General features: G+C 40.5%; 1 protein-coding gene across 3 annotated transcripts; it reads right to left on the reverse strand.

Annotated features, from left to right (window-relative positions):
* Positions 1-89,259: 89,259 nt before the first annotated feature.
* Positions 89,260-90,947, reverse strand: LOC147458518 (protein ELF4-LIKE 3-like). Of its 3 annotated transcripts, none has more exons than XM_086513167.1 (3): positions 90,790-90,947; positions 89,560-90,039; positions 89,260-89,465 (listed from the first exon to the last, which is right to left on the reverse strand). In XM_086513167.1, exon 2 carries the CDS (start codon positions 89,957-89,959, stop codon positions 89,591-89,593), a length of 369 nt encoding a protein of 122 aa, XP_086369293.1. In that variant the 5' UTR covers positions 89,960-90,039; positions 90,790-90,947; the 3' UTR covers positions 89,260-89,465; positions 89,560-89,590. The 3 variants fall into 3 exon arrangements, with proteins under 3 accessions (XP_086369293.1, XP_086369294.1, XP_086369292.1); XM_086513168.1 differs by having other exon boundaries at positions 89,260-89,470; XM_086513166.1 differs by having other exon boundaries at positions 89,418-90,039.
* Positions 90,948-144,179: the final 53,232 nt, after the last annotated feature.

Below are 144,179 nucleotides of genomic sequence, written 5' to 3' on the forward strand. Positions count from 1 at the left end.
CAACAAAGTATTTAGATAGAATAAGATTAATTTATGATATTAAGAAGCTTAATCATTTCAAATTTATAATATAGAGAGAAAATAAAACCCAAATAATTCACTAATCTACGAGATTAAATGTAATCACCTGGATCATCCACTTAACAATTTTTGCTCTCTTAGTGGTCTAAGCTTCTCCCTAGAGCTAGAGAGAAATTTTCCTAGTCTCTCTGATTTATGAGTGCTCCAAGTCCTTTTTATAGCTTCTAGCAGGCAGGGGTTGTGCTTAAGAATCCCCCCCCCCCCCAACCATCCCAAGTAGACCCCAGCTATGAAGGGCACCCCTTGTTGCTATTTTGACCTTGGATATGTCTTGGGAGTCATTATGATCCGCTTGCCTAGCTTGAGGACCAAAATTGTCATTCTGGGTGTATTTTTTTCCCTTTTTGTAAATATCTGGTAATCATTTGTTAGTCCATGTGACTAATTATACTCTAGGCAATGTGAAATAATTATGTCCTAATGTTTCCAATTTGTTAGCAATTTAAATTTTCCACAAAAACTTTTGACAAGGATTTGAGGGTCAATCGTTTTTTGAATTCAATTTAGAAATTTTTTGGTTGAAGTAAATTGTGCTTAAGAATCCAAAAATACCAATTTCAACTATGTTTTGGTTAAGGGTTTGGTAGTTTGTATGTTTGTTGCTCTCAAATAAAGCTTAGGGTTCATTTTCTTGCTTCCAAACAGGTGTAAACATTATAGATAAAAACTTGAAGGGTGGAGATAGGCGTTGAAAATATATGAATGTGGGACCTATGCTCACCTGAATGACCTACTAAGCTTTAGATTAGTTGTTGTTGGCCCAAACATAGCTACAACTAAATCAAGAGACCAAGTACCATGTAAAATCAATAAAAGGTCTTCAACCACACTACCCAATAAAACTACATGAGGATCCAGCTCTCAAGCACCTACCAAAGAAGATAAATAATCCACAACATTAATGTCTCAAGATGATAGAGAAGAGGAAGATATTTCCTTCTGAGTATCAAGAAACTAGGTCCAAAATCAAAAGAGTGGCATCAAAGAAAAATAAGACGAAAAAATTTGTTATACCAGAAACTCAAACCAAGCAACAAAGAAAGCATCACTCAAGAAGGTAGAAGAGTTGGAAGAAACAAGGCCATAATAAGTTCCAAGAAAATTGATCATGATGACAAAGAAGAAGAGATTAAGGAATAGGCCTAGTGATCAAGGTGCAAAAATTGTGAGAAGAAAAAACATATGCAAGCAATATTTTTCTATGCTAACCCTTTTGGGATCTCCTCCCAAGGCATAGGACCTATTGGGTGAATAAGGAAACGACGTTTGCAAATAGAGAGAGAGAGAGAGAGAGAGAGAGAGAGAGAGAGAGAGAGAGAGAGAGAGAGAGAGAGAGAGAGAGAGAGAGAGAGAGAGAGAGAGAGAGAGAGAGAGAGGGAAAATTAGAGTGCATAGAGGCACATAAGAATGAAAAAAGAGAATCTTTAATTGCCCCATTTAAATGAAACAAGAAAACCATAAATTAATGAAATAAAAAAATCTTGGTATAAATTCAAAATATAAATGACTAAAGTAGAAGCACCAAACCCTGTGTGGGATTGACCAATCCACCCATCCACTTCCGCTCCTACTATTGACAGAGAAAATTTCACTTCACCAAGAGCAAGCCATGTACACCACCATGAAAAGAGGAGAGAGTATAGTAAGCAAGTAGAGAGAGTGTGTTCCTCTTCTTCTTCCTCCTGCAAATGAGAAAGAAGTTCTTATGGAGATGGTGATGGAGAGCTTGCACCAGTCCATATAATATGCGCTATAGTCTTGCGGTAGTCTATGCAATTGTTGGCACTAAAATTGGGCACTCTTGGTGTTTTATACAGTTTTTGCCAGGCCAAAATGTTCCCCAAACCAGAAGGTCGCACCTCCTCTTTTGCGAGATATAGAATTTGCTTTTTGAAATCTTTTAAAAAAACAAGGATTTTGCTTTTGGAAGTCAACTATGGCCTTACCCTTTAATCTTGCCTGCAATTTGATTAATAAAAGTGGTATCCCGACAACTAATGTGATTGTACCCAAACTAGGTTGCACCGTGATACTCTAGCATAATTACAACATTCTTCTACTACCCTAACGTATTTATAATTCCGCTTTTCATAAAAATACTTTTTGTAAAAATCGCATTTTAATCTTGTCTCTTCATTGTATGGTAGTTTTTCACCCATATGGTGATTGAAAATATTATTTTTAGGTTAAGGTCATTTTGAAAAGCACGAAAAGCTAAAAATAGTGTAAAAAGAAAAAAAATACAAAATTTTCTAAAATTGAATCACGGCTTTTTCCTCGTCCACCCAAACAAGGAAACGGGGTTGCTTTTTGTTGGTATACTTGCAATGCCCAACTCTCTCAGTTTTGCCACCACAATGTATGTTGCACAATTTGTAAGGCCCCCATATGAGGAGAAGCCATTAGTACACATATATTTGGTGCATTCTAGCTTTGCACGTTGATGAGAAATTTATTTGTGATTGTGGATGGTACGGAGTAAATTCAGAGCCCCTGAGACTTTTTATTTGCTAGGATATTCCTCTTCATCGGAATATCTTGGCCAAATGATGCTCGAAAGACAATAAAAAGATAGTTGTCCAGTGGCCGGTGGTCTTTGGCCGGTGGCCAAACTTCAACAACCGATAGACGAGTTTTAGGCGGACTTGTCTACCCAAGAGCGGCTACACATGGGCGTATGGGAGAGTCCTGGTTGGACTATACCAAGGCGGCCACACACATGGACGCATGACCGAGTTCTACTTGGACTTGGCTATCAAAGGGCAGCTAGCCACACATGGGAATTTAGAGGCTTCCTTACATCTATATAAGGAAGCCCTCTCCATGAGTAATTTGATGAATGGTGTGCACATTAGACACACGTGCATGCACACACACACATACACACATCCTTATTGAAGGATTGTTAATCAATTGTATTCCTAATTGCTCTAGTTATCTAAATTGTCATCTAAGCTCTACCTTCCATCACTTTGTAGTAGTGTGCTAATCTAAAATTTTGATTTTCCATTAAACTACTTTGCATCATATCTCTCTCTACTCTCCTTGCTACTAGATTCTATTGTATTCCACATTTCTTACAGTTTTCACCAAAAAGCATCGAAAAGCATGAGAAGATAAATATAGCGTGAAAAGCACTCAAGAACCGAATTTTTACAAAATTAAATCATAGCATCCTCGGGACTCGTAGATTAAGGATTTGGCCATAATTTTTACAAAAAAGCATTAAAAAAGCACAAAAATCAAGAAAAAACTTTAAAAATCCAATTTTGATCTAGAACGTCTGTCTGACTTACTGGAACATGCAATGACCATGATTTTCATTTAAAACCTTACAACATTGCCCCATGAGCATTCTAAATCAAAAATTTTAAGAGGTAAATATTGGAATCCTTTTTTCTTATTAGACCCAAAATGGGGGATCTAACAGTTTTAGTTATGAATATGGTTTTCAATCAAGGGTTGAAGATTCCTTATATTTATGGTTATGATTTTTGGTTGTGCTAGCCATTGTGGCTCTTGGATTTTGTTTTTTGATTATGTTTGTGTTGTCAAAATTTTCACATCCATGTTATGTGCTAAGGTGGTTTTGTAGGATGGATGTGCATCACTCAGAGTGCATGTGGAGAGCTCACCTATGTGATGAGAATTTGGATTATGGTTTAATTTTTTGGATTTAATTATAAATGGCTTGGATGGATTAGGGTCAGATGTGTATATGTACAGACCTTGTACATCTAATTGCATTGGAAAGGATTGTTTTTACGTACACAAAATGATATGATATGGTTAGACTCATGTGCTATGTTTCTCATGAGTATTGACATCATCAATACAAGATTAGGAAGCCTACATTTCTTAGCTTTGGACAAAAGGGTTGATGACATGGGGATTTGCTAGATTTGGGTGTCGAGCTTAGATCTTCTTCCTTTTTTTGCTAGGCTCATCTACATAGTTCATGTGTCTGGTGTTGAATTATTGGAATAACTTGGTCACTTTTAACAATTTTAGGTTGCATTATTAGAGTTAGTTAAAGTAGATGAGGCAAGCAAACGTCAGACACAAGATTAGACAAAAATTGAACTCAAATAGAGCATGAGATTGACATTGGAATTGGAACTAGAATGTATATTCATATAAAGAGAGTACAATTGATAGAAAATACAAAAATATGAGCCAATGAATGCTCTAAGCTATGCCCAAAGAGTACAAGAGTACAACTAGCTCCAAGAGTGACAATAAACTCAATAATGTGATTAAACTGTGACAGTGTACTCAATGATGGCAATAGACTATGACAATAGACTCAATGGTGGCAATATATTGTGACAATAGACTCCACCAAATGAGTAATGGGTCTTATTTCTAGGTGTTGGACTTGGCCTCTAATTGATTGTTTCTTGTATAGTTACCATGGCAATTGGGTTCAGTAACTACCAATTCTTACTGTTGATTTGACTTTTTGAATAGGTCTGCTCCAAGCATCTACATCTCCTTTCGCTCTTTATTTGAATTTTGGAATATTTCCAAATTTCATGTGTGTTATTGAAAATTTTAGGTGTGTTGCCAAAAATGGGTCTAAATCCACCCACTTTCCTACCAGCTTGCTTCTTTGCAATAGATCACAAGATGCTCTAGGTGCACCTTACTTCTTGCTAGCTAAGGTTAGGACTCTCATGTGCTATGCTTGTGAACTGGCTTTCATATCTGAACAATGTGTGGATGTCATCATTTCCTTTTATCTCGAGTGTTCTTCTTTGTAGGTTCCTAGATGACTTGAGACGGAGCTTGAATTGCCAGATGTTGGCCCACACCTAGAGCAATGGTGCAAGCATTCCTCTTTTGAATTAGTCGATAAATAGTTCCCTACTTTAGGTACTCCTTGCACCCACTCATCATCTCTACTTCATAGTGTTAAACCCAAAATGGGAGTAGTTTTATATTTTCAATTGAGTGTTTGTAGTTTTTTCAGGAGATGGTTAGTAATTGTAGTCTGAAAAGGGACAAACCTCTTTATATCATAAAACGGGTTATTCCTTGATGGTTGTAACGTTTGGAATGGGTGAAATGAAGAAGAAAGAGAGGATTGACGCCTTGTGCAGCGTCAAATTCTTGTTTTCTTGCGTATTAAATTTTTAGTTTGTATGCAGACAACGCCTAACAGATTCCTGATTTCTATGTATTTGTTGAATGCTATTTGTTCGTGGATTCTGATAATGTAATGGAAGTAAATGTTGTTTTCATTCATTATTATCTTCATGTTATTGTTACCATATACATGTGGTAGTAATGTGTGTGAACACACTTAGAACTGTCGGGGCATTTTTTCCCTCACTAGTAGGTTTTTCCCCCCGTGCATTGTATATACGCCCATCACTCTAGGGCTAATCTATCTTTCCATTGCACACTATGTAATGGACTCTCTATTGTGTGCCTTGAGCTTCTTGTATCTTCTCCAATCTCTATGTGTTTTTTTAAAACCCTAATTCCAACAATTGGTATCAAAGCAGGTTGCGTCCTCTCGGGTGATGTTGAGGATCTTGCAAGTATTGTTGTTGTTAGAGTTGTTTTGCCTACGGCTGAACAAGCTCGTTGGGCTGTAAAAGATGTGTGGCCTCATGCATTTTCTATGAAGCACATTATTAATCCACACATTTGTTCAACAAAATCTGCAAAACACTCTTGGGATATTCGAGTTGGTCTTTATGCAAGTTGCAATGAGGCAAAAATTGCATTGTTATGTAAAGGGTTAGAGTCAAAGATTATGCATGAGGAAGATGATATGGACACTTTCCCTACTAGTGTCAAGGATATCAATGAGAAACTTATATGTGCAAGTGAAGACAGTTTTCTTGTGTAGATTATTCTTGAAGTCTTACCAGATACTTACTAGACTTTTGCTAGTACTTGGAGATTTATGACCCAAGGAAATCTTGAAGTTGTCAAATTTGATGCATTGTGCATATTGCTGCTGCAAGATTCACTTTCCAACCAAAACCATAAACCATAATCCAATCACATCACACGGGTGAGCACTCCACCCAACTTAGGTGAGGCACGACCAATCCAATCACATCACAAGGGTGAGCACTCCACCCAACTTAGGTGAGGCACGACCAATCCTGCATAACCACTTTAGAACATATCATGGTTGCAAAAATTTTGGCAGCATAACCATATCCACAAAAAAAACCGTGAGACATACCGGCTTCCACCATAAAAATCACAACCATAATCCACGAGGGAATCTTAGCCCTTAACCACCAATCATAATCACACTGAACCAACTCCCACACTTGGAGTTTGACATAACCCCTGCAATAAATCGGAGTCCATACACATGTGACTCTTAAGATGTGATTCTTTCATGCATAAAAAGAGCCCAAACAACAAGTAATCATACTATAAATTTCCAATTTAGATAACATACAACCATGCAAAGTTGATGCATCACATCTGCACTTCACCTCCCTAGAACATAGAGCTAGTTTTTGTTTGACCTGGAAAGGTGGAAAACAATCATAACCATGCATATAAGGCATCCACATCAATCCATAAGTTTCCATATATTATATGATAACATTCCATCACCGTAAACATGATGCAAAACAGCTCCAACCTTTAGGTCAACCATAAACCATAACTTCACACATATGCAAAAAAACAACTTTTTGGCATTTTTGGGAGCATGTAAAACATGAAAATGAAATTAATTGACCTCAAACTAATGCATCAAGCTCAACTCCATAAGATATACTATCACTCTATCACATCACTTTACCCATATGGTACTTACACAACAAACGGTAACCCAAAAGAAAGCCACTTTAATCATATCTGCCTATGCGGTTCGGGATGTCTAACCATATACCCTCACATAAGTTTATGGAAATCTAATAGCTAAAATCAACTCACCAAAATAAACCATAAATCATACATAAACGGCTCGATTAAATCACGACGTCATATGGTACCTCCCTTGGTAGCACTCCTACATGTGTAGCTAAAACCGGTTATGGAATGATTAATAATTCGCATTCTTAAGGTGATAACGGAGACCTAAATACATTTATCATCAAGTTAATCAAGATTTCAATTAAGTAAGTGGGTTTGTCCATCCCGTAAATCTAAATAGTGGTTCTCCAAGGAGCCTGGAGTCAAAAATCTGGTTGTGTAGTGGACAATAAGCTGTTTTTTGACCATATCTCTTAGCTCGTGCGTGATTTTCACATGACACCAAAGAGAGAAAATGTTCTAAATGATGTGTTTTATCCCTAATGTGAAGGATTTGAGCTGATTCATAACAGTTTGTGAGTTATGATCAAAACAATGTTCCTACCGCCTCTATGACGTGAAACAAAAAGCGCTTTTTATGCACGCACATGATCATAAACGCATCATATGCATAAATCAGCGTGTTAAACATGATGAAATAATCATGGGGCAACTTCATACGTACTCGGTTAATCCATACATGCACTCCTATACGAAAAAACAATCATCGAGAGGGTGACTACTCAGAAAACCGACAGAGAGAGAGAGAGAGAGAGAGAGAGAGAGAGAGAGAGAGAGAGAGAGAGAGAGAGATGATGGCTATGGAGTTTAGAGCTTCTCACCGTGCTTTAGAATCCATTAGGGCTGTCAAAAGGCTTCTTGCTTTTCTGCAAGAGAGTGGTGATGAGAGCTACATAGAGGTATCCATCACGAGAGCTTCCGGAGAGCGTGTACACCGTGAAACGAGAGAGGCAATAGTAAGCAAGCAGAGAGAGAATATCCTTCTTCTTCTTCTTCTTCTTCCCAAGAGAGAAGAGATTATGGAGATGGTGATGAAGATCTTGCACCACTTTGTATAATAGATACGTATAGACTTGCGGTAGTAGATGCAATAGATGACACTGAAAACTTAGGTGTCTATGCCAATTTATAGGTTTTTCATCTTCCCGGACTGTGTCCCAAGCTACAGTAGCGCTACCTTTCAGCCAGGATTAGCTTCCTATTTTTGGAAAAAAAACTCCAGTCTTTTCTAAAAACATGGCACAGCTTCTAGTGGTCAACTCTTCCACTTACCATTCAATTTTTCCAGTAAAATTGACCAATTGAACAGTATCTGGCCAACTAATGGAACCTTAGCAGACTATGTCACACCGTAATGTCCTGACATAATTATGACTTTCTCGTACTACCCTGGCCTATTTACGATATCGCTTTTTATAAAAATAATTTCCTTAAAAATATCGTTTGGTCCTGTTGTTGCTCTGGGTGATCATTTTTAATTCTGACGGAGATTAAAATTAATATTTTTATGTTTAGGTCATCCTAAAAAGCACATTGCTTTTCAAAAAACATCGAAAAGCATGAAAAGCTAAAAATAGCGTGAAAAGCAAAAAAAGAAAAATTTCCTAAAATTGAACCACGGGTCCCCTCGTCCATTGAAATAAGAAAGCGGACTCGCTTTTCACTAAAAAGCACTAAAACTCATGAAAAGTTAAAAATAGCGTGAAAAGCACTCAAAAAGCAATTTTTTATAAAATTGAACCATAGCTTCCCTAGAACACATAGATCAAGGATCTGACCTTGCTTTTTGCAAAAAGCACCTAAAAGCATGAAAAAGCTAAAAATAGTGAACTTTTTTAAAACTGAACTAAAAGTTTGTTTAACTACTAGAACATGGAAACGACCTTTCTTTTGTACTTTAGAACCTTCCAATATTGTCAATCAAGCATCCCAATTCGAAATTTGGCAGAATAGATATTGAAAGCTATTTTTCTTATTTTTCAAAGAGACCCAAAAATTGGGGATCTTACATTCTTCCGCACTTGAAAATTTTTGAGGTGTCCTCACCTTGACATGAAATCTAGATAATTTAGTCTCTGGGATCTTACATTCTTTCGCACTTGAAAATTTTGAGGTGTCCTCACCTTGACATGAAATCTAGATAATTTAGTCTCATTACATCATTATGTTCCCAAGTCGCATCTTCCTAAGGATATGTTGACCATTTAATAAGGTGTTCAATAATGTTCCAATTTCGTAGAGGCTTAGATCTACTCTCAAGTATCACTTTGAGATATACTTCAAAAGTTCCATCAGTAGAGGTAGATAATAGAGAATCATCAAGAATATGTTGTGGATCAGGTACATCCTTCTTGAGTAAGCTGACATGAAAAAAATCATGTACCTTTATGTGTGGTGGTAACAAGAGTCTGTAAGCTTGATCATTAATCCGCTTTGTGATTACAAAAGGTCCACAACATCTGACACTTAGCTTTTTACATTTATCCATTGATAAGGAGCTACATTTGGGCTTTACTCTCAAAAATACCATATCACCCTCTTCAAAAAGTCCGATAGATTGTTTAGGATCAACATAACTTTTTTGCCTATCTTGAGCAATCTTAATATCCTACCGTATAAGATCAGTTTGTAGCTGCATTTCGTCCAACATTTCTTTGGATGGTTGAACTCGTATGAGAGGGTCTCTCCATTTGAGTGGAGTAAGACACTCTTGTCCATAAAATGCTTGAAAAGGAGACATTCCAATTGAGCGTTGGAATGAGGAATTATATGTAAATTCAACCAAATACTAATATCTAGTCCATATACTATGCTCATGCATACAATAAGCTCTTAACATTTCTTCAATGATTTGATTTGTTCTTTCCGTCTGCCCATCAGTTTGAGGATGATAAGCAGTACTAAAGGCTAATTGGGTTCTTGTAGTAGCTGAGAATAAGGCTTTCCAGAAATTAGAGGTGAACTTCGCATCACGATCAAAAATTATTCGACGAGGTAAACCATGATACATGAAAACACCTTTCATGAAGACTTGAGCTATATCCTTAGCCGTATACGTTGTCTTGACTGGAAATAAATGGGTCATTTTTGTAAGCATATCAACAACCACAAAAATAGAGTCATATCCCAGAGATGTAGGAAGTCTTGTAATAAACTCCATGGATATGCATTCCCATTTCATTTGTGGAGCATCAATAGGTTGAAGTTTACCGGGGTAATAATTTGTTCAGCTTTAATACGTTGACATATTAAGCATCTTGTAACATAGTTCAACACATCACACTTTAGTCTTGGCCAAAAGAAACTCTTTCTTACATTGTCCTGCTATAGGTATATCATGAGATTCCTGTAATATATGAAGTTTGATTCCACCTTGATTTAGAATACAAAGACGATTACCAAAGTAAAGGTTCATCACCTTCGACGTGGAAGCCTTTGATTTTTCTTTCCTGCTTCTCTGTGTGATTATTTAAGTTCATCAATTAATGGATTTTTATGTAATACGGGTCCTGCATCATACCTTCTCGAATAAGGTGAATTAAAGAAGTAGTAGAGGTTGTGACAGTTGCTACAATACTCTTCCTGCTTAAGGCATCGGCCACAAGATTTTCCTTCCCAGGTTTATATTCAATTTCAAAAACATATTCGCATAACAACTCCATCCATCTTCATTGCCTCATATTGAGGTCAGGTTGGTCGTAGATCCACTTCAGGCTTTTATGGTCGGTATGTAATTCAAATCTCCTTCCAAGAAGACAATGTCACCATACTTTAAGAGCATGCACAATGGCCAATAATTCCAATTCATGAGTAGGATAATTTAACTCATGTATATGTAACTTACAAAATTCATAAGCTACTGGTTTTCCTTATTGAGACAGAATGCCACCAATTGCTTGTCCACTTGCATCAGTGAGCACAATCAATGTCTTTGACAATTTTGAATTTGTAATATTGGAGCATTGACCAAAGCTTCTTTGTGTTTGTCAAAACTAGCTTGAGCACGTTCATTTCAAGTAAACAAAGCCTTCTTAAGCGTATTAGTCAATGGAGATACAATCTTAGCATAGCCTTGAATAAATGTACGATACCATCCTGTTAAACCAAGAAATCCAAGTACTTCTTGTAATGATTTTGGTGTAGGCCAAGCTATAACATCCTTGATCTTACTTGGATAAGTAAAAACACCATCCTTGGATACCATAAATCCCAAATATTCCACCTTGTTAGTAAAGAAGGTGCATTTGCTACGTTTAGCATAAAGTTGATTTTGACGGAGAAGTTCAAGTACTCGCCACACATGTTGTTCGTGTTCTTCTTCAGGATATCATCAAATAAGACAAGAACAAAATCATCAAGATGCTCTCAAAACACATCAATCATGAGACAATTAAAAGTTGCAGGAGCATTAGTAAGTCCAAAGGGCATAACTGTAAATTTATAATATCCAAAACGAGTATTAAATCTTGTCTTTGGTATGTCCTCCTCCTTGATTCGGATTTGGTAATACCTTGACTTGAGATCAATCTTTGTGAAGATAGAAGCTCCATGTAATTGGTCAAGCAGTTCATAAATCCTTGGGATTGATACCTATTCTTGACTGTTACCTGGTTCAATCCACGATAATCAATACAAAAACGTAGAGTACCATCCTTCTTTCAATTAAAGACAGCAAGAGTTCTCCATGGAGAAACACTGGGTCGAATGAAGCCTTGTTCAATAAGTTGAGTTAATTGCTCCTTGAGAGAGAATATAGTGAAGGGTGAAATAGAGTGCACAGAGACATGAGAAAATGACAACAGAGAATCTTTAAATGCCCCATCTAAATGAGACAGGCAACCATGTATTAATACAATGACAAAATCTAGGTATACCATAACATCAAAAAAGTTTATGACAAAATGACTAGCAAAGCACCGGACCCTGTGTAGGGATTGATCAGTCCACCCATCCATATGCACTCTACTAAGAAAAGAGAGAATTTTACTTCATCGTCGGAAGCAAACCAAAACACCTCCAACCTACTTGATCCAGACATAAGCTAAGGCCGCTTTGCCTCCCTCCATGAACCCGAGCTTTGAAAGTATCCCAAGTACCAGTAGGTGGTAGGGTATCAACACTAACCATACCAGTTTAGGCTCCACGCCTCTTCGATGCCCAACACCGAGTGTTTAGAAAAAGCCAAGGTAAAATCCCCGACGCATTAGCCGTGTAAGTCATTCAACCCCCGACGCACTAACCGTGTAGATGAGCCTAACAAAAAGAAGAAGGCCTAGGAAACACCCTCGATTTAGCAAAGCCCCAGGTCAATGACCCTTTAGTATAAGGCTAAGCAATGTAGGTGATCTTAGTCTTGTAGTGATGCTGCCATATGCACAAACATTTTTTTTCCAAGCAGTAAACTGTACAGGGTCTCTACCCTTACACGTCTACAATAAACCATCTAGATCACTTCATGATCCAATCCCAAAACCATAAACAATAATCCAATCACATCACACGGGTGAGCACTCCAACCAAATTAGGTGAGGCACAACCAATCCTGCATAACCACTTTAGAATATATAATAGCTGCAAAAAATTTGGTAACATTTTGGCAGTATAACCATATTCCAAAAAAAACCATGAGCCACACCGACTTCCACCATAGAAATCACAACCATAATCCATGAGGGAATCTCATCCCTTAACCACCAATCATAATCACAGTGAACCAGCTCCCACACTTGGAGTTTGACATAACCCCTGCAATCAATCGGAGTCCATACACATGTGACTCTTAAGATGCGATTGTTTCATGCATAAAAAGAGTCCAACAAGCAATTTATCATGATATAAAAATCCAACTTTGAGAACATCCAACCATGGAAAGTTGATGCATCACATCTGCACTTCACTTTCCACATAGAGCTAGTTTTTAACCTAAAAAGGTGGAAAGCAATCATAACCATGCATATGAGGCATCCACATTAATCCATAAATTTCCATACATCATACGATAGCATTCCATCACCATAAACATGATGCAAAACAGCTCCGACCTTTAGGTCAACCATAACCATAACTTCACGCATATGCAAGAAAACAACTTTTTGGCATTTTTGGGAGCATGCAAAACATGCAAATGAAAGTATTTTACCTCAAACTAATGCATTAAGCTCAGCTCCATAATATAGACTAGCACTCTACACATCACTTTACCCATATGATACTTACACAAAAAACGGTCTCAAAAAGGAAGCCACTTTAATCACATCTGCCTATGCAGTTCAAGATATCTAACCATATACCCTCACGTAAGTTTATGGGAATCTAATATATGAAATCAACTCACCAAAACAAACCATAAATCATACATAAACGGCTCGATTAAATCACGACGTCATATGGTACCCCCCTTGGTAGCACCCCTATACGTGTAGGTAAAACGGGTTATGGAACGATTAATTAATTTTCATTCCCAAGGTAATAACGGAGATCTAAATACATTATCATTAAGTTTCATCAATATTTTTAATTGGTTAAGTGGGTTTGCCCATCCGGTGAATCTATATAGTGGTTCTCCAAGGAGCCTGGAGTCAAAAAAATTGATTGTGCAGTGGACAACAAGCTTTTTTTTACCATATCTCTTAGCCCAAAGAGAGAAAATGTTCTAAATGATTTGTTTTGTCTTTGGTATAAAGGATTTAGGCTAATTCATAACGGTTTATGAGTTACGACCAAAAGAGTGTTACGATATAAAGGATTTGGGCTAATTCATAACGGTTTATGAGTTACGACCAAAAGAGTGTTCCTACCGCCTCTATGACGTGAAACAAAAACGATTTTTATGGATGCATGTTGATCATAACATGATGAAATAATCATGGGGCAACTTTATATGTACTCGATTATTCCATACATGCACTCATATACGAAAAAACAATCATCGAGAGGGTGACTACTTAGAAAAATGACATAGAGAGAGAGAGAGAGAGAGAGAGAGAGAGAGAGAGAGAGAGAGAGAGAGAGAGAGAGAGAGAGAGATGATGATGGCTATGGAGTTTAGAGCTTCTCACAGTGCTTTAGAATTGATTAGGGACTGTCGAATGAAAGAGCCACTCATTTGGCCACGAGTTAGCAATCCTAGAGCTCAACCACATTAGGTAGTTATTTGAATCACCATGGGATAATAAAACTTTTAGTTACTTGTAAATTGGAATAGTACATATTATTTTCTTTTTTCAAAATTCTTGAAGAATCTAAAACTGAGTTAGTAAATTGAGGGTAGAAGTAGAAAATGGGAAAAAGGTTTTCTTTCAATTCTTAGCCACCACAAAGGTAGAATTCAAACTTTGTAAGGAACCCCACCCCATCTTTTTTTGTGCCTTGATAGAAGAAATATGATGGCATCTTAGGAATGGACTAATTATCCAAAAATCAATACACATTCCTTGTGCCCAGGATAGTCTTTCTTTAAAAATAACCTAGTTATGGAAGTATTGGTGCAAGGGACTATTAGGAAGCCAAAAACTCTTGGTAAGATATCTCTTACAACCTTTTTCTTATTTTTGGTTAACCAAGTTTGGGCACAAAGGGGATACCTCTGGTGTAGTGGTGGTAGCTTGTGCCGGACACATATTGCTCAAAATGACAAGAACATGCCAAGCACGTTCAGATTGTCAAAATTGGGATATATAATAATTATCAACAAACGTTGAGTGCTCTGAATGGTTAGCTAGACCAAGCACATTCATGTGGACAAGTTGGATATATGGATATTTTGTTTATATGAAAGAGATTGTACCTAGTTTTTGGTTGATACGCTTGGTTTGTAAAGGTTTTTAAGATGGGATCAACACCTAGAGTTTCTTGGATAAATTGGATAGCAATAGTTACTAATGCCAAAGTAAGGAATTGTGGGATCTCAAAATAGATGGTATTCTTGTGGAAAGATAAAGAACTATTGGAAATAAAGAAATAAAGGAGCATCTACTCATATGGAAAGATTATCCCACTGAAAATTCTACTGAGGAACTTGAAGTTTTCCATGTAAAGAATTCCCTAGCTTTGGTTGAAATGAGGACATATCAAATTCTTATGTTGGGTTGATTGTAAGGTTTCCACCTTTCTGGAAGTAGAAAAATGGACCCTAAGATTTATTTGAGAGCATTGGACATACAAACTAGCAAACCCTTAACCATTACATAGTTAAAATTGGTATTTTTGGATTCTTAATCACACAATTATAAATTTTTTGAATCGAATTCGGACAAAAATCGACCCTTGAATCCTTGCCAAAACTTTTTACGATCAATTTAAATTGATAAAAAAATAATAACAATAGGAGATAATTATTTCACATGGCCTAAAGGATTATTAGTCACATGGCCTAACAAATGATTACCAAATATTTACAAAAAAAGAAAAAAATACACCAAAAATGGTAAAATTGGTTCTCAAGCTAGGCAAATGGCTCATAATGATCTTGAGGACATATCGAGGGTCCAAAATAGTAGCAAGGGGTGCCCTCTGTAGGTAGGGGGTCTACTTGGGATGATGAGGGGGTGCTTAAGCAAAACCCCAGTCCACCAATGGTTGTGCCCTCACTCACGTAGAGGAAAAAAAGTGTTGGAAGAGGATGCCTTAGCCTATTTTTAGAGGTTATAGGGCCAAAAAAGTTTTAGTCATTTGGATTTTGTCTCATTTCCACTTGCAAGACATGACTGTCATTTTCTAAGGCTATAGTCCCAAGCCATTGCCAATGGTAAAGGGCTATTCCCTGATCTTTTTATTACTTGGAGACTCTAGGTTTTATTAGGTCAAGGACCCATCACAGCTTTAGAGTGCGTGGGTTGTGGACCTCTCATATTATTTGACAATTCCAAGGCCATGACCACTACAATATGTTTGAGAGGGCTTCAAGGAAGCACAATGAGTGATTAGTTATCACAAAACAAGTCGTAAACAAAGTGACTAAAATCCGTATTCTCTCTTTGATGACCATAAAACAAACTTGAACATGACATGGCGTAAGGAATTCTAATCCAATTTTAGCCAAACTTCATTAGCTGACTTCAACTCTCTAGGGGCAAGTTCACAATCTAGACGTGAAAACTAGGTTGGGGGTGATGGATTACAATCCATCATTTCTATCCATATCAACTTTTGAAAGTGGGGGTTTGGATCAACATGCTCAGCAACAAATAGGTTTCAACATTTGCCTTGGATGTTCATTGAAAATAGGTTGGCAAGCATTGTTACATTAAAAAGGACATGTGACATGGGATACTATAGTTCCACTAGGTATCAAGGAAATGGCTTAAGCCCAATTATGAGCTAGAGAAATCTTCAAGTACCACCACAAGGTCCCTAGTATAGGGCTCACACATTGAGAAATTCCTTAGGGGGAAAATCCCTTGGTTCCAAACTCTACAAGTGCCAGTCTTGTATGATTTTCAAGTCATGTTTAAGGAAACTATAGAAGAGAACAACAAGACTAGCATCAAGTACAACATACTAACTCAAATTTTAAGCTTTATGAAATAATTGAAGGAAAGTATGTGTGATGCAATCGATAGGTATATTTTGAGGTGTCCAACTTTAGAGAATCTATTAGAGGAATAATTAATCGCTTGCTTCTTGGAAGGGTTAAATAAAAAGGCCTTATATATACACTGATATGGTAAGCACCAATCTACTCTTAATGAATTCTATAGAGATGACTTACTTTTGCAAATAATTGTAGCCTGAAAGGACCAAGAAAGGCTACCAATAGTGCGTTTGAATCCTCTAGTGCTACTTCTAAGCACGTCAAATTAGAGGCCATTGTGGATTAAATGATGTATGCCAAGCATCTCTCATAAAACGTGACAACTTCTACGCTCCACAAGCCTTTGTAAAGATATCTGCAACTTGTTGATCCATTGTCACATACTCAAGGTCAACGAAGAGTCTCTCTTTGATAAAGTGTTAATGAACCTCAATGCGCTTTGTCCTCGCATGAAGCACAGGGTTTTGAGCCAACTGTATGCTACTAAGGTGGTCACAATATATGAAGGATGACCTTTGTACCTGTACTTTGGGCTTTTGAAGTAGCAATTGCAACCATGCTACCTCACATGTTACCACTATGTACCCCTATACTCTACTTCTGTACAATATAAAGAAGCCATAGGTTTCTGAAATTTGATACATGTGATAGCAACACTCCCAAGTGAAAACATGAATCCACCAGTAGACCTATGATCATATGTGCTACCATCTCAATCTACATCTATGTATCCATAGAGCTGTAACTCGTCATCAGGCCTATAAAAGAGTGCATGATCCAAATTAGCACTCACATAGTGTAATGCATACCTCACTGTATCCAAATGTGGCTTTCTAGTAGGAGATTGCATAACTGACTCACCAATCCAACTATGTAACTCAAGTGTTGATGTGAGGTGGTCAAGTGGATCAAACTATCCACAATCTTCTTGTATGTGGTTATATTCTCAATTACTTGACCTACATCATTCCCCAACTTCAAATTCTGATCTCCACGAGCATTGCAAATAGGCTTACAATCAACCATACCACACTTTGTCAACATATCCAAAGCATATTGCCTTTGTGACAACCATACACCCTCTTGTGTGCAAAAAAATATCAATGCTTAAAAGTAACACATATCTCCCAAATATTTCATCTCAAATTTTTGCATAAGTAGAGCCTATACACCCTCTAATTTAGCCACATTATCACCACCAAAAATCAAGTCATCCACATAGATGCAAATAATCACTCTTTTGCACATACAAAGAGTGATTTTCATTAGATATCTAAAAGCCCAAAGAGATGAAAAATGAAAAATTCCTTTTATACCAAGCTCTAGGTGCTTGCTTGAGCCCATATAATGCTTTCTTCAACCTGCATACAAGGTCATGTAGATGCATATTCATGTAATAGTGCGGCTACTCCATAAATAAAATCTCATCCAAGTCACCATTCAAGAAATCCTTCTTGACATCCATTGTTTCAACACCCATTCTAAAGCTGTATTCATTGTAATAAACACAGATGGTATCCATCTTGTCTACAAAGTTGAACATCTCCTCGTAATCAATCCCATATGTCTATACATAACCCTTAGCCACTGAAAGCCTTGCTTTGTGGATACTAAAACTGTCATTAGAATTGTGATTTATCTTGTATTGTAAACCCATTTGTATCCAATTGCCTTCTTTACCTCTAGTAATAATGGCACTAACTCCCATGTCTCATCCATAGCTTGTTTGCATCTTTAATAGCATCCTCAAAAGAGGTGGGCTCTATCTCCTTTGTAATATTTTCCATATAGATTTTGAAGAGTGTGTGGTGCCTACGGAGTGAGAGGGAAAAGAAGAGTAGACATAGAGTGTTGGTGGAGCTCAATGTGAGGATTGGAATCATACCACTCTACTCCTTATTGTTCTATATGATCAAAATGATAAGTAGAATTAGTATGGTCAGTGTGATGGTTGCCAGCTAGCACGAACCTTAACAATCTCCCACTTAAAGGCCAACATGGCCCAAGTGGCCTATGTATTTACATCTATACAACCCATGAAGCATCCGAATGGATTCATTCTACACCCATCATATCCATCCAATGTGCAGAATGCTCTATGGGTAGGCTCTTTGTGAGAGCATCTTTAGGGTTGTCATCCATATGAACCTTGGCTAGCTCAATGTGCTTGCTAGCTAATATGTCACCTATCACATGATAAAAAACTTCTATGTGTTTCAAATTGGAGTAAGACATGGGGTTCTTTGCCAATGCAACCACACTATGACTATCACACATTAAAATGTTGCAATATCTTGTGGATATACCTTCTGTTTGCAACTCTGGTATTCCATGTTTTCTATCCCTCTTGATACGCATAACAAGAAAATGTCTTGCATCTCTCAAATACTTCATAGAAAATTCCATGCTAAGTGACTTTTTCAAGATAGAAAAATTGTCTTTAGACTTCTCGGCAATGAGCATATCATCGGCATGAATTATTAGGATGATAAGTGAACCATAATTTAACCTTTGGGTATACAAGCAATGATCTTCTTGTCTCCTTACATAACCTTGGAATTGCATGTACTTCTCAAACTTCATGCTCCATTGCCTTGAGCCCTGTTTTAGTCCATATAATGCCTTACACAATCTACACACCAGCTCTGTGGCTTTTTAGGTCTGACTTCAAAACCCTTTGGTTGCATTATGTAGACATATTCTTCTAGATCCCCATGAAGAAAATTGCCATGTACTTTTTCCTATACACCCATTTGCAAGGCAAGGCTTGTTTTCCCTCTGACAACTCTATTAGTTCCCAAGTCTCATTTTCCATGAATGAGTTATACTCAGATTGCATTGTCACTTTATGCTATCTTCCATCTCAATAGCCTCTTGATAGCAGGTAGGCTTTGTCCAATTAGTGACCAACAAATATTATAACCCTGGCTAAAAACGCTCAAGGGCACAAGAGACACATGTGGATCTCCTCATTGCCTGACTGTTGGACTTTTCTCTCTTAGGAGCATCACTAGTTCTCTCTAGAGCAATACTAGTGGTAGGTACATTGCTAGTAGATTGAGGTGCTTGTCTAATTGGAATGAGGCTACGTCCTTGAATCTCCCTTTGTGATACTCAACCTCTTTCATGGGCTATCTATGCATCTTTGATTCATTAAAAGATAACTTTTGAGGTGCAAATTATTCTCCAAGATTTTAGGTACCAGAGACAAAAACCAATCTCTCCATCTACACCATAGCCAATGAGGATGCATTTGTGTGACTTGGGGTCCAGCTTCTTTCTAAGCTCTTTAGGGACACGTGAGAATTCCACATACCCAAACACATGCAATCTATCATAATTTAGTCTTCTTGCCTAACCACATCTCCTGCGGAATCTTGTAGTTCAATGGTGTACTAGGTAACCTCTTGATGATATGCACCGTTGTCATAACAACATCTCCCCAAAACTCTTGAGGTAAATTTTACATAGATAGCATGGAAGTGACCCTCTTGTAAATAGTCCTATTCATGCGCACAACAACTTTATTTTGAGTGGGTGTGTACAATGTAGTTAACTATCACCAAACTCCTCTTTTGCTATAGAAGTCCTTAAACTCAGTGGAGACATATTCTCCCCCAATGTCAATGTGTAAAGACTTCAACTTCTTGACTGATTGGTTCTCACACATAGGCTAGGCCCACACAAGACCGAGGAAGAAAAGGATGGTCCAAGCCTTACTCTACCTTGTCTAAATAATGTTGCAAATGGAAGAGAGATAGAGTGAGAGGATTTGAAAGAAGTAGTAGATCTTCCAAGGAGGGGGGGGGGGGGGGGGTACTTTGGCAGGCTTGGAGGAAGAGCTGCCCATGTTGCAACCAACCAACTCAAGCCACAAATAAATAACATCCCTGTGCATATATAGATTTTCCACGCTTGGTCTGAACCCAGCCATAGCTAGGAACTTTTGGAAGACAGTAAAGTCTTTGACTTTCCTCTTCAAGAGGTAGAGGCACACCTTTAGAGTAGACTCATCTATGAAAGTCAATAAATAAAATGCCCCCCCTTAGAGAGTTATGCGGCATAGGTATGCATAGATTTCTTTGAATCAAATCTAGAGGATTTTCTAACTTTTGATCTAATGGAAAATTGGTAAGCCTAAAACGTTTCTCATATATGCAATGATCACACAAACTAAAATTAGGATAGTTTAACAGATGGATATAGCCATGATGTTGTAACTGCTTCATTCCCTTTTGACTCATATGACTAAGCTAGCTATGTCACAACTTAGTAGAAGGTAGCTTCGCTACATATATAGAGTTCTCTTTCATAGAAGATACACGCAAGGAATAAAATGAGCCATAATTTTGGCCTTTAAGCATGAACAAGTTACATGTTCTAATAATCCAAGAACCATTTCCAAACACTATAGCGTATCCAAGATCATCCAACTACCTTGTTGAAACCAAGCTCTTAGCTTTTGCACAAATCTAACAGCTCGTAGCATGAACTTAGTACCATTGCACATATGCAACTTCACATCTCCAATTCTGTATATCTCAAGATGATGAGAATCACCCAGGTTAATTGAACCATAATATGTAAAAGCATAAATGGAGAACCACTCCTTGTAAGGAGTAACATGAAAATTGCCACCTAAGTCAATAATCCAACTCTATGCATAGCATTTTTTCAAGAGCTAACAACACCTCTGGACAATCAAAAGTGAAGACTAGGACATTTGAAACTTGTGGCATGTTAGAAACAATATCAACATGTGGAGACACAACAACATTTAGCTCGTTAATCTTCATAGTGCTTTTAGGAGGTGCAAAACTTACAACAATGGCTTTACTTTTCTCTCTTTGCAATAAAAGACAATTCTTTTTCATGTGTCCTTTCTTGTGACAATGGTAGCATTCAATGATCCTTGTGTCATGTCCACGACTCTTGCTATGTGCATTTTGGCCATGTTGACAGTGATTGTGATTGTGACCATGACCTCTCTACCTTTGATTGTTTTTATCGCTACTTATACTTGCCATATATGCATCATCATGTCCACTAGTGTCAAGAGACTGACCTTAAATCTCTTCCCTGAGAAAAGCACTAGTAACATCACTAAAAACAAGCTTGCCTTAGGGGCACCGTTACTAATGGTAGTGTTAAATGTAGCCCATGATGGGGGCAAAGATCATAGCACCTTAATGTCTTTCACTTTATTATCGAAATTAAGCCCCTTTAATGTAATTTTCTTAAATAAGCTATTGAGCTCGTTTGAGTGTGAACTGACATTGCTACCCCCTTTGTTAGATACACTCTTGCCATCCTAAGCTGAACATTATGACTCCCATAATACCTTTGTAGTAGTCTTGTCCATAATCGTAAAGAAAATGGACTCATCAAGGTGTAGGCATTGCAAGGCCCTTATTGACCAAGACATCAATCATACGTTGCTTCCCTATTGTGAATTTTGTGCCATCAAACTTCTTGATATGATACTCCTCTTTTTTCAAAAGTTCTAACCATGATTGACAAGAGCATAAGCAAGAGAGTGAGACCAAGATTTCATGGTGAAATTTCTATGAAAATTTTTCTAGATCTCCTTTTCAACTGAAAATTCAACAAAATCACTACAATGTCAATGCAAAAGAGTGCTATAGACAAACTAGAGGAGTTGCAGGAAAAATTTGATAGAGTCGCCTCCGTACAAAGATCAAAATCTCAAGAAAAACAATGCATAAAACAACAAAGAGTGCTGATAGGCCATAAAATAGCATATATTGCTCAAAGAAACTATCAAACATTCACCAAAAATTTGGCATCAAAGCATCTATACAATCTATACATATCCTATGGCGAGGCTACAAATGGGGATCTCTAGTAACCTAATCCACCTCACACTAGGTAACCTAGACCCTAGTGCTCGGCTTCAAAAATCTCATGCAATGACTCTCACAAAAGGTTATGGCGCAGACACGACTAGCCACAGTGTCAAAAACGGCTCTTGGTGGTTGATCATTGCAATCGAATGATGCAACCGAGCATGAAATCAAACCAACATAAATATGTCAATCTGAGGATGTTGCCGACTTGACTAGTGCATGGAAATGTCAAATGCAATGCCCAAATGGCAATTCACTGAGGAGAGAGGTGTCACTCTCAAGCAAGGAAGCAAACTAAGTGGAAAATGCCTAAGTCTCCCGTGCGGTCTAACTAACACTTAAATGATCATAGAGGGGTCAAATGAACTCCAAATGACATGAAACTTGAGATTGGGGGTCTCTATGCTATAGGCAATAGGTTCCCAACACCAAAACCTGCAAAATCCATAGTTGGGTAGGTGAGCAACCACAATTATTGCCACCCCTCAACTTCACCCAAAATGATGAATGAGGGGTCATTTGGCTCCTCCTAAGGCCTACTTTTGTCTTATCTATCTAAGGTGGAAATTTTGGTTTTTGGTTAGAAAGGGATAGTTACTTCAAAAATGTGATGGGTTTTGGCATCTAGCCTCTTCATTAAGTAAAAAATGGTTTGGAAATAAATAGACTCTTTTGAGTTCAAGATTTACAATGCCGGCTTAGGCAAAAAATAAAGGAGTGAGGGAAAAAAATTTATTGGCCCATCCGGATTGGCGTGATTGGGCTCCTTTGCTTCAACACTCCCCCCTCTCGGCTTCTTATTATCCCTAAAAAGACTTCAATCTTTTAGCAAGGGCTTTCTTTGCTTTCGCTTATTGACATACTGCTAGAATGTCAACATTCTCTTCTGCACTTGGTCTTCTTCTTGTGGCTTGTAGATTCTAGTTAAGGGGTTTTCTCGGGAACATGATCCTTGAGAATAGGCCATAAAGTACCTTCATCTTGGGTGTATCATTCAAATTGAAGATTAGACCCTTGTAGCCCTCCAAGAATAAATCCCATTTGACTTTAGTGGCCTCCTTATTCCTAAAATTCTTAATGCATGCTGAGAGCATAAAGTATATTTTCAACATCATCTTGCATGCGATGTCTGGCTTTTCTGGAACTAGCCGGATCATTTGCTTTATGGCCTTCCTCTTGTAGGCGAGTGAAGGTGCCTCTTTTGGTTTGGGAAACACTAGGTAATTCAACCATGTTGGGTGAGATACAAGCAGCTTCTTGAAGTTATCCCACCTTCTCCTTCTGATGATTCGACAATATGTTGGGTAGACCTGAAGGTGGGTGGGAGCAAATGAATTTAGTGTAATTGCTTGCTTGTTCTCCCCCATGAATTTTTCTTTCCATTCAAGTCTGACCTCGTTGATTTTTTTGTTGTTCATTCTAAAGATCTGCTTCTTTGTTGCTTCCCTCAGCATTTGGTAGATGGGTGATAGTAGTTCTTTCTTCTTCTCTATTGTTAGCCATTTGAGTAGTGGATGGGGAAGTTTTGGCTCAAGAACCTCCTCTCATAGCTACTCTAAAGTGTTGTACTTTAATAAATCTAATTTCAATAGATGGTGCTCATAGCAGAGGTTCCTAGTCACAAATTCCTTAGTCACTGCCCAGTGTTCCTTCGATAGATGCGAGTACTCTTGAGGCAATTTGTGGGGCTCAATTGAAGTACCCACATTTATTGGGCCTTTGAACTGCCTATCTTCTTGCTCTGTTTCTTCTTTTGTTTTCTCAAAATCTAGCCCTGTTTACAAGGGTCCTTTTTCTCTTAGTGGGAGGTTCTAGAAGTCCCCCACTTCTTTCATCTCATCATCTTGATGCTCTCTTCCTTTTCTTTTCCCTCTCTTGCCATGGATTTTGTCTTTGTTTGTAGAGCTTCTTCTAATGTGATTCTTGTTGTTTGGAAAACCTATGAGGCTTGTTGCAAATCTCTTGTCTGCTTCTTCTAGATGTTGGTTTGCTTAGAACTGCTTATTGAGACAAGAAAAGGATCCTCTGTGAATGCTTCTAGCTGTTGGTTCTGATCAGTTGTAAGATCCCCAACACGATGACACCAAAAAGAGGGATGGGATCTTTGATAGGTCTCTACGCCTTGTAAAAATCAGAGTCTCTAAACAAGAAGAATCCAGGGAATATACCTTTACCATTGACAATGGCTTGGGTTTATAGCCCCAGAAGGAGACCTAGTCCTATCTCACAGTGGAAACAGGACAACTTTTTTGAATTTTCTAAAACTATTTTGGCCCTATAACTTCCAATATTTGGACTAAGGTTTCCTTAACCAACGCTTTTTTCCCCCTAACATGCGTGAGGGCACAGCCGCTGGTGGACTCCTCTTCCAAATGGAGAAGTTTTCTAAACATTTTTTTGCGCAAGAATGGATAGTTACCTGACTAATCAGGTCCACCCATCCATGATTGGCAACCTTAGTCAATCCCCACTTACCACCCCGCACTCAGACATGATACTTTATTGTTTAATTACTACCACATTCTTACCACAATTAAAATAATGATTCCTTTTATCTTTCGTAACAAGATTTTATTAAAACAGCCCTTGAAAGCAGTATTGAAAACAATCTTTTAACAAACAAAAATCTTTAGACTTAAGACAAGGTACTGTCAATCTGAAGTAACTATGACCAGCACTGGTTGTCTCAAGATCACCTATACAGGGGTGAAAAACGGTACCCATTCCTTATTTATAAAAACCAGGGTGGAAAGAGTCATCACCCAAAGTCCGGGTGCCCATACGCCAGCCGGTTGCCCATACAACCGGGCGGTTACTCTAGGATAAACACGATATCCTAAGTAATATCCACAAACATAGACAAGCACGGGGTAAAGACTACACGTGCACTGAGGTAAACGACTCATCCATGGTTGACTCGCCATCATTACACATCACCTAGAGTAAAATATTCCAAGAAATCAGAGGTGTCTTGAGACAAGTTGTCTTAGAGATGATCAAACATTTCTTTCCTAGGTCAACCAGTCTTAGCCCAAACATTTCTTTCATATTTACAAACAATGCTCGTTAGTTTCTTGGAAGTTACCTTTCGTTTTCGACCAGTTATTCCTTTCTGGTTCTTACGTATGCAATGTTAATTTATAAAATAACTTTAGGCTATTTAAAGACTTGAGTGATTATATGGAAACCCACCGGAGACTGATCAACCATTCGTTGCTCCATTAGTGCCTGAAGACTCCCCTCCGTAGGCCTACATCTAGGCCCAGCCTCATGGTCATGGGATGCCCTAGTCCTTTTTTGTGTTGTATCTTCCTTATCGGACAAAGGATTTCCTCGGGTCCTTTTCAAAGCCATAGTGGTAGCCTTTATAAAAGGATACTTAATCGATTAGAGAATTAAATGAATAATCTCTCTTATTTCTTCTATCCAAAAATAGGGATTTTTGCACTAAGTAAGTATCTCTGATAAATATTTGGGTGAGATATTTTCTCCTAAGCTTCCTAATATTGTTATTGTTCTCCCATAATTATCTTATAATTATCGAGGCTATTTTACTAAATTCCTTATTTAATTTTTATTTCAGAATATCTTAATTCAGCTTTAGTAATTTATGAACTACTTATCGGCTTGTGGGATATTTATCCTAGGTGGATTTTGATGTATTATAACTCTAGTAATTATCTTGCTAACTTATAAATTGATTTAGAAATTTTCCTTCTTTAATTTATAGTCCAATTTAGACAATATTAACTAAGATAATATGCTACATTGATGATTATTTGGGATAAGGGTAATTATCCCAACTTCCTAAATATGTTTCCAATCTCTGATAATTACCGTGTAATTATATAAATTAAGTTGTTGATTTCCCTTCTCAATTTATAGACAAAATTAAAAATATTAGTTAAGATAATTAGCTAAACTAATTATCTAGGCATGACCTATTTATCCCAAGTTTCTAACAATAATTTCTACCTTTTAAAATTATTATATAATTATCTAAGTAATTTTTCTAATTTCTTCCTCTAGTTTATCCTAAAAAATAGGATTTTTTGACTAAGATAACAAGCTAAATTATTTTTATGTGAGTAAGCTAATTATCATGGCTTCCAAATGATGTATTCTAACTCTAAAAATTATGTCAAAGCTATCTAGTCTAATTTAATAATTTCCCCATTAATTTATCTTCAAAAATATGGTTTTTTAACTAAGATAATTAGCTAAATTATTTTCTGTGGTTAAGAGAATTATCATAGCTATATAGTGATGTATTCTAACTTTGAAATTATTTTAAAGCTATCTAATTAATTTACTAATTTCCCCCTTTCATTTATCTTCAAAAACAGGGTTTTTTAACTAAGATAATTAGCTAAACCTTTTTTTGTGGCTAAGCTAATTATCACAACTTCTTTAACATGTAAACTAACTCTGATAAATAACACATAATTATCTAACATGTTTTTTTAATTTCCCCCTTAGATTTATGGCTAAAAACAATTCATTTCAGCTTAATTAAATACTTACATTAATTATCTATCAATGAGTAGTTTACTCTATGTTTCTAATAGTATTTTCTAACTAAGATAGTTAACTTAAGAAATTTTGAGATAATTAAATAGATTTCCCATCAGTTTTTTGATTAAAAACAGCTAATTTCTGCTTAATTAATTACAAAAACTAATCAAAAAATTAAGAGATAATTTTTCTAGCATCTTGGTAGTTTGATACAGCTTTGATAATTATCTTATACTAATTTTAGTTTAATTAGTATAATTACCATTAATTTATGACTAAAATAATTAATTTCAGTTCTAATATGGCTTACTAATTAAGTAGATTAACATCCCTAATTTTAATCTAAGTAATCAATAGAGAATTAAGAATTAGGAGAGTGATTTAGAGTGTAAGTAAGTTTAATTCTCTCTTTTTTTGTCTTAATTAAAAACACAGTTCCAACTTCTGTACTACAATAAGCAAGCTCCTTTTCCTCACGATCTGTAATCTTCTCCACCTTATTCTTCTTGTATTTCTACTCCCTAGTGTGCTAGACTAGTCATCTGGTTTCCCTCATGATTATGTTAATTTATTATCACAACAACTACTATACATGTTTTTTCAGAGGGGTTGCTTCCATAGACAAGAGAGAGCCATGAAAATTTAGAATACTTCTTTTACTATACTGGCTTGATAACATTGCTCCTTTTAAGGATCTATTTCTTCTAGTACATATCTAACTTATAGGATGGTTAAAACCAGTATTATTGGTTAACATAATTAACACGTGCAATTATGAGAACAAAAGGATCTAATCATTCAAACCACACTTGTGCATCTCATATACAAGTATATCAAAAAGAAGTTCAAGAAGGAGAATCAAGAAAAAGGACTTAGCTTTTATTGTTGTGATGATTTCTATAGACATCTGAACATAGCATCTCGCTCTAATACCATTGCTACAAACGAAGGCAAGGTGTGCCCTGCAAAATAGTGATAACAATATATTGCATCTCTTTTTGGTCCAAGGCAAGCTTACTGCTTTGAGCTATGCCCTCTTGTACTTGCCTGACCATCTTCTCTTTCTCATACATTTCTTTGTATTTTGCCAGCTCTTCACTGACATGCTCTATTGATGCGTCCCTTTTGTGGAGATCTTCTACTAAGAGAGTGTTGGTCGTGGAAAACTCCTTGTTTTTTCCATTTCTTCTTGTATGATGACAGTTGTTAGGATGAGATCGGTGTTATTTTCTTCTTATCTCTCGTACTTGAGAGTTATCTACATGATCTCTTTGTTCAAATCCTCAACCAGCTTGGATATTAGTGCTGCCTTGGCCATACTAGACATTGATACGTGGATAATTGGCCCTTGAACAAAAACTTGTGTCATCTTGATGGTGGTTTCTGGCACAGATTCCTTGCTTTCATCTTTCTTGGTAAGAGTGATTTCCGGTGGAGTGGTTGTCTTGATTCTTTATTCTGGTCTATCTCCATGGGGACTCTCCTTGAGAGAATGTCTAGGCAAAGACTTCAGTCCTACCCTCTGGTGTTTTGCCACATCTCTTGGATTTTCTTGACTGCATGGTTTACTTGTTGTTGTTGATCTTATGATAAAGTTGAAAAACTAGCCTTTCGGATTTTTTTTTTGTACTTGTAACAAGCCTTCAGGCTGATTTGCTCCGTCTTGTACCGGTTCAATTTTCAATTCCTATTCTTGATCAGTTGTCATGGGGTTTTCTTGCATTTTTTGCAAGCACACTGACTGATTGTCTTCACTTGTAGTTTGCTCGGGTGTTTTTAGCTCTAGGCTGGGTTTTTTTAAAAAGGACTTCGGTAGTTCTATCATAGCCTGGGCCTCTTCTAGGTTGTAGCATGCATCTAGCAAATCTTGGATGGTCTTTTTGGACTATTCTTTTTCAATGAGGGGTCCATATGGAATGTCTGCCTTTATGATTTCCTTGTGGACTTGGCTTTCTTGATGTAGCTAGAGGCCTTCACTTGTGGGTGGGGACTCCATGTGAATCAAATTTGTGGGCACATGACTAGGTATCTTCGGTTCTACTTGTTGTTAAGTCTCTTGTTTTTGCTCTTGCCTTGCTTGCTCCTCCCACTGATAGATATGGTCCATCATATCTATGACATTTTCTTGATCAAAAGCTCTTAGTAGTGGTCTCAACAGGTTGTTGGCAACCTAACCTTTTTTTGTCCTTAGCTCTCTGGCGAAGGCTTCTTCTTCAGGCAGATCTAGAGTCTTTATTCTTTTTGGTTCCTCCCCTTCTGCTCCTTCTTTCTGCTGGTTTTTTTAATGTCTGGCTGGTTTGTTCTTTAATTTTGGCCCTCATCATATCTGATAAACTCTGAGCTAGCTCTTCTTTTCTAAATTTTTTTGTGTATCTTCTTCTTTGAGCAGCCTCTCTTTGATTCTGCTTCCTCTCTTTTTCTACTTTCAACTTTTTCTCTTGTTCATATGCCAAGACGGGCTTCCTCTCTTGAGTGGTGGGATCCAATTGTTGGAGCTCAATCTTCTCTTTGTTAGTCTTTGATCCAACTAACTCTGAGCTAGTGGCCCCTTCATCTCTTACATATTTTGGTTGAGTTCTCTTCATAGATCTTGTGGTTTGTGTAGATGTGGATGGTGGTGTCACTATCTTTGCTTTTGGTTGTCATACTCTTTCTACCCATTCAGTAAATTTTGGGGCATTCTCTAGTGAGTCTCGCTCTCCGACTAAGCATGCTGCAATATTTGTTAAGAATTTGGCTCCCTTGAGGTATGGGTTGCCAAACGGTTTAGCCCATTTCTTTTTCTCATCCACCACCACTGCTACAAGCCGATCAAAGCCCCATTTGGCTAGATCAAAAGGCACATGCCTGTGTTGCGGTACTAATTTATGGAGGTTGAAGCCAAATTCCTCTCGGACCTTCTGTATCTGGTTTTCTTTTCAAAGTGGAGGTGTTTGTGTAGAACCCTTATCAAATGCTATGTCCTTGTTTCTTTGATGCTACTAAAGGTTGGAAACTTCATAAAACTAAAATCCTTATCAACATAGCCTTGAGGCTTAATCGGTTCTCCCCTTGGCAATTTTGTGATTTCTACTATGGAATTCGGGGTGATCTCTACTATAACCTTCTCTCCGTCAGCCTTCATAAGAGTAGCCATCATCCTTCCTTTATCCACCTTCTAGAGAGTGGTGATTAGCTCATGAGATATTCTATAATTTGCTTGTACTATTGGCTCGAAGAGGAAATCCTTAACTCGCAACTACAAAACCATGACTAAGGCTTGCTTAACAAACCGGACTCCTGACAAGAGGAAAAACCAAGTGGTAACCGAATCAATGATCCATATTGACCATACATGGTGGCACTAGACTCTACACATTGAGGGGAATCACTGGGTACCACTCATGCTAAAGATGGGCACAGTTGACAGGCACTGTGGTTGTTGCCACTTGACCTGAAGAGTGCACTTGAGCCATAGATGCTACTGCTTGAAGGCATAATTCATCTAGCTTTTCCAAATCATCTAGTCTTGATGACAATTCATGACTAGTCCACTCTATTTGCTTAGCTACTCTCAGAGTTGGGATTAAGAATTCTTCGATGCCCAGCACCAGGTGTTTAGGCAGAGCCAAGGCAAAATCCCTGATGTGTTAGCCATGTAGGTCATTCAACCCCCGATGCACTAACTGTGTAAATGAGCCTAACAAAAAGAAGAAGACCTAGGCAACACCCCCAAAATAGCAAAGCCCCAGGTCAAAGACCCTTTAGTCTAAGGCTAAGCGATGTAGGTGATTCTAGTCTTGTAGCAATGTTGCCATGAGAAACATAGCACGTGAGTTCAATCACAATAGAACTTTCCATATGCACAAACAATCTTTTCCAAGCAGTTAGACTATACAGGGTCTCTATCCTTACACATCTACCATAAACCATCTAGATCACTCTATGATCCAATCCCAAAACCATAAACCATAATCCAATCGCATCACACGGGTGAGCACTCCACCCAACTTGGGTGAGGCATGACCAATCTTGTATAACCACTTTAGAACATAACATGGCTGCAAAAATTTCGACAACATTTCAGTAGCATAACCATACCTAAAAAAAAAACCATGAGCCACACCCGCTTCCACCAAAAAAAAATCACAACCATAATCCATGCGGGAATCTTAGCCCTTAACCACCAATCATAATCACACTGAACCAACTCCCACACTTGGAGTTTGACATATCCTATGTAGTCAATCGGAGTTCATACACTTATGACTCTTCTGACAGGATTCTTTCATGCATGAAAAGAGTCCGACCAGCTACTACTGATCATGATATAAGAATCCAATTTCGACAACATCCAACCATGCAAAGTAGATCAAGGATCCGACCTTGCTTTTGCAAAAAAGCACCTAAAAGCATGAAAAAGCTAAAAATAGCGGATTTTTTGAGAACTAAACCAAACGTCCGTCTAACCTATTGGAATATGGAAATGGCCTTGCTTTTTACTTTAGAACCTTCTAATATTGTCAATCAAGCATCCTAATTCAAAATTTGGCAAAATAGATATTGAAAGCTATTCTTCTTATTTTTAAAAGAGACCCAAAAATTAAGGATCTTACAATTGGCTCATATTCTCGTCCGTACTTATCAATGAAAATGATATGGGTTCCAATTACAAAATCATATGAAAACAAGTACGTGACTTTGTCTGCTTAATACATTCACATGGGGTTCCATGCAATGGTAGAGTAAGAGATGACTTTCACATCTTCGTGCTTGTAAATCCCAATATTTTCATGAATAGTAGCCACTCTCACTACTCTCTGCTTTTACTGGTCCAAATGAGTCAAGGAAGGTATATTTGAAATCCTTACACTACTACGACTCAAATATCACCAAGCTGGTCCCAGTCTGACACATTTGGCAGCTACTATGGTATCTGGCTTCTGTGGAATTTTGGACTTCTGACACATTCAGAGGTTTCCCTATCACCTATGTAGTCCTTTTCACCTATGTGTCACCTGTAGTTTTGGGTTTTGTCCTGTCAAAAGGTAAGTTTACTCCTTGGGCCCGATCATTCAAGCAATTTTGGCAGGTTTTTACAAAATTTTTGATCCCTTTTGATTGGTGGAAGGTTGATTTGTCAAGTAGAGAGTCTCAGGGTCCTGATGGTATGCTCTGGCCGTGGGAGATGGCAACAATCATGATAGTTGCCATGAAGGTTTGATTTGCACTTTGTCACTTCTTACTGATTCCTTACCTCTTGGGCTTCCCAATGACATTCTGCTTGTCTCAAAGCGATCAATTTTTGGCCTTTGCTCAAAGTTTCAAGTGCGTCTTGGTCAATTACTACAAAATATGCTTTATCTCCTAATAATTGATGACTCAAACTCTACCCAAAATTTCTAGATATGTTGTATTAGAGTGTGTGCAAGTGTACAAACAAGAATTCCTCAAATCACACACTTCGTTTTCAAGTTATGCATACTTCTTGCATTTTCAGTCAAAAGTTGTAAGGCAACCAAAAGAGATCGCACGGCTCTTCAGTCTACCTGACAAATCAGCAATCTTCACTGACTCTCCAAAGGTAAATGTAATGAACTATAGCACTTTGGCACTGGGTAAAGAAGAACCTCACTACAACCTCCTCTGCTAGTGTAAGTCTTAAGTCCCCGACAACGACGCCAATGTTGGTGGATCGTCTTGCAATCGGACGATGTAGCCTAGCAAGAACTCAAACCAACATAAATATGTCAATCCAAGGATGTAGCCGCCCTGACTAGTGCATAAAAACGTCGAATGCAATGCCCTAATTGCAAAACATTGAGGAGAGAGGTATCACTCTCAAGCAAGGAAGCAACTAAGTAGGAAATGCTTAAGTCTCCCATGTGGTCTAACTACTAACACTCATTGTATCAAGGTCAAATGAACTCCAAATGACATGAAACTTGAGATTGGGGGTCTCTAGACTATAGGAAATAGGTTCTCAACACCAAAACCTGCAAAAGTCACAGTCAGGTAGATGAGCAACCGTAATTGGTGCAACCTCTCAACTTCACCCAAAAATGACAAATGAGGGGTTGTTTGACTCTTCCTAAGGCCTACTTACCTCTTTCCATGCTTATTTTCACTTAAAACACCATTAACAACACAAAATGAGCACATAAAAACACTAGGTGACCTAGAGCTAAAACCGCTCATTGCATTGCACACACACACACACACACACTCAAACATAGCACATTGAACATGTACATGATGCCAATAGCAGGAGGAAGCAACACATGAAGTTTCATTAGGAATTTGTACAAAGAGTAGTAAGCACACAAGCATAGGCATACTCATCACTACATGAGCTCCAAAGTAAAAACAATTTTTTTTAATAACTACAAACTTTGGCTCATATACCTAAGATGGGAAAATTGGATTTTTGGCTAGAAGGGAATAAATATTTCAAAAATGTGGTGGGATTTGGCATCTAGCCTCTTCATTAAGTACAAAAATGGTTTAAAAATAATTAAACTCCTTCGAGTTTGGGATTTACAACACCGGCTTAGGTAAAAAATAAATGACTGAGAAAAAAGTGGTTTTGTTGGCCCATCTGGATACACGTGATTGGGCTTCTTTGCTTCAACATAATAGATGGATGAATACACTTCATCTTGTGTCGTTTCATGGACTACACAACTAATGAAAACCACATGATCATTCCTTGGAAGGTACTTTTTTCTTGACTCCACCAAAGCAAAGAGTGCGCACTCGAGGGGTTCACTATGTGTAAAACTACCATATCACGTGTGTTTGTGCATTGCAGACATGCATATCAGTCATGGAAGGAAAAATTAAATCTTTAAATGAAAATGTCACTAAATTATCCATGTTAGGGATCCAATTAATGCAACAACAGTCCAAGGGTCCTGCTGACACACACATGCATGAGCACGTTGCTACACAGGGGCAAGACCCTTCTGATCATGGACAAGGTCCATCTGCTGTCTGATGCTTTGCACATTCTCACTGCAAAAGAGGTGGATGAGTTGTTGAAAAACACCAAACCACCGACTTTTAAGGGAGAAGACCGAGATTGCAATAAGGATGCAATGAATATCTTTCTCAGCAAGCGGGATGGAATCACGCCTTACGGAGTCCTCCGAACGCAGTCAGAGCACTACAAACAAGTTTAACTCTGGAAGGCAAGGCCTACAAATGGTGGATGTCTCTCAAGGAGAAGAATATCATACTACAGAGTTGGGCAACTTTTGAAACTATGTTTTGCAAAGAATTCTTGCCTACAAATGAGGCAGATCGAAATTGGATGGCTTGGGACACGTGTTCCATCCTCAATACCCATCATTACTTGAATATATATCTCACTATCGGGATGTTATCCTCAAGTTGGAAGGCCTAGACACCTTTCAGCAAGTATGTGGGTTTATCTGTGGACTGGCGCCAGAGCTTAAGAAGCACGTCAAGACTCAAGACCCTATAGCACTTGAGGAAGCCATAGTGAAAGCACATATTGACAATGATGCAGATGAAAATAAATCACATCATAATCACGTGCCTACTAATACACATGGTAATACATGCACACAGTACGGGCACAATAAAATGAAATTTATAGTAGCCAATTCAGAAGCATCTAAAAAACCCAAGGGGTCCAGAGGTCCTCTCTCTCCTGAGGACTTTGATAAAGCTAAGAAAGAGAAATTATGTTTTCAATGTTTAGGAAGCGGGCATGGCAAAAAGGATTGTCCCAAGGGGAAATCTGATGCTCATGGCAAGGAGAAAGTAGGGCACACGGTGCAACTGCTGCCTCTTGAGTCTTCCTCACGATTCTCTACAGTGGAAGTAACACACACCGAGGTGGTGCATGAATGCTGTCTCACAGCTTCCATGTGGCAACAGACCTTTGGACCACATGAGTTAGTACGTATGCACGGATCTCTACAAGGGCACAAGGTGTGCATCTTGGTAGATGATGGTGCTACTCACAATTTTATCAATTATGGATTTGGTAAAAAAACTCAAATTGCCTCAAACTCCGAGTACCCACCGCTACAAGGTAGCAATGATGAATGGACATGATACCGAAATTTGGGATACTCAAGTCCGAGTTGTTCCGTTGGAAGTACAAGGCTACTCCACATCCTTGGATTTTTAGGTTATGAACATGGAGAGGGCAAACGTGGTCCTTGGTAGGGAATGGTTGCATAGCCTAGGGCCATCACTGAAGCATAGCTATGAGCACGACAGCTTGATGTTCAAATCCCATGGCACATATGTGTTGTTGTTAGGAGAGAAGGATGTATCTTCTTTACCATTGATATGTACAGTTGAGCTTATGCAGCTCGTTTCTAATAATGAAATAGATCAAGTTTTATTGTGTTACTCATTGTCTCATTTTCTCTCTAACATTGAATCTGTTGAACATTCCTCAACGCCACATGCTTCTCTCTCATCTTTTCCACCAGTGGCTACTTCCCAACAAGAAAAAGTTGCTAGTGAGTTAAAAATTTTATTAAAGGAATTTCACGATGTTTTTCCTAATGATTTGCCACCAGGATTACCGCTGACATGATTGGTGCAACATAGCATCAATGTGGTTGCAAGCAGTAAACCTGTAAGTAAACCACCTTATCGCATGAGTTACTCTGAAGCTGTTGAGGTGGAACGTCAGCTTACTGACTACCTTAACAGAGGGTTTATCCAACCCAGTTCTTCACCATGGGCTTCTCCTATCCTATTAGTGAAGAAAAAAGACTGCAGTATGCGCATGTGCGTAGACTACCGTGGCTTAAATGTGGTTACTGTTAAGAACAAGTACCCATTGCCACACGTGGATGAGTTGTTTGACAAACTCACTCATGCTCGTATTTTTACGAAAATAGACATGCGGTTAAGATATCACCAAGTACATAGTCGACTTGCTGATATACCCAAAATTGCATTTAGAACAAGGTTTGGATACTACAAGTTTTTGGTTATGCCCTTTGGGTTAACCAATGCACCCGCAACATTCATGACACTTATGGATAGTGTCTTGAAGCCGTACTTGGGCAAATTTGTCATCGTTTTGCTTGATGACATTCTATTCTACAGTGCTTCTGAAGAAGAACACTTACAACATCTGAGGCAGGTGTTCAAATTGTTACGAACAAATCAATTATATGCCAAGGAATCTAAGTGTGTTTTTCTGAAAGAAGAAATTCACTATCTTGGGCATGTTATTTCAGCTAATGGGCTACATATGGATCAACCCAAAGTGGATACAGTCCGGCAGTGGCCTTCTCCTAAAAATCTGGAAGAGTTACAGATGTTTTTAGGATTTGCAGGTTTTTATCGAAGGTTCGTTAAAAACTATGCTAATATTGATGTTCCCATGACGTACCAACTAAAAGACAAAGGCAAAGCTTTTCAGTGGGGACCCGCTCAACAGCATAGTTTTGATACACTCAAGGATGCATTAGCTACAGCTCCAATACTAGCTATTGTAAATTCTTTGAAACCATTCGTTTTGGAAACGGATGCCAGTGATCGTGCTATTAGAGTAGTCCTGTTACAAGATGGGTGGCCAATTGCATTTGAAAGCAAGAAGCTTGATGCAGCACAGTAGAACTACTCTACTTATGAACGTGAACTCTATGCAATAGTGTCTGCCTTACAAAAAATGGCAACCTTATTTGTATGGTGCTCAGTTTGAGATTGTGTTTGACCATGAAAGCATCAAATGGTTTACACAACAAACGAATTTTGAAGGGTCGAAAAGCTAGGTGGACTGAGATCCTTCAGGAATATGATGCCAAGCTCCGATATTGTAAAGGATGATACAATGTGGTGGCTGACGCTCTAAGTCATATGCCGGAGATCAATTCTCTCTTGTTCACGAAACTTCACAGTGAATTTTTGGATTCTCTAAAGGGCAAATATGAGCAGGATGACACATATTCCAAAGTGTGGAGCCATGTACAAATGAGGGATCCTTCTCACTCCAATGATGGTAGTGTAGCGTTAACCTCCACACATACTTCTGCTCTATCGAGTGATGAACTACAGCAATGGAAGAATTTCACCATCAACAATGGGTACTACTCCATAAGGGGAGAGTTTGTGTACCGATGGACATAGACATTTGGTGCCAAATTATTTATGAATGTATGATAGTCCAAGTGCAGGAAACTCGGGTATTAGAAAGAGTTATGCTCTCGTACGATGACAATTTTACTAGTCAGGTTTACATGGCTTTGTTCAAGCTTATGCCTTGCATTGCCAAAAATGTCAAGTTAACAAAGCAGAGCGCCTGAAAGCTGGAGGACTCTTACATCCTTTGGAGATTCCCAATGGTAAATCGGAAAGTATCTCTATGGATCTTATTGTGGGTTTACCAACCACTATACGAGGTCATGACTCAGTATGGGTGGTCGTAGACCGGTTGACTAAACTATGTAAGTTTATTCCAACCAAATCAACGATTAAGACTCCAGAACTAGCCAAGTTATTTGTGGACAACCTATACAAGTTGTATGATTTGCCAAGTAACATTGTCAGTGAACGTGATCCCAAATTTAACATTCATTTTTGGAGGGTTGTGTTCAAACGATTGGGTACACAACTAAATCTTAGTACAGCCGATCATCCAGAAACAAATGGTTAGACTCAACGAGTTAACCAAGTGCTAGAGGATATGCTAAGAGCATACGTTAGCAAGAAACAGTCAGACTCGGAAGAATATTTACCTATTCTCGAGTTTTCCTACAATAGTGCTAAGCATGTCACAACTGGATTTAGTCCTTTCATGCTCATGTATGGTTTTCAACCTAGGTCACCTGTTACGGTGGGGTTGGCAACCAAAAAACTCCAACAGGTTAAGGATTTTCTCCAAGACCACATGGATATGCTAAAACTCGCTCGTCAAAATGTCCGACAAGTGCAGGATCGGTATAAGAATTACGTTGATGAGAAACGTCGGCAAGTTACCTTTGAGGAAGGGGAGGAAGTATTTTTACATATTCCAGAACATTCAGAAAGTCTAAAAATTGGGCCAACACCTAAATTATCTCCACAATATTGTGGGCCTTTCAAAATACTCAAGCGAGTAGGTGATCGTGCCTACAAATTATTGCTACCTACACATTCTCATATTCATGTGGTGTATCATGTAAGCCGTTTACGTAAGCAGTTACATGGGGACGACAATGTCATTGACCAATAGATTTTGGTTGATTTCGTTGAACCTCCTACCTTACAGCATGAACCTAAACACATTCTCGATTATCATGATTTACATACGCGTCATCATGTATGTCAACAAGCCTTAATCAAGTGGAAAGATCGACCTGAGGAAGGTGCAACTTGGAAAAACATTAGTGTTTTTAAGAAGAAATTTCCCACTTTTGTTTTCGAGGACGAAAACTCTTCTTTAAGGGGGGAGTAATGTCAGGACAAGGGCAAGGCCGGGCTAGGTAGTGTGGAAAGGGAGTCCAACTAGGGCAAAGGGCTAGGAGCCATGCTATATAGTGGGAGGTGGACTCCAGGGCACTAGTTCCCCTTGTCTCACACTCACACTACCCTTGCCATTTACACTTGTGGTGCATATCCGTTCAGTCATTGATTGCACTTCTCCACATTGAGACTATATATGGACAATACTTGAAGCTTGTAACTTTCTCTCCAATTTCAATCAAGCCAGCAAGCTATTTTCATTCTACATTGTGTATTTGAGCTCATTGTCTAGTCTACTAATAATTATCCATTGGCTATGGTGCAACCATGAATGCCTCATTTGTATATCCACCATAGCTTTACATTATCATGCAGCAAGAATGGCAAATAACTTGACACCAACCCTTGACTAGAATGCATGGCTCATAGCCGGCATCAAAAACATAAGAGCAAGAAGAAGAAGAAGAAGAAGAGGATGTTACACCTCTCATAAGGAGATTAAAGAGAAAGATAATTCCACCACACCTGAAGAGGAAGATGACAAAAGCTACGAGGTCCAAATGTAGGAGCCCAAGGACCAATCCTCTATGGAAAGTACCCTAGACATAGGTATTGAAGAAAAAATAAATAAAGTAGCAAAAGGAAAAAAAAAAGGTTGGGAAAAGAAGCTCCAAGAGATTGAAAGTCACTCCACCTGTCATTATTGAATAACTTGCACAGAGGGCAGCCCAACTTCAAAGGGAGAAGGAAGCTTTTGAGAAAAAAGAGGACTCCGAGGAGACTTTGAAGACTACTGGAATCCAAACCCTTAGAAGTTGCACACAAAAAAATCCATTGTAGACAGAGGGAGTAGATCTATTGGCCAAGTTGGAGTGTATTTATTGAGAAGACAAAAGAACCATGGACACTTCCACCACAACAAAAGCCTAGAAAACTTCCACCAAATCCCTTTCTCTTATCCTAGAAGAAACATAAAAAAGGACACGAGAATAAGTCTCACCAAGACCCCAAACAACAAAAACTCTGCAAGAGCAAACCTAACAAGAAGAGAAAAGAGAAGAACCTATGCAAATAGAGCAGGAAACAATTGAGCAAATTGAGGTGTCAGAACAAAATACTAAAGATCTCGATATGGGTGAACCAAAATTAGAATATGATCTACTAGAGCACAAAGGGAAACAAGAAGAACACCAAGAGAAAGGATGACCAAAAATGGATGAAGCAAGCATGTCTCTCCCATGCCTAAAAAAAGAAATCAAGGAGTATGTGCAATTTGCACACCACATAATAAAAAATGTGAAGGTTGAACTATACATAGAGCACACAATCAAAAAGGTAGAGGCCACTAATCTACATCTCACTACTAGAATTGAAGTATTCGAGGCTTTTGTAGAAGAATATAGTGCCCTACATAAAAATTCGCAAGCCAAAATCACTAGCCTACATGAGAATAACACAAAGCAACTAGCTAAACTAAAAGAAATGATTGGTGGAAAAGCTATTGTGAGTGAAAGCCACAAAGAAAAAAGAATACAAGAACTGAATTCCACAATATGGAATACTAGTGCACATGCTCAATGGCTACAGGCACAGCTCAAGGTGACCAACCTCCAAGCAACATAAGCAGAGGCAAGACTCAAAAATTAGAGTAAGCTATTGGAGAAGTTGAAGAGTAAGCCCCACAATTCTCATTCTCCAAGGGTCAAACCTCGCATATCAGGTCATGGAGAAGAGAAACAAAGTTTTAGAGACTGAGCTTAAATTGGAGCAGATGCAAAGACGAGAGCTCTCTCTCACTTTTATGAACAAACAAGACACCTATCAAAAACAAATTGCAGAGTTTCAAGTAGACCTAAAGGGGCCCAAGAGAAATGAAAGGCAAACAAAAGTTAACTGAAGAAGACACTCTTGAGTCATTACCAAGGAATCTGAGGCTTTGCAGTCTTGCAATATGAGGAAGAGACTGGAGCCACGCTCCCGGTTCTAAAGTTAGGTTCACTTGAGCTTGAAGTTGAGAAAAGGCCTATAGATAATTTCACTTATGAAGCTAAAAAGGGATTGAAGATAAACGTAGAGTAGGAGATGGAGGATATTTGGAAGGAAGAAATGGCTTGGGAGTAGTGAATTCTACATTCTTCTAATGTTGCATACCTGACTTCCCAACAGATCATAGATACATGGCATCAACTATCACTTCCTTATCCTCTTGTCAAATATGAAATCCTCAAACTCAAAGAAAGGCTTCTCAGAAACCAAGCTTCTTAAGGTTGACGCAACATCCAAGGTACATGATTTTTTTCACCCAAGCTCCTCAAGAGATCAGGAAGGATCCGACAATCTGTTCAATTCCTAGATTGAGAAGTTGGTGCAACCACCAACTTATTTTGAAATAGCATCTTGCATGGATTAACTACCCTAGGTTGTCTCCACCCAAAAAGCAGTGGAGGGTTACATGCTAAAGACTCTGACAGATGCAATTGAAATTTTTAAGAGGATCCTTGACATTGTGTCCATCATGTTTATCAAGATTTCAAAGATGATCCTCACTTGCATACAAACATTTCACCACCCCGAGAAAATCGATGTTTTGTGGATGTCTTTTCTTGAAGGTAATCATGGCTTGTCTTATGATTTGTCAGATCAGTCGCTTGACAAAGTGCTCTATGGCTTGTATGTAAGAGACATGTTCCTTACATCCTAATACATGCAAAATTTTGAAGAATAATTCTACATTGGTTCACTTTTAGGATAGAGATCTTCAACCTAGTCATTGAAAACCTATGGGCAAGATTCATTGGCTACTTTACAATGGAGCTTAACACACCAATCTCTTGGGATTATGGCCTTTGGCCTAGACCTCTCAATGTGTATGGACATGACCTTTGTACAATCAGCACTCTAATCACCCTGTGAGCATGTGAGGGCACGTGGCCTAGCACACATGTCAGGTGAGTTGCACAAGAATATCCCAATCAGCGTGGCTTTTCCACATTCTATGGAGCCATTCTTAACCTTTGGAGACTCTCCCCTTGACCCTTGGGAAAGGTGCATTGTGACCCTTGAGAGGTGCACCTAGCCATTGTCTACTACTACTTAAGTAGCTCATTTGTACACACCAATAAATTAGTTCATTTTCTAATCAGGTTGTCATTTTGAGTCTACATACTCTCTCTCTCTCTCTCTCTCTCTCTCTCTCTCTCTCTCTCTCTCTCTCTCTCTCTCTCTCTCTCTCTCTCTCTCTAAACATTAGTGTAATTATCTACTACGTCATTTATGAATGCTAGTCTTGTTGATCCACCCTAACCCAACAATTGGTATCAAAGCTTATTGAAGGATTAGCATTATTTAATCATTTTTTCCTAATTTCACATCTCTAATAAGTACTCTAAATATGGTATAATCCATCAAGTTTGGGCACGTTCATGGCCATTCCATACAGCCACTTCCCTTCTTGATGGACTTGGCATGATTAGTGTATTGCATTCGGTGTGTGCTTGCACTTGCATTAGTTTGCATTCTCTGTTGATTTCTTCCACTTTTAAGCAATTCAATTACTTCATCTTGTAAAACTTTTTCTTGCATTATCTATGCATGGAAGAAGAGTTTTCCAAGAGCTCTTGACGAGCTCGTAACCTCTACAATCCAAGCCCGGGAGAAGATAGAGAAGGTTGGCAACCAATGAGCGCACAACTATAGAAATAAAATAGTATTTGAGACAAAGGACAAATGCATGGAGTAAAATTACCATGCTTTTGACCTTTGAGAACCATAAGATTTCCCTGTTTTATCATCTAAGAGCTATTTCCAAGCATTATAGTGTATCCTAAGTCATTCATGACATTCTTTAGCATAAATTCCATGGCATTGGAAGTACTTGCTTTATGTCTCCAATTCCAACAATCTAAATGCATCAAAATCATCCAATTTGATAATACTCTGATAGCCCTTTGCATACAAAAAAAACCACTCTCTACGGAAATTCCAATTATTTATGTGCAGTATCCCATGAGGAAGATAGAGAGCATAACAAGAAGATACCCAAGACCTCTTCATTAAAATTGAGTCCCTGTGACATCCATTAATTAAAGATAACATTGAATTCATTCAATGTCCAAAAACATTGTTATCGTCTTTCATATGAAGCTCAAATAGTTTCTTCATCAAGTAAAACTTATTACTTGCATCTTTTCTCTCGTATACTGCATAACTTATCTTATAAGATTTTGGAACTAGCCTCACCGACCATGGTGAAGCACACTAACTCAGAAAGATGTAAACAAATAATGATCTAGCTTTAGCATCAAATGATTTCCATTAGGCATTTGTGTAAGCATCACCCTCTTGATGCTAAAACAATGGTGTAAATTGACCTTTATGGATCAAAACATCTTGAAATTTATCTTTCTATATGGAAAAGTTTGTGTAATCAAACTTTCGGATGTTGTAATTGTCCTTCTCATAACTAGAGTCCATAACTACCAAGTATCAAGTCTATGGCAAGAAAAGAAAAAGTATGGCAAGAATTTTAGGGAAATTAGGCAGAGTTTCCCCTATAATTGGAGCAAATTATCAAACTTAAATGAATAAGATACAATATCCTATTTTTCTCTACATTTCTTACAACATTCAAAAAAATTAGTGAAGGGATTAATAGCATCATCATCTTCAACTTTAAAAGGCAAAAAAGATTTGCTAGCTTGCTCACAAAAGACAACCAACCTAACTCCTTTGAATCCAAAGCAACAAAGTTAAAAATAGAGCAAGAAAGTGATTCAAAATGATCTTTTGAGTTTGGTAAGAATGATAAAGAGGAAGAAGTTGATGTATGTGGTGAGCCATTACCTTGAATCAAAATGGACAAGTAATAGAGAGGATAAAATCCAAAAAGAAGAAGATTGTGGAGCAGGCTAAAGCATAGAGTGAAGAATAATATATAGGAGACACTTCAATCATAAGGATTCAAAATAAAAAAGAGCTTTATCAAACGTTGGTTGAGTCAAACAAGCCACTTTAATGAAAGACCAACAAGAAAGAATCAGAGACGAGTTGAAGAGGCAGGTAAATATTGAGGAGAAAGAGGCAAGATAGAAGCAACAAGAAGATAAATCACCATCTCTCTTATAGTATAACACACCGCCTCTCTCTTGATTGATGCATTCAACAACCCCACTAACTCGTTACCGAAGATCGATAGCAAGTTGATGTGGCAGCTCAAGTGCAAAAGCAAGGAAAATTTGATTGTACTCAAAGGACAAGAAAAACAACCAAAATAGATGGAAGACGACAAAGAGGCTCAACAAGCAGAGATCTCTAAGCATGAAAAAAGGAAAAGGACCAAAAAAGCTACACAATCACAAGAGGGAAGCTACCAAAGAGGGGCTCAACAAGGAGAGATCTCTAGACACAAAAAAGAGGAATACAAGGATCAAGAGATGTAGCAATGTACGAACCAAGTGGAAAATCATCCTGTGATGATGGAATCATGCATGATTTTACTTCTACACGTATTACACAAAGGTTGACATTGAATATGACTATCCCAAATGATTAAATCAAATTAAGGAAGCAAATTAAATTATGTGAACATGGTAAAAGGTTGCAATACCAATTGGGAGATTTTATTAAATCACAAGATTTTCTTGTTGCACAATTGCAAAAAATTGATTTAATTTTAGGTATGCATTGAAAACACCATTTTACTCCAAAAATTCATTTTCAAAAGCATACACTCACTATCATATATGAGGAAAAATCTCACACATTATGAGCAAACCTAAAGCTAGAACTAGAACTTCTTTGTAGTCACCTAGCTAAAAGGTTAGCCAAAAAGATAATAAATAATTGTTTATTCTTATAAATGAAATTGAAACACATGATAAGTTATCTCCTTCTCAAAACTTTTGGTGTAGTATTTTTTTGTTGTTGTAGTCCTATCTCTGAGATTACCCTCCATCTAGGGTAGAGGACCATACTATAGAGTTATCTCTAGGTACTGCACCATGGTTTAGAGCACCACATCATCAAAATCAAATTGGACCAAAAAAATCCAAGCACAAGATGAGGAATTATTAAATTATGGTTTCATTAACTTGAGTAGGTCAACTTTTGGTACATAGGCTCTCTTAGTCAAAAAGAAGAATGAAACTTATTGTATACCATTGACTAAAAGATAAATTAATAACTCCTAACTCTTAAGAATAGGCTTCCTATTCCTTGCATTGATGCTTTGTTAGATAAGTTAATAGTGCACTTGTTTTCAGCTGGGTAGATTTCAAGTCTGGTTGTCATCAAGTAAGTATGATGAAAAGGGATGTTTACAATATTTCATTTTGAACATTATGAATTCCTTGCCATGTTGATTGGTTTGACAAATGCACCAGCTGATAGGAATGGGATCATGCTACCTAGGGTGGATGAAAGACAAACATGTTGCATAGAAGTGAGTGTGTGTAGGCTAGATTATCACTCAAGCGAATTAGGTTCCAAGGTCAATTATCTTGGACTCATAAACGCAATCTTGATTAGTTTCTAAGACATCACAAGCTCACCATAAACAAGAGAGATGTAATGCAAAATGGAATGGATTTGTTTATTCATGAAATGAGCTTTAAGTAGCTCTACAGCCTTGCACCACTAAATGTGGGATAATTCCACCTTTTCTCTCCTTGACGCATACTCTAGTACTCTAGGGGAAAGCTCACACCTTACAATCCTCTCCTTGAGTTTTGGAATAGGAAGAAATTGAATAAACTAACATCTTTGTCTCACTCCAATCTAGGAGCAAAACAACATCTCCAATCCAAGAGACCATCCTCAATCCAAGAGAAAAACTATCTCTAATCCAAGAGACACACAACATCTCCCCTCAAACATATGTATAAGACTGAGACCAAGCTCGTCCAAACTATCTCCAAACAAAATACAATTGAAGGAGAAAGGCAAAACAAAAGCTAGAGGATGTCATCAGAGACTAGAAGGCTAATGTCGCCTTCTTCTTCATCTTCATCTTTATCTTCTTTTGCCAAATTTATAGACTTTGGACCTCAAATTTCTGTTGATGTTGTCTCTATCCTTTTTGAAACACTTGGAAGGAAGGTGACCCTTCTTCCCACAAATGCTACAAGTCTTCGATGCTAGACAGTCCTTTGCTATGTGCCCTTCTTTGCCACACTTGAAACAAGTTTTGTTACTAGAGTTAACCGCAAAAACTCCTTCCTTTGAAGTAGCATTCCTCCCTTGCTTCTTCTCCTTGAACATTAAAGAGTTGATTATATCTTATAAATCGAGTGTTGGATCCTTCTCCTCAATGATGGTCATGATCTGGTCAAAGCTAGGTGGTAAGGTTGCTAAAAGAACTGCAATTTTGTTATCCTCTGGTACTGCACTATTTACATAAGCTATTTGTGTGCTCATGCTTTTGAGGCAATTGACCAAGCTTGTAGTATATTCATTATGTTCCATCATTAATTTGTATAGATCCTTATTTAAGCTCACTTTTCTCTTCTTTTTCCTATTTCCAAAGTTTTTTTCTAGTGCTTCGTGTGCAGCTGATGAGGTTTCACAGTCATTAGTAAAGTGTACATAATTGTCATGTAGTGGATTATGATTCCTAATGCCTGATTTTCCTTAGCTTGATTTTGTGTTCTCATAGCTCGTGTCTATATGTAAGCTCCATCAATGGATGACAGATAAGTGATCGTTGGTTTGTCTACTCCCCATAACTGCTTTTTCATTAAGTAGCCTTTCAACTTGGTTTTCCAAGTGTGAAAGCCCTCCCCGTTAAATTTTCTAAGCTCTTTGTCTTCCATTGCGCTAATAGAGGGTTCTTAGCTTAGAAGACTCTCCTAGCCAGTGTCGACCTCTTTACACAAGCACAAATACCCCTTAGGAGATGATAGAAAAATTATTTCCAAGTTATTGTGCTTGGATGTAAGCTTTTGAAGTTTTAATGAGAGAGAGAGAGAGAGAGAGAGAGAGAGAGAGAGAGAGAGAGAGAGAGAGAGAGAGAGATTCCTTTTGTGAAGCTACTCTTCACAAAGAGGTAGTGCCTTTTGCTTTGAAAGAAAATTGGAGAAGACCTTTGAATGCTTTTAAGTTACTTAAATTCTTGAATCTCGATGTTGAATTGCGGAGCTCTTTTGGAAGATCAAGCCTTTGATTTTCTCTTGTGGTACTCTACTGTGTGACACTCCTTTGAGCTTTTGATCAGCCAAGAGCAGGGCCGTTAGCCATGGGATAGCACCCTTAAAAAGGGGGTTGGATCATTGAAGTTTTTCAACAGCAAGACGTGAGACAGGGGGCCCTATATGGGTGGACCCAAAGTTAGATTTGAACTTAATTGAGCATTATGAGCCTGGCATCCGCCAGTTGGTTGTTTGAAAGGAGCGTTGAAGGCACTCAATAACACATGTGAGCTGGTGCTCGGAGGTGAGACTAGCAATCGGCCATCCATAGCCATTTGGACCCAAATTTTTTAATGAATTGCAGTTGATTACACGTTGAAGTTTGGCTGGAGGGCGCCCAAAATTGGGGGTTTTCTTGGCTGCTTTTGTGTGTACCAACCTTTTGATCAACTCATATAATTAGGAGGTTCTTCACACGGGCTTGGCAGGCAGATTACACACACACAGCTGTTCTTAGTGTGTGTATACACACCCAAACCACCAAGTTTTTGCAAAGATTCAGAGCAAAATTAAGAGATTTCTACAACAACAATTAATCAAGCAATTAACTCCCAATCCTTGAGCTACAATGAGCATGGATGGAATCAAATGAAAGATTGTAATAAGCACTTGCTCCACACACTCACAATGCAATGAATTGTTTCTTGAGAAGAAAGCTAATTGTGAAGCAAAAACACTAAATGCAAATGAAGTAAATTACTTACACATACTAATTGCAATGCAAAGAACCTACAACTCTTTATCAAGCTTGACCTAGATACGGACGGTAGTGGCTTAATGGACTATCACCATGAACTTGCCCACACATAGCTTAATCATGAATTGCATAGAGAGAAGAGAAACCTAATGGAGATGCTAATCACTAACACTCAAAAATATAACAACAATCCTATCAAGCACACTGTAGCCGCAATACCACTTGATGGAAATGGGATCGTGCTAGCTAGGGTGGATGAAAGACACACATGGTGCACATAAGTGAGTGTGTGTAGGCTAGATTATCACTCAAGAAAATTAGGTCCCAAGGTCAATTAACTCGGACTCATAAACACGACGTTAAGTAGTTTGTTAAGCCATCACAAGCTCACCATAAACAAAGAGAGATATAATGCAAAATGGAATGGATTTGTTTATTCATGAAATGAGATTTAAGTAGCTCTACATCCTTGCACCACTACGTGTTGGATAATTCCACCTTTTCTCTCCTTGACTCATACTCTAGTACTCTAGAACGATGCTCACACCTTACAATCCTCCCCTTGAGGTTTGGACTAGGAAGAAATTAAAGAAACTAACATCTCTGGCACACTCCAATCCAAGATGCTGTCCTCAATCTAGGAGACAAACTATCTCTAATTCAAGAGACAGACAATACCTCCCCTCAAACAAATGCATTTAACTGAGATCAAGCTCGTCCAAGCTATCTCCAAACAAAATACAATTGAAGGGGAAAGGCAAAACAAAAGCTAAAGGATGTCATTGTAGACTAGAATGCCAATGCCGACTTGTTCTTCACCTTCAAGTTTGTCTTCTTTTTCCAAATAGACTTTGGGTCTCAATTTTTTGTTGACGCTGCACTCTATCCTTTTTGAAACACTTGGAAGGAAGGTGACCCTTCTTCCCACAAATGCTACAATTTTTCGATGCTAGATAGTCCTTTGCTACGTGCCCTTCTTTGCCACACTTGAAACAAGTTTTTTTGCTAGAGCTAACCACAAAAGCTCCTCCCCCAAAAGTAGCATTCCTCCCTTGCTTCTTCTTCTCAAAAATTAAAGAGTTGATTATATCTTGGAAATATCGTGTTGGATCCTTTTCCTCAATGATGGTCATGATCTGGTCAAAGCTAGGTGGTAAGGCTGTTAGAAGAATTGCAATTTTTTTCTCCTTTGATAGTGTACTATTTACATAAGCTAGTTGTGTGGCCATGCTTTTGAGGTGATTGACCAAGCTTGCATTATATTTTGTTATTTTCCATTCTTAGTTTTTATAGATCCTTATTTAAGCTCACTTTGCTCTTCTTTTCCCTAGCTCCAAAGTTTTTTTCTAGTGCTTCCCCTGCAGAGCTAAAGAGGTTTCACATTCATTAGTAAAGTGTATATAATTGTTATGTAGTGCAACAATTATGATTCCTAATGCTTGATCGTCCTTGGCTTGATTTTGTGCGCTCATAGCTCGTGTCTGTATGTATGATCCATCAATGGAGCACGGATAAGTGATCATTGGTTTGACAACTCCCCATAATTTCTTTTTCATTAAGTAGCCTTTCAACATGGTTTGCCAAGTGTGAAAGCCCTCCCCGTTAAACTTCCTAAGCCCTTTATCTTCTGTTGGATGAATAGAGGGGTCTTAACTTAGGAGACTCTTCTAGCCAGTGTCTACCTCTTTACAGATTATTTTAGAGCAGGAGTTTTGTGGATCGAATAGCCTAAACTTAAATCTATTCCTTAGATTTTTTATTATCTATGATTATCTAGCTATCAAATAGATTTATTTGAAATTTCTCATATATAACTTTACCACTCACAAACCTTCTAAAATAGAATAAAAACTTTCAATTGAACTAAAGAACATCAAAAAAAAATTGAGACTCTCGAGTATAGTACTACACATGCTCATATTTTGCAACTTTTCTTAATTTTGACAAACCCTTCTTTTTTGTTACAATTGGTATTTAAGGTTACAAATGCATTTTAAAGTCACATGTAATAAATAAGTAACATTTTTGTTCTATTTGTGAAATGTTTTTCAAACATGCTTGTTATTTATGCTCATGACTGCCATTTTGGTGAAATTAATTCTCATTCTTGCAATCATGCACCTTTAGAAAGCGTGCGGATGTGTGTACACAAGAAGAGTGTGCAAAGAGGAGACAAGGCAGATGTTTAGTAGAGCTACAAAGTGAGATTGACATCACTCACTCCTTATTGTTCTATATTATCCAATAGAATAAGTTAGTTGGCTAGTTGGTCAGGAAAATGGGTGCATAGTCAGGGTTACAACGATGTTGTCTCTTTACCCCAGCAACCTCCCACTTAAAGAAAAATGTGGCCATAAGTGGTATAACTAAAGTTAATCTATACAATGACTCGTACTACCGTGAAGCATGTCAATGGATTCACCCTATAATCATCAACTTTATGCAATGTGCAAACCACTCCACAGTTAAGCTCTTCATAAGAGCATCTACAAGGTTGTCATCTATATGGACCTTGACAAGCTCGATCCGCTTATCTACCAAGACATTTCATACAAAGTGATAACTCATGTCTATGTGTTTTGTTTTGGAATGAACACGGGATTCTTTGCGAAAGCACTGGCACTCTGACTATCACAATACAAAACTGGAATCTACCAACCCTTCTCTAAATCTCCCACTAGATGTGCCAACCACAATGCTTCCTTGTTGCTAGCCTATGATATTGCAACATACTCAACCTATGCAATGGAAGAGAATGTAAAATTTTGAAGACATGATCTCCAAGAAATAGCCCCTCTAGAAAATATGAAAACAAGTGTGCCAGACACACACACACACACACACATAGAGAGAGAGAGAGAGAGAGAGAGAGAGACTGGTGTGTGTGTGTGTGTGTGTGTGTGTGTGTGTGAGTGAGAGAGAGAGAGAGAGAGAGAGAGAGAGAGATTTAAACTAGACAAAAAAAGTAAAAAAAATTTTTACAAACAGTGTGTGTGTGTGTAGCTCTTTTAACTTATATAATAAGACATAATTGAACTTATTTAACTCTGTGTGTGTGTGTGTGTGTGTGTGTGTGTGTGTGTGTGTGTAGCTCTTTTAACTTATATAATAAGACATAATTGAACTTATTTAACAGTGTCTGTGTGTGTGTGTAGCTCTTTTTTTAACTTATATAATAAGACATAATTGAACTTTTACATTCAAAAGACAGTTGGCTTCAAAGAAAAGACAAAAATTAGTACAAAAATAAATCATTCTTAGAATTATCTTTGTATATGCCATATGAGAATGAAGCCTCCTTTTAGTATACAATGATAGTGATCCAATATAGAATCACTTCCCAAGTGGTAAGAGCAGGTATATTATCTTGACTGACAATAGCTTTAAGCCAAAAAAAATTCCAAGAAAGGATAGAGTCCTCACCTACATTCATCCAAGCAAGACAACAAATTCGTTAGCCTTGGATGTGTATTACAGCTGTCAATGGACTATATCAGTTATAATCCATGTCCAACTTACAACCCTTTTTAACTTAAAGCCAATGTCAAGAAATGTTCATGTTTTTTAGTTCTTTTCAAAAAAAATAAGTAATTGTATGTTCTCTTAATATCCCAATGTTTCAAAAGACCTTTAAAAAGATTTTTAACATATATATCATTTTGATCAAAAGGCCATTACCCCTTTTGATCCAAGTGTCTTATTTTAACCCATAAGTTAGTTTATTTTTAGAAAATTGTTATGCCAATTTGTTTTAGGCCCAAATTCCCAAGTATGCATAAAGTAACCTAATTAGAAGCTTGAGATATGTACCAATACCAAAACATCATTGCCAAATTTATCAGGCTCCGATTTCACTAGCTTAACTAATTACCATGAAGCCATAAAGTGTTTCTCAATACCAACTCTAGATACCTTCAAAAAAACCTTTCAGCTTTTGTCAAGCCATCTTATCAAATCACATATTCATTTATGACTGTCAACTTACCAGAGTTTTTATGAAAAAAAACCCCACTAAAAGAGCTCAAGTTAAGAGGATTAGTAAGGAAGAAAAAACCCATATATATTACCAGTATTGTCAACTTCATGCGATATAACTATGCGGGATCCTTTGTAAGTGTAGCCCAAGTTAAGAAGACTAGTAAGGAGAAAAAACCCATATATGTTACCAGTACTATCAACTTTATGCGATATAATTTACTATGCGGGATCCTTTGTAAGTGTAGCAGACCCAAACGTGGCCTGAGGGAGAAAACCCCCTTTACACTACATAGTAGTATGAAGAAATTTCTATGTAGTTGATACAGAGTCTCAACAGCCCCAACACCGGGCCAAAAAAATGACAATATCAAGTAGAACATCCCCCATTTTTCTATGTCTGAGTACTACCACATTAAAGCAATACTATACTGGTTGTGCTTTGGTTACCATATCATCTAAAATGAGTTACAGGTGTTGTTCAAGCTGAAAAAAACCAAACCCAACCTTTTGCTCAAAATAAACCAAGCCCCTTTGCACTACCTAGTAGTATGCAAAAATTACCCTATATCTGATACAGTGTCTTACATCCCCGACTCTAGGCCAAAAAAATGAGAGTATCAAGTATAAGGTCCCCCATTTTTTACTGCCCGAGTACTGCCACATTAAAGCACCACTACACTGGTTCTACATTGTTACCATACCATCTAAAAAGAGTTACAGGTTTTTTTCAAGCAAAAAAACCCCAACTTTTTTCTCAAAAGAAACCAAGCCCTTTCCCACTGCACAGGAGTCTTGCATGAATTTCCATATATCTGATACAGTGACAAATAGCCCTGACACTAGGCTAGTCATACGTCAATATCTCGTATAAGATCCCCCATTTCATTTTTCGAATATTGCCACAGCAAGCACCATTTATATGGTTTCAACAAATACCTTTATCAAAAAAACAATTTACAAGCGCTTATACAAGCTACAAAAGGTAGAAATTAATTCCCCTACAATGGCCAAGAAACCAAACAGTACTCAGTATGATCATCAATGTTTTTCAAACCATCTTTTAATTACCTAGTTATGCAGTCGCAGAAAGAAATCAAGAAAACAAGGTATCGTTAGTTGGTAACTGCTTGTTTTAGCCAAAAAAAAAAAGCATATCTCATCAAGGTATCAAGGCAAGTACCAACCTGAGATGGTAGCTCAACAACTTCCATAACTGCTTAGTAAAAAACACCCTCACACCTCTTCTTGAAAACACACACAGAGGAGAGTAAACCCATAGGCTAAGTGAGGGGCCAGAGCACCCTCATCTTATATAGCACCTCCGGGCAAGTTCAAGGTGAAGACGCCCACGATCAAGTACTCATTAGCTATTGCTTCCCAAGCCGCCTATATGGCCACTCCTATTTACACACGAGGAGCTGAGAGGGAGAGAGACACCGTGTAGGGGGTATCATATGCATTGCAGTATAGTTTAGTGAGACAGACAGAGCCAGTGGGTGTGAGTTTTAAGGTAACGAAAGTAGCTACCTCAAAATATCCCCGAAGGGGTGGGTTCCCATGTTGTGTTAGGGAGGAAGAAGGTTAATCCCTCATTTTTCAAAAAAAAAAATCCAAAAAATATTACCACAAGGGAAAATATACATGCTTTTTTTTTGTTTCTAAAACACATTTTTGTACATAATGGTATGCCTATATCTATTGTTCCTAATCGAGATAGGTGTTTTTGCAATCATTTTTTGATCGCACTACTTACTAATTTGGGGATTCAAAGTTTTACATTTACCTTTCATTTTAAATCCCAAGGGAAAACAAAAGCTACTAATAGAAAAAAAATATTTTTCCAAACAAGATCGCCAGTTGGAAGATCTACTTTCATAGGATTTTTTTAAAAACTCTAAATAAAATTCCTATGGAGCCAGAATTCAAGCAAAAGGACTCATATATGAATTGTTGTGTAGAGTCTATTCACATCTTCTTTAATAGCCCTATTTGCAGACCTTTGTATTGGCTATTGTGGCCTCCTAACTCATCTCCTATGCTTGCCTCATGGATCTGCAATTGATACCTTTACGAAGATTCCTAGTGTGTCAAAACACACATACACACACTGAGACTGAGAGAGACTGAGAGAGAGAGAGAGAGAGAGAGAGAGAGAGAGAGAGAGAGAGAGAGAGAGAGAGAGAGAGAGAGAGAGAGAGACTTGTCTCTTTCTAGTGTGCCTCCAAGCACAAAAGTGTCCCCAGTGGCCATAATCAAATCTTAAAATCTAAAAGGTGACAGTCAATGCGTCAAACAACCAAGGTCATTTTTGAGACTACAATTTCAAGCATACTACTGATGATGAGTAGAAATTGACCTCATGTAGCTCTACAAACGCAAACACAAACACAATAGAAATGATCACAAGGATTGCAAATGAATGAACCAAACTTGCACAAACAAAGCCTATCTACAATGAAATTCCAGTTGTGGTAGCATGAGATTGGAAAGAAATCAATGGAATTTGTCTGCAATGAAATTCGAGTTGGTAGCATGAGATTGGAAAGAAATCAATGGAATTTGTCTGTGTTTTGATTGGAAGAGATTCTATGAAAGCATGCCATGAAGGGGGGGGTGGGGGGCGACGGGGGGGCAGAGAGAGAGAGAGCACCAAGATACCATTGGAAGTGAGCCAATAAACATGAGAGATGGTGATGATGAGCATGCAAGTTCATAACCCGTCAAAACAGAATTTTGATCATGGCCAAGTATTAGAAACAAAATCATAATTACAAAATAAATGTTTTGCATTAATACCTCAATTTCCACTCGTTATGGCTTGCTTGTGATAGACCATGGTGGGTACCTAGGATGTATATACATTAGGAATTATATTAAACCTCTAGGGGCCCTTTGGGAATAAGGTTAATTAGAGGCAAGACAATAGGAATAGGGTGGTGGAAACACTCTTGCCCTCAAAATAGTAGGGGGACAAAGTAGTCTTACACTTTTTAATAGCCTCTTACCTAGTGAGAAGGTGGGGGAGTAAGGGAGGGGGGGGCGACTTTGAACCTCCAAGTTTCCCTTCTTTTTTACCCGTTTTTGAAGAAACATCAAAATTTTAAAATTTAAAAAAAAATTTCAAATCTTATCTCTTTATTAACCGCCTAAATTAAAAAAATGACCTCCAAAAGTAAAAATATGTGTACCAAAAACCCTAAAATTCAAAAAAATTCAAAATATTTTGAAACATCAATTTCTACTCTCCAAAGCCCCCCCAAAACTATACCATACCTGTAAAGTGATTTTCTCTCTCTAGAATCCATTTTCCAAGCCCTCCTTTGTTGCAACCATCACACTCACCCTCTACTCCAATGCTCTCTCTCTATTTCCACCTCCATTGCAGCACCAAGGAATCTCCTCTCTCTTCCCCTCCCACATCCCATTTCCACACCAAGTAAGGGTCATCCACCTTCTCCTATATTCATTATTGCACCAACCATGCTCCCTCCCCTTCTTTGCTACTCCCATTGTCACACTAAGAAAACTCATTCCCTTTCTCCCACCTACATTGTAGCAACAAGAAAGCTGCTCCTCCTCCTAATTTCTTTTACTCACACATGGCAAGCTCTACTTCGCAAAGGTGGCCAAAGGATGAGGTAATTGGACTTGCATGCCACAACACAAGAGGTGTAGATGCTAAGTGGGTGCCACAAGAGTTCATCAAAGGTGCTTGGGTATACATGCAACCATCTCCTGCTATTGTCCCTCACCTTGTTCAAAATTGTGCAAACTTGGATCATCATTGGAAAGGAAACCTCCTTGGCTTCAAGAATGGCAAGGACAAGGGGACCATAGCCATTGTGCATCATATTTTCTCAATGTCAAGCATGAAATTGCGATGACCTGCTCAATTCCCATCGCATTGTGATTATTTGCTTTGAGATTACAAAGTTGGGTGTAAAGTCGTAGTGGAATTTTTTTGTGGCTTCATAATTATGTTTTGGCTTGCTTTTGCAGTCATATTTTCATCTACATTGGTGGAGGAGCAGCCACTTCATAGCCTCTCCGGCACATTCAAAGCTATACATGCAGATATTGGAGAAACAATTTTTGCACACCTTTGCCCAGCCAAATTGGTTCAAAGAAGAATTTTCTTCTATTCACACTTTTATATTGTACCTACTATTACGCAATGTTATGGGAAGTTTAAACCCATCAAGGTATCTTTGTTAAGTATGGAGTGGCCACAGCTAGATTTATGGTTGGTAGCATCTTTCAAGCAAAAGATGGTATCAAATGTCCAAAACTCCTTGAAATATTTGAAAGCCTTTAGGTATGTGGGCTTGAGTTGGTGTTTTCTTGTTCATTTTTTTGTGCATATCTTTAAGGAGTTTGCATTTGTGGAGACAACCACAATGTTTGTATGTAAAGATGTGCACTACGAGGATTTGGAGAGTCTTTTAGAAGAGAACTGGGGTTTTGTGGAGCGCATGCACAATGGTGATAGGTATCGTTGTAGGGCTAGAGCATTAGGTATTAGGATGCGCTATTCAAAATCTTGCACCTCCTTGTATGTATCATTTCACTATGATCATTGGATATGCAAGCTTGGAGTGTGGACTCCCTTACAGTGTGCAGACAAAGCTATTGCAATCTTTGACATTATAGTTAGGATGCTGACGCTTTGGAAGCTGTCCAAGTGAACAAGCATTGGACTCTCATCAACATGCAAGAATATTTAGCCATTATGGGTTTTGAGGACCTTCGGCAAGCTCAATTTTAAGGTCACAAGGTGAGCATGTTTTCACCAAAGTTTGGTCCATCAAAGTTGACGTTTATTGCTTCACTTATTGTTGAATTTTTGCAGATTGGAAAGAGAATGGAAGACAAAATAGAGGTCCAAGCATTAGGAAAAGTTTGGACTCAAAAATGGGCCTTGTAAGAATTGTTAATGTGGCATAGCTTTCAAAAAGTAGGAATCGGTAAATTTTTTGCAAATAAGATCCAAACTTGTCGGAGGTTGGATATTTAGAATCTACTCTTCAAATGCTATCTATTGATATATAGCATGCATGTATCGGACATTGCCTTCATGTAGATCTAGAAAAAGGTGATTTTAGATTACCGTAACGATAACAAAACCAGGCTGATTGAAAAAAAAATGGCATAACTTTCATAGAAGTCATCCAAACTTTTCAGACCTTGGCTCTTTAGAATCCATTTTTCAAGAACTTTCCAATGATAGGTCGTATCATGGGGTTCTAAGCAATATTTAGAGGGGTCTACCGGGTTGCTTTCTTTTGTACAACTTTGATGATGTGGCACTCTTAAAAGGCCCAAAAATGAGTTCAAAATTTTCCTAATGATGATTGGACCATGGATGGAACTATGGTCATTGTTATAGCTTTTGTTATTCTTACATTTTTGGAGAAATTGCCCTCTATAATTTCCTTAGCTTTGACACATTTTGTACTTTGAATATAATTTTTCATTCAACAATAGTGGTCTTGTGTACAACTTCTTAGGGTACCATTTTTGTGTATTTTTTAAAATCTAGGCATCACAATGAGATGAAAGTCCATTTTTATAGCGTGATTTGGCTACCCTATTAAAAAAGGCATTTTATTAAGCTATTTTTGGAAAAAGTACCTTTTTTAAAAAGGCCACCATTATCAAAGGGGGGCTTGATAACTCATTCTTACTTTTCACTTTTGCAACCCTTGAGCTCTTCCACTGTCTGTCGACACTCCAAACCAAATATGGATGCATCCATAGCCTTTGTCTTTGTACCCACATCCATCCCTTTATCACGCTTCACCCTATTCCTTGAGGACACCAACTACAAGGGAAAGGTGGAACTTCACAACTTTTTCACTCATCTCCCCGACCTTTCCGCCACAATTGCCCTCCATATAGATGCATTTGCAAAGAATTTAGCATTCATGGAGGAGCACATCATCAAATATGTCATAATTATCCCCTTGCATGCAAGGATTTGGGTGCCTTGCGACCTCCTTTGTTATATCCACAAAGAAGATCGCCCGTTCTCTAAGTGATTGAGAGAAGGTTCCAGGAAATTGCCACTGATTTAGGCCATTTCTCGGACTAGCAAGCCCCAGGGGTGCTAACGCTAAAGAAGTGCAAATTGGGGGTTGGATTACCTTTCTTGCTTGGCTATTTTCATCGTCCTTGTGAGAAATTGGATTTGGACGAGGTGAGATTGCCACACCTTCAGGTTGTCTCCATCATTAAGCCTTGCCAAGGAGAAGCAAGGCGACCCCATGAACCCTTCCACTAGCCAAGCACTTTACCCTAGGGGGCTCAAGGAAGTGGTGAAAAAACCCATCGTTGTGGCTAGCACTAGTGTCACTCTAGAGGATGCTCCACTAGAAAATGAGGCAATCCCAGAAGTAGAGATCAATCGCTTATTGTCAGTGGTAGTGGATAGGGACGAGTTTCTTTTTTTGCATCACTTGTAGAAAGAATTTTTCCTATGCATGGATGAGTGCCTATACCCCATTTCCCCAAGACTCCATGACATATGCCCTTGAGATAAAGCTCCTACCACTGAGTGACTCTGTCACTGACAATATAGCACTTATGTGTGAGGAGGTTTTGGCAGCATCATAGCAATTGCATGTAACAGAGGAATATTTCCAAGCCACACAAGCCAAGGTTGTGGCTGCAAGTATGCATATTGTAGTACAAAATCCCCCCTTTTATAAGCTGAAGATTGTGGATGTGGTGAAGTCATGCATCGACTTGGATGCAAAGGGAAATAGAGAAGAGGAGGACAAGGAGCAGGAGGTATAATTTATCCTACTTTCAAAGTTGCTTGTTCCTACCTTAATTATATTTTCCTTACCCTTGATTGGTCTTTTATAGGATGTCTTTGAGCTTGATGAGTTTGCAGCGCGGAGAGGCGGCAAGCGGACAGCCTTGGGACCACAGTCGTCCCTTGCATATTACATAGGAAAACCCCCCCCTGGCGATGTTACCATCGTACACAATGAGTTCACTCCCCTAGGTCATTTCATGACATGGTCTTTGAAAGCCTTGAGCAAAGTTTTGTGCTTAAGCAAAATTGCCCAAACTGCTCATCTTTGTACCTAGTGCATATATCCCTGGCATGCATTTGCATTTGACACTGGCTTCTGTGGCAAGGTGCTTTCCCAGATAAGAAGACATGTCTCGATTGGCTTGACTGACCCTGAGGCGATAGCACACTCCCTCCTAGTCGGGGAGCTGCCTTATCCAGAAGGGAGACGCCAAGAAATGGTAAAGAAAATTATGGGCACCCCATATGAATGATGTAGCATCCTTCCTTTTAAGTACTAATGAAATATGTGTGGTTGCCTCTTGATCTTGTACATTCTTTTCAATTATGTTTCAAAGTTTTTAGAAAACACTAAACTTGGTGTTATCATTTATCAAGGTGTGTCCTTTTCGCTTTGCCAAAACAATTCATTGTAGCTCGTGTCAATGTCAAGGAGGAGGGGGTGACTTTATGCATGGACACTTGAATTTAGGATGGATTTAAGCTTTTCTGGTGTCCTGGGGTGCACACAAGGCCATTCAAGGCAAAAAGGGGGGGTTGGCCACAAGGGCGTGGGGTCCCTTGTGGCAATCCCCCCCTATTTGCCTTGAATGGCCTTGTGTGCACCCCAAGACACCAGAAAAGCCCAAATCCATCCTAAATTTAAGTTTCCATGCATAAAGTCACCCCCTCCTCCCTGACACTCATGGATCCAAAGCTGAATGGATGCATGAACACTTGAATTCAAGCAAAATATATTCTTTTCTAGTGTCCTCGGATGCACACAAGACCAATCAAGGCAAAAAGGGGGTGGCCACAAGGGCGTGCAGACTTACCAAACAGTGTTTGGAAGTTCTGTGCGCCCTTGTGGTCACCCCTCTTTTTGCCTTTACTAGCCTTGTGTGCACCCCAGGACACGAAGAAAGCTAAAATTGTGCTTAAATTTAAGTTTCCATGCATAAACTCACCCCCTTCCCCCTGACACTAATGGACCCAAAGGTTGTGCAGCAGACAGACATCATTTAACTTAAAAACATTAGGAAGTTAAAGAACTTAAATGATTTTGCACTTGTTGGCATGGCAGCTCTTTCCTAAAACTTGAAGATGATGATTCCTCTTCTTCTTTTATCTCAATGCGGGCCTTCATTCTTTAGTGTGGTGGATGTTGCGCTTGCTGCTCTTGTGCCTATCGCTTGTGAGCCCGCGATGAGGCCTCTCTTTGACTGCTTTGTCCAGAGCTTGAGGAGCGCCAAGAACAACCAGGTATTCATGGGTGTTTTCATGTGTTTTTAAGCCATGTCGGCTTCTTGCAACCTTGGAGATAATAGGACTTTTCCATGCCTTGAGTCCTGAAAATCTCAATCAAACCATTATTTTGCATTAAAAATGCTCCATACACAAATAAGATATGTGGTTCACACGAGAAAATTATGCAAATTATGAAATAAAAAAAACCTCTTATAATACTTCCACTATGTGATATGTCTTACCATGTAATGTGTGATGTTATTCTCATCCCAAGCAAGGGTAAAGACCTTGGTGAAATCTTCCAACACCACTAGAAATGATTGATGTTGCTCATCTGTTGTGCTGGTAACACCCATAAGATTGACCATTCTATCAAAAGTTTCCCAAACCTACTTGTACTTGTTTACAAGCTCGCCATTTGAGTCATTGTCATTAGTGGCTTTGCATAACTCCTTCCAGAGCTCCCAAAGGTTAGCTGCCTTGTGGTTGGAGTTGTTTTTGTTGTGGTCGGAATGCGCGTGTGTGGAGTTTGCTAGAGAGGGAAGGATGCAAGAGAAGGGAAAGAGAATTGGGGAAGAAGAAGCTGCACAGAGAGTTGGGTTAGTGGAGAGGAAAGTGAGAGAGTGAAGTCAACTCTCTCACTTTCTCTCCCTATATTCATTAGGAAGAAAAATGTGAGTAAGGGTGGTTTCCCATGGCCACCTGGCCTACACCCCAACAACCTCCCACACTTGAAGGTCATGGTGGCCAATAGTGGCATCAGTATAGTTAGTCTATACAAGGTTGATGAAGCATCGCCTAGGCTTCATCGTACACCCATAAGTTCTATGTAATGTGTAAATCACTCCAAGGCTAGGCTCTTCGTGAGAGCATCTACGGGGTTTTCGTCAATGTGAACCTTAACAAGCTCGATGCGCTTGCTAGCCAATGCATCTTGTATGACATGGTATCTGACCTCTATGTGTTTTGACCTTGAGTGAAACACCGGATTCTTTGCCAAAGCAATGGAACTCTAACTATCACAATGCAGTATTGGAACCTCGTGAATGCCCAAATCTCCCACTAGACGAGCTAACCATATGGCATCCTTGCTTGCATCAGACGCAGCAACATATTCTGCCTCAGTGGTAGATAGAGACGTGCAGTCTTGGAGACACGATCTCCAAGAGATAGCTGCTCCAATATGTTACCATATATATGTGGTAGTGATGTGTGTGAACATACTAGGACCGCTTGGGCATTTTTTCCCTCTTTAGGAGGTTTTTTCCCTCGTGCATTGTATATACACCCATCACTCTAGGGCTATCTATCTTTCCGTTGCACACTAAGTAATATACTCTCTATTGTGTGCCTTGAGCGTGCAGTTGAACAGGCTTTTATTGCTGCTCAAAGAAAGGGTGGTAACAACAATGTAACCACTTCTTATGGTTCTTCTGTGAGGCAAAGAAGAAAGAGAGTGGTTCCACTGCAAATACTAGTTCCACTACAAATGCAGCTATTGTTGAGTCTTCTGTGAAAGGAAACTGTGATGCTGATGTTGATGCAAAATGGGCTTCTAGTGCAGAGTGTACCTATAATCCTGTTGTCCATGATGCATGCATGTCAATTGCTGCAAATTCACATGCGTGGTATTTTGACAGTGGTGCTACAAAGCACATTACCTCCTCACATCGTGATTTGTTCACCTCTCTTGAGTCTGTCCCTCATGGGAATTCAGTCACTTGTGCCAACAATGCCTCTTATCCGGTTCAGGGAGTTGGAAAGATTGTGCTTACAGTTGCAAATGGGAGTTCTTTCACACTTGTTGATGCACTTTATGTACCTGGGATCAAGAAGAATCTTTTGTCTGTAGTTGCACTTGCTAGACTTGGTCTTGTAGTCAAATTTGTGGATGACAGATTCATACAAAGTGAGCTTATACAACCCACGACATAAAATGCCAGATGCAACAATTTCATCACCAAAACTGAGATCATGTTGACAAATGTGGTCAAAATTTTGCAAATGTAGTTTTGGATTCAAAGGCTATTTCATATGCAAAACTTTGGCATGCACGTTTTGGTCATCTGAATTTTGCCAGTTTGTTGCGTTTGCAGAAATCTGACATGGTTGCTTCTTTGCTGCCTCTTGAAGCACCTGTCAAAAATGTTTGTGAAACCCACGGCATAAAATGCCAGATGCAACAATTTCATCACCAAAATTGAGATCATGTTGACAAATGTGGTCAAAATTTTGCAAATGTAGTTTTGGATTCAAAGGCTATTTCATATGCAAAACTTTGGCATGCACGTTTTGGTCATCTGAATTTTGCCAGTTTGTTGCGTTTGCAGAAATCTGATATGGTTGCTTCTTTGCTGCCTCTTGAAGCACCTGTCAAAAATGTTTGTGAAGGCTGTATTTTGGGTAAGATGCAGTGCTCAAAGTTTCCAGAGGATGGTTCAATTAGGGCCACATGCAGGTTGCAGCTTGTGCATAGTGATGTTTGTGGGCCCATGCAAACTCCATCCTTGGGCAATTACCTTTACTTCGTGACTTTCATTGATGATTACTCCAGGCATGCATGGGTATTTCCGCTCAAAGCAAAGTCCGAAGTTTTTATGTGCTTCAAAACATTTCTGGCTATGGCTGAAAATGTCTTGAAATGTACTATGGCACCCTCCGTTCTGATCGAGGGGGGGAGTATATGTCTCATGAATTTAATGCATTTCTGGCTAGTCGTGGGATAAAACACCAATGTACAGCGCTTTATACACCTCAACAAAATGGTGTTGCTGAGAGGCAAAATAGGTCACTTACGGAGAGGCACAATGTATGGTCAAAAGTCAAGCTTTGCCGCATTCTTTTTGGCTTGAGGCCATCATGTGTGCCACTTATGTACTAAACAGGTGTCCTACAAAAGCGTTGCAGTCTATTACTCCATATGAAGCATGGCAATATAGAAAGCCTTCTATTGAGCACATGCGTGTTTTTGGTTGTTTGGCATATGCTTTGGTGCCACAAACACAATGCAGAAAATTGGATGATAAGGCTGTCAAATGTATTTTTGTTGGTTATAGTGTTGAAAGCAAAGTTTACAAGTTGTATCATCCGCAAACAAAGCGTATTCTGGTTTCATGGAATGTACTGTTTGTGGAAGATTCTGTTCAGCCCTTGCTGTCATGTACTAGAGACAGTAATGTAAGCTCATAGGACATTTATGACACTTTGTTTCCTCTTTTCAGTGGTGGAATTTGGAATGTAAATTCCAATGAGGCAAATGTACAGCCTATGGGGGTTTCCAAAAATGTTACAGACCAGCCTATTATTGATGCAAATGTACATGATGGACTTGATGAGGAAAAGGCTGAAAATGAGCAAGCTAGAGGTATGCCAAAATGGCTAGTGCATACATTACGTGACAGTAAATTGGATGCACCTTTGTCTAGTCGTACTCATTCAGGCTCTCACCATGCATCTTATGCATCAGATTGTTATGCTTTGGCTGTGTCTAGCTTACATGATGTTAAGGAACCTCTCTCTTTTGATGAAGCACAAAATTCAAAAAATTGGATGGCTACCATGCAATCAGAATATGATGCACCTATAGAAAATGACACGTGGACTTTATGTGATTTGCCTCCTGGCAAAAAGGCCATTGGTACAAAATGGGTTTACAAGTTGAAACGCAAGCCGATGGTGAGATTGATCACCATAAGGCTCGACATGTTGCAAAGGGTTATGCACATCAAAAAGGCATAGATTATGAAGAGACTTTTGTTCCCACTTGTCGTATGACTAGTGTGCGTTTTCTATGTGCATTGGCAGCTCATTTTGGTTGGGATGTACATCAATCAAACATTGTTACTGCTTTCTTGAATGGTGACATATATGAAGAAGTTTATGTAACGCAGCCTCACAATTTTGTCAAGAAAGGACAAGAGGACAAAGTTTGCAGATGTAAGAAGGCTTTGTATGGGTTGAAGCAATCTCCTCGTGCTTGGTATAAGAAAGCTGACGCTCATTTGGTCAAACGAAGCTTTCGTAACAGTCCAACAGAAAGCACATTGTATGTAAAGCGTAAGGGTCATGTACTTCTCATTGTGGTTATTTATGTAGATGATTTGCTGATCACTGGACCAAATGAGAGATTGAATTTAAGGCTGATTTGAATGCTACTTTCAAGATGAGAGATTTGGGGTTGTTGTATCATTACTTGGGTATACAGTTTAAGCAGTATGATGGTGGTACTACCTTGTGTCAAAAAAGTTACATAGAGACATTGCTATGTAAGTTTGGACTTGAGGATAGGAAACCTATGGCCACTCTCATGGAAACAAAGTTGAAATTGAGCCTTCATGATGTTGGTGATCCTGCAGATGTCACTCTTTACCAAACTGCTATTGGATGCCTCATTTATGTATGCAACACGAGAACAGATATTCAATTTGCAGTCTCATAGGTCAGCAGATTTATGCATAGCCCAGGGTCTGAGCATTGGCAGGCTGTCAAGAGGATTTTCTGCTACATTAGTGGCACTTTACATCTTAGCTTGTTTTATCCCAAGGGGGATCATTGGTGCCAGATTTACATGCTTTTTCGGACTCGGATTGGGTTGGTTGTTTTGACATGTGAGTGTCCACAAGTGGTTTTTGTTTCATGCCTGGCAGTTCATGTATTTCATGGTTGAGCAAGAAGCAACATACTATGGACACTTCCAGTTGTGAGACTGAGTACAAGGCACTCCTCACAGCTACGGTTGAGTGTGTATGGCTCAGACACCTTATGGGTGATTTGGGTGTTGGACAAGACATTGCCAACACTGTCTACACTGACAGTCAAAGCGCATTGGCAATTACAAGGAACCTAGTTTTTCATGCTCGCACAAATCACATTGAGGTGTATTACCACTATGTTAGGGAGAGGCTCAGTAGGAGAGATCAGCTTGGTTTATGTGCCAACACAGGACAACCTTGCAGATCTTTTCACAAAGGCATTATCTTGTGAGAAGCTCAAAGCTTTCCACAAAGATTTGGGCTTACTCCCCTTTGTGGACCGATCATGTCCTCGAGGCATGGCACTTCCCTTTACTCATGTGCCAGCTCTCATTCACTGCATCACTCTAGAGGGGATTTGTTACCATATACATGTGGTAGTGATGTGTGTGAAGACACTAGGACAGACGGGGCTTTAGGAGATTTTTTTCCCCGTGAACACTCTTTAGGAGGTTTTTTTCCCCCTGAATTGTCTGTACTCCCATCACTCTAGGGCTATCTATCTTTCCATTGCACATTAAGTAATATACTCTCTATTGTGTGCCTTGAGCTTCCTTTGTCTTCTCCAAGATGTGTGTGTTTTCTTGCAACCCTAATTCTAACACAGCAAACATGAACACATAGCCAGATGTGGACCTCCTACAATCCACACAACCCACATAATCCGCATCCATGTAACCTACAATAGATGCATCGTTGTTTCTGAAGCGTAAACACTTGCTAGTTGTACCCTTCAAATATCTGAGGATTTTCTTCACTGCTTTCCAATGGTTCTTGCCAGGGTTTGCCATGTACCTACTAACCACTCCCATTGCATGTGAAATGTCTAGTCTTGTGGCTATCATAGCGTACATCAAACTGCCAACTGCTGAAGAATATGGCACTTTCGCCATTTCCTCTTTCTCAGCAACAACTGTTTTGGGAGAATCTTCCTTGCTAAGTTTGGAGTATGCTTGCATTGGGGTGAATTACCCCCCTGCATACTAAAACGTTGCAAGACTTTGTGGATGTACTTTTCTTGAGATGATTCAAGAATTCCACGTTGCGTGTGTCTCTTGATTTGCATACCAAGAAAGTGATTGGCATCTCCCAAATCTTTCATATGGAAACCTAAGTGCTTAGCATCTTTTTCAACTGATTGATCTCATCAATTTATTTGCTTGCGATAAGCATATCATCTACATACAAGATCAAGATGATTAAAGAACCATCGTCCAACCTCTTAGTGTATAAGCAGTGATCATCTTGACTTCTTATGTAACCTTGAGACTGCATAAATTTATCGAATTTTTGATACCACTACCTTGAACCTTGCTTGAGGCCATAGAGTGCCTTTTCAAGTCTACAAATCAATTCTGCCCTCGTTGGCTTTTGGGTGTCACATACGAAACCCTCTGGTTGCATTGTTGATGTGAAACTTCAGATGCATAATGGCGCTACTTTTGTGCTACAGAATGTCAGACATGTGCCCAAGCTTACAAAGAGCTTGCTTTCTATAGGGAAATTGGATGATCTTGTCTACAACACAGTTTTTGGTAATCGTTCTTATATGATCCGCAAGAACAACCTTATCATGATGAAAGGTTGTAAAAACGGATCCTTGTACTCTATGTTTGTTTTGAGTGTCGATGAACACTCTATCTATGTTGCCGAGGGCTGCCGTCTACTGAGTTGTGGCATAGCCGGCTAGGGCATATTAGCCAAAAGGGAATGAAAACACTTCAGCGTTTTGACTAGTTACCTGTGCTAGATTACACAGATTTTCCATTGTGTGAGCATTGTCTATACGTCAAACAGACTAGGTTGACATCTTTGCCATTGAACAAGAAACTAGGTGAACCCCTAGACTTAGTGCATAGTGATTTGTGTGGTCAAATGCCACATTAAACTCTAAGGGGGGCAAACTACTTCCTCACACTCATAGATGATTCTACCAGAAAGGTGTGGGTGTATCTCCTTAGGAATAAGGAGGAGGTCTTTTCAACGTGCCAAAAATTCCTTGCCATGGTTGAGAACTTATCAAAAAAAAATCTCAAAGATTTTCGTACAGACAATGGTGGAGAATACGTCTCCACGGAATTCAAGGATTTTTGCAATAGAAGAGGCATTTGTCGGTAGTTTACTGCTCCATACACACCTGCATAAAATGGGATAGATGAAAGAATGAATCGTACGATTCAAGAGCGAGTTATCTATATGATGTCTATGGCAAAGCTTACTCCAGAGTTATGGGGGGAAGCTGTTCTAAGAGTAGTACACATCATCAACAGGTCACCTGTTCTCCTTTGAATTTCAAAATTCCAGAGGAATTATGGACTGGGAAAATGCCAGGCTATGAGCATTTACGTGTATTTGGATGTGAGGCATATGCACACGTGTCCAAATAACTTCATGGTAAATTAGATCCCAGGTCACACAAATGAATTTTTATCGGCTATGGCGCAAATGGAGAGATGGGCTATCATCTTTGGCACCCAGAATCCAACAAATTCATTCGTAGCTCACACGTGATTTTCAATGAATCAAAAATGCATAAGAAGCCCATCAAAGAAGTTGAGTACAGACCCGTTCGTTTTGAGGATATAGCCCCGAACCAACTCAGTTCAGTAGTGTTGCATCTAATCCTCAAGTGCAAGATACTACTATTGCTCCGGAGAGTGCAGACTCCATCAGTCGGGCACTGAGACGCTCTGTAAGAATATCACGTGCAGTCGAGTGGTTTGAGCACGGTATACACCACATTTTGGTCACTGACAATGGAGAGTCAACCTACTACAAAGAAGCTATACAAATGGACGATAGTGTTAAGTGGGAGCAGGCTATGCAATCATAATACAATTCGATTGTGGCTAATGGGACATGGGATTTTGTTGAATTACCAAAAGGCAAGAATGCTTTACCTTGCAAATGGATATAAAAGAAGAAGTATATAGCGGAAGATCCCGAGCCTAGGTACAAGGCTCGTCTAGTTGCCAAGGGTTTCAAGCAGCAAAAAGGTGTAAATTTCAATGAGATTTTTTCTCCAGTAGAGTCAAGATGACTACACTTCGCACTGTGCTTGGCTTGGTTTCAATCCAGGACATGGAGCTTGTCCAAATGGACGTGAACACACCATTTCTTCATGGGGAGATGCATCGTTGTTTCCGAAGTGTATGTACCCTTCAGATATCTAAGGAGTTTCTTCATTGCTTCCCAATGCTTCTTGCCAGGGTTTGTCATGTACCTACTAACCATTCCCACTGCATGTGCAATGTCTGGTCTTGTGGCTACCATAGCGTACATCAAATTTCCAATTGCTAAGAAAGAGGAAATGACAAACGTGCCATATTCTTTAGTAGTTGGCAGTTTGATGTGCGTTATGGTAGCCACAAGACTCTATAGACATTTCACATGCAGTGGGAGTGGTTAGTAGGTACATGGCAAACCTTGGCAAGAAGCATTGGGAAGCAGTGAAGGAAATCCTCAGATATCAGAAGGGTATAGCTAGCAGTGTTTATGCTTCAAAAATAGCGATGCATCTATTGTAGGTTACACGGATGCGGATTATACAGGTTGTGTGGATCGTAGATCCACATCTGGCTATGTGTTCATGTTTGTTGGAGCGGCTATCTCTTAGTCACTTGTTGTCGATTTCTCACAGCTCAAGAGTCGGGATCTGAGGGTTTGGAAAGGAGAGGGGGCGGTTGGAGAGTCGGGTTCAAAGATCAAGGCTTGCATGGGGTGTGCACCCACCCTTGCACACAAACAAGTATAAAATTAAATTATTTTTTATATAAAAAATTTGTTTCTATCGAGCCTGGCTCTGTCGTTTACTGACGACCTTCACGAGCATGAGCATTGGGCAGCGAGGGTGTGTATGGGTTGTGTGAGTGTGTAACCAAGAGCGCTGTATCGAGTCCTTCTTTGATTCCTGCCCTGCTCACGGCCTGCCTCAGTACTGTCTGGCTTGTCCAATTTGATGCCACTGAGTGTGTGTATAGTGCTGCTCTGCCCCGATTTCCTACAGTTCGTAGAGAGCTCGCCCCTATGGTGTCGACTTGCTGCCTTTGGGCAAAATTCCCCTCCCAATTGCTTGCTTCTCTCGGCTTGTCACAGAGGCTACTGTTTGATTTTTTGAGCTTGTCCAATTTTCTAATGTTGCCGACTTTTGCTTGGTGTTTGTGTGTGTGTGTGTGTGTGTGTGTGACCACACACAAGAGATCTCCTGCAATGTCAAGAGCTGCTCTTGCAGAGCCTTCAATTTGCTTGCAAATTCGATTCCTCTTGCCAACATTCAATGTCCTTTGCTACTTACTGCTCGGTACCAAGCTTGCTCAATGGCTTGTCGACCTGATTAGCCCAATTCTATAGATGTCGAGTTGTTGCCCCCTTTTGTGTGTCATGCTTGCATCACTGCCCGATTCGGCCCTGCTTGCTCATGAGCTGCGATTGCAAGGCTTGGTTCTGCTTCGATTGCTTCAATGCCTTTCCGACTCAAGCAAAAGGCTGGTTGTGTGCACACACAAGCTCTCTTAATCTCGACTTCATGTGTTGTTCTTAATCATTCTCTACAAAGCTTTGCTGATTTGCTCAATTCTCAAGCTCGAACATGTTGCCCGGTTCTTTGCCTCAATGCAAGCCCTTGTTTTTCATGTCGGATTGCAAGGATTCCATGCTATGCGTGCCTTAAGCTCTCAAGCTCGGGGTTGGTGCACACGCGGTTAGCCCAGGAGGGAAAGCCGACAAACTAAAGCTCTGATACCAATTGTTGTGGTCGGAGTGCACGTGTGTGGAGTGTGCTAGAGAAGGAAGGATGCAAGAGAAGAGGGAAGAGAATTGGGGAAGAAGAGAATTGGGGAAGAAGAAGCTGCACAGAGAGTTGGGTTAGTGGAGACGAAAGTGAGAGAGTGAAGTCAACTCTCTCACTTTCTCTCCCTATATTCATTGGGAAGAAAAATGTGAGTAAGGGTGTTTCCCATGGCCACCTGCCCTACACCCCAACAGTTTTGAGCATCATCTTAGCATGGGTTTCTCGACATTGCTTTCTTCAAGAAGTGTCTAGATTTTTCTCCACTCATTGACACTTGTTGTGTGATTGCATAAGCCTCCCATGTGTTCTTTGTAGCAACAATTGACACATTTTGAGCCAATGGAATTGAGAAATTCCTCCACCCTATTGATCACCTGCTTGGACTTTTACAATGGCTTCATTAAGAAAGTATAGTCAATGTAGAGCTTCGATAGCCTATTGAAAATGTGCATGAATGTCTTTGATGTACATAAATGTACATTAGATAGAGAAAATGGAAAGATGGAGTTCTAGGCCTTGTCCTTTAGTGCATGATTTGATGCATTGAGCATGGGGCATCTCAAAATAGACACTTCCTGATCCCTGCCTTCATCTCCAACATCAAAATATTCCAATACTTCATCTCCAATCTCTTGCCATAGAAGCATTGAACTGCCCTTTGCGGAGTTCTTTTGTGCTTTTTTTCTGTTAGGTTTGTACCCTCGAGTGCAAAATGGTGAGTGTAAATTGGACAAGGATAGAGTGAAGAAGCCTCTTATTTGCAGCCAAGCAAACACTTTGTTGTCGTTAAGTCCCCGCCCAGGTGCCTACCACTCCACATCAAAGCTACCTAACATTAGGTGAAATTTGGACTCACGAAGGGGCCCTTTAAGCAGTTTGACTTTACCTCTCTTTGCCAAAAAGGACGCATGGATAAATTTTTGTAAACAAACTCCAAAGTTTGCGGAGGTTTGACAATTAGAATGTCCTCTTCAAGCTCTATCTACTGATATATAGCTCATCTTGGCTTGTTCCACATGCCTCTGAATAAAGTTTCTGGCAACCAACAATATAAATATTAGTGATTAGTGTGAAGTAGAAACGTCTCTTGTAAGTGAAGAACAAATCACCTTCTGACTGTTACTCGTCGTTTGCATGCTCCACCCGTATATGTAAGTGTTTCAATTGATGAAAATGCACGCTTGCGTTCGCTTGCAGGTGTTTTTTTCAAGTGCGCGATTTCATTGAGCATCATGGCAGTTGATGTGTGAGGAAGCAAAGAATGAAAAGAGGGAGGGAGGGAGATGAAACATGAGCGAGGGAGAGGGAAGGGAGGAGGAGGAGAGAAGGGGGCAAGAAGGGAGAAGGAGAAGAGATCAAATGTTTTTCTTTCTGGGAGGGGGAGAATTTTGAAAAAGTGGACTTTCAATGAGTGGAAGTAAAAAACAAATGGTTTTTTTAATATGCCTAGGAGAGTTTTGGGCCAAAAATAAGTGCCCTGAGTTATGCACATTTTTACTGATATGGCCACATTCCCTTTTTCCCCTTCACTTTCAAAAAGCTAAAATGAAAAAGAGACCTCCTAGATTCACATCCTACATGGGCTTTTAAAAAGTCTGTTAAAAACTGGCTTTTTGAATGTCCTTGTCCCCTTAACCCTACACAACATTAGTCTTAATCCCTAAAAATTAGGCTTCCTTACGAGGCCCATGCAAAGTCCATATTTTTCCTAATGATATTCATTTGCTTCAATTTTCATACAATAATAAATTTAACTTATCCAAAAGAAAATCACCATTTGAAATAAATTATAGATATTCATCGCTTGCTTCTTTCTCTCATATTTCTAATGAAATTCCCCATGCTAATGAAAGTTCCCAACAACACATCCAAATTTTCAAAGAAGAAAAATAAGAAATTCACAAAGCACAGGAGTCTTATGTTAAGCAAGCCAACAAAAAGAGGGTGCAAATGGCGGCTTAGAACATTCATTTTCCTCTTCAAAAGTCCCAAAAGAGGCTATATTTCCACGTTCATACTCCCATACTTTGGACTCTTTCACCTCCTCCTTAAACTTCACTGTTACTATTTTTGAAAGGGAAAATAGTCTTTACTAAATTGGTCATAACTCACCCATACAAGGTGGGATTATAGAAATTGTTCTATGACAATTTAACCCTTTTCAAGATTCACCTAATTGTAGAAGAAATTAAAAGCTACTTCTAAGAATAGAGGTCATTTACTGGGAGTATCATAGACTAACTTGAATTTCAAGAATCTCTACTAGTACATAGAATACTAATAGTATAGTAGTATTCTATGTACTACTATATTACGGAGCTTCTTCTTGTCAAGGTCTTGATTGAATCCCTAAGGATTTCACTCCTTTTCTTTGCAATATACTTGTATTGAGGGGAGCATGAAATTAATGAAAAGCCTTTTGAGGGGAGCTCTGCCTTATGAAATCTGGCCCTCAATCTTGTGTCGTCTCATGTTAATAACTTTCACCTTAATTTTGGTTATAAGTATGCTAGTTTGAATATGTATGTGAAAATGATACTTGGTTATGCACCCATCTATGCTAAGGTGAATTTATGCCTAAAGAAAGCTAAAGCTAATTAAGGTATTAGGGACAATCTCAAGAGAAGTGAACAAATCATGATGTTTCATAATGTGCTTAGTTGTACCACTATCAAAGTGCACACACATGATCCACATATTTTGTGATACATGCATCATTTGCCCACTAACATCCCATTTTGCATCCTCAATAATGTTTGCCATACTTGCATTTAAGGAAGCATTTGTAATGGATGCATTTGCCTCTTTCTTGCAAGCCTCTCACCTCAACCTTAGGGCATTGCTTAATGAAATTATCATTTTCCTTAAAGTAATGAAATTTCATCTTCTTTTTGCCTTTATCCCACGAGGCTTCTTAGACCTATTATTATTATGTCAAAGCAGCCATTGCAGGGACGAGCCTACTACTTGAAGAAGCATTTGGAGGTGCCAACAGTGATATGCTTCTTTTGCTGCACATTTACAATTTTATATTCAACACCACACTACTTAGCCCTTTTTATTTTACAAAACCTCTTGCAATAGTACAAAGACAAGACCATCAAAACTTCACATCATCGGGATTACACTTTATCACAAATTTATCGATGGAGGCAACAACTTGATAAGAATCCGATAAAGCATCAAGGATTGTCTACACAAGGTAATTGTTAGGAGTACGTCACCAATAGCAATTAATTTCTTGTTGAGGTCTTTAATCTTAGAAAGAAATATATCCATACAATTATCCTCGTGCATAACCCTTGACTCTTAACTCCTTACGCAATAATTAATTTTTGTTGGAGTAGGAACAACATACAAAGAAGCTACTCTATCTTATGTATATTCCGTTGTCCACGCTCTAGAGATGTGGGAGTAATGGATAACCCCAATCAAAAATATTGAACCAAACTTACTGTAGGCCTAATGTATTTTAGAAAGAAGCAATCCATTTGCCAAGCAAAGATCCAAACTGGACCAACATGGCGGTGCTAGCTCAGCTCACATAAATCCAAGAACTAAATGAAGAACACCACCTCAAACAAAGACACTCACTCTATTGGATGTAGAAAGATTTGAGTAGAAGAGAAAAGGTGGTTTTCCAACCTTAAAGCATCTCATTGATGATGCATAATCTTACACGTTATCAGCCCCTATTTGACATCAAATTGATCTTGTGGTGTGGTGTTGTTTCAGTTTTACTAGTTTAGTTCATTTAGTGTTGGAATGCAGTCGTTAATAGACATAAGCTCCAAAGTGTGCACTATCAATGGTACCTACACAAAACTAGGTCTTACATCATAACTCCGCTTCATGTTCCAAATGCCCGTTGCAACAAGATGCTGCATCATATATGGCTAAAGTGGCATGTTGTTCTCATACATTTTTTCCTCAAGAGACAACATTCGAAAAATATCATTGTAGACAACCATGGTCGGTGACTACCTAATGCAAAAGTTGAGTGTGTAGAGGATAAACTGCACAAATTGAACATATGCTATATAGCACCCCACAAAATAAGACAAATTGCATGTTTTGCAAAAATTGTGTTGTCAAAAGACCTACACAAAAGGACAGAATTTCTTACAATACTACCAATAGTGGATACGAAGGTCAAAATGAACTCAAATTAGTCAGCTCAACATGAAGGTTATGTTGCCCTACAAATATCAAAACACCAAAAATCACCTCAATTTGAGAAAGTGAGCCACTAGGGTGTTGCCCAAGCTGCCCAAGATATCGAAGCCCGTTGTGATACCAATTTGTTGGAAATGTGGCTATAGGAACGTACACAAACACGAAGAAGATGAAGGAGAAGCTCAAGAGCACACAATACACGAAATTGAATTAATGAGTGTGCTAATACAAAGATAAGGCTTGCCCTACAATGATGGGTGTATATACAAGTTGGACAAGAAAAACAAGGGAAAAAGGTGTTATGCCCATATTAAGTGTGTTCACACACATCACTACCATAACATGGTAACAAGCATATCCTCTACACACACTCCTTGGTTTATAAAGAAATATGGATCTACATAGTACATGTAGAGGTGCCACATTCTATCATGACCCAATATTTTGAGGTACACTAGACATGGGAGAGGAACCAATATTTTCAAGTACACTAGATGGGAGAGGTGGAAATAAAGGAAACATATATGATCTTATTATCATATTTTGTATTTATCCACCTTCTTGAGGCCACATGCAGGTGATTTGGACATATATATTCTTTTTTAGAAACCCAAATAGTAGCTAAATGCACTTTACTTGGGGAAATTGATGATCAACTAGGTCCATAAAAAAGCTTTTACATGAAGGCTACAGGACATTGGTAAGGTCAGACACTACTAGCCTTTCAAGCCTAAAAAATCTTCTTTTTTTTTGGGGGGTGGGCTCCTTCATAGTATCCTGACCAACTCCATCAACCAGTAAACATGAGTATCTTGGAAAATTTGTATTGACATTCTTGGGAGCGTTGAAAAGAGTAGACATCAAACTTTCTATTGAGAAAAACTCAAATTTAAGTGGCCGAAAATACAAAAAACTGGTGCAAAAGTATCCACTTAAATTCGGAATAACTCAAATTGAAGTGGACCACAAAAAGGGAAAACTAATGCAAAAGTGTTAAGGAGACTAAGGGATACAGGTTTGTTGTCAAAGCATAGGGCAAAGAAGAGCCCCAGAAAACATGATTATTGGGCTCCTTCATAGGAAGCACATATTTTGTTGTTATCAATGAGCACTTGGAAAGTAAACCCTTTTGGTAGTATGAAGCTCTAGCTAGCATGGCTTCAAAAAGGAACAAGACTTAGCAGGTAGGTGGAGGGAGTTCAAGTATACAGTTTAACATTATCCTAAGGAGCTCGGTGCCCATATTTAAGTGGGTCCATTGAATTAGAACCATGTAAGAATTGACTACCACGGCATCTTAATGAGTGAAATGGCAAGAGGATCAAACTATGGACCGTGAGGGAACTCAACACCCCATTGTGAAAATTCCTTTGTGGTTTGACAAATGGAGTAATGTCCATAAAGATAAGTGAAATTGTCAGGAAGTGCCTCAACGACCATTGACCATAGAAATGGAAGGATATGTGTTGGTAAATTTAGGACTTGTAAAATGAGTTAAGACTGTTGATACCTCCATTGGAGTGTCCTATTTGGTGATGAAACTCAATCATTCTAGAGAAGGGGTGATGAAACACCACCTACAAGGGACTATCGATCCATAATTAGTCTTTGGACAAACCGGATGACGATAACGACTGAAGACAATTAGCCGACCTTTCGGGGCATGAACACTAAGTGGGGATCTAGTCACACTTAACGAGGTAGAACTAGGCTGATGTAGGCTTGAAGAAACTATTCCCACTAAGTGAAACAACTTTAAAATTAAGGGAAACACAAAACCAAACCATGCCAATAATGATGATCATTTGGTTAAAGTAGGATACATGTAAACTTCAAGGAATTTGATGAAGAGGTAGGAGGACTAACCCCTTGTAGCCTAGGATATGATCCATGTAGGAAGGTCCGACCCTTGACTTCAAGAAATGGGTCAAAAAGAAGGACAGTTTAAGGATCTCTATGATCAGCTAGCCACATGACAAGGATTAAGAGTTAAGCATGTCTATGATTTCATCACGCAGTTTTAGGGATTTAGAATGACCAAAATCTAGAGGTCACCTAGCACGCATCGGTAGGGTTTCATGTGGGCACGAGGAGGTCCCATGTTCAACCGACACCACGAATTTACCAATGTTTCGCATAACACGCCAGCCTGCTTGCCCGGTGGACAGCTACTGTAAGGTAACAACCCGACACCCTGCTTGCCCGGTGGACAGTTGCTGCTGTAATGTAACAACCCTACACACAACTCCCTGCTCACTCAGTGAGCGGCTACTGCAAAAGTTACCACACTACAAAAAGTTACGACCCTGCACGCTGCGGCTTCAAGCAAACAACCCTGCGCGTGGCGGCTACAAGCTAACTACCACAGCTCACTGCTCACTCAGTGAGCGGCTACTACAAAAATTACGACCCTGCACACGGCGGCTTCAGCAAACTACCCTGCACGTGGCGGCTACAAGCAAACTACGGCTACAAGCAAACTACCACTACTTTGAAAGCTTTGCTCACTCAAAGTGGCGGCCGCAGCAAATTTAGGACGACTTCAATAAGTTCTGCAGCAAGTCCAAGACGACTTCAATAGGTTTGGCAGCATCTTTGGATTACGACGCCTTCAACGCTCTCCGACGATTTTGAGTCTTTGGCGGTGCCCTCACCTCCCGTCTTCCGGCTTTGACGGCACCCTCTCCCCCCATTTCTCGACAGAAATATTCCTTAAAGGTCTTTCTCCCGGAATGGCTACCCCTACCCCCCCTCCCTACCCCTCCACCTCTTCCTTGGCTCTCGTTCCCGCGGCGATGGCCATGGACAATAACCCCGGGGTTCCACCCACCGTTCCATCCTTCGGTACCGGGATGGCAACCCCTTCTAACCATGCTACACCCTCCCCCTTTGCGGCCTCCCAATCCCTTAACACCCCACCCGTGATTGTGGCGGCCTTCCCGCCTTCGTCTCGGCGGCTAGCCTCATCTACCCTCCCTCTTCTATCCCAACCACTCCAATGCTAACCGCTACCCCTTCCATTACCTCTTCCAAAAAAACTTTGTTTAGCCCGAAAGAAATCTTGGGACTCACCATAAACTTACCAATTGAGGATCTCGACCAACTCTCTACCAACAACCTTGGCAAGAACAACCCCTCCCCTTTTGTCGACAAACTCTCTATCCTCTCTACCAACAACCTTGGCAAGAACAACCCCTCCCCTTTTGTCAGTTTGGCTAGCTCTTCCAAGAATGTCTTTACGAGTCTCCTCTATCCAAACCAAGGTGGTATTTTTTCCAATTTTTCTCAAAGTGGCATCTTCACTAATCCTCCCCTTACCTTCCCCTCTTCCTTCGGGTCTCTCTCCGCTAACTCTTCGAGTCTTGCTCCCTACCCACCAACCCTCCCCATCCTACCCACCATAGAGAAACCTATGGAGTTTAACAAAATTGTATCCCTTTCTTTGGAAGAATTTAAAACCCTTAATCTCAATCTTAACAAAGCCAAATCCCATAGTCTTTGTATGAAAACACCTCGTCTTGCCTTAGAAGACATGCACAAGCGCTTTTAAGCGCTAAGCTAGAAGCACTAAACATACAATTTCAACTTGATTTCACTAAAGCATACATCCAAGCACAAACCTTGTTCATTAAGAATCTTCAAAAAAGCTTTGATGACTACCACGATATTGTGGAGGAGAGGCTTCTAGAGCTCACCAGAAAACTTGCACACATCTCCTTCCCTAGAGTGCTACCCTCGGCTTGGCACAACCAACTCCTTGTTTGGAAACAAACTTCCCTCATCGAGTTTGACGCACTCCTACAAAATGAAATTCTTCAAACTCACTTAGCCTCTTCCTTGAGCATGGCGGCTCATGGTGCTAGGAAGAGAACACAAATCTCCCTCCTAGAAGAGGTGGAATCCCTACCTAAAGAGGAAACGGTGGGTGTATTGGTACAACACGAGGTCACCGCCCAAATGAAGAAACTCCTCTCACCTCCTCTCAAAACCTCTTTCCCCAAGCGTTCTCACCACACTACTCACCACATTACCCACCCAAAGCCTTCCTCCTTCCAAGCCAAACCTTTCAAACCAATCCCTCCTTTGGCTAAAAAATCCTATGAAGAATTCACTCGACAACCATTTAAGAAACATAAAACCTCCCCTCCTACCTTTTATCCCTGCCACTCCTCCCCCCCTTGTAATCTTCTCATTCTAAACACTCCAAAGAATCCCTCTCCTAGCAACCCTTCTCCTCTACCCTCTCTCCTCCAAACTCCCAACTACCCTCTCATTTCTCCTTCCCCTAAACCCCCCCATACCAAGCCTCTACATCCCAAGTTTAGCCTACCCAAAGGCTCAAAAAACTTGCAATGGAGGAGGACGAACTAGGGTTGGAGCACCCTACCTCTTGGGTCCACTTGCTCTTCCCTAAACCCCCCCTTTTTTCTCACTTTTGGACCTCTCCTCCATGTACTTTCCCACTCCTCCCTCATCCCTCCCACTCGAGAAAAAAAGCGTCTAAATTTTGGCTTCCTCTAACTAATCCTCACCTCTTTAAAATTTTGGTTATAAGCAATCTTTCTACCTTCACACTTGAAAACAAGGTTACAAACCTCCCTTCACACAACCTCTTTAGTCACCCTCTCTCTCCCACCGAGCATAAACTCTTAGGACTTGGGCTCAATTATATCCCTCCTCCTCCTCCACCCCCTCTAAATTCCATACTTAAAGCCTACTCTAATTTTCAAAGGAACCTCCATCTTAAAATGTTCTTTAAAAGCTCTTCCCCTCCCTCTAACCTCTCTCTTTCTATTCCCAATCCCACTTGGAATCCACCTTCACCTTGCTCCTCTCTTAACTTTGCCTTCAAACATGTGTTTACTCTCCTCAATTCTCTTCTCTCCTTTATTCCTCATTTCCGTAACAAACCTTCTTTCATTAATGCCCTTTCTTCCTTAAAAAATAACCAAAGCATTGTTATCAAACCCGCTGATAAAAACCTTGGACCCGTTGTCCTCTCCAAAGATTGGTATGATAAAGAAGCTCTTCACCACCTCATGGACCCTGTTACCTACTCCAAGATCTCTTCCCCTCCTCTAGCCTTTGTTGCCTCCCTACTCACCTCCATGATTTTGGGCTACCCCTTTCTCTCTAGCAATGAGAAGGATTTCATCCTCTCCTCTTCTCGTACTAAACCTAAAACTTGCCCCTTTTCTCTCCTACCCAAAATCCATAAACCCTTCTTTGTAGGCCGCCCCATTTGTTCCTACAAGGAATATGTATTAGAAAATGGCTCAAAATGGCTCCACGCACAACTTTACTCTATCCTCTTATCCAAAAAACAACACCTGAAAGATTCCCACTCCCTTGTCTTGGACCTCATCTCCACCCCCTTTCCTCCCCATATTATCCTTTTCTCCTTTGATGTAGAGTCCCTCTATCCTAGCATCCCCATTATGGAAGGGCTCTTAGCTCTCAAAAATTCCATCCAGGATATCTTTCCCTCTTCAAAAGTGCACTTCATTATGTCTCTAGCCTCTCTCATCCTCAATCATCACTATCTCTCTTTCAAAGGAGAAATTTGGCATCAAACCAAAGGCACGGCAATGGGATCAAATTTTGCAGTAGTTTACGGTTGCCTCTTCCTTTGTTCCCTAGAAGAAGGCATGAAGCTACTCACCTCCCCTTCCCTCCTTTATTTCAAAAGATTGATCGACGATGCCTTTGGCATTTGGGATGGTCCTGCTTCGGGCTTAAAAAAGCTTCTTCTAAGCTATGGACATCCCCTCCAAGAACATATCAAAATCTCCTCCTCCATCTCCTCTCAAGAAGCTTTTATTTTGGATATCCACTTCTACAAAGGACCCTCATTTGCCACCTCCGGTTTGTTGAATTCACATTGTCACCAAAAAAGCCTCAACGCGTACAACTACATACATTGGCAATCTTGGCATCCCACACACCAAAAAATTGTTTTCATCCTTTTAGAACTCAATAGGTACATTATCCGGGAAAGCTCTCTTTCGTGCTTTATCACTATTCGCAACCATTTTTATGAAAGGCTTAGAGCTAAAGTCTATCCTCCCTTCCTTTTGGAAGCTTGTTTCCTCTATGTTTCTTATGAAGTTAGACCATCCCTACTTCATAAATTACATAAAACCAATCTTTCACCAATTGTTGTAAAAATTCCCTTCTATCCCCTTATCCGCACTCTAAACCTCTCCCGCACCATCAACAAACCACTCACAAAGCTTCTCAAAAATGATCCCGAACTCGCACACCTTCCTAAACCTATTGTATGCTGGCTCAATGCTCTAAACCTTGGCACCCTCCTCTCCCTCAAACCCAACCCTACCAAATCCGACCCTTCCTAGCTATGCTACCCTCTTCACCATGCTACCCTCTCTTCCATAAACCCCTCCACCCCTTATTTTTTTCCCTCCTATTTCCTCTTCCAAATCTTTCCTCATTTTTAGGCTCATTTAACTTTGTTGACAAGCCTCTCTTTCAGGCCATCAATAACTTTAAATAGCCCCTTAACACTTGTACTCCCCTCTTAAGCTTCCCACCTAAAAGGTTTTCCCACCCTTCTTCTCTACCTGTACCCCCCACATTTAAAGAGGAATTACTCAACTTCTAAGCTAGCCTCTCTTCCATTACTATGGTACTTTGTACAGTTTTTTGAACCATGACTCCCTACTTATACCCCTTCCTCCCTCCCTTTTTTGTATGCACCACTGATGAGCTAATATAGCGAAACGCGTTTGGTGTATGCATATGAGTTATTTCCTCCCCCCTCCCCCCCCCCAACTAATTTTTCATTTGCCTAGTATCTACTTTTGCTTGTCTCAGTTGTCTTAAGCAAGTTTCGATCACCCTGGATTAATTTTATAAGGATTCTTTTTTAGAAACACAAATTGTAGCTAAATGCACTTCACTTGGGAAAATTGATGATCAACTAGGTCCATAAAAAAGCTTTTAGATGAAGGATACAGGAGATTGGTGAGATCAGACACTACTAGCCTTTCAAGCCTCAAAAATCTTTTTTTTTTTTGGGGGGTGGGCTCCTTCATAGTATCCTAACCAACTCCATCAACAAGTAAACATGAGTATCTTGGCAAATTTGTATTGACATTCTTGGGAGCATTGAAAAGAGTAGACATCAAACTTTCTATTGCGAAAAACTCAAATTTAAGTGGACGAAAATGCAAAAAACTGGTGCAAAAGTATCCACTTAAATTCGGAATAACTCAAATTGAAGTGGACCAAAAAAAAGGGAAAACTAGTGCAAAAGTGTTAAGGAGACTAAGGGATACAGGTTTGTTGTCAAAGCATAGGGCAAAGAAGAGCCCCAGAAAACATGATTATTGGGCTCCTTCATAGGAAGCACATATTTTGTCGTTATCAATGAGCACTTGGAAAGTAAACCCTTTTGGTAGAATGAAGCTCTAGCTAGCATGGCTTCAAAAAGGAACAAGACTTAGTAGGTAGGTGGAAGGAGTTCAAGCGTACAGTTTAACATTATCCTAAGGAGCTTGGTGCCCACATTTAAGTGGGTCCATTGAATTAGAACCATGTAAGAATTGACGACCACGGCATCTTAATAAGTGAAATGGCAAGAGGATCAAACTATGGACCGTGAGGGCACTCAACACCCCATTGTGACAATTCCTTTGTGGTTTGACAAATGGAGTAATGTCCATAAAGATAAGTGAAATTGTCAGGAAGTGCCTCAACGACCATTGACCATAGAAATGGAAGGATATGTGTTGGTAAATTTAGGACTTGTAAAATGAGTTAAGACTGTTGATACCTCCATTGGAGTGTCCTATTTGGTGATGAAACTCAATCATTCTAGAGAAGGGGTGATGAAACACCACCTACAAGGGACTATCGATCCATAATTAGTCTTTGGACAAACCGGATGACGATAACGACTGAAGACAATTAGCCGACCTTTCGGGGCATGAACACTAAGTGGGGATCTAGTCACACTTAACGAGGTAGAACTAGGCTGATGTAGGCTTGAAGAAACTATTCCCACTAAGTGAAACAACTTTAAAATTAAGGGAAACACAAAACCAAACCATGCCAATAATGATGATCATTTGGTTAAAGTAGGATACATGTAAACTTCAAGGAATTTGATGAAGAGGTAGGAGGACTAACCCCTTGTAGCCTAGGATATGATCCATGTAGGAAGGTCCGACCCTTGACTTCAAGAAATGGGTCAAAAAGAAGGACAGTTTAAGGATCTCTATGATCAGCTAGCCACATGACAAGGATTAAGAGTTAAGCATGTCTATGATTTCATCACGCAGTTTTAGGGATTTAGAATGACCAAAATCTAGAGGTCACCTAGCACGCATCGGTAGGGTTTCATGTGGGCACGAGGAGGTCCCATGTTCAACCGACACCACGAATTTACCAATGTTTCGCATAACACGCCAGCCTGCTTGCCCGGTGGACAGCTACTGTAAGGTAACAACCCGACACCCTGCTTGCCTGGTGGAGAGCTGCTGCTGTTGTAAGGTAACGGCCCTACACACAGCTCCCTGCTCACTCAATGAGCGGCTACTACAAAAGTTACGACACTACAAAAAGTTATGACCCTGTACGGTGCGGCTTCAAGCAAACAACCCTGCGTGTGGCGGCTATAAGCTAACTACCACAGCTCCCTGCTCACTCAGTGAGCGGCTACTGCAAAAGTTATGACCCTACACACGGCGGCTTCAAGCAAACTACCACTACTTTCAAAGCTTTGCTCACTCAAAGTGGCGGCGGCAGCAAATCGAGGACGACTTCAATAAGTTCTGCAGCAAGTCCAGGACGACTTCGACTTCAATAGGTTTGGCAGCATCTTTGGATTACGACGCCTTCAACGCTCTCCGACGATTTTGAGTCTTTGGCGGCGCCCTCGCCTCTTGTCTTCCGGCTTTGACGGCACCCTCTCCCCCCATTTCTCGACAGAAATATTCCTTAAAGGTCTTTCACCCGGAATGGCTACCCCTACCCCCCCTCCCTACCCCTCCACCTCTTCCTTGGCTTTCGTTCCCGCGGCGATGGCCATGGACGATAACCACGGGGTTCCACCCACCATTCCATCCTTCGGTACCGTGATGGCAACCCCTTCTAACCATGCTACACCCTCCCCCTTTGGGTTCCACCCACCGTTCCATCCTTCGGTACCGTGATGGCAACCCCTTCTAACCATGCTACACCCTCCCCCTTTGCGGCCTCCCAATCCCTTAACACCCCACCCGTGATTGTGGCGGCCTTTCCGGCTTCGTCTCGGCGGCTAGCCTCATCTACCCTCCCTCTTCTAGCCCAACCACTCCAATGCTAACCGCTACCCCTTCCATTACCTCTTCCAAAAAAACTTTGTTTAGCCCAAAAGAAATCTTGGGACTCACCGCAAACTTACCAATTGAGGATCTCGACCAACTCTCTATCTCCTATACCAACAACCTTGGCAAGAACAACCCCTCCCCTTTTGTCGGTTTGGCTAGCTCTTCCAAGAATGGCTTTACGAGTCTCCCCTATCCAAACCAAGGTGGTATTTTTGCCAATTTAGTGGCATCCTCACTAATCCTCCCCTTAACCTTCCCCTCTTCCTTCGGGTCTCTCTCCGCTAACTCTTCGAGTCTTGCCCCCTACCCACCAACCCTCCCCATCCTACCCGCCATAGAGAAACCTATGGAGTTTAACAAAATTGTATCCCTTTCTTTGGAAGAATTTAAAACCCTTAATGTCAAGCTTAACAAAGCCAAATCCCATAGTCTTTGTATGAAAACACCTCGTCTTGCCTTAGAAGACATGCATGCACAAGCGCTTTTAAGCGCTAAGCTAGAAGCACTAAACATACAATTTCAACTTGATTGCACTAAACATACATCCAAGCACAAACCTTGCTCATTAAGAATCTTCAAAAAAGCTTTGATGACTACCACGATATTGTGGAGGAGATGCTTCTAGAGCTCACCAAAAAACTTGCACCCATCTCCTTCCCTAGAGTGCTACCCTCGGCTTGGCACAACCAACTCCTTGTTTGGAAACAAACTTCCCTCATCGAGTATGACGCACTCCTACAAAATGAAATTCTTCAAACTCACTTAGCCTCTTCCTTGAGCATGGCGGCTCATGGTGCTAGGAAGAGAACACAAATCTCCCTCCTAGAAGAGGTAGAATCCCTACCTAAAGAGGAAACGGTGGGTGTATTGGTACAACACGAGGTCACCACCCAAATGGAGAAACTCCTCTCACCTCCTCTCAAAACCTCTTTCCCCAAGCGTTCTCACCACACTACTCACCACATTACCCACCCAAAGCCTTCCTCCTTCCAAGCCAAACCTTTCAAACCCATCCCTCCCTTGGCTAAAAAATCCCATGAAGAATTCACTCGACAACCATTTAAGAAACATAAAACCTCCCCTCTTATCTTTTACCCCCACCACTCCTCCCCCCCTTGTAATCTTCCCATTCTAAACACTCCAAAGAATCCCTCTCCTAGCAACCCTACTCCTCTACCCTCTCTCCTCCAAACTCCCAACTACCCTCTCATTTCTCCTTCCCCTAAACCCCCCCATACCAAGCCTCTACATCCCAAGTTTAGCCTACCCAAAAGATCAAAAAACATGAAATGGAGGAGGACAACCTAGGGTTGGAGCACCCTACCTCTTGGGTCCACTTGCTCTTCCCTAAACCCCCCCTTTTTTCTCACCTTTGGATCCCTCCTCCATGTACTTTCCCACTCCTCCCTCATCCCTCCCACTCGAAAAAAAGAAGCGTCATAAATTTTGGCTTCCTCTAACTAATCCTCACCTCTTTAAAATTTTGGTTATAAGAATTTTTTCTACCTTCACACTTGAAAACAAGGTTACAAACCTCTCTTCACACAACCTCTCGAGTCACCCTCTCTCTTCCTCCGAGCATAAACTCTTAGGGCTTGGGCTCAATTATATCCCTCCTTCTCCTGCACCCCCTCTAAATTCCATACTTAAAGCCTACTCTAATTTACAAAGGAACCTCCATCTTAAAATGTTCTTTAAAATCTCTTCCGCTCCCTCTAACCTCTCTCTTTCTATTCAAAATCCCACTTGGAATCCACCTTCACATTCCTCCTCTCTTAACTTTGCCTTCAAACATGTGTTCACTCTCCTCAATTCTCTTCTTTCCTTTATTCCTCCTTTCCGTACCAAACCTTCTTTCATTAATGGCCTTTCTTCTTTAAAAAATAACCAAAGCATTGTTATCAAACCCGCTGATAAAAACCTTGGACCCGTTGTCCTTTCCAAAGATTGGTATGATAAAGAAGCTCTTCGTCACCTCATGGACCCCGTTACCTACTCCAAGATCTCTTCCCCTCCTCTAGCCTTTGTTGCCTCCCTACTCACCTCCATGATTTTGGGCTACCCCTTTCTCTCTAGCAATGAGAAGGATTTAATCCTCTCCTCTTCTCGTACTAAACCTAAACCTCGCCCCTTTTTTCTCCTACCCAAAATCCATAAACCCTTCCTTGTAGGCCACCCCATTTGTTCCTACAAAGGGTATGTATTAGAAAATGCCTCAAAATGGCTCCACGCACAACTTTACCCTATCCTCTTATCCAAAAAACAACACCTGAAAGATTCCCCCCTCCCTTATCTTAGACCTCATCTCCACCCCCTTTCCTCCCCATATTATCCTTTTCTCCTTTGATGTAGAATCCCCCTATCCTAGCATCCCCATAATGGAAGGGCTCTTAGCTCTCAGAAATTCCATCCAGGATATCTTTCCCTCTCCAAAAGTACACTTCATTATGTCTCTAGCCTCTCTCATCCTCAATCATCACTATCTCTCTTTCAAAGGAGAAATTTGGCATCAAACCAAAGGCACGGCAATGGGATCAAATTTTGCAGTAGTTTACGCTTGCCTCTTCCTTTGTTCCCTAGAAGAAGGCATGAAGCTACTCACCTCCCCTTCCCTCCTTTATTTCAAAAGATTGATCGACGATGCCTTTGGCATTTGGGATGGTCCTGCTTCGGGCTTAAAAAAGCTTCTTCTAAGCTATGGACATCCCCTCCAAGAACATATCAAATCTCCTCCTCCATCTCCTCTCAAGAAGCTTTTATCTTGGATATCCACTTCTACAAAGGACCCTCATTTGCCACCTCCGGTTTGTTGGATTCACACTGTCACCAAAACAGCCTCAACGCGTACAACTATATACCTTGGCAGTCTTGGCATTTCACACACCAAAAGATTGTTTTCATCATTTTAGAACTCAAAAGGTACATTATCCGGGAAAGCTCTCTTTCGGGCTTTATCACTATTCGCAACCTTTTTTATGCAAGGCTTAGAGCTAAAGGCTATCCTCCCTTCCTTTTCGAAGCTTGTTTCCTCTATGTTTCTTATGAAGTTAGACCATCCCTACTTCATAAATTACATAAAGCCAATCTTTCACCAATTGTTGTAAAAATTCCCTTCTCTCCCCTTACCGGCACTCTAAACCTCTCCCGCACCATCAACAAACCACTCACAAAGCTTCTCAAAAATGATCCCGAACTCGCACACCTTCCTAAACCTATTGTATGTTGGCTCAATGCTCTAAACCTTGGCACCCTCCTCTCCCTCAAACCCAACCCTACCAAACCCGACCCTTCCTAGCTATGCTACCCTCTTCACCATGCTACCCTCTCTTCCATAAACCCCTCCACCCCTTATTTTTTTCCCTCCTATTTCCTCTTCCAAGTCTTTCCTCATTTTTAGGCTCATTTAACTTTGTTGACTAGCCTCTCTTTCAAGGCCATCAATAACTTTAAATAGCCCCTTAACACTTGTACTCCCCTCTTAAGCTTCCCACCTAAAAGCTTTTCCCACCCTTCTTCTCTACCTATACCCACCACATTTAATGAGGAAATACTCACCTTCTAAACTGGCCTCTCTTCCATTAGTATGATACTTTGTACAGTTTTTTGAACCATGACTCCCTACTTATACCCTTTCCTCCCTCCCTTTTTTGTATGCACCACTGATGAGCTAATATAGCGCAACGCGTTTGGTGTATGCATATGAGTTATTTCCTCCCCTCCCCCCAAACTAATTTTTCCTTTGCCTCCTATCTACTTTTGCTTGTCTCACTTGTTTTATAAGCAAGTTTCGCTCGCCATGGATTAATTTTATAAGAATTCTTTTTTAGAAACCCAAATAGTAGCGAAATGCACTTTACTTGATGATCAACTAGGTCCATAAAAAAGCTTTTAGATGAAGGATACAGGAGATTGGTGAGATCAGACACTACTAGCCTTTCAAGCCTCAAAAATCTTTTTTTTTTTTGGGGGGTGGGCTCCTTCATAGTATCCTAACCAACTCCATCAACAAGTAAACATGAGTATCTTGGCAAATTTGTATTGACATTCTTGGGAGCATTGAAAAGAGTAGACATCAAACTTTCTATTGCGAAAAACTCAAATTTAAGTGGACGAAAATGCAAAAAACTGGTGCAAAAGTATCCACTTAAATTCGGAATAACTCAAATTGAAGTGGACCAAAAAAAAGGGAAAACTAGTGCAAAAGTGTTAAGGAGACTAAGGGATACAGGTTTGTTGTCAAAGCATAGGGCAAAGAAGAGCCCCAGAAAACATGATTATTGGGCTCCTTCATAGGAAGCACATATTTTGTCGTTATCAATGAGCACTTGGAAAGTAAACCCTTTTGGTAGAATGAAGCTCTAGCTAGCATGGCTTCAAAAAGGAACAAGACTTAGTAGGTAGGTGGAAGGAGTTCAAGCGTACAGTTTAACATTATCCTAAGGAGCTTGGTGCCCACATTTAAGTGGGTCCATTGAATTAGAACCATGTAAGAATTGACGACCACGGCATCTTAATAAGTGAAATGGCAAGAGGATCAAACTATGGACCGTGAGGGCACTCAACACCCCATTGTGACAATTCCTTTGTGGTTTGACAAATGGAGTAATGTCCATAAAGATAAGTGAAATTGTCAGGAAGTGCCTCAACGACCATTGACCATAGAAATGAAAGGATATGTGTTGGTAAATTTAGGACTTGTAAAATGAGTTAAGACTGTTGATACCTCCATTGGAGTGTCCTATTTGGTGATGAAACTCAATCATTCTAGAGAAGGGGTGATGAAACACCACCTACAAGGGACTATCGATCCATAATTAGTTTTTGGACAAACCAGATGACGATAAAGACTCAAGACAATTAGCCGACCTTTCGGGGCATGAACACTAAGTGGGGATCTAGTCACACTTAACGAGGTAGAACTAGGCCGATGTAGGCTTGAAGAAACTATTCCTACTAAGTGAAACAACTTTAAAATTAAGGGGAACACAAAACCAACCCATGTCAATAATGGTGATCATTTGGTTAAAGTAGGATACATGTAAACTTGATGTAGAGGTAGGAGGACTAACCCCATATAGCCTAGGATATGATCCATGTAGGAAGGTCCTACCTTTAACTTCAAGAAATGGGTCAAAAAGAAGGACAGTCTAAGGATGTCTATGATCAGCTAGCCACATGACAAGTATTAAGAGTTAAGCATGTCTGTGATTTCATTACGCAGTTTCAGGGATTTAGGATGACCAAAATCTAGAGGTCACCTAGCACGCATCGGTAGGGCTTTCATGTGGGCACGAGGAGGTCCCATGTTCAACCGACACCCAGAGGCCGGCGAAATATTGGTATATTCGGGGTTGAACCCATTCACTCCTAGTTCACCTTACCAATCAAACGACGCACACCAAAGCTGCACGGCATTCCTCAACTTGGGCCCTTGATCACCTCGATAGGAGACTCCTGCCATATAGTGACAAGGATGGCCTTTAGTTGGCCTTTAGTCCATTAACACTTCTTGACTTTTTGGTGCCTTACATTATGGTACATTACGGATGTCTAGCACAAACCTTATCAACCAGTTCTTTCTAACCTTATCAATATTGTTGTTATCAATGGGCCACGGGAAACTCAAAGGGGGTTTTGAGACAACTGTAGACCAAATTTATCGGTTTGCCTTACTCTTCTGAACGAAATCTGTACCTCGACCCTTGGCTAGAAGGCTCTCTTTTCTCATAATCTCTGCATTTTGAAAGAACCAAAGGGGTTGTATCAAAGGAAGATTTGTATGAAGGACAATTATTTTCTTTAGGAGGGTCTTAAAGCACGATGAGAATACTCAAAGACCTTCCTTTGATAATGGTCATCAGATTAGAGATGCTCCATTGTCTTTACTCTTACTATTCAAGCTCAACTCTGGTGTGGCTACTCCGACATAATGTTAAACTAGTACAGCCAGCTGCTTTGGCAGCCTCTCTCTCTCTCTCTCTCTCTCTCTCTCTCTCTCTCTCTCTCATGCACAGGGGCTTATCTCAGTTTGGGAGTTTAACCTTAATCGCAAATTTTGACACATGTAAAGGGCTCCCCCTTCCGCCATATTATGTTAGTTTAGATTCCGAACTGCTAATTCGTTCACATTCAAGCTATTATTAGAGGCGAGGAAACAATATGACCAACATAGTTGCATTATAATAATGCAATTTCGTACACAACTTCTGCAATGCTAGCTAGCTTTACAATATAGAAGAAATCATAAGAAAGGGGGTGACAGCACTTTTTCCCAACACCTGCTAGCCATGTTAGAAGACATGACCCCAGAGGACTTATTTGGGAAGGCAGGGAAACCCAACAGCACCCTAACACACTTCAAGATTTTCTCAAGCACTCGCGCCAAAACTCCTCACCCTCTTTAGCAGAAACTCAAGAGGCTCTTTAACCGCCTAAGCCTTCCCCTATAATACGCACAATCCTTGCCAAGCTAATATCACTCTTCACAAATGCTATAGCAAATTTCTATCTTCATGTTGGCACCACCTCAGTAAAAACCATCATGCCAGAATAATGATGTGAGCCTCACATCAAGCACAACCCATTATAGTGAAAAGAAAAAGAAAGACTTGGGCATACACAACCTATGCTACATAACCATGCTACCTACACAGTAGAGTCCCCCATGGTTAACATACTCGACTTCGACTAAGTGTGCACATGATTGAAATCAATTCATGTTGAAGACTCCTGTTGAGCACGTACAACACACGCAGCACACTCCCAGCCAGCAAGCTGAGGATAAAGCATCTCAAAGGCATGGCCAAAGACCTGAGTACTGTGAGCATGCACTTGCTTATAACTGCATTCTGAATGGACAAAACTGCGATGCACCGACAATTCAACAACTCCTGCAGTCTTGGACAAAAATGTCGTCTCTACATAATAGTATTACAATCATCCATTCAAAGGCAAAATACGTGAGTAGGATGAGAAAGCTCAATAAGAACTTACCAAGGCTATAAATCGACAGCTTTGGGTAAAATTTAGTCTTCAAAAGCACAGAAATTAGACATACCATTTTGCCTTGAAAAGTTGAAGAATAACTGTCCTGAGTCAATATGTGTCTACCATAATTAGCTTCAATGGGAAGACCAGCTATTAAGACAAGCTCAGACACAAGAAAATCCTTCCTCTTACCTGACACATAATTCACTTCCATCCCTAGTGCTTAAGTTGCCCTTGTTCTCTTCTGCCCCACCGCTGCTGTGGGAGGTCCTTTCTCCTTCATATCTGTGTCCATGTTGTCGTTGGATTCGCCATCCATGAAGGTTACAAATGATGACGACAAGTCCGTGTAAAGGCCTACCACCTGATTCATGTTGTTGTTGAGCTCCTTAATAAGCGAAACATTTCGTGTTAGGTTCTCCGGTATCTTCGACTCTTGGTTGTGGTTGATTTCTCCAATAAGGACCTTGTTCTCCTCGAGAATTTTCTGCACTTCGGAGAACCCAGTGTTGAAGGCCTCCCAAGACTTCCCATCATCTTGGTTTGGTGGTGGTGTGGCCTCGTGATTGGCTTTGATACCTATGCCTTCCATTGGAACAAACAAAAGCTGATTGCCACCTAAAGCTTGTTACACTAAAGTGGTTCCACTCTGGAACCTAAACGTTATCATGCCTGCAAACATGAAACATGCTATGGGCACCACAAATACGAATAGGCATACATGAGAGAGAGAGAGAGAGAGAGAGAGAGAGAGAAGAGAGAGAGAGAGAGATGATCATCACTTCACAAGAGATGTGTGTGCGCACGCGCGCACATGTACACAATACACTTTGGAAAGGGTACACGCCACAAACATGTGAATTTCAGTGATCTTACTGAGCCTACTTCCCCATAGGGTTACCAAGACACGCCTGCCCACTGTTGCAATTTTCTATAGAGATCATTACAATTGTTTCCCAAGATCAGAACATTCCAAACGCGAGCAATTTACAATCCCACAGCGTTAACACCATCGCTATTAATGCTAGCTTCGAACTTGCCGTATGCAATATTCCCTAAATCACAATCTGGTTTGAGCACAGAGAGCATCAGTGGATCCCGATGCACAAGTGAACACAGACCTCACGACCAGAACTTTGATTGTGCATACCAAAAAAAAAAAAATTAAAAATCATGAAAGTCTGCCCTCGTTGGTAAAATCCAGCACATCCCGCTTCTCTCACATGCAAAATAATTTCCATTGTTAGTTTGTGTGTGTGTGTGTGTGTGTGTGTGTGTGTGTGTGTGTGTGTGTGTGTGTGTGTGTGTGTACGTACACGAGAGAGAGAGAGAGAGAGAGAGAGAGAGAGAGAGAGAGACTAGGTCTAGCGAGCAGGTCTCACGAGAGAGAGAGAGAGAGAGAGAGAGAGAGAGAGAGCTTACCTGCGAGGTGGTACTGATGAGGGAGAGCGAGAGAAGATCCTGTGCAGCTCCTTGGATGGAAGGCAGAAGACAGAAAAGAGCGTTTTCTAGCGATGGGAGGAGGCGCGCCGTCAGAGAAGACGGAGTGGCATCAAATGAGACGGGAGGATCTTGGGCATCACGTGGAGATCACCAATGAGCTGCACCCAAGTGATAGGCTATGGCACCTTTGCACTTTTTTTCTTTGTAAATATCCTTCGGAACCGCTTTTCCACTACGTAAGGTGAGGGTCACATGTACCTCCCGTTGATCACACTTCCTGCAACTATTGCATAGCAACACCCAAGGGCACTCGGCACAATGGGGGGGAACGAGAAATTAATCACTCCTAATATTGAGATAGATCTACCATCATGGGTTCATGCCAAGAGCCATCTATGGATGTTTTGGAGCCTCACAAGTGTGGAAGTCGAGAATCAAGATGTAGCTCTAGAGTCCACAAGAGAGGATGATGCACATGTGCAAAAACATTTTCTAGAGTGCCTATTTAGCCATTTTAATGGGCTCTAGTTCTTGAAACATTGGATGTTTCTATCAATGGGACCATTTCAAAAAAGCATGCAAAAAAAAGAAAACAACTTCAAAATAAAGACATCTCATTTCAAGAAAACAGCTCGAGTTGACCATGTGACATCACATAATATAGATGAAGAAAAAATGAACCCATACATCAAAGTATACACAGGCAAAAGTATGGTTATAACCTATGCTCTCATGGGCTCTAGAGCACACACTAATCTCCTCAGTTATGAAGTGTTTGAGAAGCTCCAGGATATCACACTACATCAATTATCTTCTTGTACAGGTGACCTTTAAAGTTACCAAGATATATCATAGACCATTCATGTCAATAGATTGGCCTATCCACATATATTTTTTGTAATGCAACCAAGAAGAATGGAAGCTAACTTGCTGGTTACAAAGACATGGCAGAGGCGATACCAAGCATACATTGACTAGGAAAATGATGGCCTATATTTCGAGACCTTTGAAAAGATCAATATGGCCAAGCTTGCAACTATCAGTGAATATGAGTCATCTTCCACTGACAATAACTAGGCTGGTTGATCTACCATACAACACATCAATATTGATAACACCACAACCACAAAACAACATTGCAATCCAATGGTTGCACTAGAGAAAGAGCCTCAACTACAAAAACAACTACATCAACATATGTCACCAATCATGCTTTTACGGTGTGCTTTTTATGATTTATGATTGTTTTTTATTAGAATTAGAATGTAGTTTATAAATTATTTTCTTCATAAAAGAAAAAGTGCTTTTCAAAAATCAAGTGTGCTTTCTGACATTCTCTTGAAGAGTACGATTTTGCGATCAAGACTCTATCCTCAGATGTGAAATTTGTGAAGGTTAAGTGCTTTCTTTCTAAGGTTAGATATTTGCATGTTTTTTAGCTAAATAAAGCATGCAAGCTAAGTGTCGTTGAAAGATGTAAGAGGAGGTTATCAAAAAATCTAGAAGGTCTAAAAATGTTGAGACTCTCCTTCAGAGAAGTAGGCAACCACACATGCAAGACAAACACGTCACAAAAATGGCCATAACCTCCACATTGATCGTCAAAATTGTGCAACCCACAATTCAAATGAAACCTCTCTTTGATCTCTACATGTTTAAGATATTATTTGTTTGTTTTGACAAGGTTTGCTTTTTCTTTCAGTTGTTATCAAAATTTAATTTTGATGAAGTTTAGGATTTATCATGGCCTTTTGATGAAGTTTGCTTTTTCTTTCAGTTGTTATCAAAATTTAATTTTGATGAAGTTTAGGATTTATCATGGCCTTTTTCTCTCTAAAGAATGGCTATATTAGAAAGAGAAATCACATGAAAGCACACGTCAAAGGACAATGAGGCATGCAAGGAAGTGTATTCATGGGTAAGGAGGTTCCAAAAGATGAATGCCACTTTATAAGTGCATGAAAATTTGAGATCTCACAAGCATTCTACGAGACTCAAAACGGCAAAATATAACTTACGGTGGGTGGGAACTGGAGGCAAAGTGGGTAGAAGGGCATGTGGATGGGCATGAGGGCCTAAAAAGTTCATATGCCTCTTCAAAGATCCCAAAAGATTCTAAACCTCCACATTCATACTCTTATACTTTGGACTCTTCCATCTCCTCCTAAAAGTTCAAAGTTACTATTTCTGAAAAGGGAGAAAAAAAGTAGTCTTCACTAAAATTGAGCATAACTCCCTCATACAAGGTTAGATTGCAAAACTTTTTTTTTTCAAATTTTAGTTCTTTTCAAGCTCTAAAACTTTGCAAAAGAAACTGAGAGCTAATTCAGAGATTACATAGGTCATCTGATGGAATTTTCAAGGATTGTCTAAAATTCAAGAGCCTCTATTAGTATTCTGTATATTACTATGCACAATAACTTCTTCTTGTCAAGCTCATGATCAAAGCCCTATGGATTCCACTAATTTTTTCTACTATGTACTTATATTGAGCATTTATTGATGATTTGAAGACGCGGAGAATGACAAATGATGATCAAGGAAGCCGCTTAGTTACTTGGGTCATGGAGATCTTAGTCTCCATTGTCATAAAATCTAATATCTAACTAACCCAAATGATTTTCTCATATTAAACTAATCATTTAATGTGGGAGAATAAATGTGAACAAGAGTTGGAATATAGACATATGCTTATGGATCTATCTCAGTACGGGACCAAAGGCAATGGGTCCAAATGGGAGATGGTCTATCAAAGAGCATTGCCAATTAATGGAGCTTGAAAGACCTCAGGGTTAGCTTCATTAAAGACTCCCAAAGGTTAGTGTTAAACGTCCTTAGACCTAGGGCATTAGGTTAAGCTAGGCCCATGCTTTAGGTGTTTAATAGTTAAGGTGCTAGGTATGCTTGATGGCTAAGGTCCTTGGCCAAGCTGGCCATGTGCTTGAGGTGTCGAAGTCCAATTCAAAGTTGAGCCGTACAAAGAGAGGGGCAAGCCTACAAGCTAGGGGCATGAGAGAGAGAGAGAGAGAGAGAGAGAGAGAGAGAGAGAGAGAGAGAGAGAGAGAGAGAGAGAGAGAGAGAGAGAGAGAGAGAGAGAGAGAGAGAGAGAGAGAACCCATGCTCATACTAAGCATGTACTTGCTGGCTATGGTGCTTGAGAAGCTTCCCATGCTTGGAGGGTAAGGTGCTTGAGGGGCTTGAATCAAAGAGGTGCCCTACAAAGGAGGGGGCGAGCCCGAAAGCTAGGGGAATGTCTGACTTAACCTCTTACTCACCCAAAGGGCACCCCTTCCTCAAGGGGCACATGGACACATTTCAGGTTCTCCCCATGCTTATCCACATGGTGTGCTTGAATCCTTTTGGCTAGGCTAAAGAAGGTGCCAATGAGCATTTAGATTAATTAATCAAATATCTAGGTATTATCAAGCCCTCTCTCTCAAAGGGGTGCTTGAGCTACAAGGGGGGGGTCAACCAAGCTAAGCAAGGGGCTTGCTTCAGGGGTATACACCCTCTCACACACTCATTTCACTCATTATCACTTTGTGAAAGTGCAAGAGCTCCTTCTCCAAGCTTGAGAAGTTGAGAGCCTACACCAACACTCTTTGTAATGGAAATGGTCTATAAACTTTGAGAGTAGCGGAATTAGGAAATTAAATAAAGCACTTTTGTGAGATTACTTTGTGAGCATAGAGGGTGAACTTAATTATTGATGGTAGCAACATAAACATAGTACTTAGTTAACTTGGCATGAATAATACTTTTGCAAGAGAGAGAGTTTAGAGAACATAACAATAGTTGAGGGCCGGATTTATGTGGAGTCGGGGTCCTCCCTCCAATAGGCAATTGTATTATAGATTCTCCCATTAAGACAGACTTGGTACAATACAATCTTTGTGTTCCTTGTGACCTAGGTGATGCAATGAAGATGGAAAGCTTCATGCATCACGAGCATAACATAAACTTTGTAAAAAGCATTAACTATCCCAAGCCTCAGTCCCAAGGCCTCAATCACCTTCGAAGGTGGAGAGAGCTAGCGGGGAATGAGGGTAGGAAAGAGGAACAAGAAGCATTACATAGGAGAAAGAAGTAGTTACTCACTTATCATCACTCTTCTTGCTAGCATACATAATAGCATAGTAATGAAGATGGAGAAGATGGCAAGCTTAAGCATTGAAGCATGGATCTTGGTTGGATTTGCATTCCATAGCCAAGACTGTTAGTGTAGACTCTCAACTTCTCTACTAACTTGGGGAAGGAGATGGAGCTCTTGCACTTTGCACTTCACACAATCAGAGTGTGTGTGAGTGTGTGTGGGAGAGTATACCCCCCAAGCTAGCCCCCTTCTTGCTTTGGTGGTGTCATAAAATATAATATCTAACCAACCCAAATGATTTCCTCATATTAAAGTGATCACTTAATGTGGGAGAATAAACTGATCACTTAATGTGGGAGAATAAACGGGAACAAGGATTAAGATATAGACATGTGCTTATGGATCTATTTCAACACGGGGCCAATGGTAAAGGGGCCCAAATTAGAGATGGTCTATCAAAGAGCAAGGATACCAATGAAGCTTAGAAGACCTTAGCGTTAGCTTCAATGAATACCTCCAATAGTTGGTGTAAAAGTCATTTGACCTTAGGTAAGCTAGGGCTGAGCTAAAGGTGGGAACCCGGCCCGAGCTTGAGGTGCTTGAGGTGGGAACCCGGCCCAAGCTTAAGGTGCTTGAGGTGCTTGATGACTGAGGTGCTTGAGGTGCTTGATGATTGAGATGCTTGAGGTGCTTGACATGCTTCAGATGCTAGGGTTGTACTTAACGTGAGAACCCAGCCCAAGCTTGAAGTGCTTAAGGGCCAAGCTTGTGGTGGGAACTAAACCTATGCATGAGGGGCTTGAGGTGTTAAAAGGTAAAATCCAATCCCTACAAGGAGGGGGCGAGCCCTACAAGAGGGGGGATGAGAGAGAACACCCACACACACACACACACACACACACACACACACACACACACACACACAAGTCATGCTTGGTACAAAGAAAGCAAAGGGGACACTTGTCAAGTTCCTCCTCATGTTGCCCTCATGGTGTGCCTGAGGCTTATTGGTTGGCCAACCCAAGGGGTCCAATGACAATATAGGAGAATTAATTAATTGTCTTTGCATTTATCAAATCCTATTTCTCAAAGATGAAAGGGTGACACTTGTCCCAAGGCTACCCTTGCTGCTTTGTATGACTCCTGCTTATGATTGGCTAGGCCTGGAGGGGTCCAATGAGCTTCAAGCATGAGCTTCACGGGGGGGTCGACCAAAGCAAGCTAGGGGGTTGCTTGAGGGGTATACTCTCCCACACACACTCACATACACTCTCATAATGCAATGTGCAAAGTGCAAGAGCTCCCTCTCCTTCTCCAAGCAAGTAGAGGTTGAGAGCCTACACTAACACTCTTGGCTATGGAGTGCAAATCCAACCAAGAGCCATGCTTCAATGCTTAATCTTTCCATCTTCTCCATCTTCATTACTATGCTATTATGTATGCTAGCAAGAAGAGTTATGATAAGTGAGGAATTAATTCTTTCTCCTATGAAATGTTTCTTCTTCCTCTTCCCTACTAGCTCGCTCCACCTTCGAAGGTGTTTGAGGTCTTGGGACTGAGGCTTGGGATAGTTAAAGCTTTCTTCAAAGTTTATGTTATGCTTGTGATGCATGAAGCTTTCCATCTTCATTACATCACCTAGGTCACAAGGAACACAAAGATTGTATTGTAACAAGTCTCTCATAATGGGAGAAATCATAATACAAGTGCCTATTGGAGGGGGGACCAACTCCATATAAATGAGTCCTCAACTATTTTCATGTTCTCTAAATTCTCTCTCTTGCAAAATTATTGTTCATGCCAAGTTAACTAATTGCTATGCCTATGTAACAATCTTCAATTATGTTCACCCGCTATGCTCACAAAGTAAGTTCTCAAAAGTACTCTCATTAATTTCCGCTACTCTCAAGTTAATAGGCCAATTACATTACATTGGTATCAGAGCATTTGGTTTCTCTTTTCTTGCTTAAGAAGAGAGGTCCTTAAGTAGCCTATAAATGGTTGATTTTGTTAATTATATTAGGGTAAGTGGAATTGGGATCTATTATCGGTTTTGTTGAGCCCACTATGTGGGATATGATGCACATCTCTGGAGCTTTGGAATTAATAATGGAGTCTTTTTAGACTTGCCTACGGCTTTACCATTATTGAGCCATAAGAAGTGTAACATTTAATGGCCTAGTAACTTGTGTGTAGCAGAAATAGCATGAACATGGTGAGCATTTCATTAGAATAGATTCCTAATGAGAATAACAAGAGTGCTTGACTGGAGAGAGCAACAAAAAGTATAACACCTAGTTAGATAGCATGAACAATACTTCAAAAGAGAGAGAATTAAGCAATTGACAACAGTTTTGACGACCGGATTTTCATGGAGTCGGTCCCCCCTCCAGAAGTCTTTGTATTATGGTTTCTCCCATCAAGAGAGACATTTTGCAATACAATTCTTTGTGTTCCTTCAATACTAGCTAGTGCTATGAAGATGGAAACTTCAAGCACTAAGCACAACACTTATTAAACACAAAATCAATTCCCTCACGGTCTCGGACCCAAGACCTCACACACCTTCGAAGATGGTGAGAGCTAGCGGGGTGTGAGAGTAGATTGAGAGGAAGAAGGAGTATTCTTACAAGAAAAATATACATCTCCTCACATAATCACTCATATTAGCATAGCTTAGCTTAGTAATTATCATGGTAGAGGATATGAGCATGCATTGAAGCTTGGCTCTTGGTTGGATTTGCATCACAAAGCCAAGAGTTGTTGGTGTAGGCCTCCCTTCTCACAAGCTTGGAATAGGTGGTAAGCTTTTCATTAAAGCTTGAGAAGGAGAGAGAGATTCTTCTTGATTCACACATTGATTTTGTGACTGTGTAAATGAATAATGCCTTTAGAAAATCAGCCCCCTCTCTCTCTTGGTCGACCCCCCTTGCTAATTGTTCATGCTACAGCCCTATTGGACCTCCCCAGGCCTAGCCAATGGAAATTAAGTAGCATAAGTGATAGCTTTTTGACACGTGTCCCCCTTTCCCTTTTGTGAGAGATTTTCTTAATTAATTAATGCAAATAAACTCTCATTGGACCCCTTTGTCTCCAGGCCAATAGGAATCAGGCAAGCCATTAGGCTGTTGAATGCTCATTGGACCCCTTGGGAGACTGTCCAATAGTTTTCTAGAGAGCTTAATTCCTATTGGTTCTTTTATTAAGTATTTTTAAATTAATTAAACTAGACTTACTGTAGCCTAATTGTCATTGGTCCACATCCAAGGCCATCCAATAGGATTTGAGTACACCTTGTGGGCATATGGGTTAGGGAGCTGACATGTGTCCCTCTTTCCCCTTGTCTACAAAGGAAGCTTGTGTGGGTGTGTGTGTGTGTGTGTTTCTCTCTCATCCCCTACTTCTTGGGCTCGCCCCCTCCTTTGTAGGGCTTGAGAAAGACTTTTAGGACACACACAAAGCATCCAATTTCCCTAGGCTTTTGACCTTTGGACACAACCTTTGAATTTTGGAACCTTAGCATTTTGGAAGTCTTAATGGGATGAACCTTAGGGTCTTTTAAGGCCATTGTTGCACATTGCTCTTTTGCAGATGGCCCCCCCTTTGAATCCATATTTTCCCTCCTTTGGATCCTTACTGTGGCCGGTCTACTAGCTTAACCAATATTCTAGCTTTTTCTCCCCTGGCACTTCCCCATATTAAATGATCAATTTAACATAAGAAAATAATTTAATATTAGATATTGATTATTAAGACATTACCTCTCTCTTGAAATCATAGTCGTCCTCGACTATGGGGTAGAGAAGATAAAGCATATTCATTAGTCCTTTTCCTAGCGGGTAGAGGATCCCTATGTTACCCTATGACTTCGTTCCAGAATGGATGACTAGTCCATTTGGCGCTTGAGAGCCTAAGCTGTCGCAAGCATGTCTGCGCTTTAGTCCTATCAATCTTCCATAGTAGAGTCACAATCTCTACTTGGTGTTTGGGAGACGTCGTCTCCGCAAACTTGATCTAAGCATGCATACTACTTCATTTTTGTGCGCAATAAAGAAAAAGAGAGTCTTATAAGCCAAAAACTTTGTTCATTTTTAACATTTGTACATTTGCTTCCTCTTGGGAAGCATTGTAAGCATTGACAAGGTTTAGGTTATCCTTTAGTTGTATGCCTTGCATCCATCTAGCATCTTCAAAAGGATAATTCTTAAACTTAATAAGATATCGTCGGATAGTCTCACCGCCTCTTAGTACCTTGTCTTCATGTCGAAGAATGGACTCGGGCTGCAGCACCTCTTCTTGGTCCTCGATCTCCGGTGGGTCTTCAATAGTTGGTTCTTGAGGTGGATCTCCTTTGTAAGGCTTTAGTAGGCTCACATGGAAAGCACAGTGTATGAGCCAATGGCTGGGCAACTTGAGTTGATAGGCCATTTCATTGATTGGCCTAAGAATCTGGAAGGGACCATAGTACCTTTTTGCTAACTTAGCATAGTACTTTTGGTGTCCAGTAGGATTCTTGCCTGTCGTGTTCCTTAATCGAGCCTTGGGAAATTTGAGTAAGACCCAATCATTTTCTTTACATCCTTGGGTTGTCTAAAGATATTCCCTTTTGTGACAATCTCCCCCGACCGGACAGAAGGGTCAAATGAGTCATGTTCTGATAGGGAGATCAGCCTTGACTTCTCTATATTACACTGGGACCCCGAAGCTACTTAGAATATTTGTACAATGTCCATAGCTTTTTTGATGACCTGGGGGCACGCCTTCTAGAAGAGGAGAGAATCGTCTGCAAAATGTTTTGTCAGGAGTTGGCTATTTCCTGGTAAGGCAAGGCCTTGCAACTCCCCTCGTTCTGCACTAGCTTCGAGCGTCGTGATTAGAGGATGTGATTCTATGGCGAAAAGTAGGGAGGCCAGAGGGCATCCCTGCTTAATAGACCTTTTGACCTCAAAAGAGCCCACAATTCTATCGTTGAATAGGAGCTCTGACTGGCTTCCAGCCCCCATTACACATACCAGCCGACATAGGCGAGAGGCCCAAAGCCCATAGCTTCCATGACGGCTTCTATATATGTCCATGTTATTCTGTCATAAGCCTTGTCTAGGTCCAACTGCAGCAGAATGCACTCCTGCTTTGTGACAGTTGCATATTCGATGCCCACCATTGCTGCCAAGATGTTATCGCAAATGGACCTTCCTTTGATGAACCCATGTTGATGGGGTGAGATGATCTTGGTTAGTAAGGGGGCTAGTTTGAGGGCTACTGCTTTAGCTATAATTTTGTAGGCCATCGACATCATCGTTATAGGGCACCAATGTTTGAGTTGAGAATAGCAGATCTGTTTTGGGATGGGTTTCATAATCCCTCTCTTTACACTTATCTCCAACGACTCTTCGACCATGGCTTTATTGGCCAATCTTGTGATTGGGGCCTTGAGATCATCCCAAAATTCTCTATAGAAATCCACCATCATCCCGTCCCAACCACGGGACTTTTCCTTGCCAAGGGCTTGCAATGCTATTGAACATTTGTCTTCGGAGAATCCCCGTTCCAAGCAATTAGCTTGTGAGTGGGGAATTTCCTTCATGACACTCTGAAGTAAGGTCCCTCTGGCTTCTTCCACTTCTTGGGACTGGGTCTCTAGTCGTCCAATGATTTGACTAAGATAGCTCAGCATCAGACCAGCCATTTCATCCTGGTTATGAACTGTTGTCCCTTTCTCATCATCGAGCGAGCGGACATGGCCCTAGCTCTTCTTGATTTTCAAAGACCTAAAAAACTGAGCTTGATTGGAGGCTTCAGGTTGAAGAAAAGTCTCCCTGGAGAGAAGCCTTGCCTTTTTTATATCTTCTAGCTGCTCATTAGCAAGGTTAGATTTGGCTTCGAGCCATCATTTGTGCTCCTCCTCAGTAGCATGCCCATTGGCTTTAATGGAGGTAAGAAATTGTACCTCCGTTGTAAGACGCAGAAGGTGTACCTCCCTAGCTTTCTTGATTTGGGGGCCCGAGGTTTTGATTGCTTTCTGGATGCTCCGAGCAAAGAGGTCCCACGCATTGTGTTTGCTGAGGTCGACATCTTTTTTGAGCTTACTTGGTGCTTTCTTGGTTAGATTCCTAAAAAGAGGGTCTTTGAATAGGTGTGCCCCTGTTACTAACAATTTTTTCTCACCTCTTGGGGTTTGCTCCTCCTCTTCATTCTTATTAAAATGTATGTGCAGAGGAATGTGATCCGAAAGGCTTTTTGTTGGGACTACCTTCATCTCCATCAACGACGGTATCCAGTCATCTTGGTGCGAGCAATAGCATATGTCCAGCTTGGAGGCAGTGCGGGCATACCGGAGGCTTATGTAGGTGAAACTAGGTGTGCTGTTCCATGGGCCAACTTCTTATAAGTCGATCATTGCCAAATTTTCACACAAACTTTGCCATTTAGACCTTTCTGAGCCAGCCAGCATACTGGAGAATCATGTTCTATCCCTGCTCTTTTCTACCATATTAAAGTCGCCAACCAACAGCCACTCCCCTTCAATAGGGGTATCTCTAAGATGTATCCATAGTTTAGCTCTATCTTTGGCATTGCAAGGGCCGTACACATTCACAAGGGTGAAGGGATGCCCTTCCCATCTGATTCTAATCCCTAGGATTCTGTTGGATGGGTGGTTAAGAACCAACTTCGGCTCCAATTCTCTGTCTGCAATGCTGAGGACGCCAATGAAACCGTTACTTCCTTCTCCATAGAATACCAGGTTCTTTCCTAGCACTTGATTTCTCTTGCTATGGGCATCTAAGTGGTGTTCTTGGATGGCCCAACAGTTGACTGTCTTCTCCTTTTTTATTTCCTCCTAGAATAGGGTACTCCTCTTACGGGTTTTCAACCCCTTTGTTCCAAGATTGGATAGTGAGAGACTCCATCATTAATGAGGGGTTCATTGGGATAGAGGAACGAATTCTTTAGCATCCGAATCATTCCCCCATCCCTTCTCCTTGGTCTCAGGAGAATCCGGGGGTTCCAAGTCAAGGGATTCCTTTTCTTGCAATGCTGCAAATGGATTGTGCAGTGGAACAATGAGCCCCCCTCCTTTCGAAGGGGTGGAGGATGAATTATATCCTTTCACGTCAAGTGTTCTCACGACTTGCAGCACTTTGGATTCTCTTCACACTGCCTTCACTCTTTTGGCTCTTTTCAGTCCAGGGACTTGGACAGCCGTCGTCGTTGACACTGTCATAAATTTGGGGGTAGCAACGAGAGTAATGATCCTATTATTATTGCCTACACCTTTGAAATTTCGTTGCACAGGGATTGATTCCTCACAATACTTTCCTATATCTTAATATCTATTTTCTCACATACCATATCTCCTTTATCCTTCCCTGCATTTGGCCCTTCGTTACTGCCTCCTTGCTTCTCCAGCCCTTCCATTGGGGATTCCATTTTATGGGGGCCTGTGCTGCTGGAGCTGCCGTATCATTAGACTTCAAGGGGAAATCCTTGGCGAAGTGCCCAAAGTTGTTGCATTTAAAACATGCCCCAAAGTATGTTCCAAAGTTTAGCGGGATGGTGACAAGCCCAGCTCCGGCATTGATAACCATGCTCTTAGGTGGCGTTTTAGAAGCATCCCATCCTATCCAAACCTTGTTTGAGTTTCTGCCAAACCACTTGATTTCTCTTGCTATGGGCATCTAAGTGGTGTTCTTGGATGGCCCAACAGTTGACTGTCTTCTCCTTTTTTATTTCCTCCTAGAATAGGGTACTCCTCTTACGGGTTTTCAACCCCTTTGTTCCAAGATTGGATAGTGAGAGACTCCATCATTAATGAGGGGTTCATTGGGATAGAGGAACGAATTCTTCAGCATCCGAATCATTCCCCCATCCCTTCTCCTTGGTCTCAGGAGAATCCGGGGGTTCCAAGTCAAGGGATTCCTTTTCTTGCAATGCTGCAAATGGATTGTGCAGTGGAACAATGAGCCCCCCTCCTTTCGAAGGGGTGGAGGATGAATTATATCCTTTCACGTCAAGTGTTCTCACGACTTGCAGCACTTTGGATTCTCTTCACACTGCCTTCACTCTTTTGGCTCTTTTCAGTCCAGGGACTTGGACAGCCGTCGTCGTTGACACTGTCATAAATTTGGGGGTAGCAACGGGAGTAATGATCCTATTATTATTGCCTACACCTTTGAAATTTCGTTGCACAGGGATTGATTCCTCACAATACTTTCCTATATCTTAATATCTATTTTCTCACATACCATATCTCCTTTATCCTTCCCTGCATTTGGCCCTTCGTTACTGCCTCCTTGCTTCTCCAGCCCTTCCATTGGGGATTCCATTTTATGGGGGCCTGTGCTGCTGGAGCTGCCGTATCATTAGACTTCAAGGGGAAATCCTTGGCGAAGTGCCCAAAGTTGTTGCATTTAAAACATGCCCCAAAGTATGTTCCAAAGTTTAGCGGGATGGTGACAAGCCCAGCTCTGGCATTGATAACCATGCTCTTAGGTGGCGTTTTAGAAGCATCCCATCCTATCCAAACCTTGTTTGAGTTTCTGCCAAACCCTCTCTTGTTAGGTATAAATAAGGGAGTGCCCAGTTGGCTAGCAAGCATCCTGAGATTTTTCCACAGCCAGCTAGGCAGTCCCACAAACTCAACCCAGACAGAATGAAACTCTTGTAGAGATTCAGCTGAGTCGAACACTGGCTCCCAAGGCACCACATAAACCGTAGTTCTATTAAATACTAGGGGCCCTTTGTCAAGGATCTTTTCCACATCGGAGGCCTCTTTGAATATCACTGAACAAAAACCTTTAGCTAGGTAAAAAGTACTTTCAACTGCTCCTCCATGACCAAGAATTTGAAGGCCCTGAAGCCATTGAATCATCACAAACCTGTTCCGGATTCTTCCACTGAACCCAAATACAAGCGTTAGCTTAGATTGCTTGGCTAACTGTTTTTTTATAAGTGTTGGTGGAATCCCTACAGTAATAACCTTGGCAACCTCCACCTGCTGTGGCAAAGACTTTTTTAAAGCAGAAAAGGCTCGATCTGCCAACCCGTCTTCTACCAGCCCACATATTCTGTTTGGGAGCAAGTTCTTTTGTTGTTGTTAGGCCAAGACTCAATCATTTTGTTGACTTCCATGAGCTCTTGTTGAAGTCTAGATTTTGTATTTTGCAGGTTTTTGATATCTCCTTCACTTGACATCCCCTCTGCTAAGCCTTTTCCATAATCCTTAGAGTTAGGCCCCTTGAGTATGCTAGCAAACAAAATACCTGACCTGCGAGTAGCAGATGCACTTGATGCTTTATTTACGTTCGCACAGATGGGACCCTGAGGAACCCCGTCTTTGAGGGTTTTTACCTCGAATTTGAACCCTTGCGCTGAGCCCATTTTCTCTCTTGTTTCCTCAGAGGGAGCTTTTTCAGTTGGGACAGTTTTGTCCTCTTTCATGGTTGAAGCTTTTGGCGAGTTGGGGCTTGACATTTCCGTATCATGTATCGGTCTCAAGATCGAGCCACCACCTACATCCATCGGCACGGCTAGCTCCATCCCGGATATTTTCCCCGCCGCTAACATCTGTGAAAATTTGACAATATCCTCACTTGCGACCAGAGCGTCGAGTTCCATTATCAGCAGACTTACAACCCTTGATTGAACTCAAGACCATAAAGGCACATAGGCAAAGGGACAAAGAGGTAATAATCGTTTGCTGTTGATAAAAACTTAAGGCTGGATTTTGGGAAGCAAAGTAATAATCTTTAATTTAGATCACCAAACGAGAAAAAACAAATGTAGGCAAGAGCTAATCATCGCGATGATTGACAAGGACATAATAATCGTTGTTACAAACAACGATTAATAGCAAGCATAACAAAGAGAGAGGGAGCAGGGGCGGCGGGAGGCAGCGAGGTGCTCGTCATGTAGCTTCAACGCATAGGAGGTGCTCGTCATGGTGTTAGACTTTAAAATGAGAAACTAGACTTAAGAACGTGCAGTGTGTCGCTCTGTGATGGTGCGGGTTTGCACTTTGCGAGGAAGGTTAGGATTCCTTGCGCTTGTGTGCCCGTCTTTACTGTGCTGAGGACTACCAAACTGCTGATTATTGCCTAGATCGCCTTGTGTAGTGCCACCCAGCATGTGCTCTCGTTAGTGGTGCTCATCGCTTAATCTCTGCTTACCTCCGCTGTTTCGTTCTCAGACAACAAGACCATTCCAACCTTCTGTGCTTACCTCCCCTGTTTCGTTCTGAATTTCAAGGAGAGACATCTTATAAGGTCTTTTTTGAAACTGGTTAAACACCTAACATTCCCCATTGAATGCTTCTATCAATGGGACCATTTCAGCAAAAGCATGCAAAAAAAGAAAGAAAACAACTTCAAAATAAAGACAACTTATATCAAGAAAACAGCTCGAGTTAACCATGTGACATCACATAATATGGACGAAGAAAAAATGAACCCATACATCAAAGTAGACACAGGCAAAAGTATGGTTACAACCTATGCTCTCATGGGATCTAGATCACACACTAATCTTCTCAGTTATAAAGTATTTGAGAAGCTCTAGGATATCACACTACATCAATTAAGTATTTGAGAAGCTCTAGGATATCACACTACATCAATTATCTTCTTGTACAGGTGACCTTTAAAGTTACCAAGATATATCATAGACCATTCATGTCAATAGACTCCCCTATCCACATACGTTTTTTGTAATGCAACCAAGAAGAATGGAAGCTAACTTGCTGGTTACAAAGACATGGCAGAGGCGATACCAAGCATACATTGACTAGGAAAATGATGGCCTATATTTCAAGACCTTGAAAAGATCAATATGGCCAAGCTTGCAACTATAAGTGAATATGAGTCATCTTCCACTGACAATAACTAGGCTGGTTGATCTATCATACAACACATCAATATTGATGACACCACAACCACAAAACAACATTGCAATCCAATGGTTGCACTACAGAAAGAGCCTCGATTGCAAAAACAACTACATCAACATATGTCACCAATCATGCTTTTACAGTGTGCTTTTTATGATTTATGATTGTTTTTTTATTAGAATTAGAATGTAGTTTATAAATTATTTTCTTCATAAAAGAAAAAGTGCTTTTCAAAAATCAAGTGTGCTTTCTGACATTCTCTTGAAGAGTACGATTTTGCGATCAAGACTCTATCCTCAGATGTGAAATTTGTGAAGGTTAAGTGCTTTCTTTCTAAGGTTAGATATTTGCATGTTTTTTAGCTAAATAAAGCATGCAAGCTAAGTGTCGTTGAAAGATGTAAGAGGAGGTTATCAAAAAATCTAGAAGGTCTAAAAATGTTGAGACTCTCCTTCAGAGAAGTAGGCAACCACACATGCAGGACAAACACGTCACAAAAACAGCCATAACTCCACATCGATCGTCAAAATTGTGCAACCTAGAATTCAAATGAAACCTTTCTTTGATCTCTACATGTTTAAGATATTATTTTTTTGTTTTAACAAGGTTTACTTTTTCTTTCAGTTGTTATCAAAATTTAATTTTGATGAAGTTTAGGCTTTATCTTGGCCTTTTTCTCTCTAAAGAATGGCTATATTAGAAAGAGAAATCACAAGAAAGCACACGTTAAAGGACAATGAGGCATGCAAAGAAGTGTATTCATGGCTAAGGAAGTTCCAAAAGATGAATGCCACTTTATAAGTGCATGAAAATTTAAGATCTCACAAGAATTCTACGAGACTCAAAACGGTAAAATATAACTTACGGTGGGTGGGAACTGGAGGAAAAGTGGGTAGAAGGGCATGTGGATGGGCATGAGGGCCTAAAAATTTCATATGCCTCTTCAAAGATCCCAAAAGATTCTAAACCTCCACATTCATACTCTTATACTTTCGACTCTTCCATCTCCTCCTAAAAGTTCAAAGTTACTATTTCTGAAAAGGGAGAAAAAAAGTAGTCTTCACTAAAATTGAGCATAACTCCCTCATACAAGGTTAGATTGCAAAACCTTTTTTATCAAATTTTAGTTCTTTTCAAGCTCTAAAACTTTGCAAAAGAAACTAAGAGCTAATTTAGAGATTACATAGGTCATTTGATGGAATTTTTAGAGATTGTCTGAAATTCAAGAGCCTCTATTAGTACTCCATATATTACTATGCACAAGAACTTCTTCTTGTCAAGCTCATGATCAAAGCCCTATGGATTCCACTCATTTTTTCTACTATGTACTTATATTGATCATTTATTGATGATTTGAAGACACGGAGAATGACAAATGATGATCAAGGAAGCCGCTTAGTTGGTTGGGTCATGGAGATCTTAGTCTCCATCGTCATAAAATCTAATATCTAACTAACCCAAATGATTTTCTCATATTAAACTAATCATTTGATGTGGGAGAATGAATGGGAACAAGAGTTGGAATATAGACATATGCTTATGGATCTATCTTAGCATGGGACATAAGGCAGTGGGTCCAAATGGGAGATGGTCTGTAAAAGAGTATTGCCAACTAATGGATCTTGAAAGACCTTAGGGTTAGCTTCATTAAAGACTCCCAAAGGTTAGTGTTGAACGTCCTTAGACCTAGGGCGTTAGGTTAAGCTAGGCCCATGCTTTAGGTGTTTAATAGTTAAGGTGCTAGGCATGCTTGATGGCTAAGGTCCTTGGCCAAGCTGGCCATGTGCTTGAGGTGTCCAAGTCCAATTCAAAGTTGAGCCCTACAAAGAGGGGGGAAAGCCTACAAGCTAGGGGCGAGAGAGAGAGAGAGAGAGAGAGAGAGAGAGAGAGAGAGAGAGAGAGAGAGAGAGAGAGAGAGAGAGAACCCATGCTCAAACTAAGCATGTACTTGCTGACTATGGTGCTTGAGAAGCTTCCCATGCTTGGAGGGTAAGGTGCTTGAGGGGCTTGAGTCAAAGAGGTGCCCTACAAAGGAGGGGGTGAGCCCCAAAGCTAGGGGAATGTTTGACTTAACCTCCCACTCACCCAAAGGGCACCCCGTCCTCAAGGAGAACATGGACACATTTCAGGTTCTCCCCATGCTTATCCACATGGTGTGCTTGAATTGGGATCTATTATCGGTTTGTTGAGCCCATTATGTGGGATATGGTGCACACCTCGAGAGCTTTGGACTTAATAATGGAGTCTTTTAGAGTTGCCTACGGCTTTACCACCATTGAGACATAAGAAGTGTAACATTTAATGGCCTAGTAACTTGTGTGTAGCCGAAAATAGCATGAACATAGTGAACAATACTTTAAAAGAGAGAGAAATTAAGCAATTGACAACAGTGGAGGACCCGATTTGCATGGAGCCGGTCCCCCCTCCAAAATTCTTTGTATTATGGTTTCTCCCATCAAGAGAGACATTTTACAATACAATTCTTTGTGTTCCTTCAATACTAGCTAGTGCTATGAAGATGGAAACTTCAAGCACTAAGCACAAAATTTATTAAACAAAACATCAATTCCCTCACGATCTCAGACCCAAGACCTCACACACCTTCGAAGATGGTGAGAGCTAGCGGGGTGTGAGAGTAGATTGAGAGGAAGAAGGAGTATTCTTACGAGAATGATATATATCTCCTCACATAATCACTCACATTAGCATAACATAGCTTAGTAATTAGCATGGTAGAGGAGATGAGCATGCATTGAAGCTTGGCTCTTGGTTGGATTTGCATCACAAAGCCAAGAGTTGTTGGTGTAGGCCTCCCTTCTCACAAGCTTGGAGTAGGTGGTAAGCTTTCCATTAACGCTTGAGAAGGAGAGACAGAATCTTCTTGCTTCACACATTGATTGTGTGAGTGTGTAAGTGAATAATTCCTTTAGAAAATCAGCCCCCTCTCTCTCTTGGTCGACCTCCCTTGCTAATTGCTCATGCTGCAGTCCTATTGGACCTCCCCAGGCCTAGCCAATGGAAATTAAGCAGAATAAGTGATAGCCTTTTGACACGTGTCCCCTTTCCCTTTTGTAAGAGCTTTTGTTAATTAAAAAATGCAACTAAACTCTCATTGGACCCTATGTCTCCTGGCCAATAGGAATCAGGCAAGCCATTGGCCTGTTGAATCCTCATTAGACCCCTTGGGAGACTGTCCAATAGTCTTCTAGAGAGCTTAATTCCTATTGGTTCTTTTATTAAGTGTTTTTAAATTGATTAAAATAGACTTACTCTAGCCCAATTCTCATTGGTCCACCTCCAAGGCCATCCAATAGGATTTGAGTACACCTTGTGGGCATATGGGCTAGGGAGCTGACATGTGTCCCTCTTTCCCCTTGTGTACAAAGGAAGCTTGTGTGTGTGTGTGTGTGTGTGTGTGTGTGTGTGTGTGTGTGTGTGTGTGTGTGTGTGTGTGTGTATGTGTGTGTGTGCGAGTTTCTCTCTCATCCCCTACTTCTTGGGCTGGCCCCCTCCTTTGTAGGGCTTGAGAAATACTTTTAGGACACACACAAAGCATCCAATTTCCCTAGGCTTTTGACCTTTGGACACAACCTTTGAATTTTGGAACCTTAGCATTTTGGAAGTCTTAATGGGCTGAACCTTAGGGTCTTTTAAGCCCATTGTTGCACATTGCTATTTCGTAGATTGCCCCCCTTTGGATCCCTATTTTTCCTCCTTTGGATCCCTATTGCGGTCGGTCTGCTAGCTTAACCAATATTCTAGCTTTTTCTCCCTTGGCACTTTCCCATATTAAATGATCAGTTTAACATGAGAAAATAATTTAATATTAGATATTGATTATTATGACATTACCTCTCTCTTGAAATCATAGTCATCCTCGACTATGGGGTAGAGAAGATAAAGCATATTCATTAGTCCTTTTCCTAGTGGGTAGAGGATCCCTATGTTACCCTACGACTTCGTTCTAGAATGGATGACTAGTCCAATTGGCGCTTGAGAGCCTAAGCTACCGCAAGCATGTTTGTACATTAGTCCTATCAATCTTCCATAGTAAAGTGACAAGCTCTACTTGGTGTTTGGGCGACGTCGTCTCCGCAAACTTGATCTAAGCATGCATACTACTTCATTTTTGTGCACAATAAAGAAAAAGAGAGTCTTATAAGCCAAAAACTTTGTTTATTTTTAACATTTTTACATTTGCTTACTGTTGGGAAGCATTGTAAGCATTGACAAGGTTTAGGTTATCCTTTAGTTGTATGCCTTGCATCCATCTAGCATCTTCAAAAGGATAATTCTTAAAGTTAATAAGATATTGTTGGATAGTCTTACTGCCTCTTAGTACCGTGTCTTCATGTCGAAGAATGGACTCGGGCTGCAACACCTCTTCTTGGTCCTCGATCTCCGGTGGGTCTTCAATAGTTGGTTCTTGAGCTGGCTCTCCTTTGTAAGGCTTTAGTATGCTCACATGGAAAGCATAGTGTATGAGCCAATGGCTGGGCAACTTGAGTTGATAGGCCATTTCATTGATTGGCCTAAGAATTTGGAAGGGACCATAGTACTTTTGGTGTCCCGTAGGATTCTTGCCCGTCGTGTGCCTTAATCGAGCCTTGGGAAATTTGAGGAAGACCCAATCATTTTCTTTAAAGGCCTGGGCTCTTTTGTGCTTGTCAGCAGCAGCCTTTTGCCTTTGTTGTGAGGTAGAGATAGCATCCTTAATCTTTTGAAAAGATTCTTATAGGTCTCTGCTATACTCATCTGCAACGAAGATCTTCCCGTGTACCTTAAGTAGCAGGGGACTTTTTGATCTTCCCTCAATTACCTCAAAAGGTGCTTTTCCCATGGAAGTATACAGTGTTATTGTAGGCATACTCCACTAAGGGTAAGTACTTCTCCCGTTGGGATCTTTGATCTACTTCCGTTACATAGGCTTTTAGTAGATCAAGAATGGTTAGGTTAGCTATTTCACTTTGGCCATCCGTTTGCGGGTGATAGGCCAAAGAGAAATTTAGCCTTGTCCCTAAATTCTCAAAGAGACCCTTCCAGAAGTTACTGCACTTTCTAGGATCTCTATCTGACACTATGGAGATTGGCAAGCCATGGTACTTGAAGATTTGTGATATGAAGAGGGTTGCCATTTGATGGGCTTTGATAGTCTTTTTGACAGGTATAAAATGAGCTTGCTTACTGAACCTGTCTACTATCTACCATATTCCCGTATTCCCATGGATAGACTTAGGCAATCCAAAGATAAAATCCATGGATATGCTCTCCCATGGTGGATTAGGGATTGGCAAAGGTTGAAGCAATCCAGGTTGCTTCCCACTTTTCTTTCGATTAACATAAATTTTATTGTCTCTTAGAACTTGAAATATTACTTGGAGGTGTTGCTTGTGTTCGTCTAATGAATTAGATTAGATGATGATATCATCAAAGAACACTCCAGTAGAGATCGGTGAGGCCTGAATAGCTTCTCCATCAAGCGGTTGAATGTGGCTGGTGCATTGGTCAAGCCAAAAGGCATGACAATATATTCGTAAAAACCAAACGTAGTGTGAAATGCGGTCTTTACAATGTCTTGATCAACTCTCCTTATTTTATGATAGCCACTTTTTAGGTCAATCCTACTGAAGTAGGTGGATCCTTGTAGCTTATCAAATAGGTCTTCTACCCGTAGAACCGAAAACCTATTCTTGATAGTGATCCTATTTAGTGCTCCATAGTCGATACACATGCAATATGTGCCGTCTTTCTTTTGCACTAATAGCACAGGTGAGAAAAATGGAGATAAGCTAGGCCTAACCATGCCCTTCTCAACTAACTCATGCACTTGCCGCATAATCTCCTCTTGCTGAGCTTGAGAAACTCTATAAGGAGGTTTGTTAGGCGGTGAACTTCCTGGAAGAAGTTCAATTGCATGGTCATCATTGCTCGTTCAGGAGGTAGCTCACAATGGATGTCGTCCATAAAGACATCTTGAAACCCCTTGAGAAAATTGGATAACTCTAATTCCTTTCGATTGTGTATATTTTCTTTTGCTAAAACATTAGGTCATTTTGAGAGTCTTTAACAAAAATCATGTACACGGAAATACAGCTCTTTATTGACTTTTTGAAAGCTTGTGTATGTACAATGGGTATGGTGTTACCCATTTCCTTAGCATCTATGTACATATCTTTTTCCGTGAACTTAAAGGAGATTCTCCTTTCAGGGAATTTAAGATTGGCAGCCATGCGATCAAACCATGGTGCCCCTAGGATTACATCCTCATGCTTGAGAGGAGAGATAAAGAAGTCATGTTTGTCCACATAGCTTTGGACATGGAACCTCAATTTCTCCATTAAGGGAGTGACTGAAGCTTCTTGCCCCTTGAAAGCACCATCTGCGGGTAGGACATCTCCCATCTCATAAGCTTGGATGCCTAGCTTGGTGGCCAACTCTATGGATATGAAATTATGAGTAGAACCAGGGTCAAAGAGAATAAAAGCATCATGTTCTATTACCTTTCCCCAAGCGTGGCATAGAGGAGATCCTTTGTGGTGAGTTTCCTCCTCTTGGATTTCGACCAATGTAGCTCTAGGAGGCTCATGGCGGGTGTTCTTTTGGGGACAAGCGTTGTACACATGCCCTTGCTTGCCGCACTTGAACAGCGGTTATCCTTGCGATAACACTCAAGATCTTCAGGAGAGAGTTTATTTTTGCCTTGTAAACTCCCTTCTCTTTAGCTTTGTTGGAATTGCCCTTAGGAGACTTTTGGACATTGTCCTTCCCCTTAGGCTCATTGGAACCCTTGTTTTTTGTGGGCTTAAAATTTCTTTTAGCCCCCATTTAGAAATTGATTCAAGAAGCCACCATAGTATGGTGTATAACTGCCGATATGGTGCCTGACATTTGGGAGTTGACATACTGCGCCATTTCTTCAGTTAAGCGCGCACAAAATTGTTGCTTTTGCTCTCCAAAATCCAACTTTTTGAAGATAGTGGCTTTGAGTTGTAGGTCCCAAAACTTGTCTACATATTTGTGAATGGATTCATAGGGAGAGAGCTTTAAGCTTCGCCATTCAGTGAGTACTTTGTCTTTGGCATCGGTGGCCAGAAACTGCTTCATAATGGAAGCTCTTAAAGCTTTCCATGTTCGTGGAGCTTGACCATTAGCCCGTAGGCTAGACCACCATTGCCTGGCGGACTTTTGAAAGTGCATATGTTGGCGGATACGCCGCGACGAACGTTAGCACAGCGAGAACTCACCTAACAAGATTTGTCAGCTAAGGATGAAGCTCGACCCGCAGGCGCGTGGAAGCAAGCATAGGGTGTCAAACTACACTCGAGCGACTATTGACTACTTCCTAAAGAGGTTTCTACCCAATGTCTAAGCTACAGCCTTCAAGAGTACACAAGAGGAGATTTCTACAACGCTTTCAAGAGCCAAATACCCATCAAACGTTCTCGAAACGCTACAAAACTTGAGGGAAATCCTATTAACACCAATAGGTCGCTCTCCCTAAGGTCCATGAACCAAAACTCCAACCCTAAACACCCGGTGCAAAATCACGTAGGATGTCTGGTCAAAATTTATAGGTCGTTGTTTCCAAAAACTAAAGTGCCTAATGTGTAGCACTCCTCAATGCGACGCGTGGATATGATGAAATGCAAAAACGGATAACGTATGCTCACTGAATCACCAGATATAGCTCGTAGGTCGATCTCGCGAAGCCGGGCCGTACACCTGCAATGTAGGTGTGGGTGTGTAGCTCTCTTCGGGGGCAACACGTTGCACTTCTCCGCACTCGATTCCGACCACCAATGCGCGCGTAGCGTCAAGATAAAACTCTCTCTCTCTCTCTCTCTCTCTCTCTCTCTCTCTCTCTCTCTCTCTCTCTCTCTCTCTCGTACACGGAGTACGCTCAACTCATACAGACAAAAACTTATAAAATGACAAAGGTTTTTTGCGTTAAGGTCAAAAGTGGTATAAATACCTTACAATCTCAAACCCTAATGTTCCAATTTAACCATTTACTCAATCTAAATGTCAAAAATGAGATACACTCTAGAAGCTTCTGCAAGCCCCACTATTTACAAAGGTGAAATGACGGTTTCTTCTCAATTAAGGAATAATTACAAAGGAAATTAATATCCTACCGGGAAATCATCCTCCGTTGGGTGTGTCCAGCCGCTAACACTCCCCCCCTCCTAGTTCATGTCGTCCCCGACATGGCAGTAGAGCTGCTTCTTCAGTGGAGGCTTTCGCACATCTTTAGAAGAGACTCATATCGTGCATGCTGGGCCAGTAATGTAGGGCCAAATATTTCTGTATCGATGGTGAAGAAATCGGTGTAGAAGGCTTCTTCAAATGCCTGGAGATGATACGAGGGCAAAAACATTATTCGCTGGTAGAGGGCATGTATCACTTCATGGGAAGGCTGAGTAGACAGTTCATATGCACATCTATATGTGCCTTGGAAGAAGAATATGTTGACTGTTGCCTGTCCAGGTTTAAAGATTTCAAAAACTGCAAGAAGGATTTTACAGATTTTCCTGAGCATGATGCAAGATAGGTCAGGCGAAGGACATCCGGTTTGGTCGTGAATGCCAGTTGTCTGATACCGTTTCTAAAGCTTAGTCCCGCTTTGGGTTGTCTTATGACCATGTGGGATATATAGCCTTGTACAACATGTCGAGATACTCCTAGCCATGAGTTTTGGTAGCATTTGGGTGACTTTCCACCGATTTACCACTTGGTGGCCTCTTGTAGAGCTCTAGAAGTTAGGGTTTTTCCCAATGGTTTTTTGCCGCCTTTGTGCATTCAAGAGCGGTCTCCTATGCTAGGGTAAACCCCCTATGAAGCCTCATTGTTTTTGGGTTAGCCGTTAGGTGGCCACCTTTACCTGGAGGTCTCTACTGTCCGTTTCCCGTGTGAACCTTACCCTAGTTTTCGCGACAAAACATCAAACATACGCGAAAAGCTCAAGGTGCTGAGCCTACCTCTCATATCTAGAGCCTGTCGGGTGGTCATGCGCATCGTAGAAGCAGCTGGAAGTCCGGTTCGCTCTAGGTGGCAAGAGCTCTCTCTCAAGAAGGAAATAGTAGAAATGATCTCTAAGTGAAGTGAAAAAAATCTTATAATGGGGGTCCCCGAACCACTTTCTATGAAATTTGACATGTGCTCCCAACTTCTTGCGAGATGCGGTTTGGGCTCGAAAAGTTCTTGATTTGGACTCCGTTTGCCCAGTTTTCGAGAAATTTGACGTTTCGATCAAAATTTGGCCAAAACATGCCTTCCGCTCCATTCACATAATTGCACCCCCATTGTACCATAGATTTCCCTCTAGTCCCTGATTATCCCCATATTTTTTGTTTGTCATTACGATCGTATTTCACCTGCTTTTTGTATTTTTGAAGTTTTTTTATCGATAATTAGTAAAATTCAAAAGAAATTAGCAAAATAAATCCAAAAAATCCTCAAAAATCACAATAACTCAAAAATATCACCACAAAACACTATGTACACTCACATGCAATTTTTATGGCCGGATTTCTTTGTTTTACCAATGTTTTGCCTGAAAAATGGCTGTTTTTATATATATACACACACCTAGGGGCCTAATTTGGCGTTTGGCCCCATATACTTGTAGATTTGTGCTGTATAAGGGAATATGTACTTAGGTTAGTCCAGAAAATTTTGCAATCAAACGAAACCTTTCAAAATAGTCGAAAAACATGCCCTTTTTTGCTCTTTTTACCTTCATTGGGTCCGCATTGAGAATGCCTCCCTCCCTCCTAGTCGGAGTCCTCCGGGACGACAAGGTATCGCCTCCGGGTATATGCAGTGCATGGGTTAAAAATTGTGCTAATGCGCGGCCTTGTAATGTGGCCCTATTTGATGCATACTCAATCAATGCATGGAAAAATCAATGCTGTGCGAGAGGAGGGAATAAGCAAGATGCTTATTGGCATTCGACGTCGAGGTTTCCCTGCTTGTTGTTGATTTGGTTGGCTAATTTTCTTTGCAAGTAAAAGTTGTAACTCTACAGCTCTTTGTTTTATCGTCTTTCTTACAAAAGTTGTTTGGTTTGACGCTACTGTCGATATGGCCGTGGTTGTCTTCGTGGAGAGAATTGTCGTGGTTGAATTGACCGTAGTCTTTTTCTCTTTTTCTTGCCATTTGTAGCTTTTTTTTGAAGCCTTTTGTAGGTTTATTGCCTCGTCCGTGGTCGTCATTGTTCTTCTGTTGATCTGCACCCACATAGATCGGTTTGCCGGTTTCATATGTAGTGTGTGTCTGCCTGCTGCTGGTGTTGCTTGTACTGAAGGGAGTTCCTATTGCTTTGGTTTTGGGATCCAAATGCGAGTCACATTTAAGTGGTTACTGAGCATTCTCTTTGGGATCCATATCTTTTCTATTCCCGTGGTTGTTGATTTAATTGTGTTCTTCTATTGAATTCTGGTGTTGTATTGTGGTTTGTATGCCAGGTCACCTCTATCCTTCCGTACCCATACTTGTTTTCTGCGTGTTGCTGACCTTGATCTATTCACTGTTGTCTGTGTTGTCTTATTTTTGTAGTGAACATGGTTGGCAATTCCCTGGTTGTTTTCCATGGGTATCGTGTTGTGCTTTATTGGCACCCATCCTTTTTTTTCTTTATCCAGTGTTTGTGGTGTTGTCATCTAGTTCTTCCAGGTTTGCTGAGCAAAGGCTACCACCTGTTGTTCTTGTGCATGCTGAAGTTTGACTGTATCCAAATTCCAATCTATCTGCACATTATACTCTTTCTGCCACGGTTGTCCCAACAACATGGGGTGTAGTGTGCTCGCATCCTCAACCACATAAAACTTGTGGGGGTAAACATATTGATGTATTTGTACATGCAATAATGTCCAGTCCAATGTTCCTAGCGAAGGTGATGTACTACTTTCCAACACTTGTGGAGTAGGATGTAGTGGATCTTTGGGCTTGAGCTATTTATATAATTTGTAAGAGATCAGATTTGCTTGAGCTCCAGAATCAAGAAATGCCGTCGATTCAACTTGATTGCTAACCACTTTGATTGCAATTATTGGTTCCACTGTGTCTTCACCAAAATTCGTTAATCGAATAGCATTTATTGGCAACGGTGATCCACTTTGTTGTTGTTGTCGTAGAAGCCTTCTTTTTGCAATGCGTTCTTTTGCCTCTGCTTGTGCTTCTTCTCGTACCCTCTGTTTCTCCTTCGTCCGTTGTTTTTCTTGATGGATCTGTTGAAGCATATCCTGTGTTAGTGGTAAAAGATACTTTTTTAACCAACACCCACTAATCCAATTTGGCATTTCTTCTCCTGCCAATGTATCAAGTTTGATAGCTCCACTTTGTGATAAGTCACTAATCACAAAGGGTCCCATCCCTCGCTTTTTAAGTTTTTTGGCATGTTGCTTCAAAGTGTAAATAAGTACATAATCACCTGTTTTGAACTCTTTCGTACGCACATGCTTGTCAAAAAACTCTTTTTGTCTTCTCTTTTTAGCATAGATCGAAGCTACAACTCTCAGTCAAAGTTCATCTAGCTTTTCAAGATCATCTATTCTTGAAGAGAGCTCATGCCATGTCCATTCTAAGCGTTTCGCTACTCGTAGAGTTGGAACTAAAAACTCTATGGGTAATATAGAGTTTAGACCAAACACCATGTTGTATGGTGTGGTTTCGATTGATGTTTTTTAAGCTACCCTGTATGCCCATAGTGTTGAGTGTAATTGTTGATCCCAGTATGTCCTTGACTCTAATACAATTTTAGTCAAAACAGTGCATAGTGTTTTATTTGTGGCCTCGGCTTGTCCATTTGCCTGTGGACGATATGGAGCAGATTTTCTATGTATGACCATGAATTCCTCTAGCATATATTCAATGACTTCATTAAGAAAATGTGTTCCTCGATCATTGACAATTTCTATTGGTAATCCGTATCGTACAAAGACATTCTCATACAAAAATTGTGCAGTGGTTCTTGCGTCTGCTTTTTGTGTTGCTTTAGATTTAGCCCATTTTGTGAGATAGTCCATAGCCACAATGATATATTGGATATGGGTGCGATATACAGGGGGTGAAATAGGCCCCACAAAATCAATGCCCCATTTTGCAAATGCCCGTGCTCCCATCATTGGCCGTAGTGGCATCTCATCTCTCTTTATCGGCACCTTAGTACGCTGACATGCGTCACAACGCTTTACAAACTCCTCAGCATCCATGTGCAGTGTAGGCCACCATATTCCTGCGGTTAAGACAATTTACCGTCTTATCGCTCGAAAAATGGTCTCCACTTATTCCTCCATATGCGTGTTCTAGAATCAGCAGGTATTCGCTTTCACTTGCACAGATTCTAAGTTGATTGTCCTTTCCTCGCTTGTAGAGTTGATTTCCAATTAAATTAAAGTCTCGAGCCTCTAACTCTATAGCCCTTTTTCGCACTTTTGTTATGTTTTCAAGAAATGTCCTTGTTGTTAAGAAATCAATGATATATTGACTCCATGCAGGTGCAATGTTTACCTGAAACAATGTCGCGTGATCCACCGGTCGTTTGGCACTACATATAGTACAATTGTTAACATAAGCTTGTGTGTCAGCATACATAGTTGGCCAATAAACTCCTAAGTGTTTTAATCTTTGGTGTGTTTTCATTGTTGAACAATGAAATGCACAATCCTCGATGTGTGCTTCTTCAATATAACACTCGAATTCCTCTGGATTTATACATAATCGTAGAATTTGGTCCGAGCATTGATGGTACAGTCGTCCTGCAACAATCAACTGAAACTTTTTTTGTTTGTCGAAATTTTTGTTGTTTGGATCTGTCTTCCTTGTTATCAAATCTACCTCCAAAGGAAAGAATGCTAACAATTTCCTGAGACCATTTGGGTATCATTTCAATATTGAAAAGATAAGCATCAGGTGTGTCATTGTCTACTCCTTCAAGAGCTTCCCTGTTTTGTAGCCTTAAAAGATGATCCGCCCGTAGATGAGTTTTACCCTTTTTTACTACCACTGTGAAGTCAAACTCTAGCAATATAATAAACCAACGTATAATTCTCCTAGTATTGCATGGTTTATTTTCTAGATACAAAAGAACTTGATGATCTGTGAAGAACACAAATTTGTTTTTGCAAGCAAGTAATGCCGAAATTTCTTTACAGCCTATTTAGCTGTCGGCTCGCATAACAAACTGGGAAATCCATTGTTCCTTCTCCATGTTGAGCTAGAATACTCCCAATTGCATATGCACATGCATCAATGTGAACATGAAATATCTTTTTCCAATCTGGTGCTTTAAGTACAAGTGCTAATACATGGTTTTCCTTAAGCTTTTGGAATGAAGTTTCACACTCCTCAGTCCAGTCGAAACTGATTAATAAGCAATACAGAGGTTGTGCAATGACTGTATACATATATATGAATTTTCGATAATATCCGCAGTGTCCCATGAAGGATTGTACTTGTTTGGCATTAGTAGGCCTAGGCAAGTCTACTATGACTCTAATTTTGTCTAGGTCAGTGGTTATGCCATTTCTTGAGACAATTGTCCTAAGATGCGGCCTTGCCTAACCATAAAAATGCACTTTTCTGGCTTGAGACAGATTCGATATGTTCTGCACTTCTCAAATACCTTTTGTAAATGGTCAATATGTTCTTCTCGTATGAGAGAGTGGACACGGAGATCATCCATATATATTTCTAAGAATATTCTCAGGTATTCTTTGAACACATGAGTCTTTAACCTTTGGAAGGTAGCTGGGGCATTGGTTAGGCCAAAAGGCATAACTCTATACGCATGTATTCCCCACTCTGTGACAAATGCCGTTTTGTGTTGATCCTCTATTGCAACTGCCAATTGGTTATACCCTCAAAACCCATCTAGAAAGGAATAAGCCCGTTTTCCAGCCACCCTCTCAAGCACATGTGCTGTGATCGGCAAGGGATAATTATCCCTTATTGTGGCTACATTCATTTTTTTGAGGTTCACACACACATACACACGCAGCTTTCCGTTCTTTTTGGAGACAACCACAATGGGTGACACCCAATCTGTATGCTCGATTTCATAGATGAATTCAGCATCCGTCAGCTTGTCAATCTCCTCTTTGATTCATTTAGGGAATGTGTCATTATAGGTGTAAGGACGTTGTTTGCTAGGTTTGGCATCTGATTTCAAAGGAATTGTATGTTGGCATATCGATGGATCAACTCCTTTGAGGTCTGTGTAGGACCATGCAAACACATCTTTATACTTCTTGAGAAGTTGTGTTAGCGGTTCTTCTTCTTCAGGCTCTAAATCATTCGCTATATAGACAGGCTGAGGCTCTTCGCCTGGTGCAGCGAGGTCTATTCGTTTTGCATTTTTCGGCCCATCGTAAGATTCCTGGTTTATTCTTTCCCTTACTGGTGGAGTCATTATGATTTTTCTATCTTGGATAGTGAATTTTCGATAACGCGATGGTACATTCATGTTCCCTTTTTCTGAATCCTCCCTCCCTTCACTTTCTTCTTCAGTAGTCCATACCTCTCGTAACGACTGTTTTAGTTCTTGGTATTTCTTTTTACATTCCATTTTGGTCCACTCTGGATCTTTGGTCTTTTCTTGTTTTGATTGTTGAGATTTTCTTGATTTTGTTTCTGTTTTAGTCTTCCGTGCTTGTTTTATTTCCTCATGTGTCCTTTCCCTTCGAACTCTTGAGAATCTTCTGGATATTTGGTCTTTTACACAATCCTCTGCCTTGACAAGCATTAGATAGTGAGTTTTATCTTTTATCCTGGGCATTAGGTTCTCTCTAATTTTGTTTTATGCTCTTTTTTTTCTATAGCGTTCCTGGCGTCTAGGATGTTGATTTGCAAAATCATAAAACTTGATATTCGTGGTTGTCTCCCCACGCTCGCTTGAGCTGTCTGAACACTCGTTATCTGCATCGTGACTTAATTCCAGGTGCTCAAAGGAGTCGTAAAACTCTTCTTGTTCTGGTGAGTCTACATTCTCATCTCCTACTAGTATAAGGCTTACCATGTAATAGGGTAGCACATCATAGCCCTCCTTATCGCAAAATTTTGTCGTTGGGCTATCTGTAATGGTACAGACATCCAATGTTGCTAGTATGTGTTCCCATTCCAAAGGTTCTAAGGCATCTTCGGGAAAGGGTTCTGGAATGTAATCCTTGTCCTCAATAGCTCTTTCTAAGATGCATTCCTCTCTTTTTAAGCTCCCACAATGTGAAGCTCCGCACATCCATAGCTCTTTTTGCTACCCTAACCATGCTAGGAGTTCGGACCCTGCCAATGTAGCTGAATCAAACTCTTCCACTGGTGTCTGGTTCACATCCTTGTAACTATGGTCTTTTATGTATATTTTGGTTGTAGTCTCCCCATGTTATAGGTATATGTGGTCGTAACCCCAATCCTGGACCATCTTTAATTGTCTCATGAATGGTCTTCCCAAGATGATCTCGTAATTGTTCTTTTTGTCGAAATCAACTATTGCAAATGTATGCTCATACTCGATTCCGCAAGAGGTGACAATTACTTTTTCTAAAAGTCCTAGACGCTTTTCCATGAACCCATCTGCCAGTTGCAATTTCATTCTGGTAGCTCTAAAAGCCGGTTTTTCCCAATTTTTCCAGATTTCTTTGGTGGCGATAGCGACTCCTGCTCCACCTTCAAGAATAGCTTTGGATACTACTCCTTGGAACTCTACTGGTAGTGTGGTATTTCCATCTTCTCCCTCGCAATATTCTCCAACCTTGTATGGTACTGGCCTAGTGTTTAGTTGAGGCTTGTCCAATTCTCTGATCCCTTCTTGAAGCTTAGAGGTAGAATCTTTTACTCCAAATTTTTCTACGCATTTGCCAGTCCACATGTTTGGTCGTAACCTCAGGAGTTCGACTAACGTGATTGTGCATGCCACAGGGGTGGACAATAACTCAATCAACCCTTGTGAATCCATCACTCTGTTAGAAGAAAGTCTTTGAGATGGGAATGCTGTCACCTCAGACTTAGCTTCATACTCCCCTAGGTAAGAGGGTAGAGTTTTTAGCGAGTCTGGTTGGCTGTGCCCCGAACTAATTGAACCCTGGTCTCCCCCTTGTGAATGCATATCAAAGTTCATTTGTAATCTTGCCTCAAATTCTTCAATAGGAGGTAAGATCTCATTTTCCTCCTTTCTCGTGCTATTTATTTGGTGGTTCACCCTGTTAGCTTCATTTGCTTCCCGGATTTGCTTCCACAGGTCATCTAAACTGTTACAATCTTTACCCATTTCTACCAATGTTTTAGGCTGGAAACCATCAATTGTCTCATCTGTCGTATTTGGCACTATGATAGGTTCTCTCCTAGACTCAGAGGCAACAGTCGTGAGTCTCTCCTTCGTGTCTACTTGTTTCTCTAGAGTTGGTTTGATAGGGGTTGGAGCTGGTACCTCGTGCCACTTGCAGGTTTGCCAAGCGGGTTTTCTATCAAGGATTGGGTTGTTTCAATCATCTTTCGACACATTTCCAACCTTTGTTTTTCTATTTCTGCATATGGATAAGTCATCCATCTTTACTCTTGGGTTTGGTTGTTTTTGAGTCTGGCTTCATATGCTTTTAAAAGTGCGTCTAATTGCTCATTTACTTTTTCTACCAGCACTGATCCTCCTGATCCTGCACTTTTGGGTTTTACTATTTCCTTGGGCCCTATTGTTGCCGCAGTGTGTGAGCTTAAACTAGTTAGATCCTCTAATCGCTCTAATCTATCCTTTGTGTGTTTTAACTCCTCAGATAGAGCCGTTTGCTCTCGTTCTCTCTTGTCTTTCATACGCGCCTTTCCAGCTTTCCAAGTGCTTCTCTGATTATTCATTTCTGCACTTGGGGTATCGGTCTTTGGCTCTTCAATTATGGGTTTGTTTTTCATTCGTTGAGCTTGGGCTTGTGTCACTGCCTGAATAGGTATTACTGTCTTGTTTTCTGACCCTCCACTGGAAGGCACTGCTTCCAGCATGTTCAAAGTAGTTTTCGCTCCTTTGCTCGAGTTCTTAGGGCAATCAGGAATCAAGTGAGTAATTCCACACTCGGTGCAATACGCGTTGACTCTAATGATTTCATCATGCGGACAATCTCTTAGCCGATGGTCTCCACCACACTTGTAGTAGGGTCCCTTAGGCTGTTGAGGTGCTCCTTGAGCTCCTCTTTGTTGGTATGCATGCCTTTGCCTACTCATGCCTCCGTTGGCAATGAACAACAGTGTTCGTTCATCCACACTGTATCTTCCTTCTCCTGTGGCCTGTGCAGCTGTTGGTGGTCCTCTTCTAGGGTACAAACCTTGCAAATTGGGTAGGGAAGTCCAACACCTCTTCAGCTCTAATTACACGCACAAAGGCTACTACATGATCCCTAGGATCTCTGTTTCCCGTGTATTTCTTGTTTACCCATTTTTGCACCTGAGAAGGTCTAATTCTACGATGGTCTACAAATCTCATCATTGGTTCTCCTCGTCCTACTCGATATACCTCCTTTGGCCTTCGATAGTGGGAGGGTTCCTCTCCCAGAGGTGCCCCTAACCCATAATTTCTTATGGTTCTTGCAAGAGGTGGTTCATCTCTTCGAACTCGTTCTATGGGTTGTCTTCCAGGCTCTGTTGACTCTTGAGTTTTTGGCTTACTCTCGCCTTGATAGTGTGAATAGAGTGGTGGTTCTTGTAAATCTCTTAGCCCTCGTGCAACTGGATAACCATCTTTGTTTCGGTCTTGTTCTAATGTCGCACTTTGTCGAAGCCATGCCTGCAATGATGGTTGGGTTGCTTGTTGGTTCTGATAGTTGAACGTTTGTTGTCGGTTAGAATGTGATGTTGCGTCGTACTCTTCTGAAAATGGATTTGTTGACTTGCTAGAGGTATAGGTGGACCTTGGTACTTCTTCGAGGGCATATGTTGATGTTTCTAGAACTGTTGCCTTTTCTACCTCCGCTGGGAGAATACGTTTGTATTCTCGCCCGTACCTGTCAACAAAAATGATATCCTTCCCCATAGCAATTTCATAAGAGAATAAGTACAGAACTTTGTCTTTGCTTAATTCATTTGGGTAGGGTTCTTTGCATCAAAAATAAGAGACTACTCCCTCGCTCTCATGCTTGTAAATTCCCACATTCTCATTATAGGTAGAGACCCTGGTTGTTTTTTATCATACATAAAAAGAGCTATAGGTCGATCAATTTTTGGAGGCGGCTCTTGAGCCTGTGAGCCTGTGAGCCACATTATCTCCATATCTGTTGTGATCCTCAGGGTTACTAACTATCAGATAGTGGTTCCCCTTTTGGTCTCGGAATCTATCTCCATCATCATAGACTCGAATTATCTCCAGTCTCTGAGCAAGTCTTTCTTCTATACAAATACACTTGCATCCCCGATAGTCAGAATAAACTAGGGCTCCCCTAGAGTTTGTTCCTTCTAAGAAGATTATAGTGAACTTGGCATCATTCAAAGGTTTTGGGAGGTACTTCCTCCTAGCATTGGTCCTTCACCGGAGAAACCTCCTGGCTGTTGACTACCCATCATGAAGAAGGACTTATCTGATGAAGTGTCAATATCACTACCCTCCTCAATGATTGGTGCTAATGGATCTAGCCTTGCCTAAGTTACACTCCCCTCAGTGGACACTAAGCTACCCTGATCACCTGCCACTTTTTGGTCTCTAGGAATGTGCCTTCCTGATCTTAAATTCATCAAACTTAGTAATGCAATTTATCACAAATCCAACCACTCACTTGGCAAGGGATCAGTTTCCGCACAACTTCTTGCCTTGCCGCCGCTCAATATATATCCTCAAGGACTAGTCTTGGTCACCTTCCTAGGGTTTTCGTCCCGGCAACGGCGCCAATGTTGGCAGGTACGCCACGATGGACGTCAGCAAAGCGAGAACTCACCTAACAAGATTTGTCAACTAAGGACGAAGCTCGACCCGCAGGCGCGTAGAAACAAGCATAGGGTGTCAACCTACACTCGACCAACTATTGACTACTTCCTACAGAGGTTTCTACCCAATGTCTAAGCTACAGCCTTCAAGAGTACACAAGAGGAGATTTCCTACAACGCTTTCAAGAGCCAAATACCCATCAAACGTTCTCGAAACGCTACGAAACTTGAGGGAAATCCTATTAACACCAATAGGTCGCTCTCCCTAAGGTCCATGAACCAAAACTCCAACCCTAAACACCCGATCCAAAATAACGTAGGATGTCTGGTCGAAATTTACAGGTCGTCGTTTCCGAAAACTAAAGTGCCTAATGTGCATTTCTCCTCAATGCGAACGCGTGGATATGCTGAAATGCAAAAACCGATAACGTATGCTCATCGAATCACTAGATATAGCTCGTAGGTTGATCTCACGAAGCCAGGCCGTACACCTGCAATGTAGGTGTTGGCGTGTAGCTCTCTTTGGGGGCAACACCTACATTGGGTAGAAACAAGCATAGGGTGTCAACCTACACTCGACCAACTATTGACTACTTCCTACAGAGGTTTCTACCCAATGTCTAAGCTACAGCCTTCAAGAGTACACAAGAGGAGATTTCCTACAACGCTTTCAAGAGCCAAATACCCATCAAACGTTCTCGAAACGCTACGAAACTTGAGGGAAATCCTATTAACACCAATAGGTCGCTCTCCCTAAGGTCCATGAACCAAAACTCCAACCCTAAACATCCGATCCAAAATAACGTAGGATGTCTGGTCGAAATTTACAAGTCGTCGTTTCCGAAAACTAAAGTGCCTAATGTGCATTTCTCCTCAATGCGAACGCGTGGATATACTGAAATGCAAAAACCGATAACGTATGCTCATCGAATCACCAGATATAGCTCGTAGGTTGATCTCACGAAGCCAGGCCGTACACCTGCAATGTAGGTGTTGGCGTGTAGCTCTCTTCGGGGGCAACACGCTGCACTTCTCCGCACTCGATTCCGACCACCAGTGCACACGTAGCGTCAAGATAAAACTCTCACTCTCTCTCTCGTACACAGAGTACGTTCAACTCACACAGACAAAAACTTATAAAATGACAAAGGTTTTTTGCATTAAGGTCAAAAGTGGTATAAATACCTTACAATCTCAAACCCTAATGTTCCAATTTAACCATTTACTCAGTCTAAATGTCAAAAATGGGATACAATCGGAAGCTTCTGCAAGGCCCACTATTTACAAAAGTGAAATGATGGTTTCTTCTCAATTAAGGAATAATTACAAAGGAAATTAATATCCCGCCTGGCAATCATCCTCTGTTGGGTGTGTCCAACCGCTAACAGCATAGCTACATGGTGTAGCTTAGAGGACTCCGTGAAGCCCTCATCTCCAAACGCCACATTGAATTGTTGGATAAACGCTAGGACTTTGTTCGTAGCACCAAAGGTGCCATCGTAGGTAAGGAAAGAGATGCTCTTCTCCCTCTTTGAACTTCTTGAGCTTGGATGACCTCTTCCACGCGGCATAGGATTTCCTATGGCCTCTTCTTTTTTATGGTTCAAAGTTTGCACCATCACTTTCTTCAGAAGATGAAGAATTTGAGGAAGATGGAGAAGAGGGTGACCTCTTTCTCGCCTTCTTCTTGCCTTGATCTTCTTTTTCTTCACCATCACTTTCATAAGAGGAAGAGGATGAAGAAGATGGAGAAGAGGTTGTCCTCTTTCTCGCCTTTTTCTTCTCTTGCTTTTTATCATCCCTCTTTGAACTATGGTGTGGAGAAGTGTGCGATGGTTTTCTCCATTTTGGAGGTGATGGAGAGAGTTTAGCCCGCCGTCTTCGTGGAGCCATCTCCATCGAGGTGGTAGGAGACTCACTTCCTTCTCATTCCTTCAGTGGGGGCTCTTGAATTCTCCTTTGAGAAGGAGATGCATCATCAAGGAGAAAATTTTTGAGCCCTTCATATGGATCCTCTTCTTCTTCCCAAATCGGAGAGAGGCCTCTTTTGGAAGTCTCGCAAGGAGGCTTCCTAGGTGCTCTCTCATCATAATGGGGAGCTTGGAGAATCCCATGAGCACGAAGCTGCCGTTGCACTTCACTTTGGAGGGATGGATTGCCCATGGCTTGTTGAAGCCTAGAAAAAATCAAAGTTATCAACATTAATTTCATTCTCTTTACTATTGTCAGCCATTCTAACAACTTTTAGGTGTACTTTGGGACTTCAAGCCCTAGTTGCTACTTCTCTTTACCCCTTTAGAAAAAGCACTCAAGCTACTGTACCCGTGGCTCGAATACCATTAATTGCAAGGAATAGAAGAGAGGGTCGTTCAACACCAAAACAGCACTGGCTATGTCAAGCTTCTAATAGCTCAATAGTGGTTAAGCTATAGTCCAGCCCCATAGGACTCCACTATTAAGACCATAGCTCTCGATGGGGATGCCCCGTTATCTGCACAAAGGCAGGCGCACTACAAGGCTAAAAAAACACTATTCTACTTACTCACATGCAATTAATAATACCAACCATTTATAGCTAGCTTGAGGACCTCCCTTCTTGAGCACGAAAAGAGAAACCTTGTGCTATGATACCAATGTAACATTTAATGGCCTAGTAACTTGTGTGTAGCAGAAAATAGCATGAACATAGTGAGCATTTCATTAGAATAGATTCCTAATGAGAATAACAAGAGTGCTTGGGTGGAGAGAGCAACAAAAAGTATAACACCTAGTTAGATAGCATGAACAATACTCAAAAGAGAGAGAAATTAAGCAATTGATAACAGTTGAGGACCGGATTTGCATGGAGCTGGTCCCCCCTCCAAAAGGCTTTGTATTATGGTTTCTCCCATCAAGAGAGACATTTTACAATACAATTCTTTGTGTTCCTTCAATACTAGCTAGTGCTATGAAGATGGAAACTTCAAGCACTAAGCACAACACTTATTAAACATGACATCGATTCCCTCACGATCTCAGACCCAAGACCTCACACACCTTCGAAGATGGTGAGAGCTAGCAGGGTATGAGAGTAGATTGAGAGGAAGAAGGAGTATTCTTACGAGAAAGATATACATCTCCTCACATAATTACTCATATTAGCATAGCTTAGCTTAGTAATTAGCATGGTAGAGGAGATAAGCATGCATTGAAGCTTGGCTCTTGGTTGGATTTGCATCACAAAGCCAAGAGTTGTTGGTGCAAGCCTCCCATCTCACAAGCTTGAAGTAGGTGGTAATCTTTCCATTAAAGCTTGAGAAGGAGAGAGAAAGTCTTCTTGCTTCACACATTGATTGTGTGAGTGTGTAAGTGAATAATGCCTTTAGAAAATCAGCCTCCTCTCTCTCTTGGTCGACCCCCTTGCTAATTGCTCATGCTACAGCCCTGTTGGACCTCCCCAGGCCTAGCCAATGGAAATTAAGCAGCATAAGTGATAGCCTTTTGACACGTGTCCCCCTTTCGTTTTTGTGAGATGTTTTCTGAATTAATTAATGCAACTAAACTCTCATTAAACCCCTTTGTCTCCTGGCCAATAAGAACCAGGCAAGCCATTGGCCTGTTGAATGCTCATTGGAACCCTTGGGAGACTGTCCAATAGTCTTCTAGAGAGCTTAATTTCTATTGGTTCTTCTATTAAGTGTTTTTAAATTAATTAAACTAGACTTACTCTAGCCTAATTCTCATTGGTCCACCTTCAAGGCCATCCAATAGGATTTGAGTACACCTTATGGGCATAGGGAGCTGACATGTGTCCCTCATTCCCCTTGTGTACAAAGGAAGCTTGTGTGTGTGTGTGTGTGTGTGTGTGTGTGTGTGTGTGTGTGTGTGTGTGTGTGTGTGTGTGTGTGTGTGTGTGTGTGTGTGTGTGTGTGTGTGTGTGTGTGTGTGAGTTTCTCTCTCATCCCCTACTTCTTGGGCTCGCCCCCTCCTTTGTAGGGCTTGATAAAGACTTTTAGGACACACACAAAGCATCCAATTTCCCTAGGCTTTTGACCTTTGGACACAACCTTTGAATTTTGGAACCTTAGCATTTTGGAAGTCTTAATGGGTTGAACCTTAAGGTCTTTTAAGCCCATTGTTGTAGATTTCTGTTTTGCAGATGGCCCTCCCTTTGGATCCCTATTTTCCCTTTTTTGGATCTCTATTGTGGCCGGTCTGCTAGCTTAACCAATATTCTAGCTTTTTCTCCCCTGGCACTTCCCCAAATTAAATGATCAGTTTAATATGAAAAAATCATTTAGGAGAATTAGATATTGATTATTATGACAAGAAGTCCGAAAGGAGCTAGCCCTCGACAACTCTGCTATGTTAGACCTTCTCCACTACTCTCTATAATTAACCACTTTGTGCCGTGGATGTAGATACTTAAGAGCCAATTTTCAAAGGCTAAGAGGAGAGGCAACTAAAGTTTTGAATTGCCAAAGCATACACTAAGTACATACATAAATTCTGTTAACATGGCTGACAATAATCAAGAAAGTAAAATGAACATTGATAGCTTTGATTTTGCACATGAAGGTGCTAATGATGATGCCCCAATGTTTGTCAATTATCTCGTTACTAGGTTGCAACAAGCTATGGGCAACCCTGCTTTACAAGCCAAAGTTACTCAACAACTTTGCGCTTATGGGATTTCCCTTCCTCTTGGAGAGGAAGGGAAAGCTTAGGAGGCCTCTTGAGAGAGCTTAGGAGGCCTCTTGAAGAGACCCCCAAAAGAAGACTCTCTCCCATTTGAGAGGAGGAATCCAAAGAGCAAGAAAACAATGAAACATTAAGTTCCTTTGAAGATGTGGCTCCACGAAGATGGCGGTCTAGACAATCGCCCACTCCTCCCAAGAGGAAAAGATCAACACACATCCCTTCTCCTCGTCATTCCAAAAAGGAAGAGAGGAAACAAAGGAAGAAAAAGGCTAGGAACAGGTCACCCTCTTCTCCTTCTTCTTCACCTTTCTCCTCTTCCGATGAAAGCTATGGCTATTCTCCCAGAGAATACACGAGGGGAGGAAATTGCAAATCATACCCTGCATGGCGAAGGTCCCAAAAGCTAAAGAAGTTCAAGGAGGGAGGAAAGAGTATCTCTTTTCTCACCTATATGGCACCTTTGGTGCTACCGACAAAGTGTTGGCCTTCATCCAGTAATTTGATGTGGCCTTTGGAGACGAGGGCTTTATGGAGTCTTCCAAGCTACACCATGTAACTATGCACTTTCAAAAATCAGCTCGTCAATGGTGGGCTAGCCTTTGTGGCAATAGCGAAGCCCCAAAGACATGGAAAACTCTACGAGTTTCCATCATGAAGCAATTCCTTGCAAGCGATGCAAAGGACAAAGTGCTTACCAAATGACGCAGCTTGAAGCTTCTCTCTTATGAGTCTATTCACAAGTATGTACACAAGTTTCATGATTTACATCTCAAGGCCACTATCTTTCAAAAGATAGACTTTGTCGAGCAAAGGCAACAATTCTGTGCGGGATTACCTGAAGAGATGGCCGAATACATCAACTCTCAATGGCCCGGTACTATTAACAAAGCAATCCATCACACCATGGTTGCTTCATGCATCAATTTCCATCAAGAGGCTAGACAGAATGTCAAGCCCATGGAAAACAAAGACAAAAATGATGCAAGGGGAAAACCAATGTTCAATATTCTTCCCAAGGAACTTCCAGCAACAACAACAACAATCGGTCCAAGGAGAAGGGAGTTTACAAAGGCAAAAACAAACTCTCTCCTGAAGTGCTTGAAGCTTCTTGCAAGGACCATAAGTGATTCAAGTGTGGGGAGCAAGAACATGGCTATTGTTCTTGCCCTAAGAAGAATGCTCGAAATGAGACTCCTAGGACTTCCACCATCAAAGCTCCAAAAGAGGATGTTCATTGCAAAGGATCATCACTCTCCTATGCTTGGGTAAAGGTAAGAGAGCATGAAGCCTTCATCTTGTTTGCCTTGGCTCTACTCACAACCTCATATCAATAGAGTTGGCCACCAAGTTGGGCGTTCAAGCTTTTGAGATGGGAGATATGGTAACGGCTGACACAATTTCAAGGTTACTCCCTTGATTGGGAAGTTGAGGCTTCATGTCCAAAGCTATGTCGACAAAGAAGACTTCTTCATCTCTCCTCTCCAACATGAGGATGCTATCCTAGGGGCGCCATGGTTTGATCCCATGGCTGTCAATATGAAGTTCCCTAAAAGGAGAATCTACTTCACCTACAAGGGAAAGAGAATGTATATAGATGCTAGTGAGCGTGGTCACACTATTCCACTTGTAAATCCTCTTGCTTTTGATAAGTCAATGAAGAGCTCAGTTTTTGCGTACATGATTTTTGTCAAACAAAGAGTCTCTAAAAGATCCTAATGTCTCATCAAATTTAAAATGGTAGGGATCAAGAAGAGTTAGACTTGTCTAATTTTCTAAAAGGATTCAATATGTGTTCATCAATGATATCCCTATGGACTTACCTCCAAAACAAGGGGATGATGACCATCGTATTGAGATCCTTCTAGGAAGCTCACCGCCTAACAAGCCTCCTTATCAAGTCTCTCAAGCTCAACAAGAGGAGATCATGAGGCAAGTCCAAGAATTGGTAGACAAAGGGATGGTGAGGCCTAGTTCCTCTTGCTTTTTTTCTCCAGTCCTTTTAGTACAAAAGAAAGATGGTACATGCAGTATGTGTGTGGACTATCAAGCACTAAACCATATCACTATCAAAAACAGATTTCCCGTGCCTCGGGTAGAAGATCTATTTGCTAATCTACAAGGCTCTACCTACTTCAGTAGGATTGACCTTAAAAGTGGCTATCATCAAATAAGGATAGTGGATGAAGATATCCTAAAGACCATGTTTCGCACAACGTTTGGTCTTTATGAATATCTAGTCATGCCTTTTGGCTTGACTAATGCACCAACTATATTCAAGGGTCTAATGGAGAAAAAATTTAGACCTTATTGTAAATTCATTGGAGTGTTCTTTGATGATATCATCATCTACTTCAAGTCTTTGGAGGAACATAAACAACATTTCCAAGTGATTTTTCAAGCATTGAGGAAAAACAAGCTTTTTCTCAACATCAAAAGAAAAGCGAATTTTTCCTTCAAGAGATTCAATACCCAGGTCGTATTATCTCTCAAGATGGTATCCGTATGGATCCATCAAAGCTAGAGGTAATAAAAGTGTTGCCTAATCCAAGGAATCTACATGAGCTAAGAATCTTTATTGGTATGTGCGCATTCTATAGACACTTCATAGCAAAATTCTCTCAACAAATAGCAAGACCACTACATGACTTAACTAAGAAGAACGTTAAGTATGTATGGACTACTAAGGAGCAAAATGCGTTTGATAAGCTTAAGGAGAAGCTTACCTCCCAGCTAGTCCTCATGCTTATGGATCTCTCAAAGCCATTTGAGGTCCAATGTGATGCTTGTGGTGACTGCCTTGGAGCAGTTTTGCTTCAAGAAGGGCATGCCATAGCCTATGAGATTCGAAGGCTCAATAAGGATGAACGAGTCTTGGTCATTTATGAGAAAGAGCTTTTAGCTGTTCTACATGCCCTAGACACATGGAAGCACTACCTATTGGAGAGTCCATTCATTCTAAGCACCGACCACCAAGGTCTCAAGTATTTCATGATGCAAACCAAGCTTTCTGACAAAAAAATGAGGTGGGCAAATTTTCTTTTGCAATTTAATTTCCATACTGCTCACATTGCTGGTAAGCACAATCAAGTGTGGCCGATGCACTTTCACAGCTACCAAAAGTTAATGCGGTGTCTATATCTACTCACAGTGATCTATCCTCTATGATAGATGAGTATGCAACTGACCTTGACTTCAGAAAAATAATGTCAACCCTTGCTTTGGGGAAGAAAGAGGAACCATTCACCTTGCAGGATGGTTATCTTCTCTGTGGCAATAGGCTATGTGTTACCCATTCCCTTCGTGAGAAAGTTATGTATGAATCTCATGCTCCTCCCTATGCGGGGCATAGAGGTATTCAACCTACTCTTTGAGGAGTAGATACATATACTTCTAATGGCCTACCATGAAAGTGGACATACAAGAGTATGTTTCAAAATGCGTAGTATGCCAAAAGACCAAATATGATAGAGGGAAGCAGCCTGGATTACTTTAGCCATTGCCTATCCCAAATTCACCATGGGAGAGTATATCCATGGATTTCATCTTTGGATTTCCCAAGTCTATCATGGGAATAAAGGAATATGGACAATAGACAACAGGTTTAGCAAGCAAGCACACTTTAGTCCTGTCAAAAAGACTATTAAGGCACACCAAATGGGAACTCTCTTCATATCTCAGATTTTCAAGCACCATGGATTACCCACATCCATTGTGTCAGATAGAGATCCTAGAATGACCAATGATTTTTCGAAAGGTCACTTTGAAAATCTAGGAACAAGATTGAATTTTTGTCATAATAACTAATATCTAATCCTCCTAAATGATTTTCTCATGTTAAACTCATCATTTAATACGGGGAAGTAACAGGGGAGAAAAAGCTAGAATATTGGTTAAGCTGGCAGACCGGCCACAGTAGGGATCCAAAGGAGGGAAAATAGGGATCCAAAGGGGGGGCCATCTGCAAAAGAGCAATGTGCAACAATGGGCTTTAAAGACCCTAAGGTTCAGTCCATTAAGACTTCCAAAATGCTAAGGTTCCAAAATTCAACGGTTCTCCAATGGTCAAACCTTAGGGGAATTGGATGCTTTGTGAGTGTACACAAAAGTCTTCCAAGACTCCTACATAGGAGGGGGCAATCCCTATAAGTAGGGGATGAGAGAGAAACGCACACACACACACTCATAGGCTCCCTTTACACAAAGGGAATAGGTGACACATGCCAGCTCCCTAGCCCAGTTGCCCACAAGGTGCACTCAAATTCTACTAGATGGCCACATAGAGGTGGACCAATGAGAATTAGGCTAGAGTAAATCTAGTTCAATTCATTTAAAATCACTTGATAAAAGAACCAATAAGAATTAAGTGCTCTAGGAGACTATTGGACAGTCTCCCAAGGGGTCCACTGAGCATTTAGCAGCCCAATGGCTTGCTTGCTTTCTATTGGCTAGAAGACAAAGGGGTCCAATGAGAGTTTAATTGCATTATTTAATTACCTAAAGCTCTCACAAAAGGGGAAAGGGGGGCACATGTCACAAGGCTATCACTTATGCTTCTCAATTATGATTGGCTAAGCTTTGCAGGGTCCAATGGGGTGCCAGCATGAGTAAATTGCAAGAGGGGTCGACAAAGAGAGAGATGGGGCTGATTTTGGCAAGGAGTTATCTCACACACACTCATACAATCTCATGTATGAAGCAAGAAGACTCTCTCTCTCTCTCTCTCTCTCTCTCTCTCTCTCTCTCTCTCTCTCTCTCTCTCTCTCTCTCTCTCTCTCTCTCTCTCTCTCTCTCTCTCTCTCTCTCTCTCTCTCTCTCTCTCTCTCTCTCTCAAGCTTTAATGGAAAGCTCATCATCTACTCCAAGCTTGTGAGAAGGGAGGAATACACCAACAAGCTTTGTGATGCAAATCCAACCAAGAGCCAAGCTTCAATGCATGTTCATCTCCTCTACCATGCTAATTACTAAGATATTCTAAGCTTTTATGAGTGATTATGTGAGGAGATATACTTCTTTCTCATAAGACTACTCCTTCCTCCTCTCAATCTACTCTCATACCCCGCTAGCTCTCACCATCTTCGAAGGTGTGTGAGGTCTTGGGTCTAAGACCATGAGGTAATTGATGTTGTGTTTTATAAGTGTGTGCATGGTGCTTGAAGCTTCCATCTTCATTGCACCATCAAGTTATTGAAGGAACACAAAGTATTGTATTGTAAAATGTCTCCCTTGATGCGGGAAACATATAATACAAAGCCTTTTGGAGGGGGGACCGGCTCCATATAAATCCGGTCCTCAACTGTTATCAATAGCTTAATTTCTTTCTCTTTTGAAGTATTGTTCAAGCCTAACTAAGTAGGTGTTATGCTTTTTGTTGCTCTCTCCATCCAAGCACTCTTGCTATACTCATTAGGAATCTACTCTAATGAAATGCTCGCTATGTCTATGTTATTTTCCGCTAAGTTACTAGGCCATCAAATGTTACATTGGTATCAGAGCACAAGGTTTCTCTTTTCTTGCTCAAGAAGGGAGGTCCTCAAGCTAGCTGTAAATGGTTGGTATTATTAATTGAAATTGAGTAAGTAGAATAGGGATTTTTCAACCTTGCAGTGTGCATGCCTTCGTGCAGATAACGGGGCATCATCGTCGAGAGCTATGGTCTTAATAGTGGAGTCCTACGGGGCTTGCCTATGGCTTAACCACTATTGAGCTATTAGAAGCTTGACAGGAGTCGGTACTATTTTGGTGTTGAAAGACCCTCTCTTGTATTCCTTGCAATTAATGATATTCGAGCCACGGGTACAGTAGCTTGAGTGCTTATCTAAAGGGGTAAAGAGGAGTAGCAACTAGGGCTTGAAGTGCCAAAGTCAACCTAAAAATATTACACCTAAAAAATTGTTAGAATGGCTGACAATAGTAAAAAGAGTGAAGTTAATGTTGATAGCTTTGACTTTGCTAATGAGCACGCTACTAATGATGCCCCTATGCTTGTTAACTACCTTGTTTCTAGGCTTCAACAAGCCATGGGAAATCCATCCCTCCAAAATGAAGTGCAATGGTAGCTTCGTGCTCATGGGATTCTCCAAGATCCCCACCATGAAGAGAGAGTACCTACGAAGCCTTCTTGTGAGACTTCCAAAAGAGGCCTCCTCCGATTCGGGAAGAAGAAGAGGATCCATACGAAGGGCTCAAAAATTTACTTCTTGATGACGCATCTCCTTCCCAAAGGAGAACTCAAGAGCCCCCCCCCAAAGGAATGAGAAAGAAGTGAGTCTCCTGCCACCTCGGCGGAGATGGCTCCACGAAGACGGCAGGCAAAACGCTCTCCATCACCTCCTAAATGGAGAAGACCATTGCACACCTCTCCACACCATAATTCAAAGAGGGATGATAAAAAACAAGAGAATAAAAAGTCGAGAAAGAGGTCACCCTCTTCTCCATCTTCTTCATCCTCTTCCTCTTATGAAGAAAGTGATGGTGTAGACAAGGAGGAACAAGGCAAGAAAAAGGCGAGACAGAGGTCACCCTCTTCTCCATCTTCCCCAAATTCTTTTATCTTCTAAAGAAAGTAATGGTGAAACTTTTGAACCATCAAAAAGAAGAGTCCATAGAAAATCCTATGTCGCGTGGAAAAGATCGTCCAAGCTCAAGAAGTTCAAAGAGGGAGGAAAGAACATCTCTTTCCTTACCTACGATGTCACCTTTGGTGCTACAGACAAAGTCTTGGCTTCCATCCAACAATTCGATGCGACGTTAGCAAATGATGGCTTCAGGGAGTCCTCTAAGCTACACCATGTAGCTACGTATTTTCAAAAGTCCGTCAGGCAATGGTGGTCTAGCCTACGGGCAAACAGTGAAGCTCCACAAACATGGAAAGCTTTAAGAGCTTCTGTCATGAAGCAGTTTTTGGCCATCGATGCCATAGTACTCACCGAATGGCAAAGCTTGAATCTCTCTCCCTACGAATCCATTCAAAAATATGTAGACAAGTTTTGGGACTTACATCTCAAAGCCACTGTCTTCAAAAAGATGGATTTTGGAGAGCAAAAACAACAATTTTGTGCGGGCTTAACTGAAGATATGGCGGAGTATGTCAACTCCCAAAGGCCACGCACCATATATGCGGTCATACACCATACCATGGTGGCTTCACGAATCAATTTTCAAATAGGGGCTAAGAGAAATCTTAAGTCCACACTAAACAAGGGTTCCAATGAGCCTAAGGGGAAGGACAATGTCCAAAAGTCTCCTAAGGTCAATTCCAATAACAACAAAGCTAAGGAAAAGGGAGTTTACAAAGGCAAAAACAAAATCTCTCCTGAAGATCTTGAGTGTTATTGCAAGGATAACCGTTGTTTCAAATGCGGAAAGCAAGGGCATGTGTACCATGCTTGCCCCCAAAAGAACATCCTCCATGAGCCTCCTAGAACTACCTTGGTCAAAATCTAAGAAGAGGAAGCTCACCACAAAGGATCTCCTCTAAGCCATGCTTGGGGAAAGGTAAGAGAACATGATGCTTTTATTCTCTTTGACCCTGGTTCTACTCACAATTTCATATCCACAGAGTTGGCCACCAAGCTAGGCATCCAAGCTTATGAGATGGGAGATGTCCTACCTACAGATGGTGCTTTCAAGGGGCAAGACACTTCAGTCACTCCCTTAATTGGAAAATTGAGGCTCCATGTCCAAAGCTATGTGGACAAAGAGGACTTCTTTATCTCTCCTCTCAAGCACGAGGATGTAATCCTAGGGGCACCATGGTTTGATCGCATGGCTGCCAATGTTAAATTCCCTAAAGGAAAAATCTACTTTAGATACAAGGAAAAATATATGTACATAGATGCCAAAGAGATGGGTAGCACCATACCCATTGTACATACACAAGCTTTCAATAAGTCAATAAAGAGCTCTATTTCCGTTGTACATGATTTTTGTTAAAGATTCTCAAAATGAACCTAATGCTTTAGCAAAAGAAAATATAAACAATCACAAGGAATTAGAGCTATCCAATTTTCTCAAGGGATTTCAAGATGTTTTTATTGACGACATCCCTTGTGAACTACCTCCTAAACAAGGCAATGATGACCATGCAATTGAACTTCTTCCAGGAAGTTCACCACCTAATAAACATCCTTATAGAGTTTCTCAAGCTCAACAAGAGGAGATTATGCGGCAAGTGCATGAGTTAGTTGACAAGGGCATGGTTAGGCCTAGCTCATCTCCATTTTGTTCACACGTGCTATTAGTGAAAAAGGAAGATGGCACATATCGTATGTGTGTCAACTATAGAGCACTAAATAGGATTACTATCAAGAATAGGTTTTCCGTTCCACAAGTAGAATACCTATTTGATAAGCTACAAGGGTCGACCTACTTTAGTAGACTTGACCTAAAAAGTGGCTACCATCAAATAAGGATAGCTGATCAGACATTGTAAAGACCGCATTTCACACTATGTTTGGTCTTTACAAATACATTGTCATGCCTTTTGGTTTGATCAATGCACCAGCCACATTCAACCGCTTGATGGAGAAGCTATTCAGGCCTCACCGAACCTTTACTGGAGTGTTCTTTGATGATATCATCATCTACTCTAATTCATTAGACAAACACAAGCAACACCTCTAGGTAATATTTCAAGTTCTAAGAGAGAATAAACTTTATGTTAATCAAAAGAAAAGTGAATGTTTCTTGCAAGAGATTCAATATTTAGGTCACATCATCTCTCAAGATGACATCCAAATGGATCCATCAAAGTTAGAGGTAATAAAAGGATGGCCTAAACCAAGGAATATTCTTGGACTAAGAAGCTTTATAGGTATGTGTGCATACTATAGACACTTCATAGAAAAGTTCTCACTAATAGCAGGACCATTACATGACCTAACAAAGAAAAACGTTAGGTACACATGGTCTGCCAAAGAGAACAATGCTTTCGAAAAGCTTATCTCTCAACCTGTGCTTACACTACCGGATCTCTCAAAGCCATTTGAGGTCCAATGTGATGCTTGTGGTGATTGCCTTGGAGCTATTTTGCTCCAAGAAGGGCACGCCATAGGCTATGAAAGTCGAAGGCTTGACCGTGTTGAGCAAGCTTTAGGCATATATAAAAAGGAACTCCTCGCAGTTCTACATGCCTTAGACTCGTGGAAGCACTATTTATTGGGGACTCCTTTCATTCTGCGGACGGATCACCAAAGCCTTAAGTACTTCATGATGCAGACCAAGCTTTTCGACAAACAAATGAGGTGGGAAAATTTCCTTTCGCAATTTCATTTTCATATTGCTCACATTGCTGGCAAGCATAATCCAAGTAGCCGATGCACTCTCAAGACGGCCGAGAGTGAATGCGATTTCCATAGCAACTCACAATGGTCTATCTTCTATGATACATTAGTATGCTATTGATCCGATTATAAAGATGTGATTTTACCCCTTGCATTAGGGAAAAAAGAGGAACCATTTACTTTACAAAATGGTTATATTCTCTATGGCAATAGACTATACGTTACTAACTCACTACGTGAGAAAGTAATGTAGGAATCTCATGCTCCTCCTTATGCGGGACATAGAGGGATACAGTCTTCCCTAAAAGGGATTGAAACATATTTATATTGGCCTACCATGAAAGCAAACATACAAGAGTATGTTTCTAAATGTGTGGTATGCCAAAAGATGAAGTTTGATAGAGGGAAGCAACCTGGATTGCTTCAACCTTTGCCAATCCCTAATTCACCATGGGAGAGCATATTCATGGATTTTATCTTTGGATGCCTAAGTCTATAAATGGGAATACGGGAATATGGACAATAGTAGACAGGTTCAGTAAACAAGCTCATTTTATACCTATCAAAAATAATATCAAAGCCCATCAAATGGAAACCCTCTTCATATCACAAATCTTCAAGTACCATGGCTTTCCAATGTCCATAGTGTCAAATAGAGATCCTAGAATGACCAATAACTTCTAGAAGGGTCTCTTTGAGAATTTACAGACAAGGCTAAACTTCTCTTCGGCCTATCACCCGCAAACGGATGGCCAAAGTGAAATAGCTAACCTAACAATTCTTGATCTACTAAAATCCTATGTAACGGAAGTAGATCAAAGGTCCCAATGGGAGAAGTACTTACCGTTAGTGGAGTATGCCTACAATAACAATGTACATACTTCCATAGGAAAAGCACCTTTCGAGATAATTGAGGGAATATCAAAAAGTCCCTTGCTACTTAAGGTACCCGGGAAGATCTTCACTTCTACAGATGAGTATAGCCGAGACCTACAAGAATCTTTCCAAAAGATTAAGGATGCTATCTCTATCTCACAATGAAGGCAAAAGGCTACTGATAAGCACAGAAGAGCCCAAGCTCGATTTCCCAAGGCTTGATTAAGGCACACGACGGGCAAGAATCCTACGGGACACCAAAAGTACTATGCTAAGTTAGCAAAAAGGTACTATGGTCCCTTCCAGATTCTTCGACCAGTCAATGAAATGGCCTATCAACTCAAATTGCCCAGGCATTTGCTCATACACAATGCTTTCCATGTGAGCCTACTAAAGCCTTACAAAGTCACCTCAAGAACCAACTATTGAAGACCCACTAGAGATCAAGGACCAAGAAGAGGTGCTTCAACCCGACTCCATTCTCCGACATGAAGACAAGGTATTAAGAGTCGGTAAGACTATCCGCGACGGTATCTTATTAAGTTTATGAATTATCCTTTTGAAGATGCCAGATGGATGCAAGGCATATAATCAAAGGATAACATAAACCTTGTCAATGCTTACAATGCTTCCCTAGAGTAAGCAAATGTACAAATGTTTAAAATGAACAAAGTTTTTGTCTTACAAGACTCTCATTTTCTTTATTGTGCACAAATGTTAAGTAGTATGCATGCTTAAAATCAAGTTTGTGGAGAGGAAGTCTTCCAAACACCAAGTAGAACTTGTCACTCTACTATGGAAGATTGATAGGACTAATGCACAGACATGCTTGCGACAGCCTTAGGCTCTCAAGCACCAAATGGATTAGTCATCCATTCTGGAAAGATGTCGTAGGGTAACATAGGGATCCTCTACCCGCTAGAAAAAGGACTAATGAATAGGCTTTATCTTCTCTACCCCATAGTCGATGACAACTATGATTTCAAGAGAGAGGTAATGTCATAATAATTAATATCTACTTCTCCTAAATGATTTTTCTCATGTTAAACTCATCATTTAATACGGGAAAGTACCAAGGGAGAAAAGGTTAGAATATTGGTTAAGCTGGCAGACCGGCCACAGTAGGGATCTAAAGGAGGGAAAAGAGGGATCCAAAGGGGGGTCCATCTGCAAAAGAGCAATGTGGAACAATGGGAGATTTAAAGACCCTATGGTTCAGCCCATTAAGACTTCCAAAATGCTAAGGTTCCAAAATTCAAAGGTTTTGTCCAATGGTCAACCTTAGAGAAAGTGGATGCTTTGTGCAGTATACACAAAGTCTTCAAGACTCCTACATAGGAGGGGGCGAGCCCTGTAAGTAGGGGACTAGAGAGAAACACACACACACACACACACACACACTCACACTCACTCACAGGATCCCTTTACACAAAGGGAATAGGGGACACATGTCAGCTCCCTAGCCCAGTTGCCCACAAGGTGCACTCAAATCCTATTGGATGGCCATAGAGGTGGACCAAATGAGAATTAGGCTAGAGTAAATCTAGTTAAATTTATTTAAAAACACTTGATAAAAGAACCAATAAGAATTAAGCTCTCTAGAAGACTATTGGACAGTCTCCCAAGGGGTCAGCAGACCAATGGCTTGCCTGCTTTCTATTGGCCAGAAGACAAAGGGGTCCAATGAGAGTTTAATTGCATTATTTAATTACCTAAAGCTCTCACAAAAGGGGAAAGGCGGACACATGTCACAAGGCTATCACTTATGCTTCTCTTATGATTGGCTAAGATTTGCAGGGTCCAATGGGTGCCAGCATGAGTAAATTGCAAGAGGGGTCGACCAAGAGAGAGAGGGGGCTGATTTTGGCAAGGCATTATCACACACACATACTCACACAATCTCATGTGTGAAGCAAGAAGACTCTCTCTCTCCTTCTCAAGCTTTATTGGAAAGCTCATCATCTACTCAAAGCTTGTGAGAAAACAGGCCTACACCAACAACTCTTGGCTTTGTGATGCAAATCTGACCAAGAGCAAGCTTCAATGCATGCTCATCTCCTCTACCATGCTAATTACTAAGCTATGCTAAGCTTTTATGAGTGATTATGTGAGGAGATATACTTCTTTCTCGTAAGACTACTCCTTCTTCCTCTCAATCTACTCTCATACCCTACTAGACTTATCTTCGAAGGTGTGTGAGGTCTTGGGTCTAAGACCATGAGGGAATTGATGTTGTGTTTTATAAGTGTGTACATGGTGTTTGAAGCTTCCATCTTCATTGCACCATCAAGTTATTGAAGGAACAAAGTTGTATTGTAAATTTCTCCCTTGATGGGGGAAACCTATAATACAAAGCCTTTTGGAGGGGGGACCGGCTCCATGTAAATACAGTCCTCAACTATTGTCAATAGCTTAATTTCTCTCTCTTTTGAAGTATTGTTCGTGCCTATCTAACTAGGTGCTATGCTTTTTGTTTCTCTCTCCATCCTAGCACTCTTTCTATACTCATTAGGAATATATTCTAATGAAATGCTCCCTTTGTCTATGTTATTTTCCGCTACACACAAATTACTAGGCCAAGAAGAGGTGATACAACCCGAAGCTATCCTTCGGAATGAAGACAAGGTACTACGCCATGGTAAGATTATCCGACAGTATCTTATTAAGTTCAAAAGGTATCATTTTGAAGATGCTAGATGGATGAAAAGAATATAGCTTAAGGATAGTATGAACCTTGTCAATGCTTACAATGCTACATTAGAGTAAGCAAATGTACAAATTTCTTTTAAATGACCCATGTTTTTGTCTTATAAGACTAGTTCTCTTTTTAATTGAGCATAAATAGTAGGCATGCTTACAATCATGTTTGTGATGACGACGTCTTTCAAACACCAAGTAAAATTTGTCACTCTACTTTGGGAGAATGAAATGGACTTAAGAGCAGACATGCTTGCCGCAGCTATGTCTCCCAAGCACCAAATGGATTAGTCATCCATCTTGGAAAGATGTTGTAGGGTAAAAAGGGATCTTCTACCCACTCAGTAAGATTGACTAATGACTAAGGCTTTATCTCTTCTACCTCATCGTCGAGGACAACTATGATTTCAAGAAAGAGGTAATGTCATAAAATCTAATATCTAACCAACACAAATGATTTTCTCATATTAAAATGACACTTAATGTGGGAGAATAAATGGGAACAAGGGTTAAGATATAGACATGTGCTTATGGATCTATCTCAACACGGGGCCAATGGTAAAGGGACCCAAATGAGAGATGTCCTATCAAAGAGCAAGGCTACCAATGGAGCTTAGAAGACCTTAGGGTTAGCTTCATTGAAGACCTCCAATAGTTGGTGTAAAAGTCCTTTGACCTTAGGTAAATGAGCTAGAGGTAGGAATTCGGCCCAAGCTTGAGGTGCTTGAGTTGGGAACCCGGCCCAAGCTTAAGGTGCTTGATGATTGAGGTGCTTGACATGCTTGAGATGATAGGGTTGTACTTGAGATGAGAACCCAGTCCAAGCTTGAAGTGCTTAAGGGCCAAGCTTGTGGTGGTAATTGAACCTATGCATGAGGGGCTTGAGGTGTCAAAAGGTCACATCCAATCCCTACAAGGAGGGGGCGAGCCCTACAAGAGGGGGGGTGAGAGAGAACACCCACACACACACACACACACACACACGCACACACACACACACACACACACACACAAGTCATGCTTGGTACAAAGAAAGCAAAGGGAACACTTGTCAAGTTCCTCCTCATGTTGCCCTCACGGTGTGCCTGAAGCCTATTGGTTGGCCACCCAAGGGGTCCAATAATTAATTAATTGTCTTTGCATTTATCAAGTCCTCTCTCTCAAAGGGGAAAGGGGAACACTTGTCCCAATGCTACCCTTGTTGCTTGGTATGACTCCTGCTTATGATTGGCTACAAGGTGGGGTCGACCAAATCAATCTAGGGGGTTGCTTGAGGGGTATACTCTCCCACACACACTCACATACACTCTCATAATGCAATGTGAAAAGTGCAATAGCTCCCTCTCCTTCTCCAAGCAAGTAGAGGTTGAGACTACACTAACACTCTTATCTATGGAGTGCAAATCCAACCAAGAGCCATGCTTCAATTCTTAAGCGTGCCATCTTCTCCATCTTCATTACTATGCTATTATGTATGCTATCAAGAAGAGTTATGATAAGTGAGGAACTAATTCTTTCTCCTATGAAATGTTTCTTCTTCCTCTTCCCTACCCTCCTTCCCTACTAGCTCGCTCCACCTTCGAAGGTTTTTGAGGTCTTGGGACTGAGGCTTGGGATAGTTAAAGCTTTCTTCAAAGTTTATGTTATGCTTGTGATGCATGAAGCTTTCCATCTTCATTACATCACCTAGGTCACAAGGAACACAAAGATTGTATTGTAACAAGTCTCTCATAATGGGAGAAATCATAATACAAGTGCCTATTTGAGGGGGGACCAGCTCCATATAAATGAGTCCTCAACTATTTTCATGTTCTCTAAATTCTCTCTCTTGCAAAAGTATTGTTCATGCCAAGTTAACTAATTGCTATGCCTATGTTGTTATCTTCAATTATGTTCACCCGCTATGCTCACAAAGTAAGTTCTCAAAAGTACTCTCATTAATTTCCGCTAATCTCAAGTTAATAGGCCAATT

The sequence above is a fragment of the Adiantum capillus-veneris genome, chromosome 5 (assembly GCF_014529385.1).
Source record: "Adiantum capillus-veneris isolate H3 chromosome 5, ASM1452938v2, whole genome shotgun sequence".
In the NCBI taxonomy this organism is placed as follows: domain Eukaryota; kingdom Viridiplantae; phylum Streptophyta; class Polypodiopsida; order Polypodiales; family Pteridaceae; genus Adiantum; species Adiantum capillus-veneris.

Bases quoted from the DNA above. Each gene is read 5' to 3' on its own strand.
- LOC147458518 (XM_086513167.1), bottom strand. From the start codon at position 89,959: ATGGAAGGCATAGGTATCAAAGCCAATCACGAGGCCACACCACCACCA.